This window comes from Phyllobates terribilis, unplaced genomic scaffold, assembly GCF_046119375.1.
Source record: "Phyllobates terribilis strain yellow unplaced genomic scaffold, ASM4611937v1 Scaffold_2__4_contigs__length_985480577, whole genome shotgun sequence".
NCBI classification, from domain to species: Eukaryota; Metazoa; Chordata; class Amphibia; order Anura; family Dendrobatidae; genus Phyllobates; species Phyllobates terribilis.
Genome location: NW_027362762.1, coordinates 667267598 through 667381454, shown reverse-complemented (window position 1 = coordinate 667381454; position 113857 = coordinate 667267598). Strand labels below are relative to the sequence as shown.

Below are 113857 nucleotides of genomic sequence, written 5' to 3'. Positions count from 1 at the left end.
CTATGTACAAAATGACTTGCTGTTCAAATGTTCAGTTTTTCGAGTGTCTTTTAAAAAGGGAATCTGTCAGCAGGTTTTTGCCATGTTATCTGAGCACAGCATGAGGTAGGGGTTAAAACACAGAATTCAGAGATGTGTCACATAGGCTGCGTGCCCACTATGCGTCTTTCAAGCGTTTTTGCCACGGAATTTCCGCAGCGAAAATGCTTAAAAAACGCTTGGTAATACGTGCCCCATGGTCCCCATTGATAATCCGCTGCGGATTATCATTGCGAAAAAATCAGCAACATGTCCATTATTTTTGTGGACACGCAGCGTATTTGCCGCCATTTACTCGCATTGAATCGCTTAATATCCGCGTGACTACATGTGCACATGTGAATATTAAGCGATTCAATGTGCGAATGGTACCCGGGTCTGAAGAAGTGGAGACTCTCATCCAGACCCGGGTACCATAGTGCCTGTAAAAAAAAAAGAATTAAAATAAAAAATATACATTATACTCACCTTCCGATGGCCCCCGGTCTCCTGTACGGTGCGTCCTGACTCCCTGGCGGCTCGTGATGGTGTAAAAAGACCTGCCATGACGTCATTTAGTCATGTGACAGGTCACGCGACCTCCAACGTCAGCGGTCGCGTGACCTGTCTTATGACTAAATGACGTCATGGAAGGTCCTTTTTCACCACCGCACACCGTACAAGAGACCGGAATCACCGGAGAGAAGACCGCGGGCAATCAGAAGGTGAGTATAATGTTTTTTTTATTATTTTTTACCATTTTTATTCTTTTTTTAACTATTACTTGGTCACACTATATAAATCCATGCCGGTTGCATGGATTTATATAGTGTGACCAAGTTGTCAAGCACTTTCCAAGTGATGCTAAAATCGCTTGAAAAAGTGCTTGATAAACCGAATGCAGAAATGCATGCAAAAACGCTTGACAAATGCTTCTACCTGGCAGGAAAAACGCATGTACAATCCGCATGTTTTTTTCCTGCCAGGGAGATGCGGAAAAAATCAGCAGCATCTCTGCATCGTGGGCACTTAGTCTTATCAGGCTGTGTGCTGTTGTTTACTTACAGTGAAGGTTTTATCACCAGGACATTATCATTGCTGTGACTAGTTGGTCCAACTCCGCCCCCTCCTTTGATAAGCAGCTGTCAATAGACTATGTACATATAGATGAACATACTACCCAAATAGCATCTCTCAAACGCAGAGAGGGCTACACTCCACAATCATATCTACCACACTGGTCCTATGACAATTGGTCACAAAGGATCAAAGAAGTGTTAAGGCTATATGCCCACGATGCAGAAATGCTCAGGATTTTTTCCTGAGCGTTTCTGCATCTCCCTGGCAGAAAAAATGCATGCGGATTGTACATGCGGATTGTACATGCGGATTGTACATGCGGATTGTACATGCGTTTTCCTGCCAGGGACATGCGGATGTGAAGCGTTCTTCACTTGCATTTCCGCATGCGGGTTGTCATGCGCTTTCCAAGCGATTTTAGCATCACTTGGAAAGTGCTTGTCAACTTGGTCACACTATATAAATCCATGTAACCGGCATGTGACCTAAAGAATGGTTAAAAATAAAAAATAATATCTATACTTACCTTCCGATGGCCCCCGGAGTCTTGATTCCCTCCGTCCCGGCTGCCGGCAGCGGTACCCTGAACGACCTACCGACGTCAGCGTCGCGTGACCTGTCACATGACTATGACATCAGTGCAGGTCCTTCATTCCATCGCGAACTCCCGGCAAGCAAGGAGGAGCGCAGCGCGGGCCGCCAAAAGGTAAGTATATATTTATTTTTTATTTTATTCTTTTTTTACAGTTTTTTATGGTACCCAGGTCCGCAGGAGAGTCTCCTCTCCTCTATACCTGCGTACCATCCGCACATTAGAACGCATCGAATGCGCATCTACATATACAGTGATGCGGATTCCATGCGTTCTAATGCAAGTCAATGGCGGCGAAAACGCAGCACTTCCGCAAAATAATTGGTAGTGCTGCGTTTTTTTCCGTAATGATAATCCGCAGCGGAAATTTCTGCAGCATGTGCACAGCACATGTGGATTATCATTAGAGAACATGGCAGGCCTTCTACCATGCGTTTTTTAAGCGTTTCTGCAGCGTTTTTGCCGCTGCGGAAACGCTTAAAAAATGCATCGTGGGCACACAGCCTTATAGTTTAAAACATTTTCTTTATTGATAAGATATTTAAAAAGATACTAAGAAAACAATAAAAAGGTGCATCAAACAAAAAAATGGGGGAGACTTTCTCAGGAAAAAATTAATAATCATAAATAATTAATTCACACCAATATAGTGTTACGATTCTGGCGTAATACTGCTGGAAACCAGTGGCCAAGGACCACAAGCAGAACAGTAAGCGGTAGTAGAAGTTCTTGCAGTTAGCAAAAGGAGTTTTAGGAAACAATCTGTAGATAGGTGAGAACAATCTGGGTAAGAATGTTCAGGAGCTTGGAGACTGGAAACTAGGCTAACAGCTAGACACAATACTCAAGCAATGAGTGAGAGATCCATGTGGCTTTATGTAGGCCCAAACAGGAAACAAGATGGATCCCACAGGTTCAGAATCTGCCATCTTAGTAAAGGGCAAGAACACAATAGCAGCCTCCAGTGGTAAGGAGTGGGATTGCAACACAGTTATTAAGGTGAACAATAGCAGCGACTAGTGGTCAAATATTCTATTAATTATTATATTTAGTAAATGCACAGCACGGTAAAATCTCATTCAATTTGTTTTTTCTACTATGACCAATGTCAGTGAGTTAGAGTAAACTGAATATTAATATATTTTCAAATAAGATACTTGTTAATATATCCTGAAATGTCCTATATTATATGTGAATACAACCTGCTATATTGGTGTGAAATAATTATTTATTGATTTTTTTCCTGAGCACGTTTCCCCCCATTTTTTGGTTTGAGGTACCTTTTTATTGTTTTCTTTGCATCTTTTTAAATATGTTATCAATAAAGAAATTGTATGTACATGGAGAACCTGGTGTGGGCAGAGGCAGCTTTCTCAGCTCTGTTTCGTGCAGCATCTAGGATATCTGATTGTGTCAGAACTGCAGCACCCAGTAAACTAAGTGATACATCGTTGGACTCAGGGTCTCTTTTCCTGCATCATGCTGCTGTCAGATGAGGTAGCAAAAGCCTGCTGACAGATTCCCTTTAACTGTTTCAGTTTTGCAAAGATGCCAAACGATTTAAAGCAGTGATCTAACCATTTTTTAGGCCGTTTTCTGCTCACAAGAGGCTCTATACTTTTAAATGTAAGTGAAGGGGAAGACGCCCAGATGTCTTTTTAAGCATATTGCCAATGTTTTTTCTTCAAAAACGACTATCAATTTCTTCATTATTCAATCAAGTTTAAAAAATTACTGGAAACATACTAGTAAAAAAATATGCACCAAAAGCTATGGTAAAATGCTCAAAAAATGCCAAAAATGTAGAAAAAACGCCAAAAAATGATCCAAAATACACTTCAGGACAAAAAACACTTGAGTTTCCTGAAGCATCCTTTTCTTGAAAAACACAGCAGGTTTGCACATGTCAAAAAGACATTGTGTGCACATAGCCTTAACCCCTTCCCGACATGCGGCGTATATATACGGCGCCGGGATTGCACGGGCTCACGCTGAGCGCCACTGAGATCGAGTGTGGGTGTCAGCGCTATGTAAGAACTGACACCCCGCAGCAACGCCCACGATCAGTGTTAGCACCGATCGTGGGGGTGTTTAACCCCTGTGATGCCGCTGTCAATAGTGACAGTGACATCGCAGTGCATCACAGAGATGCAATGCGATGCGATCACATTGTGCTGATGGTCTCCATGGCGACCCCCGGTCCCAAGAAGGTCGTGGGCTCCTTCAGGGTCCTGCGGAAGGTTGCCCCTCAGAGCCTGCTCAGAGAGCAGGAGCTGAGATGCCTCCTTCCTGCCTGTCATACGCTGATCTGATGCTCTGCAGTGCAGATGCACTGCAGAGTATTAGATCAGTGATCAGGGCAGAAAAAGTTGATGTCCCATAGTGGCACAATGTAATAAAGTAAACAAAAGTTAATAAAAATTTTACCACACGTGGAATAGCATAAAAAAATCCCCAAAAAACAATTCCTGAATTGCTGGTTTTTGTTCATTCTGCCTCCCAAAAAAACAGAATAGAAAGCTATCAAAAATTATAATGTGCCCGAAAATAAAAACATCAACTCATCCCACAAAAAAAAGCCATCACATGATTCTGTCAGTTGAAATATAGAAAAATTATAGCTCTGAAAATATGGCGATGCAAAAACTAGTTTTTGCAAAAAAAAAAAAAGCGTCTTTTAGTGTATGACAGCGGCCAAACATAAAAACCTGCTATAAGGCTGAGTGCACATGATGCGGTTTTAATGCGTTTCCGCAGCGGATTAAAACCGCTTCGTAATAGGTCTGCCATACATAGCAATGATAATCCGCATATGATGCGGAAATTTCCGCTCCAGATTATCATTGTGGCAAAAAACACAGCATAACCAATTCAGGCGCGATTCCGCTGCGAATTTGCGCCCATTGACTTGCATTGAATCGCAGCAAACCCGCATGTATAATATCTATACATGCGGATTTGCTGCGTCTCAATGAAAATCAATAGGCGCAGAATCGCGCCGGAATCGAGCTGCGGCTGGTACCTGGTTCGGGAGAGGAGACTGCCACGCCTCCCATCCAACCGCTGCTCTGGCTTCCCAGCCCGCGTGCCCACGGTAGTTAAAAAAATAATAAAAAAGTAAAAAGAAAAGAAAAAACCTTTATACTCACCTGTCCGGTGGCCCCTGGTGTCCTCCTGGTCCCTGGCGGCGATCCTCTCTCGTCAGCGGCCAGCAGTACACTAATGAACCCCAGTGACCTCATGCAGCTTGTGATTTTACACCCCTGTCAGTATACAGTGCTGTATTCTACAGCAGTGACACCAGTGATGGCTGATGTCACTGCTGTAGAAGGGACACAGATCGTCGTGGGGCACTTGCCGTTACGTGGACTGCGTCGTTGACGGCGGACAGGTGAGAAATATTGTTGTTTGTTTTTTTACGTTTTTTTCAGGAGATCGAGGGCTTCGCGGAGGCGTGTAATAAAAAAAATTGTATAACCGTGTGTGTTTTATTTCATTAAAATACTTTATTCTGGCCGTGTTTTTATTGAAAAAGCGCCGACCATTTTACCACGCGGTTAGTAATCACGTTAGTTACCACACGGCTTCACATCAGCCGCCAATACAAGGCTGTTTAGTTTAGCCTTTGCTGGTTAGATTTTATAGGGGGACCCCACGTACATTTTTTTAGATTTTAGGCTCTGTGCCCACTATGCGGACGTAGCAGCGCTTTGGACGCATATTTTTGCTGCGTCCAAAATGTTGCATTCTATTGAACGCAGGTAAATCCGCATGTGTTCACTGAATCATGTGGATTTATCACATTCAATACTTTCTAGTGGACAAATTTCTGTTGCGGAGACTAGCGACTCCGCAAGAGAATTTGACATGCTGCGGTACTGAAAGACGTGTTGCATGTCAGTGTCCATAGGTGACTCACAGCCTCAGATGCACGCATAGTGGACATGGGATTTCTAGAGATACCATCCACTATGCTGTAACATCTGGACCCTGTGGGTTTGATGCTGTATAAACAAGCAGAGTCAGACCTGCAGCAGCTCCTGATCCTGGCCACGTACCCAAACTCACCTGCAGCATGTCAATTTCTGTAGCGGACATGCCAGTCTCCGCTGCAGATTTTGACCGATTGAAGTGTCATTATATGTGGTGGATTCACATGTACCGACAACAAAAGTGCGGCATTTGAACACCACATTTTGGACGCTGCAAAAATATGCTGCGTCCAAAGCACTGCTTGATGCTGTTCGTGGGGACGTAGTGGCTAACCAAACAGCTGTTAATAATGGCCAGGGACCATGTTTGCCTAATGGCACCTTCCTAGGCTAAAAATAGCAGCTCACAGCTGCCCCAGAAATTACATGAATGGAAATGCTAATGAAGATTGGGTGGATGGGATTAGCTGATACCTAGCTCTTTTGTTTGGTGATGACAATGTGTAAATCAAACCCTTTCATCACCAAACCTAATTAAAGTAAAATAAAGAGTTAAATAAACACACAGACACACAGCAAACACTTTATTTGAAATACAACAGACACATTCTTTAATCATTTAAATTAACCAATATACTCACCACAGTTCTGACGGTAATCCAAGGGTTAAAGCAGTGTCCCACCAAAATAAGTTTATTTAGCTCCAAAAAACATTCATTGATGTACAAAAATGCTTAAAAAACGCTTCCAAGGAGATGCAGGAGCGCTGCAGAAATTTCTGCTTCAAATCCTGAATGTGCACACATAGCCTGAATGTGGATTTGAGCACCTTGAGGGGTGCAGTTTTTAGAATGGTGTCACTTTTGGGTATTTTCTAGCATATAGACCCCTCAAAGTCACTATTTTACCAGTATTATGAAGTACAATATGTACTACATATTACATACTATACATATACATACTACATACAATCCGTTGAAGCGTTCTAGAGTTATTACCTCATAAAAGGACACTGGTCAGAATTCCAGAAATTGGCCTGGTCAGGAAGGTGAAAACAGGCTTCGGGGTGAAAGGGTTAAAGGGAATTTCGCAGTAGGAGCAACCCTCCTAAGCGGTCTATATGGGCATGTAGGAAGCTGAATAAAATGATACCTTGATATCTGCGATCTGATGTCTCATTCCTGAGAAATGTTCATTTTTCTCAATATGTAAATGAGGTATTAAGATCTATGGGCGGGTCACCTTGACGTGGTGAGATGGCTTTTACGCGCTTTTTTTTTAATGAAAAATAGTGTTTACTAAGTACCCTACGTTATTTATATGTACTATACGTACATTACGTTTTACTTACAGCAGGGTATTTGTTCATTTTGTTTCTATATTAAGTTTTGTTTGTTTAATGGCCAGTGTGAACTGCTCCTATACGTTGCATGTATACCAACTTATACTCCGGCTCATGCTTTTCGGTATAACCTATAAATAGTTTCAGATTTCCACATGCAAACCTGTGCAGGACAGAAACACAACTGAACACCTGACTGTCTGATCACTGTAATTGGCCTCTAGCGTTCCCCTTCATTTAGACGGAAAGCGCTCATTGGCTATTACAGGATGCTGTCAAATAGTTCCAGGATATGACTGTAACAGAAGCCTGTATTAACTTTGAGTTTTTCCTGGTAGTAAAGAGCTTACTGGGTACTGACTTACGCTTGTCACAGACTTACAGTTGTATTGTGTGACAGGAGCCTTTGCAGTGAAGAAAATCACTATTTTTAGGTAGGATGGCTCCTTTTATTTAATTTTGTTATTATAGAGAGCAGAGCCCCTCCCATGTTTAACCCTAGAAAAAATCGAGAAGCTTTTTTGAACATTGGACCTGTTACTGGTTTGTACAATGCAAAGTGCATAAACTATTACATCACTTTCCTAGACCTAATGAGACTGGTATACTTTCTTTGACAATCTATGTCAGAATGGCTTAATAATCCTTTCTGAAAGTTTAGTATCAATCTCCATCCATTAGCCTGATTGATTGGCGGCCCCTCAGTATCCCTCCAACCTGGTGCTGCTGAGATTTAACAGTGCAAGCTGCAGCTATTAATAAGGCTGGGTGGGCGGACTCGAGCGCTCATTCATTAGCTGTACTCATAAAATGCATATTTTGATAGGATTATTCAGCTATTTTGACGTGGATTTGTGGCGCCCCTGTGGGTCCGGTAGCCACAGAGGTACTGCATCTCACCCAGAGGTGTGCTACCCCACTTTCAGGTAAGGAGGGAGTACTACCCGGGACCAACACACCCACATCCAATACACTCCATTTCAGTCGGGAAGGGCGAGATTGCTCCTAAGGGAGAGCACAGTCCCTGGTCCCTAGCTGGAGGGTGGAACTAGGTACAGGAGGTGGGTGGAGGAAGAAGGCCAGTGGAGCACAGACAGAAGGGTATATAAGGAAGGTAGAAAATTCTAGAAAAGGCCAGTCTCCTGGTCCAGTGTTAGGAGCAGGAGGTCAGTTCTGCTCAGGAGAGCAAGGAAGGAGAGAGAGAGGAGTCGGGCCCAGTCAGGGAGGCCCAGGAGAAATAAAGAGAAGAAAGAACACGGGAGAAGTGATGAGGGCTCCAGAGAGACAAAAGGGATCCCAGGGGCACGGCGAGTGCAGAGGCCACCCGTGCGCCCGAATTCACGCTGACGTGGAGGGATCAGGCCGCAGTAGTGGACCGGCCCCAGCCTAGTGGAGTACTTTATGTCTCAGCTAGCCAACCGGAGGCTACAGCATTTCAATGTGCTGCACCAATACTCCACACCTAATCGCCGAAAAGGTGGCCATAGAGGACCCAGGGGACAAAGAGGATGTCGCCCGACAAGACGCGCGGCCACTGGCTTGGGACACTGGGTGTGAGGCGCAGGGCAGGAGGGCGAGAGCCAGTGCAGTGAGACGACCTGGAGTGGTACATAGAACGGGGTCCCATCCAAGTGCCCCTGAGATACCTGAGAGTTTGCTGGATCACTACCCCGGAGGACACAGGACGACGTGGGTGGTTACACACCGGTAACTGTAACCTGGAGAACTTAACAACTGTGAGTAAAACCTGAAGACTGCACCCCACTGTGTCCTTGGCTAATTACTGCGTCACCTGCCCTGCACTACACTGCACCGACAACATCTACCTCTACAAATCATCTACACTGTCCTGGAGCTAAGCTCTGCCCGTGGAGAGCTGAACCAACTCTGCTGCGTTACCATGAGCTCCAGTGGATCTGTACCGCAGCGACGGCCCCATATAGCCGCATACCACGGGTGGCGTCACGAACATTATCCCCAAAAACTTTATTCCCCTTTTCTTTAATTATTTGACCGCCCGGGGCCACGGACCGGGTCACTGCCGCCGTGACATCCCCAACACCGACCGGCCCGGCTACCGAGTACCCCACGGCCCCAGGGGGCGCGTCAACTTGGCGTCACGAACAGGATGAACCGACCTGTTACACCAGTTCCCGTGTGCCTATAGACTGTGTTTAATGCTGAATGCGGCGCCCGCCCCAGAAGAACGGGCGCCATTATGTGTGTGATAAAGGACGACAAGAGACCTCCCATCATGGGCCGGGTTCCGGAATGGCGCCAAAAGCGGAGCCTGCCCCATGCACCTGTGGCCATATACATAGACTTGTCCATCAGTCTGTGGGAGCCGCCCACTGGTGTGGCCGACAGCAAGCTGCAGTGGAACCGCCCCAGAAAGCGGAGAGGAGAAGAAAAACCTTGGAGACAGGGCGGGGCCGCCGGCAGTGGAAACAGAACACACCCGGCAGGCACCATGGACGGAGGCAAGAACCAGACTCCTGCCCGTGGCCTGCAGCCAACAGATTCCTTCCTCAACCTGGAGGGGGTCCTGGGCAAGCTACCTCTGGAGGATATGGGGTTCCTGTGCGCCGAGGTACAGGAGCTGGGTCGGCGGATGGAAGAAGCCCAGCAGGACGCCAATGCAGTGGAAGGACGAGCTGCTGGTAAAGTTAGTGCGGTAGCGGATCACACCCAGCCCTACCACCAGCACGCCAGCCCCGGCGGAGCCTGTTCTGGATCCGGAGGCGACGCGCAGTACCGGAGCGGCCGCGAGAGCAGGTAATGACAATACCCCTGCCCCGGTCGCCGACGACAGCACTGATACCCTCCTAGGGCCCCTGGAGGAACCACCTGCCCCTGCACCCGGCTGGGTGTATGGGCGTGCCACGTGGGACTGGTCTGCGAGAGTTGAGGATCAGCAGAGTGCCCCTTTACTGCCCACGCCAACGCCCCCGACTGCCTACAAAGGAGGAGAGGAGTTCAGGTGGGATAACCCGGAGGGTGATCTCATGGGATTCCCGCAGGAGACCCAAGCCGAGGCCCTCAGAAGGGAGGAGTACTGCCAGCGGGAGCTCCGAAAGCTGGCAGCGGAGCGCCGGGAGCGACAGGAGAGGTGGGAGGCAATGGAGGCCCGCAACATGCAGGCAAAGACCCGGGCCCGCAAAGTCAAGCCGGCGAAACCCAGTCCCCGCGCTGAGGGAACCGTGGTCAAGTTTGACCTGGAGGGAGGATGGGGCTTCATCCGAGAGCCTCAGCTAGCCATGGACCTCTTCGTCAACAGGCGTGATGTGGAGTCCCACCTACAGCAGGGACACCCAGGATGGGATCTTTACCCTGGTGATAAAGTTACTTATACCCGGCACCGCGGAGAACATGGGTGGTACGCCCTCCATGTTCACAGAGTAGTGGAGGAGGAGTGCATGCCTCTGCCATCTAGAGCTGATGACCCGGCAGGGCTATCTGGTGGTGGATCACTTCCCCGGAAGGGGCACCACTATTAAGACTGAACTGTTCACTTAAAAGTTAAAGACTGTATATAGTTACCCGGAAGGGTATTGATAATAATCTTGTGTTCTTAAAAAGTTTTTGTTTATTTGTTTAGTGTACTCAGTTAAGGTACAAAGACTTATAGGTTGTGGACATTGAACAGCCAAAAACTTTATTTGTACATAGTTAGCACTTCTTAAGGTGCTTCTTGTTGGTTTAATAAAGACCACTGAACAAAAACCCGTTTGGCGTGGCCGAAGACGTGGTCCAACAAGGGGATCAGCTACGCCCTGCAGCCACACCCAGGGCCTACGTTGGGGGTTTTCGGACGGGTCCCTCATGTTGCACTTTCACCAGTGAGATGGACACCCGGATAAGGATCTCACTGCAGCCTGCTGAAAAATGTTTTATGTGTGAAAAAAAAAAATACAAATGTTAATTAAAGTAGTTTTATATAATGATAGTGACCTGAAACGTTCAAGACAAGTGCCTCCCATAAAGGGAAGAAAAGTTGTGTTATGGTTGTTCTTCTATGTGAATACATTCTAAATATTTTGCATATTTTGTTCCAGCCAGCGGACGTGCTGTGTTTAGCGGGGGGGAGGGATGTGGCACCCCTGCGGGTCCAGTACCCACAGAGGTACTGCATCTCACTCAGAGGTGTGGTACCCCACTCTCAGGTGAGGAGGGCGTACTACCCGGGACCCACACACTCACATCCAATACACTCCACTTCAGTCAGGAAGGGCAAGATTGCTCCTAAGGGAGAGCACAGTCCCTGGTCCCTAGCTGGAGGGTGGAACTAGGTACAGGAGGTGGGTGGAGGAAGAAGGCCAGTGGAGCACAGACAGAAGGGTATATAAGGAAGGTAGAAAATTCTAGAAAAGGCCAGTCTCCTGGTCCAGTGTTAGGAGCAGGAGGTTAGTTCTGCTCAGGAGAGCAAGGAAGGAGAGAGAGAGGAGTCGGGCCCAGTCAGGGAGGCCCAGGAGAAAGAAAGAGAAGAAAGAACACGGGAGCAGTGAGGAGGGCTCCAGAGAGACAAAAGGGATCCCAGGGGCACGGCGAGTGCAGAGGCCACCCGTGCGCCCGAATTCACTCTGACGTGGAGGGATCAGGCCGCAGTAGGGGACCGGCCCCAGCCTTGTGGAGTACTTTATTTCTCTGCTAGCCAACCGGAGGCTGCAGCATTTCAATGTGCTGCAGCCATACTCCACACCTAATCGCCAAAAAGGTGGCCATAGAGGACCCAGGGGACAAAGAGGACGTCGCCCGACAAGTCCCGCGGCCACTGGCTTGGGACACTGGGTGTGAGGTGTAGGGCAGGAGGGCGAGAGCCAGCGCAGTGAGACGACCTGGAGAGGTACACAGAACGGGGTCAAGTCCAAGTGCCCCTGAGATACCTGAGAATTTGCTGGATCACTACCCCGGAGGACACAGGACGACGTGGGTGGTTACACACCGGTAACTGTAACCTGGAGAACTTAACAACTGTGAGTAAAACCTGAAGACTGCACCCCACTGTGTCCTTGGCTAATTACTGCATCACCTGCCCTGCACTACACTGCACCGACAACATCTACCTCATAAAATCATCATTTACTGCCCTGGAGCTAAGCTCTGCCTGTGGAGAGCTGAACCAACGCTGCTGCGTCACCATCAGCTCCAGTGGATCTACACCACAGCGGCGGCCCCATATAGCCGCATACCACGGGTGGCGTCACGAACATTATCCCCAAAAACTTTATTCCCCTTTTCTTTAATTATTTGACCGCCCGGGGCCACGGACCGGGTCACTGCCTCCGTGACATCCCCAGCACCGACCAGCCCGGCTACCGAGTACCCCACGGGGCGCGTCAGATTTTCAATATAAGTTCACCAACTGTATCAGGTCTCAGCAATCTATTTAAAGTGGATCTGTTGATTAAGATGAACTTGCAGCAGAATGTTTGTCTGCCTCCAGCTCCCCCCCCCCCTCTGTAGAACTCATGTTATGAAAGTGGTAAAGTTAGTTAGCATGAAAATAAGCAAGTTTGCAATTGACTTGATTTTTGTAATTGCTTGTCATTCTTTCACTATGAGAGCTTTTATCTTAGCAGTTACATTACAGGCTGAGGAGTTAACTCATTCACCTCTCTCCAGTCCATTGATTTCTGTTCCACAGTTAGGTGCTCACCCCTCTCTCAGTTCCAGACCTATGAGTCCTGCAAAGTCACAATGCGTCAGCCTCCACCATCAGCAGTTTCCAGAGCAGTTCTCATAATCACTGCTCTCACTTTTCTGAGCCATATTTTAAAGGTATATAGTTTAAAGGTATATGCAAATATAGTGATAATAGTTTCACTTTCAGAACAAACACCAACAGACCATTAATGTGTCACAGTATCAAAAGCTCAGCCAGTGATGAAGCTCTGACCAGAACTGTCACTCAAGGAGTGCCCACCCCTCAGCAAGAAGGAAGTGAAAGGCTGTGCAGCAGTGTGCTGCTGAAGACACAAGTTAGAATAATCCTTTATCCCCTTAAGACCCGAGGGTGGTTTGCACGTTAATGACCAGGCCAATTTTTACAATTCTGACCACTGTCACTTTATGAGGTAATTACTCTGGAACGCTTCAACGGATCCCCCTGATTCTGAGAATATTTTTTCGTGACATATTGTACTTCATGATTGTGGTAAAATTTCTTCGATATCACTTGCTTTATTTGTGAAAAAAACGTAAATTTGGCGAAAATTTAGAAAATTTTGCAATTTTCAAAATTTGAATTTTTATGCCCTTAAATCAGAGAGATATGTCACACAAAAGAGTTAATAAATAACATTTCCCACATGTCTACTTTACATCAGCACAATTTTGGAATCAAAATTTTTTTTTGTTAGGGAGCTATAAGGGTTAAAAGTTGACCAGCGATTTCTCATTTTTCCAACAAAATTTACAAAACCATTTTTTTAGGGACCACATCACATTTGAAGTCACTTTGAGAGGTCTTTATGACAGAAAATACCCAAAAGTGACACCATTCTAAAAACTGCACCCCTCAAGGTGCTCAAAACCACATTCAAGAACTTTATTAACCCTTCAGGTGCTTTACAGAAATTTTTTGAATGTGGAAGAAAAAAATGAACATTTAACTTTTTTCACAAAAATGTTACTTTAGACCCAATTTTTTTTATTTTCACAGAGGTAACAAGAAAAAATGGACCCCAAAATTTGTTGTGCAATTTCCCCTGGGCACGCAGATACCCAATATGTGGGGAAAAAACACTGTTTGGGCGCACGGCAGGGCTCGGAAGGGAAGGAGCGCCACTTGACTTTTTGATTGTAAAATTTGCTTGAATAATTAGCGGACGCCATGTTGTGTTTGGAGAGCCCCTGTGTGCCCAAACATTGGAGCTCCCTCACAAGTGACATCATTTTGGAAACTAGACCCCCAAAGGCACCTATCTAGATGCATAGTAAGCACTTGGAACCCCCAGGTGCTTCACAAATTGATTCGTAAAAATGAAAAAGTGAAAAAAAAAACACTTTTTCATTTTTATGAATCAATTTGTGAAGCACCTGGGGGTTCCAAGTGCTCACTATGCATCTAGATAGGTGCCTTGGGGGGTCTAGTTTCCAAAATGGGGTCACTTGTGGGAGAGCTCCAATGTTTGGGCACACAGGGACTCTCCAAATGCAACATGGTATCCGCTAACAAATTGAATGGAAAATCGGCTCAAATTGTTAGCGGACACCAAGTTGCGTTTGGAGAGCCCCTGTGTGCCCAAACTTTGGAGCTCCCCCACAAGTGACCCCATTTTGGAAACTAGACCCCCAAAGGCACCTATCTAGATGCATAGTGAGCACTTGGAACCCCCAGGTGCTTCACAAATTGATTCGTAAAAATGAAAAAGTGAAAAAAAAAACACTTTTTCATATTTATGAATCAATTTGTGAAACACCTGGGGGTTCCAAGTGCTCACTATGCATCTAGATAGGTGCCTTGGGGGGTCTAGTTTCCAAAATGGGGTCACTTGTGGGGGAGCTCCAATGTTTGTGCACGCAGTAGCTCTCCAAACGCAACATGGAGTCCGCTAACAATTTGAGCCGATTTTCCATTCAATTTGCTAGCGGACACCATGTCGCGTTTGGAGAGCCCCTGTGTGCCCAAACTTTGGAGCTCCCCCACAAGTGACCCCATTTTGGAAACTAGACACCCCAAGGCACCTATGTAGATGCATAGTGAGCACTTGGAACCCCCAGGTGCTTCACAAATTGATTCGTAAAAATGAAAAAGTGAAAAAAAAACACTTTTTCATATTTATGAATCAATTTGTGAAACACCTGGGGGTTCCAAGTGCTCACTATGAATCTAGATAGGTGCTTTGGGGGGTCTAGTTTCCAGAATGGGGTCACTTGTGGGGGAGCTCCAATGTTTGGGCACACAGGGGCTCTCCAAACGCAACATGATGTCCGCTAACAATTTGAGCCGACAATTTGTTAGCGGATACCATGTTGCATTTGGAGAGTCCCTGTGTGCCCAAACATTGGAGCTCCCCCACAAGTGACCCCATGTGTTTCACAAATTGATTCATAAATATGAAAAAGTGTTTTTTTTTCACTTTTTCATTTTTACGAATCAATTTGTGAAGCACCTGGGGGTTCCAAGTGCTCACTATGCATCTAGATAGGTGCCTTGGGGGGTCTAGTTTCCAAAATGGGGTCACTTGTGTGGGAGCTCCAATGTTTGTGCACGCAGTAGCTCTCCAAATGCAACATGGCGTCCGCTAACAATTTGAGCCGATTTTCCATTCAATTTGTTAGCGGACACCATGTCGCGTTTGGAGAGCCCGTGATGTGCGTAAACAGTGGAGCTCCCCCACAAGTGACCCCATTTTGGAAACTATACCCCTCAAGTATTTTATTAAGATGTATAGTGAACATTTTGAACCCAGAGGTACGACACAGAATTTGTTTACATTAGGTCATCATATTGAATAAGTTGTCATTAGTCTTGAGCGCAAGTGCTCGCTACTTGAGTTTGCATCGGGTACTCAGGTATGCACCATGTACAGCGTGTGCTCGAGTGACATGCTCGAGTCCCTGCTCCGCATGTTTCACGGTTATTAGACACCCAAAAAAAAACATGCGGGAATCACTCGTGCATGGCAGGCAATCCCCGTAAAGTTTTTTTGGCCGCGAAGCATATGGGGCAGAGACTCGAGCATGTCACTCAAATACCCACGATACTCAATGCATACCAGAGCACCCGATGCAAACTCAAGTAGCGAGCACTTGCGCTCAACACTAGTCGCCATATCGTCATCTTTTTTCTTACTTTTGAAAAAAATCCCAACCCCATCACAACCCTAACCCCAACCCTAACCCCAACCCCAGCCCTAACCGTAGCACAACCCTAACCGTAGCACAACCCTAACCGTAGCACAACCCTAACCGTAGCACAACCCTAACCCTAGCACAACCCTAACCCTAGCACAACCCTAACCCCAAACCCAGCCCTAACCCTAGCCCAATCCTAACCCAAGAGTTTATTTTTGACGCCGTTCCTCGTGCGGTATAAGTGATTAGACGACTTTATTCTTCGGGTCGGTGTGATTACAGCAATACCAGAATCATATGGGGTTTTTATGACTGACAGCTGTCACACACAAAAAAACGCATTTTTTGTAAAATCTAGTTTTTGCATCGCCATATTTTGAGAGCTATAATTTTTCCAGATTTTGGCAGACAGTCATGTGACGGCTCGTTTTTTGCGGGATGAGTTGACGTTGTTATTGGTGCCATTTTCAGGCACGTGACATTTTTTGATCGCTTTCTATTCCGATTTTTGGGAGGCAGAATAAACAAAAACCAACAATTCAGGAATTGTTTTTTTTTTTATTCTGTTCCTCGTGTGGTAAAAGTGATAAGGCAGCTTTATTCTTCGGGTCAGTACGTTTACAGCGATACCACATTTATATAGTTTTTCTATGTTTTGCACTTTTACATAATAAAAGCAATTTTATAGAAAAAAATATTTTTTAGCATAGCTTTATTCTGAGAGCTATAACTTTTTTATTTTTCGGCTGATGGAGCTGTATGTCAGCTTGTTTTTTGCGGGACGAGATGACGTTTTCAGCGGTACCATTTTTATTTATATTCGTCTTTTTGATCGCGTGTTATTCCATTTTTTATTTGGCGGTATGGTGATAAAGCATTGTTTTTTGCTTCGTTTTTTTTTTTTTTTTTTACCGTGTTCACTGAAGGGGTTAACTAGTGGGACAGTTTTATAGGTCAGGTTGTTCCGGACGCGGCGATACCAAATATGTGTACTTTTATTGTTTTTTTTTGTTTTTTTTTTTATAATAATATTTATTGATGAGTACATTATATTATTATTTTTGGTGGATTATTTTATTTATTTTTTTTATATATTTTTGCAATTTTTTTTTTTTTTTTTTTTCACTTACTGACAGTTTTTATACTTTATTACTTTGTCCCACTATGGGACTTTCACTTTTTTTTCTCTGATCGCCTGCATGTCACAGGAATGCAGCACCATCCCTGTGTCATACAGGCTATCAGCGCTGCACAGTGAGAAGATTGTTTGGAGATGCACTGCGCATGTCCAAACAATCTTCCTGCTGTCTGGTGACCCGCATGTTGTCATGACGACATCGGGTCGTCATGGCAATGTGTCACCCTGGCCTGGATGCCACAAAGTGTAATAAAGCTGTGTCTGAGAGCAAGGGGGAGGTTCTCTAGTCAGGGGAACATTAGCATGCAATGCCTCCTGTCTCAGGCCAGTAGGGGGAGCAGGCTGCCCCTATAAAAGCTGGTGCTGGGGGCAGGGTTAGAGAGAACTTGATGGCCTGTCTCAGCACTGAGACTTGTCCCAGAGCAGAGCAGGGACAGACAGTTGTATTGCACCTAAGAGGAAGTGTGGCAGGAGAAGAGCCACAAGCCAGAGACAAGAGGCGAAGTGAGCCTGTCTTGGCAGATAAGAGACTGACTTTACCAGACTTTGGTGTCTGAGGCTGGGAGGATTCTACATCCTCCAGCAGAGAAACAGTCCGCAAGGGACTGTATATTCCTTGGTCTAAGAAGCCTGGAGGCTCTGCCACAATAGAAGGGACCAGCAAAGCCGTACAAGGCTGGGAGCAGAAAGGAACCCACGTCGCAGGCCATACAGGCGAGAATACACGGAAAGCTCGGAAACGTGGGCTGTTACCCTATAACGAGGAGATAGCCAGAAGGAGCGCAGAAAGCACGGTAGGCCTACACCCTCACCCTGACCAGGGCCAATTTCCCTGTTGCTCTCAGACATCCAGGTCCCCTCCGAGCTGGGACTGTTTGTGGGTCAATTTACCTGTTCTAGTAAAGACCCTGGACTGCAACCTGTTGTCTGTGTGCTCCTTGCTCCTCCAGCACTATCAGCACTGGGACTCTCACTACCATCACTCCCACCATCCATTATACTGCCCTGGGGCCGCACTCTTCCCGTGGGGAGTCACACTACCCTAGCTGCACACCTCATCAGCCCAAGCGGTCTGCATGCAGCGGCGGTTCCTAATAACCGCAATCCACGGGTGGCGTAGTCGGACATTATCAGCAGAACGTAGCAGACTACCATTGGCCTGACCACCCTGAGCCACGGAACCGGGTTGTCACTACTACTCCCATCGTTCCCCCTATTGCCTGGATCCGAGCGCCCCACGGCCCAGGGGGCGAGTCAGCTTTGGTGTAGTCGGCAGGATTTCGTGCCCGCAACCACCGGGTACTGCGTGCCTGAAAAAAGACTTTTGTAACTTACCTGTGGCGAAGTTTCCCGCCGTCCGGAGTCGTTTCCCGCCATCCGGAGTCGATTCCCGCCATCAGACGCCATCTTGGACCGTTTCCCACCATCTTCTGCCGTCTTCCCGCCATCCGCAGCCATCTTCAGGACGCCGCGCGGGAAGAAGAGGGGCGTGGACGTCAAAACCGCGCAAGATCCGAAGCTCCGCCCCACGCACCGACGCTGCGCAAGGTCCTGGAAGGGAGAGAGAGCGACGCTGACGTCATCAGGACGCGAAGCCAGGTCCTCGTCCATAGCAGCAGCAGCGGAGCCGCGGCCTACAGAAGAGGATCGTCGGAAGGTAGGCCACGCTTGACTAGGGGGGACAAAGATGTCGGACACAGAGGCCCCCACTACCACCAACGCAGCTGCAGCAGCGGTGATGCCCTTTTCCCTGCCCTACATCTCTGGAGCGGCCTGGCTGCCCAAATACTCAGGCGAGCCCCATGCCCTAACTGACTTCAAGGAAAGGCTATACAGTTTGTTCCACGTTTACCCCCTGACAGAGGAACAGAAGGTCAGCATATTGACAGGGCAGTTAACTGGCGCAGCCCAAAGGGAGGTAAAATCATGGCCCACTGAGGAGAAAAGGACCGTGAAGGGTATTCTGGCCCGGCTGCGGGGTACCTTTGACACACGTACCTCCGCTGAGATTAAAATGAGGTTCTATGGATGTAAGCAGCGGGCACAGGACAGCATCAGAGACTATGCCCTAAATCTGCAGGAAGCCTTAAGGGCTATTCAACAAACTGACCCTGGCAGTGTGCAGGAAACGGATAAGCTGCTAACAGAACAATTCATAGAAGGTCTGCTGTCTAGTGCCCACAGGGCCCAACTGCGCCTCACGTTCTTTCAGAACCCCGACCTGACCTTTGCCCAATTTAAGGACAGGGCCATAAGGGTGCTCCGTGAATCTGCAACCAGTGGCGCTATAAACCCCAGGCGCCCTGCTCTCACCTACCACCAGGAGGCGGTGCCCTCCTCTATGGACCCCGTCAGGGCTGATGCACAGGCCCTGAACCAAGCCCCGTCGAAAGACCTGCACCACCAAGTCCAGGAGCTGACCAGGAGCGTCGCGGCATTGACCAGGACCGTCCAGGCGTTACAAGTGGACCCGTCAAGACCCATCGAGCTGGCTTCAAGTCCGGAGGATGTCCCGTGGCGTCGACAGAGGAGGATCCCGTCGTTCCGAGGGAGGCCCACAGACCGCTACGCAGAGGATGGACAGCCCATTTGCCGTCGATGCAACCAGCCCGGACACATTTCCAGGTACTGTAATTTAAACGGGTCCAACCTGGGGCAGAGGGCCAACCCCCAGGCATAAGATCACCAGGCCCTTATAATTGGCGTGATAAGTACGTTGGGGGGCGCCCGGTTTTACCCGTGGTGCTGGACGGTATCCCCATGAGCGCCTTGCTGGATACTGGGTCGCAAGTAACCACTATCCCTTATGTACTTTTTAAGCAGTATTGGACTGATGCTGATATCACACGGTATCCAGACAGTAACTTGAGCAGCATCGCCAGTAATGGCTTACCCGTGCCGCAGATGGGGTTCAAGGAGATGACCATTAAAATTGGTAAAGTTGAACTGCCGGCACAGGGAGTAATTATTGTGGACATTGACCGTCGTGAAAGTCACCCTAAAATAACTGTGGGTACTAATGTAATTGAAAATTGTCTTTCAGAGGTAATTGTAATTCTACAACAGGTGGCGGTGAATGCTAGTTCCAGCCAACAGAGAGTCCTCAACAAGGAGATAAAAGCCCTGATGAGACGGCAGCAGGTAGAACTGTCTGGTGGTGAGATCGGTAGCGTAAGAATGAGTGACCCATTCCCCATTTCCATGCCACCCAAAAGTGAAATGATGATCTGGTGTCGGACTGCAATCGGGTTGAGAGGTAGAGACTACCAAGCCATGGTAGAACCCGTGTACTCAGACAGTAGGCCCACCATTTTGACAGCCCGGGGGGTGGTTGATGTCCGTCATGGGAGGGTGCCCGTCCGCATCCTCAACATTGGGGAGAGGGAAGTACACTTACCCAGGTACGCTACACTCGCCAAACTGTTTGTTGTCGAACACAAAGCTATCAGGGCCGTGGAACCCTTTCCTCCATCTCCACAGGCGGAGGGTAATGGCTCCCAGAAACAAAAGGAGGACTGGTGCCAGAAACTCCATGTGGGTGCTGATTCCACTCCCCTGCACCAAAAACAAGGAGTCTGCCGGGTGGTTCAGGAGTACGAGAGAGTCTTTAGTAAGCACCCGCTAGACTTCGGCAGAGTAAAAGGGATAGAACACCACATCCCCACAGGGAGCCACCCACCGATAAAAGAAAGACACCGACCTGTACCCCCTGCACATTATCAGAATGCCAAGGGCATGCTAAGAGAAATGAAGGAAGCTGGGGTCATTAGAGATAGCTGTAGCCCCTGGGCAGCCCCCTTGGTTCTGGTGAAAAAGAAAGACGGCACCATGAGAATGTGCGTGGACTATAGACAAATCAACCGTATCACCCACAAAGACGCATACCCGCTGCCTAGAATAGAGGAGTCTTTAGCTGCACTAAAATCAGCTAACTTCTTTTCTACTTTAGACCTTACTAGCGGGTACTGGCAGGTTCCTGTGGCAGAGGCTGACAAGGAGAAGACCGCCTTCACCACCCCGATGGGACTGAGGGCATTCAACTGCATGCCTTTCGGGCTCTGCAATGCACCAGGGACCTTCCAGCGGCTGATGGAATGCTGTCTAGGGCACCGAAACTTCGAGACGGTCCTCCTTTACCTGGACGACGTGATCGTCTATTCGAAGACCTACGAGGACCATCTCAAACACCTGGCTGAGGTGTTCGAAGCCCTGGCAGGCTATGGCCTGAAGGTGAAACCTTCGAAGTGTCACCTGCTGAAACCAAAGGTCCAGTACCTAGGGCACGTGGTAAGCGCGGAAGGAGTAGCCCCCGACCCTGACAAGGTCACGGCAATCAAGAGCTGGCCAAGCCCCTCGAACATCAAAGAGGTGAGACAGTTTCTCGGGTTGGTAGGCTACTACCGAAGGTTCATCCCCGGGTTCACTAAGATGGCTGCTCCTATGCAGGACCTCCTGATCGGACAGTCTAAGTCCAGGAGTCAAAAGCCACCCTTCAAGTGGGATAAACCGGAAGAGGAGTCCTTCCGCCAGTTGAAGATGGCCCTCACGGGGGATGAGATCCTGGCCTACCCTGATTATGGCCAGCCTTTTATCCTTCACACAGACGCCAGTAATGTGGGACTAGGAGCCGTACTGTCCCAAAACCAACAGGGCAGAGAAAGGGTGATCGCGTACGCCAGCCGGAAGCTGAGACCCACCGAGAGGAACCCGGAGAATTACAGCTCCTTCAAGCTAGAATTCTTGGTGGTGGTGTGGGCCGTGACGGAACGCTTCAAGCATTACCTGGCCTCCGCAAAGTTCACCGTGTACACGGACAACAACCCGTTGACACACCTGGACAATGCAAGACTGGGTGCCCTAGAACAGCGGTGGATGGCCCGTCTCTCCAACTATGACTTCGTGATCAAGTACCGGGCCGGCAAAACCAATGCCAATGCTGACGCCCTATCGAGGATGCCTCACTTACCTGAAGGTGACGAAGACCCAGAAGAGCTGGAGGAGGTAGAACTCCCCGCGTTTCACCGGTATGGAGCCGCTCAATACTCCCACCGCGTGAAGGAGGAGGATCTAACAACCGTGATGATAAATCCCCTACCTCACCACAGCTGGGCCGAGACCCAACATAGTGACCCTGCAGTCCGCCTGGTGAAAGATCTGCTGACCCGGGAAGACGCCCGCCTAGATCCGGATGCCCCAGAGGAAGCCAAGCAGCTATGGAAAGAGAAGAGCAAGCTGTTCCTCTAGGCAAGTTGTGCAGAAGGATTGTCAACCACCGGACGCACGAGCTGACCTGGCAAGTCATGGTCCCAAGGCGGGATGCAGCTATGGTCCTGGGGGCTTACCATGACAGAGCGAGGCACTTCGGTTGGAAGAAACTGGAGTTCCTGCTAAGAGGAAGGTTCTTTTGGGTCGGCATGAGAGGAGCTGTAGAAAAGTGGTGCAGAGACTGTGGCCCTTGTCACCTGAGGAGGAAGGACCGTGCCAGCCAGAAGACACCCTTGAGGCCCATCGTCACCACGCAGCCTCTTGAGCTGGTAGCTCTGGACCATGTCAAATTGGCTCCCAGCCGGTCAGGATACATCTATGCCCTGACAATCGTGGACCACTATTCCCGTTTTCTAGTGGTGGTCCCGGTAAAGGACTTGACAGCCCAAACAGCGGCCAGAGCCTTCCAGCAATACTTCTGCCGTCCACATGGGTATCCGGAACAGGTCCTGACAGACCAGGGTCCAGCGTTCGAGGCTGAAATCTTCCAAGAGTTCTGCAACCTCTATGGCTGTAAGAAGATTCGTACAACGCCTTACCACCCCCAAACCAACGGGATGTGTGAGAAGATGAACAACATAGTCATTGATCTCCTAAAGACGTTGCCCCTGGAGGAACGCAGCCTGTGGCCAGAAAAACTGCCGGACCTGATAGACCTATACAACAATATCCCGGTGAATGCTACAAACTGCACCCCGGCTTACCTGATGCGAGCTAGACCAGGTAAGCTGCCCATAGACCTGGAGATGGGAGTCCTAATACCTGAGGACACCTCCCCGGATGCGGACTGGGATACGGAAAGGCAACTGCAGTACAAGAAGGTACAGGAGAGTGTGGAGAAGAGCCTGGCCCAGGTGAGAGAAAGGCAAGAAAAACTCTTCAACCAACACGCCCCTGCTGGTCCCCTAGAACCTGGTGAGCAAGTCCTGAAGCGGAAGAGAAGGCTACATAAGTTGGACGACCAGTGGGAAAGGGAACCCTACACCGTACTGCAGTCTGATCACGACAACCCGAAGGTGTGCGTGATCACCAAGGACGGAGGAGAAACCACTAGCACCGTCTCCAGAGACCACCTCAAAAGATGTCCCGAGCAACTCCGTAGTGCAGAAGAGGATCAGAGTGACCTTGAGGACAAGGAAGAAATGATCAGCACCGTTCTCGGAGAGTTCCCTCAGTCCTGGACTCGCATAAATGATGCCATAGTGGTACCCGTCCTGCATTTCCTGCAACCGGCACAGCAACAACCAACACCAGAGCCGGAAGGTGAAGAGGAGCAAGCGGTTCCAGAGGCAGAAGAGCCTGTACCAGCAGCCCAGGAGAGTCAACCCTCTGCTGACAGTGAGCCTGCCATGCCTGCGGTAAGCCAAAGGACCCGCAGACAGCTGCCTGCCCTACCTGTACACCCAGCTGGTAGCTGCACCCCTAACGCTAGTGGGGAAAGCCAGGTTGGTCCACCACCAGACAGTGGGCTACGTAGGTCAACCAGGAGCACAAAGGGGCAGATACCCGCTCGCTGGAGAATATAGAGTGTACTAAAATTGTAAATAATCCTGTTGCCAAATGTTGAATTGTTTGCAAAGTTACATGCATGTTTGGTAATTCTGTTTCAGTTTCTTGCAGTTACCATAAGGACTCACAGGTTATGGACTTTTTTATAACCAGGACCTTGTATGGACTGCGTTCGGAGCCTAACCAAGGAATGAACTAAGACTGTGAAGGACTTGGGGTAGGACAGACCCCCACCTGGTTAAGGCTCCCCGTTGTATTGGTGATATGGACACCCGGTCACAGGCCACACTGTGACCTTAAGAACTCAATTTGTGCGTCGTCTGTCTATTAATGTTTTATTGTTATGCATATTGTCTTTGTTTATTGTTTAGTCCCGGAGTACTAAATTTCACTAGGGGGGAATGTGTCACCCTGGCCTGGATGCCACAAAGTGTAATAAAGCTGTGTCTGAGAGCAAGGGGGAGGTTCTCTAGTCAGGGGAACATTAGCATGCAATGCCTCCTGTCTCAGGCCAGTAGGGGGAGCAGGCTGCCCCTATAAAAGCTGGTGCTGGGGGCAGGGTTAGAGAGAACTTGAGGGCCTGTCTCAGCACTGAGACTTGTCCCAGAGCAGAGCAGGGACAGACAGTTGCACTGCACCTAAAAGGAAGTGTGGCAGGAGGAGAGCCACAAGCCAGAGACAAGAGGCGAAGCAAGCCTGTCTTGGCAGATAAGAGACTGACTTTACCAGACTTTGGTGTCTGAGGCTGGGAGGATTCTACATCCTCCAGCAGAGAACCAGTCCGCAAGGGACTGTATATTCCTTGGCCTAAGAAGCCTGGAGGCCCTGCCACAATAGAAGGGACCAGCAAAGCCGTACAAGGCTGGGAGCAGAAAGGAACCCACGTCGCAGGCCATACAGGCGAGAATACACGGAAAGCTCGGAAACGTGGGCTGTTACCCTATAACGAGGAGATAGCCAGAAGGAGCGCAGAAAGCACGGTAGGCCTACACCCTCACCCTGACCAGGGCCAATTTCCCTGTTGCTCTCAGACATCCAGGTCCCCTCCTAGCTGGGACTGTTTGTGGGTCAATTTACCTGTTCTAGTAAAGACCCTGGACTGCAACCTGTTGTCTGTGTGCTCCATGCTCCTCCAGCACTATCAGCACTGGGACTCTCACTACCATCACTCCCACCATCCATTATACTGCCCTGGGGCCGCACTCTTCCCGTGGGGAGTCACACTACCCTAGCTGCACACCTCATCAGCCCCAGCGGTCTGCATGCAGCGGCGGTTCCTAATAACCGCAATCCACGGGTGGCGTAGTCGGACATTATCAGCAGAACATAGCAGACTACCATTGGCCTGACCACCCTGAGCCACGGAACCGGGTTGCCACTACTACTCCCATCGTTCCCCCTATTGCCCGGATCCGAGTGCCCCACGGCCCAGGGGGGCGAGTCAGCAACACCCGGGAAGCCTTTGCAGACAGCGCTGGAAGCCGGAAGAGGAGGTGAGTATCTGCGATCACCTCCCCTTGCCCCCGCAATGCTGCGATCGGCTGCGATCGACTTCGATCGCAGCATCGCAGGGGTTAATGTGCTGGGAGCGGTGCAGGACCGCTCCCTGCACATAGTACCGGGTGTCAGCTGTGACAATCAGCTGACACCCGGCGGCGATCGCGCCCGCACAGCCTGTGTGCGCGCGCGATCGCGATGACGTACTAATATGGGTCTGGCTCTTAAGTCCCAGGGCACAGACGCGTATTAGTACGTCAGATGTTATTAAGGGGTTAATGAGCACCATCTCCAATCTCCGTAATGGGAAAGTCTGTCTTCACTGAAGATGGATTTTGCCTGTGAAATGAGAATGAATGATCAGTCCAGGAGGAGAAAGAAGAAGATTTCTCTGATAAGATATGCTACAAAGTTTCTTATTTTCATGTGTACTAATGATTTATGAAAAGAAAATAATTAAAATGACGGCGACTCTTTAGGAATGTATTCATCTTTTTCCCCTTTGCTCTCTTTTCTTAACCTTATGCCCCCTGTGTCATCAGGGTGTCTCCTCCCCACTACTTTTGTCAGCAGCGTCCTTGGCGTCACATCATACATTTGCTACTGAATAAACTCAGCTATTTAAGTTTATGGCATAGATTCTGTGCCCACACCATCAGCTGTGATAGACAGCCTGCGTCCCACATCAATGGCTGAGTTTAGATATAACACAGTTCTCAGCAATTAAACACACTAGAAGTTGCTGTTAAGTGTCAGAGGCAAGTAAATGATTAAAATAAAAAGCGGGGCTCACTTTTTCTTCTCATTACCGTAAATGGCTTAAAAAGTCTTAACAATGGTGAAATTGCTAATTGCATTACCCTCCAATATAAAAGTTAAACACTAAGGTATATGTACCCTAGGAAATAGTGAGTAATTATAAAGGTAGGTTGGTGGTCGTCTAACACGGCACATCACTCATTGTAAACGATCTTTAAATAGGGGTCAGCAGTGGTATGTGTAGATACCAGTCCATGCATAGCCAGTCTGAGATTAGTCCTTCAAATATTTTCTAGGGAAGTGATGGTGCTAATGCAGACTGTGAGCTGAAGTATAGTGGTTTGTGAAAGTATTCACCCCCCTTGACATTTTTCGTGTTTTGCTACTTCACAACATGGAATTTCACTGTTTTTTGAGGGTTCGCATCAGTTCATGTAAAGAACATGCCTAAAACTGTGAGCATTTGGTTTTCTTTTTTTTTGTGAAGCAAACAACAAATATAACAAAATAACTGAAAACTTCAGTGTGCATAACTATTCACCCCCTAAAGTCAGGACTTTGTAAAGTCTCCTTTTGCAGCAATTACAGCTTCAAGTCGCTTTGGATAAGTCTCTATGAGCCTTTTACATCTTGCCACTGGGATTTTGGCCCTTTCCTCAAGGCAAATCTGCTCTAGCACCTTCAAGTTAGATGGCTTCCTCTGGTGAACAGCAATCTTCAAGTCTGACCATAGATTCTCAATTAGATTAAGGTCTAGGTTTTGACTAGACCACTCCAAAATATTTACACGTTTCTCCTTAAACCACTCAAGTGTTGCTTTAGCTCATTGTCTTGTTGAAAGGTTAATGTCCATCCCAGTCTCAAATCACGGTATTTCGCACCATCCATCTTCCCCTCGACTCGGACCATTTTCCCTGTCCTTGCTGCCAAAAAACATCCCCATAGCATGATGCTGCCACCACTATGAGCTGGGTTGGTTTGGCACCAGACATAGCGTTTACCTTGGTGGCCAAAAAGTTCAAGTTTGGTCCATCTGACCACATACATTTGGGGAGTCTCCCACATGTATTTGGCAAACTCAAACGAGCTCTTTTGTAAGTAAAGGCTTTTTTCTGTCCACTTTTCCATAAAGGCTTCTATGGAGTGTACGGCTTATTGTGGTCATACGGACAGATACTCCAGTCTCTGCTTGGGAACTCTGCAGCTCCTTCAGGGTTACCTTTGGTCTCTGTGCTGCGTCTCTGATTAATGCCCTCCTTGCCTGGGTTGAGAGTTTTGGTGGGCGGCCCTCTCTTGGCAGGTTTGTTGTGGTATCATGTTCTTTCCATTTGATGATAATGGATTTGGTGGTGCTGCGGGGATCATCGGAGATTAGGATATTTTTTTATAACCCGTCCCTGACTTGTTTAGAGATCTCCTTGGTCTTCATGGTGTTGTTTGGTTAGTAGTGCCTCTTGCTTAATGGTGTTGCAGCCTCTGTGGCCTTTCAGAAAAGGTAAAATGTATATACTGTCAGACAACGTGACACTTAGATTGCACACAGGTGGACTTCCTGTCACTAAGCATGGGACTTATGAAGGTAATTGCTTGCACCAGCAATGTTTAGGGGCTTCACAGCAAAAGGGGTGAATACATATGCACATGCCTATTGTTAGTTATTTGATCCCATAAATTTAACTTATGGCTATATTTTACTCACGTCACAAACTATTTAGTGCTGATGCATCACACACAAATCAGCACTGCAGAGTCAGAAGACACGCTGACTACACCGGTCCTGCAGCCAGGGAGCGGGAGAGGTGAGGATTTTTTTTTATGTATACAGAATTACAAGGGGCCCATATACTGTATGGCGCAGCACCATGGGGGCCAATATACTGTATGAAGCAGCACCATGGTGGCCCATATACTGTTTGGAGCAGCATCATGGGGCCAAAATACTGTATGGAGCAGCACCATGGGGGCCAATATACTGTATGGAGCAGCACCATGGTGGCCAATATACTGTATGAAGCAGCACCATGCTGGCCCATATACTGTTTGGAGCAGCACCATGGGGGCCAATATGCTGTATGGAGCAGCACCATGGGGGCCAATATACTGTATGAAGCAGCACCATGCTGGCCCATATACTGTTTGGAGCAGCATCATAGGGCCAATATACTGTATGGAGCAGCACCATGGGGTCCCATATACTGTTTGGAGCAGCATCATGGGGCCAATATACTGTATGGAGCAGCACCATGGGGCCCCATATACTGTATGGAGCAGCACCATGGGGGCCAATATACTGTATGGAGCAGCACCATGGTGGCCAATATACTGTATGGAGCAGCACCATGGGGGCCAATATGCTGTATGGAGCAGCACCATGGTGGCCCATATACTGTTTGGAGCAGCATCATAGGGCCAATATACTGTATGGAGCAGCACCATGGGGTCCCATATATTGTATGGAGCAGCACCATGGGGGCCAATATACTGTATGGAGCAGCACCATGGTGGCCCATATACTGTTTGGAGCAGCACCATGGGGTCCCATATATTGTATGGAGCAGCATCATGGGGCCAATATACTGTATGGAGCAGCATCATGGTGGCCAATATACTGTATGGAGCAGCACCATGGGGTCCCATATACTGTATGGAGCAGCACCATGGGGTCCCATATATTGTATGGAGCAGCCCCATGGGGGCCAATATACTGTATGGAGCAGCACCATGGAGGCCAATATACTGTATGGAGCAGCACTATGGGGTCCCATATACTGTATGGAGCAGCACCATGGGGTCCCATATATTGTATGGAGCAGCACCATGGGGGCCAATATACTGTATGGAGCAGCACCATGGTGGCCCATATACTGTTTGGAGCAGCATCATGGGGCCAATATACTGTATGAAGCAGCACCATGGTGGCCCATATACTGTATGGAGCAGCATCATAGGGCCAATATACTGTATGGAGCAGCACCATGGGGTCCCATATATTGCATGGAGCAGCACCATGGGGGCCAATATACTGTATGGAGCAGCACCATGGTGGCCCATATACTGTTTGGAGCAGCATCATGGAGCCAATATACTGTATGGAGCAGCACCATGGGGTCCCATATACTGTATGGAGCAGCACCATGGGGTCCCATATATTGTATGGAGCAGCACCATGGGGGCCAATATACTGTTTGGAGCAGCATCATGGGGCCAATATACTGTATGGAGCAGCACCATGGGGGCCAATATACTGTATGGCGCAGCACCATGGGGCCAATATACTGTATGGAGCAGCACCATGGGGGCCAATATACTGTATGGCACAGCACCATGGGGGCCAATATACTGTATGGAGGCCCATATACTGTTTGGAGCAGCACCATGGGGCCAATATACTGTATGGAGCAGCACCATGGGGGCCAATATACTGTATGGAGCAGCACCATGGGGGCCAATAGACTGTATGGAGCAGCCCCATGGTGGCCCATATACTGTATGGAGCAGCACCATGGGGTCCCATATATTGTATGGAGCAGCACCATGGGGGCCCATATACTGTTTGGAGCAGCATCATGGGGCCAATATACTGTATGGAGCAGCACCATGGGGGACAATATACTGTATGGCGCAGCACCATGGGGCCAATATACTGTATGGAGCAGCACCATGGGGGCCAATATACTGTATGGCGCAGCACCATGGGGGCCAATATACTGTATGGAGGCCCATATACTGTTTGGAGCAGCACCATGGGGGCCAATATACTGTATGGAGCAGCACCATGGGGGCCAATAGACTGTATGGAGCAGCCCCATGGTGGCCCATATACTGTTTGGAGCAGCTCCATGGGGTCCCATATATTGTATGGAGCAGCACCATGGGGGCCAATATACTGTTTGGAGCAGCACCATGGGGGCCAATATACTGTATGGAGCAGCACCATGGGGGCCCATATATTGTATGGAGCAGCACCATGGGGGCCAATATACTGTATGGAGCAGCACCATGGGGGCCAATATACTGTATGGAGCAGCACCATGAGGGCCAATATGCTGTATGGAGCAGCACCATGGGGGCCCATATACTGTATGGAGCAGCACCATGGGGTCCCATATACTGTATGGAGCAGCACCATGGGGGCCCATATACTGTATGGAGCAGCATCATGGGGCCAATATACTGTATGGAGCAGCACCATGGGGGCCAATATGCTGTATGGAGCAGCACCATGGGGGCCAATATGCTGTATGGAGCAGCACCATGGTGGCCCATATACTGTTTGGAGCAGCACCATGGTGGCCCATATACTGTTTGGAGCAGCACCATGGGGTCCCATATATTGTATGGAGCAGCACCATGGGGGGCCAATATACTGTATGGAGCAGCACCATGGTGGCCCATATACTGTTTGGAGCAGTACCATGGGGTCCCATATATTGTATGGAGCAGCACCATGGGGGCCAATATGCTGTATGGAGCAGCACCATGGTGACCCATACACTGTTTGGAGCAGCACCATGGGGTCCCATATATTGTATGGAGCAGCACCATGGGGGCCAATATACTGTATGGAGCAGCACCATGGGGGGCAATATGCTGTATGGAGCAGCACCATGGGGGCCAATATACTGTATGGAGCAGCACCATGGGGGCCAATATACTGTATGGAGCAGCATTACATGGGGCCAATATGCTGTATGGAGCAACATGGTGGCAATATACTGTATGGAGCAGCATGGGGCCAATATACTGTATGGAGCAGCATGGGGCCAATAGACTGTATGGAGCAGCACCATGGGGGCCAATATACTGTATGGAGCAGCACCATGGGGGCCCATATATTGTATGGAGCAGCACCATTGGAGCCCATAATATACTGTATGGAGCAGCACCATGGGGCCCATATACTGTATGGAGCAGCACCATGGGGGCCCATATACTGTATGGAGCAGCGTGGGGCCAATAGACTGTATGGGGAGCAGCATGGGGCCAATAGACTGTATGGAGCGGCATGGGGCCAATAGACTGTATGGAGCAGCATTACATGAGGCCAATATACTGTATGGAGCAGAATTACATGGGGCCAATATACTGTATGGAGCAGCATTACATGGGGCCAATATATTGTATGGAGCAGCATGGGGCCAATATACTGTATGGAGCAGAATTACATGGGGCCCATAATTCTGTATGGAGAAGGTCATTGTATCACCTGTATACACCTGTATTACAGCATATACGGGTACTCTGTATATGCTGTAATGTCACCGGTGATCACTGTATTACCTGTACACTATACACAGGGCTCCTGTGTATAATGTCACTGGTGATCTCTGTATTACCTGTACTAACACTATACAGGGTGGTCTAAAATTAGGTGGACAGAAAGGCTGTGTGCCCACGATGCGTTTTTTAAGCGTTTCCGCAGCGGCAAAAACGCTTAAAAAACGCATGGTAGAAGGCCTGCCATGTTCTCCAATGATAATCCGCATGTGCTGTGCACATGCTGCGGAAATTTCCGCTGCGGATTATCATTGCGGAAAAAAACGCTGCATTGAAACGCATGGAATCCGCATCACTGGATCTGTAGATGCGGAATCCATGCGTTTCAATGTGCGGATGGTACCCGGGTGTGGAGGACAGGAGACTCTCCTCCGGACCCGGGTACCATAGAACCTGTAAAAAAAAGAATAAAATAAAAAATAAATATTATATTTACCTTCTGATGGCCCCCGCTGCGCTTGTCCTCCCTTGCCGGCAGCTCGCGGTGGACTGAAGGACCTGCGCTGATGTCAGTCATGTGACGGCAGGTCCTTCAGTGTACCGCGAGCTGCCGGCAGCCAGGACGGAGCGAAGAAAGACTGCAGGGGCCATCAGAAGGTAAGTATAGATTTATTTTTTTATTTTTAAACATTCTTTAAGGTCACACTATATAAATCCATGCTGTTTGCATGGATTTATATAGTGTGACCAAGTTGTCAAGCACTTTCCAAGTGATGCTAAAATCGCTTGACAACCCGCATGCGGAAATGCAAGTGAAGAACGCTTCACATCCACATGTCCCTGGCAGGAAAACACATGTACAATCCACATGTACAATCCGCATGTACAATCCGCATGTACAATCCACATGTACAATCCGCATGTACAATCCGCATGCGTTTTTTCTGCCAGGGAGATGCAGAAACACTCAGGACAAATCCGGAGCATTTCTGCATCGTGGGCACATAGTCAAAGTGTAATAAGGTTATGAAGGGGGAGATTTATCAAACACTAAATTGCAGCCGCCTGTCTGGATCATCCTCCAATAAACCATGAATTAGACGTGGACGATAAGCTTTCCACCCAATAGATTTCAGGATTCGCATGATAGAAGCTCGTGAAATTCCCAATTCCAAAGAGGTTCTTCTGGTGACTTTTTTGGACTCTGAACAAATGTTTCAGCAACAAGTTGTTAATTATCTTCTGCACAGACGGTTTTGGGTCGAGCAGTTTTTGGAGCATTAAGGATTGAGCCGGTGCCATTGAATTTGTCACGAATGAGGTCAATGGTTTGTCTCTTTGGGGCTTGAGTACCAAATGTTTCAACCCAATTTGCTCTAACGGTTTCAGCATTTTGACATTTCCAATACTCTGTTAAAATCCATTTTCTTTGATCTGTATTTAAATTATTTGCCATTATGTGTTATCTGAATTATCTGAAAAGAAAACAGATTTGGGGGAGATCTATCTGTGAAAACTAGATCTGTGAAACTGGCTCAGTTGCCCTTAGCAACCAATCAGATTCCACCTTTCATTTTCCAAAGAGTCTGAGGAATGAAAAGTGGAATCTGATTGGTTGCTAAGGGCAACTGAGCCAGTTTCACTTTACACCATGTTTGATAAATCTCCTCCTTCATAACCTTATTACATTTTCTGTCCACCCTGTATATAGAGCTCCTGTGTATAATGTCACCAGTGATATTAGTGTTATTAGCATTGTGTTTTTTATTAATGATCAGTATTGTTTTATTCGGTCACTTTGTGGTGGTAATATATGATCTGGTCATGGTGTGGCGGTATTTGTTCCTTGTATGTGGTATTATTTAGTCACTATGAGGTGGTAATATATGATCTGGTCATGGTGTGGCGGTATTTGTTCCTTGTATGTGGTATTATTCGGTCACTGTGGTGGTAATACTTGGTCTGGTCATGATGTGACAGTATTATTCAGTCTCTATGTCGTCTGATCATGGTGTGACGGTCTTATTTAGTCACTATGTGGAGGTAATATGTGGTCTTGTCATGGTGTGACTGTATTAATCGCCTGTATGTGGTATTCGGTCACTATGTGGTCTGGTCATAGTGTGGCGGTATTTGTTCCTTGTATGTGGTATCATTCAGTCACAATGTGGTGTTAATATGTAGTCTGGTCACGGTGTGTGGCGGTATTTATCCCTTGTATGTAGTGGTATTGCTCTTGGTATAGTGGATTGTGTTGTGTATAGCATCCATTTCTACTCTCTGACATCAATAAGGGTAAGATTCTTGATTTCCAATAGAAATTAAATACTTGGATGTTTAACCCCTCCCTGTCCTGTGACTATTACACAGTAGCAAACATGCACTTATAGGTGTTCTATGGTGAAATCAAGTAATCGCCTATCCTAAGGCCCCATTCACACGTTCAGTAATTGGTCAGTATATTACATCATTATTTGTAAGCTAAAAACAGGAGTGGGTGATAAATACAGAAGTGGTGACGTGTTTCTATTATACTTTACTCTGATTGTTCCACTTCTGGCTTTGCCTTACATATACTGATGTAAAATTCTGACCAAATGTTGAACGTGTGAACGAGGCCAAAGGATAAGTGATACGTTATTGATTGGTGGGGGTCTGTCCGCTGGGACCAGCAACGATCTGCAGAATGTGGAGCTTTTATCCCCATTAGTATGGAGCGGCATGTACGACTTGACCACTGATCCATTCATTATCTAAGGGGCTGCACTTTTTCTGGAAGAACCCAAACAGGATGAATGGAGCTGCGGTCAGACATCCCACCTGCTGCTCCATTTTAAAATGGGGATAAAAGTGCTCTGTCAGGGATAAAAATTCCCCATTCTTCCGATCGGTGCGATTTCCAATGCTCAGATTCCACCGATCAATAAGTTATCACCTATCTAACCTGTGGATCGGCGATAATTTGCTTTCATCAAAGAAACCTTTAATGCAAACTTCCGAAATTGTACATCTCAGTTATGATGGTGCATAGTAGATGTGCAGGAGCCTCCTGTGTTTTACAGTCGACTCTCCACTATAACGGGGATAACGGATAACAGGTATTTGCATATAGATGTATGGTGGGCCCCTAGAGTCAATTTTCCCTGTGGGCCCCAGACACCCCAGTCCGACCCTGCATGGGACCCTGAACAGAACCTTTGTCAAGACAGGGTGATAGCTGAGAAAACTTTCTACTTTCATTGGAAAGATCTTGTCATTGTAAACACAAATTAGGACTTGGTATTTCCTTCTGTTTTTTGTTGGAAAGGAAAAGCGAGACTCTACTCATTAGATTTGTGCAGGTGTTCGAAAATGTGGGTAGAACTAAGGAGTTCCAGAAGACCGATAACCCATTTGCAGAAAGCCAGCAAAAAAGGCTCCATGATGTCTCCAAGATGTTAAAGAGAAGGAGAAATATACAGACTGTTGAATTGGGCTAGGAACTAGATGAAAGATGTGATTAAAGGGAATCTGTCACCCCTTTAGAGTTATCAGACCTCTACTATGGCCATACAGGGTATAGAAAAGGAAATCTATACTTACATGTATGGCCCATAGTAGAGGTCTGATTGCAGAGAAATCTGTTTTTATAAACTTCGTTTTTCACAGGCTTGGCGTCCGAGGGACGCTAAGAAATCCCCGCCTATGTGCTTATTATTCCCCGAAATCCCCCCTCCCCTGCACGTCACAGGGTCCTGTGACAGGCCCTGTGACGTGCACTGTGCTCCCTGACTTGCGCAAAGCGCCGCTCACATAGAGCACGCTTTGCTTCATCCCGGCCCCGTCTGCCTGTGCACTGCGCTGCAGGGTTCTATTGCGCAGGTGCCAGGAAGTGAGTGACTCCCCGGCGCCTGCGCAATAGAAACCTGTGACGCAGTGCACAGGCAGACGGGGCCGGGATGAAGCAAAGCGTGCTCTATGTGAGCGGCGCTTTGCGCATGCCCGGAAGTCAGGGAGCACAGTGCACGTCACAGGGCCTGTCACAGGACCCTGTGACGTGCAGGGAAGGGGAGGAATATGATAATTAAGCAGATAGGTGGGGATTTAGGCCAAACCTGTGCAAAAAGGAGTTTATAAAAACAGATTTCTCTGCAATCAGACCTCTACTATGGGCCATACAGGTAAGTATAGATTTACTTTTCTATACCCTGTATGCCCATAGTAGAGGTCGGATATCTCCAAGGTGGTAACAGATTCCCTTTAAAGGGCACATTTCACTCATGTCATATTTTGGGCAAACAGGAATCATCTTTCTACTGATATTGTGTAATGGGTAAAGCAAGAAACACTGAATGCATTTTTCAGACATTACAACCTAGCAAAACCATTTAACCACTTAGTTGACGTGTTCTATGTTGTTTACAAATTAAAGGATAAGAGTCCCTTATACTGGTAAAGGGGGCACACACAAGTGTGGGCTCCTAGCATCTAGTAGAACTCTTTCACTATTGAAGGTGCATGATCTCTTCCTTCTAGCAGGGGCTTAAAGGGGATTTTAACCAGAATTTTTTTATCCATGGATTGATTAAAATAATAAATAGATCCAGAGCAAGCCACGACGGAGGTCTCCACCGGCTGACCGCTACAGCAAATGACAGGCTGCAGCGGTGTTGAGACTTCCGAACGGGGCAGACGCTGCTCCCAGAGTGGCTAAAAACTGGATCCACATGGGCACTTAAAGGTGAGTATGACTCTGATTATTATTTTTAATAAATCCATGCCTACAAAAAAAATATTTTACTGTTGAGCAACCAGTTTAAAATAAAGAGCTGTCAGATGAAACTCTATGCATACTTAGAATACACTGTGCTTCCACTATCATAGTAGGCTTTTTTCCCTATATACAGAGAATCGTCCATGTTGTGCATGGTTTGGTATCACTCATGAATTAGGGCTGAACTGCAATATCAAACACAAGGAAAAAAAAAAGAATTAGAAAAAAACTTTTTTTTTCTAGTTTAATACAATCTTAATGTTATGAAAATAGAACAGACTATTATGTGGATAAAACGTTCTAGACAGGGTAACTAGTTTAAAGGAGTCTAGTGTATGCAGAAGCCCTTTTTATGCCTCATGGTTCCTTCATGCTAGGCATTTTTGGGGGTCTGCGTAGTCTTAAATATTATTTTAAAACGAGGAGTGAGGAAGATATAACAAAACTGGTAGAATGGGAAACTGGAGTTGATCATGGCAGTCAATCAGACTTAACCTTTCTTTTTATGTTCATTTGGAGTAGTTTGCATTAGGCAGTTGCTTGACTCACACTGGTATGTACAAAGATTGAACAAACTCTTTTCCCCTATTATCCCTTACAGGGATGGGAAACCTCTGACCCACGATGACCTGTTCTCCCACCTGAACAAATTCCCATGGACCGCAGTGCTCCGGCCGGCAGCGTTTTGACGGCCCTTTCATTTCTTTTTACTCTGCAAGCACGCATATAAAGCGTTCCCTAATGAACACTGTGGCGCATGCAATGAAATATTACGTCCTGATGCTAGCCAGTCCCATTGTTAGAGCATACTTTGTGGGCAGAATTAGCACATGATGCACTCTTGTCCCACAGAAAACAGCCTAGGCAGCCCCATGTCTCCTGTGATGTCTATATCGCAGCCCCATGTCTCCTGTGATGTACATACCCCAGCCCCGGTGTCTCCTGTGATGTATATACCGCAGCCCCAATTTCTCCTGTGATGCATATACCCCAGCCCCAGTGTCTCCTATGTGATGTATATACAGCGACTCGGTGTCTCCTATGTGATGTATATACAGCAGTTTCAGTGTCTCCTATGTGATGTATATACAGCAGTCTCGGTGTCTCCTATGGGATGTATACTGGAGATCTCCCACTGCTTGATTTCTATAAATGTAACGTGAGCAGTGATGAATTTCCAACTGTGAGGAGGCCTGCAGTATAATATACATCTTTGTTCGGTACGAGTTACTGCTGCGAATTCTTTACAAAACTTATCATCAAAGTGTCGCCTGCACCTCTTGGAAAAGCAGTTGCGAGTAGCAACATCATCCATACCAGCTAACATCACAGCTGCACCAAAGAGAAGCAGCTCCAGCCATCACATTAGGGGTGAGTTAATTAAATGTTTGACCAAATATAGCAGGATAAATTTCAAGTTGATAATTTTGTACGGCCTGTGAAGCACGGAATAAGTATCCAAATGGTCCCTGGCAGAAAAAAGGTTCCCCACCCCTGCCTTAGACAAAGAATTCATCAAAACAAAATCTTAAAAATAAGCAATCTTTTATTATAATTACCCAAACCCAATGTTTCAGTAAGCTTTGGGTGTTCTTATGCTGAAATAAAGGTGGTGGAAGTTTCTTTTGCCCGTTATAAGTATCCTTTACATTTATTAAAGAGGTTTTCTGGGTACATTAGCTCAAATGTTTGAACTATTTGAAAATAACAAAAGCAACCCTACTTACCTGCAGCCGCCTCTTCGCTGCTCCCAGTCCATCTTTGTTGACATGGCTGCAAGCACATGACTGCTGCAGGCAATTATTGAGGTCAGCGGTCTTATGCCATTCACACTGGCAGGACCGCCCAGGCCTTTGATTTGCGGCAGAAGTCACATGCTGTCACCATGATGTCACTGCTGCAGCCATTTCAACACAGGCAAGTGGGGAGCATCGAATGAAGCTGCAATGGGTTCGTACAGCTGATATCATCAAGCAGTTCACACCTTTGGGCCAACTTGCTATATAACTGGAAAACCCCGATAACATTATAGAGAAAATAAAAGTGCCGCAATGCAGAGAAATGTATTCAAATAGTATGGATGTCTGTACTTTATTCATTGTCACAGTTGGATGGTCAATGAACAAAGGCATGCATTCCAGTCTGATAGGAAAACAGATTCCGATGCTATCCCATAATTGCACTTTACTGAGCGTGATTCTCCACTGCTTGAACCAAAATGGGGGAAGAGAATTCTCCACTTTTCTTTCTCCAGTGATTTTCAATCAATGGTGATTCCTTATCAACATGGGTACAAAAAAAAGCACAAATGGAGTAGGCAGAAACCGGCACTTGTTAGTCCACAATTGTAGTACCTCACAGAAATCACAGTACAAGTTTGAGCCTCTAAGAACATAAAAACCATATCCTAATTTTTTTCCCCAATTCTTATAATTTTCCGCCATCGTGAAGGTTAAGCACCCCGGTCAGTAGAATGCACAGTGATCTGTGCTCCAGTGAAGAATACCGAAATGTTCACATTTGCAGTTATTTCCTTCTGGCTGTCCCTGAGTGATGCTCATACAATTCTTATGCACATTCAAGGGACTAAAGAAGCTGTAAGTAGTTCTTGTGTCAGAGAAATGGAGGAGTCCCTGTTTGTGTTTGGTGGTGTCTGATTGAACATTCAAAGTACCAAAACTTTTGCTTTGTGTTGGAGTGTCACTATTATTACTTAGTTAAATAACCTTAAAATGTTGCACACTGTACACAGGAGCCACAATCTTCAACAGAGACAAAGCATGTAGGCTTGAATGAGATAAAGACAATCACATTTTACAAATAAATTTAAATTATGTACATTTCTATCCATATACATATGAAAGTCTGCTAATATACAAATAATCTGTACAGGGTTGATCACAGGTTCAGTCTTTAGTCTTTAAATAAACAGACATTGTACGCACTCACACACAAACGCTTAAAAAAAGTCCAAATGAGTGAGTGAATAGTAATGCAGGAGGCACTGGTGCAAAATGTTCACGCCTCTTCCTGGGAGCAGGACTTCTGGAGTGGTAAGCCATGGAGCAGAAGACGTCTTATCGACGATAGTGGTTGGGAGCATCTGCAAACATGTATTTCAGTCTGTAGGCTTCTGCCAAAAGGAGGCCAATTTCTTCATTGCCCCAGTGGATTGTAGGCAAGTTCTGGAGCAACATAAGTAATCCCTAAAAGAAAAATTATAATTCTTATACATGAAACTGAAATGTATTCTTTTTAATCTGAATTAACCTGTAAAGAGATTTTCCTAACTTTAAGAGGCCCTATCACTTGCGCAAAAAATCCCTTAAGCTTACCTTATTCTGCCACTCTTTTCCTTTTTGTGCTGCGTCAATGCATTGCAAAGATATATTGGTTTTGGAGAGCAATATGTGAAATTTCTGCTTACAGTCTAACTGGGTGTTTCTGCAGAGTCTTCTCTGGGGGTGTGCGCTTTGACTACTCCCTCCCAGATGCTGCCAATCACAGCTTGACAGCATCTGAGTCAGCTAGACTGCCAGATCAGCTGCCAAGCTGTGATTGGCAGTGTCTGAAAGAGTGGTGTAAAAGTACACGCCCCCAGAGAAGACTGAAGAAATGCCCAGTTCAACTACAAGCAAAAATTTCACATACTGCACTTCAAAAATAAAAAATGTGAATATCTCAGCAGTGTTTTGAGCAAAAAAGAAAAAAGCAGCAGAATCAGGAGAGCTCATGGATTTTTACAAGGTATTTAACTACATTTTTTGAGAAAGTGACAGGTCATATTTAACTACTTATAGTATAGTCACAGGTTATGCTATAATGTCTAATAGGTAGGAGTTCTCCCTCTGGGACATCCACGTGGTGGCCATTATATCCAGCCAAGAATGAATAGAATAGTGATCTTACACATGCATTACTGTCGATCTATACAAGTCCATAGAAAGTTACAGAAATAGAAACATCTTCATCACTTTTCATCTGGTTGCACTTTACAAGGTGGATTGGGAGTCTGTTCTCCAGAGCAGTGGAATTCCCACCTATCAGATGCGGATGTCTTATCTTAAAAGAATTGCCATACATTTTTAGGATGGGAAAACCCTGTAAGCTGGTCATACATGTAAAGATTTAGCCATCTGATCCACAAACATTTAATCGAAGGTAAGATCTGTGGACAATAATATAGACATTTCAATAATTGGGAAGATCTTAGGAGAAGGGTTGGAATGAAAGCTACAATTTGCAATAACAGTTCTTGTGATTCATCACTTTCCCAATGCTTTTACCAGCTATGTAGAAACACTTATTTATGGCCAAAATCTTCCATACGGATAGGAAGTTTTCCCTTGTAGCTGTATGGCCAGCTTTAGAGTACAAGTAAAAGAAATGTACCATCAAATCTCTTAGGTTTATTTAGTTGTTGTTAATTTAAAATCCCTAAGAGGATGGCTCAATATTCCTTCTTGAAAAATATTTGGACTGATATGATAATGAGCATTTTTGCCCAGCTTAAGACTGCCATGATTCAGTAGTCCAGAGTATTTAGGAGATAAACCCAAGGTCTGCCTATCTAAAGCAGGCTGCCCACTACTGTACAACACCTCAGAATTGGCCTCAGGGCGTTGCAGCCAGTCAGCGGTGCTGATTGGCTGCAGCTTTACATTCCATCAGGGCCAGAAGAAACAATGTGTAATGTGGACCTCCTCCACTGCTGAAATCTCACACTGCACTGTACAAGCTACACTAAGAGGAGCTTGTCAGATAAGGCCCCGTCACACTAAGCGATGCAGCAGCGATCCCGACAACGATATGACCTGTCAGGGATCGTTGCTGCGTTGCTATGTGGTCGCTGGTGAGCTGTCAAACAGGCAGGCTCACCAACGATCAGGGGAGCAGCGATATCGTGGAAAGAATCGTTCCACGATGTCCTGCTCCCGGTTACCAGCCTGCTGCTGAAGCAGGAGCAGGCTCGTAACCATGATAAACATCGGGTTACTAAGTGCACGTGTGCCCCTAGTAACCCGCTGTTTACCATGGATACCACTCTGCTACCGTGCGCGGGAGGTTACCGTTCACCTTAGCAGAGTCGTATCCATGATAAACATCGGGTTACTAGGGGCATACGCGCACTTAGTAACCCGATGTTTATCATGGATACGACTCTGCTAAGGTGAACGGTAACCTCCCGCGCACCGTAGCAGAGTGGTATCCATGGTAAACATTGGGTTACTAAGTGCACGCGTGCCCCTAGTAACCCGATGTTTACCATGGATACCAGCCTGATCGTTGGTCCCGCTGGTCACACACAGCGATGTGTGCTGGCCAGCGGGAGGCCAACGACCCAAAAATGGTCCAGGACACTTTGCAGCGATCAGCAACCTCACAGCAGGGGCCTGATCGTTGCAAAGTGTCACACATAGCGACATCGCTGGTGAGGTCGCTGTTGCGTAACCAAAACCGTGACACAGCAGCGATCTCGCTAGCGATATCGCTATGTTAGACGGGGACTTTAGTCAAGATAGAATGAGATTGAGATTAGCTCATGAATTTACTGAACTCAATATACTTAAAGGGAACCCGTCACCAGTTTTGTCCTATATGAACTAAAACTACCACCGTATGCAGTGCCTGTGCTGCATCCCATAAATGCTTATATAACCTCCTGTAGATACCCCAAAAACCTTTTTAAAGTCTCCCACGCTGCATGGTCGGTCCGGTCCGATGGGTGAGGTTTCCGGTCTCTCCATTCCTCCCCCAGGTTGCTGCTCGCTGTCCTCCTTTAATTGACGTGGATGACACCTCGCATCATCAACACTGCCAGGCAAAATCTTGCGCCTGAGCACAGAAATCGCAGCTCACGCCTGCGCACTATGCTTTGCCCTACTGCGGGCACAGCCAAAAACATGTGCCCACAGTAGAGCAAAGCATAGTGCGCAGACGCGAGTCGCGATTTCTGTGCGCAGGCGAAAGAATTTGTCCGACAGTGAGGCGTCATCCACGTCAAGTAAAGACAGAGGACGGTGAGCAGTAGCCAGGAGGAGGAATGGAAAGTCCCAAAACCTCACCCATCAGACCGGACTGACCCAATTACCATGCAGCTCAGGAAACTTTAAAAAGGTTGTTGGGGTTTCTACAGGGGAAGTTATGGGGCTATATAAGCATTTATGGGATGCAGCAATATCAAGCATGGAATACTTTCAAAAAGGATTATATGGACATTCTGGCATGGATTTTCAAAAGAAGTACATCAGCCCCAACTAGCCTAAGAGAGCTATTTGAAGGGTACCTACAAGTTCACTAGAAAATGATAATTTTTAAAAATCCGAAAAACCGGAGTACAGCACTGCCCGAAATCCTGCTTGTCACACTTCACTGCTGTCTTCAGTACAGGAGTGAGCGCTTTGAAATCCTACGGCAGTTGCTCCCACACCGAATATGGTAGCCTACCAGCAGGAGAAGGATGCTGCTTAGTTTAGCGTACTACAGGCAGTCATTGCTCTGCGTGAGCAACAAAAATCGCTATTAGAGTGATTTAGTCCTACATTATAATCATTTTTCAGGTGAAACGGTAGGTACGCTTTAATAATGTATGCAACTTGCATTGTGAAATCCGTTGACAGATTCTCTTAAAGGTTTAGATAAAGAAGGCATGTATCTATATACATCTTAGCTTCCTCTAAGCGTTACTAACAATTCCTACAAGCATAGATGGAAGAGTTCCCATACCTTGACATTACTGAAGGTATATTAAGCTCTTTTATCAGCCATTTCAGACTGCACTGTCCTTCAATGTGAATACAAACAAGAAATCAGAGGAGTCATGTTGCATTTGAGGTTCAAAGGGGAATCTAGAACTATACATAATAAACAAATATTTGTATATTTTTTGAGTTTTAAAGGAATATCTATTATTATTTTACCAAGCCGTTATTCCATGATTTTATGTAAGAAATGTGTAAAGGGATATATTTTTTTAAATTATTTTCTGTTTATTTTTGTATATATTAGGGGTGATTTATCAGGCATGCTATTCTATATTCTAGTCTTGAACAAAAGACCACTGGAATAAACTGCACCAAATTTATTAACAGGTGCACAGCTGCACTGGAAAGGTGATCTCTGTCTGATAAGACCAAGCAACTCCTACAGATACCCAGCGATCTTATGATTGCTGGAACTTCGAAGTAAGTGGCAATGCCACTTCCTTATCTGTTTACACAGCACTCATGAAATGCTCTTTATACAGCGATCAGTAACGCAGGGATGGTTAATAAACCGTTTCTACCTTCTTTATCGGAATTCCAGATTGTCTTACAGCTCTCTCTGCTCTCCTGCACTTTGCAGAGTTACGTTTCGAGAAGTTCAGCAGAATGAAAACAGTTAAAAGTGCACATATGACCCAACATAATCCAACGATCTACTGATTGTGACCACCACTGTTAGATGAAGAGCAACTACGAGCTACTAATATTGTAAAAAAAAATATATATATATATTCTCTTGCTTACAGGTCCTGGTCTGAAACAATATATTAATTAAAAGATTAGTCTATTATTTCTCTGCAGCATGGGTATTATGCACATATAGTTTTACAGCACACACATTATTTACATTCTGCAACTTCTACACAACACTGCTGCATGCACAGTACATGCACCCTCTGCTGTGTAAGTACACACACAGCTCTGCTACATACATACACATACATTTGTTTGTAATGAGACAAAGCTATGCTCTGCTGTACTATGTTAGTTACAATCACAAACAGCTCTGCAATGAGCTCAGGAGAGCAGACTGTCAGTAGTTACATATAAACCTACAACAACAGCTAACCAGCCAAAGTAATAATAACCAATAAAGAAGAGAAAAACCAAGGATGGAGGGATGAAACCAATATCCACAAACAATATAGTGAAGGACACCACTCACAATCATAAGAAAAACAAAGGAATACTAGTTAAGGATGAAACAGATAATAATATTTTATTAAATAACAGACAGTATTCCAAAAATAAATAAATATAGAAAGTATATATAAATGTAGATGGCTGAGAGGATGCGATCAGGGGTGAGCACAAGCAAACCCCAATGAAAAGATAAAAAGACTCATACCCAGCTGCAGACAAGAATCCGTCTTATATATTAAAGTGTAAGTCTTAGGACTTGTGTCTGTTTCCCACTCTGCGGACTTCATACCTTCATATTTAATATGACTCAAGGTAATGTGTGACTATATATTGTGTGTATATTTATGTGATTATTGTAACCATCTGGTCTTATCGACCAGATTGGTCCCCTATTTGTTTCTATCTAGTCACTTTATTTGCCTGGGTCCTAGTGTAGTCTGAGACCTGGACACAAGTCCTAAGACTTACACTTTAATATATAAGACGGATTCTTGTCTGCAGCTGGGTATGAGTCTTTTTATCTTTTCATTGGGGTTTGCTTGTGCTCACCCCTGATCGCATCCTCTCAGCCATCTACATTTATATATACTTTCTATATTTATTTATTTTTGGAATACTGTCTGTTATTTAATAAAATATTATTATCTGTTTCATCCTTAACTAGTATTCCTTTGTTTTTCTTATGATTGTGAGTGGTGTCCTTCACTATATTGTTTGTGGATATTGGTTTCATCCCTCCATCCTTGGTTTTTCTCTTCTTTATTGGTTATTATTGTCAGTAGTTACATGTCACACTGGTAACGCCCCCTTTCTTTCAAAATGAGCTCTGGAGGCAGATTCTCATACAGATTAGTGTCTGGCCCATAGCCCTGAACAGCTCATTACCATATAAGAAAAACATGGATTTCATGGGAATAAGACATCGGATTGCAGATATCAAGGTATCATTTTATTCAGCTTCCTATGACCTGCATTGTCCATATAGTCGGCTTAGGAGGGTTGATCCTACTGACAAACTCTCTTTAGGCCATAACCACATAATATGCAAAGCATGTCTGATAGATACAGGTCTAATCTCAGAGACCCGCACAAATATGGAAAACAGAGGCCCTCTGACCTGCCTGGTGAGGCACCTGCTGCATTCAGGAGGAGAAAGATCGGTGTGACGGCACATGTGCAGTCATGGAGAAAGCAGAGCAAAATTAGTAATTTAAAACAAATCGTGCGTATTGCATATTTTCCTTTGCAGCCAGTTGTATACTTACAATTTTAAACTATTTTTAATTTTCATTCTTAGGTGACTTTTTAAATCTACAATGTATGTCATAATTCAATTACGGTAACTTATATGACTGCATGTGAATATAAAATGGCACTCAACCTATGCACTAACAGGCATTTATTCTAGACAGGCCTTGTTAGTTACCTTTGATGCCTGCAACATAGACAGGAAGATGGGGGATGCACTAGAATACAAAAAGTTAAAAAACAAACAGTCTGATAGGATTGCAAAAGTCAGTGCTGTGATGGGAAGTGAATAGCATAAAAGGAAAGATCTACAACTTTCTAATATGCTTCATGCTGCAATTCCTCATCAAATCATTCGCAAAGTGTTAAGATGTAATGTGTATACATCACACACACAAATATATATATATATATATATATATATATATATATATATATATATATATATATATATATATATATATATATATATATATATATATATATATATATATATATATATATATATATATACTGTGTTCTGAATTATTAGGCAAGTTGTATTTTAGAGGATTATTTTTATTATTGATCAACAACTATGTTCTCAATCAACCCAAAAGACTCATAAATATCCAAGCTTAATATTTTTGGAAGTTGGAGTGGGTTTTTTTTAGATTTGGCTATCTTAGGAGGATATCTGTTTGTGCAGGTTTCATAGTTACATAGTTTATAAGGCCGAAAAAAGACAAGCGTCCATCCAGCTCAGCCTATTTCTTGTGCACTGCAGCTATTCCGCAGCGTTGATCCAGGGGAAGGCAAAAAAAAAAACAAACATGCGGTATAGGCCAATTTACATCATTGAGGAAAAATTCACTTCCCGACACCAATCTGGCAGTCAGATTAAATCCCTGGATTAATTAACTAAGCATAAGATGTAATTTTATTGTTCTCAAGAAAGGCGTCCAGGCCTCTCTTGAACTCATTAAGTGAGTTGGACATCACCACTTCCTCTCCCAGAGAGTTCCAGAGTCTCACGGCTCTGACCGTAAAGAATCCCCTTCTATGCTGGTGCAGGAACCTCCTTTCCTCCAGACGCATAGTGTGCCCCCTCGTCTTTGTCACCATCCTTGGTATAAACAGGTCATGGGAGAGATCTCTGTACTGCCCCCTGATGTATTTATACATGTTTATGAGGTCTCCCCTAAGCCTTCTCTTTTCCAACGTAAATAGGCCTAATTTTGACAACCTCTCTGGGTATTCTAGTCCCTCCATTCCCTTTATTACCTTAGTCGCCCTCCTTTGGACCCTCTCTAGCTCCAATATGTCTTTCCTGAGCACCGGAGCCCAGAACTGTGCACAATATTCTAAAAGTGCGGCCTTACCAGCGCTTTATACAGAGGAAGAACAATGTTCTCATCATATGCCCCTATTCCTCTTCTGATGCATGCCATGACTCTATTTGCCTTCGCAGCTGCTGCCTGACACTGGGCACTCCAATTTAATTTGCTATTAACCAAGACGCCCAGGTCCTTCTCCAGGTCAGATTTCCCCAACGGTTTCCCATTTAATATGTATGGGTGACTGCTGTTTTTCTTTCCCATGTGCATGACCTTACATTTATCGGCATTGAACCCCATTTGCCATTTTTTGGCCCAACTCCCCAATTTATGTAAATCCTCCTGTAGCTGTGCCCTATCCTCATCTGTATTAACTACTTTACAAAGTTTAGTATCATCTGCAAATATTGCTATTTTACTATGCAACCCTTCCACTAGATCATTAATAAATATATTAAATAACTATTATAGGTAACTATTACTGTCCCGAATTATTAGGCAACTTAATAAAAAACAAAATATAATCCCATCTCACTTGTTTATTTTCACCAGGTAAACCAATATCAATGCACAAAATTTAGAAATAAACATTTCTGACATGCAAAAACAAAAAACAAAATAATTAGTGATCAATATAGCCACCTTTCTTTATGATGACACTCAACAGCCTTCCATCCATAGATTCTGTCAGTTGCTTGATCTGTTTTCGATCAACATTGCGTGCAGCAGTCACCACAACCTCCCAGACACTGTTCCGAGAGGTGTACTGTTTTCTCTCCCTGTAGATCTCACATTTTATGATGGACCATAGGTTCTCTATGGGGTTCAGATCAGGTGAACAAGGGGGCCATGTCATTATTTTTTCTTCTTTTAGACCTTTACTGGCCAGCCACGCTGTGGAGTAGTTGGATGCATGTGATGGAGCATTGTCCTGTTTTTCTTGAACGATACCGACTTTTTCCTGTACCACTGCTTGAAGAAGTGGTCTTCCAGAAACTGGCAGTAGGTCTGGGAGTTGAGCTTCACTCCATCCTCAACCCGAAAAGGTCCCACAAGTTCATCTTTGATGATACCAGCCTATACCAGTACCCCACCTCCACCTTGCTGGCGTCTGAGTCGGAGTGGAGTTCTCTGCCCTTTACTGATCCAGCCTCTGGCCCATCCATCTGGCCCATCAAGAGTCACTCATTTCATCAGTCCATAAAACATTTGAAAAATCAGATATTTCTTGAACCATTCTTGAAGTTTTATCTTATGTTTCTTGTTCAAAGGTGGTTGTTTTTCAGCCTTCCTTACCTTGGCCATGTCCCTGAGTATCGCACACCTTGTGCTTTTTGATACTCCAGTAACGTTGCAGCTCTGAAATATGGCAAAACTTGTGGCGAATGGCATCTTGGCAGCTTCACGCTTGATTTTCCTCAATTCATGGGCAGTTATTTTGCGCCTTTTTTGGCCAAAACGCTTCTTGCGACCTTGTTGGCTATTTTCCATGAAATGCTTGATTGTTCGGTGATCACGCTTCAAAAGTTTGGAAATTTCAAGACTGCTGCATCCCTCTGCAAGACATCTCACAATTTTGGACTTTTCAGAGCCCGTCAAATCTCTCTTCTGACCCATTTTGCCAAAGGAAAGGAAGTTGCCTAATAATTAATCACACCTTATATAGGATGTTGATGTCATTAGTCAACACCCCTCCTCATTACAGAGATGCACATCACCAGATTTACTTAAGTGGTAGTTGGCTCTCAAGCCTATGCAGCTTGGAGTAGGACAACATGTATAAAAAGTATCATGTGATCAAAATACTCATTTGCCTAATAATTCAGAACACAGTGTATATACATATATACAGGGTGGTCAAAAGTAGGTGGACAGAAAGTGTACTAAGGTTATGAAGGGGGAGATTTATCAAACACTAAATTGCAGCCGCCTGTCTGGATCATCCTCCAATAAACCATGAATTAGACGTGGACGATAAGCTTTCCACCCAATAGATTTCAGGATTCGCATGATAGAAGCTCGTGAAATTCCCAATTCCAAAGAGGTTCTTCTGGTGACTTTTTTGGACTCTGAACAAATGTTTCAGCAACAAGTTGTTTATTATCTTCTGTACAGACTGTTTTGGGTCGACCAGTTTTTGGAGCATTAAGGATTGAGCCGGTGCCATTGAATTTGTCACGAATGCGGTAAATGGTTTGTCTCTTTGGAGCTTGAGTACCAAATGTTTCAACCCAATTTGCTCTAACGGTTTCAGCATTTTGAGATTTCCAATACTCTGTTAAAATCCATTTTCTTTGATCTGTATTTAAATTATTTGCCATTATGTGTTATCTGAATTATCTGAAAAGAAAAAAGATTTGGGGGAGATCTATCTGTGAAAACTAGATCTGTGAAACTGGCTCAGTTGCCCTTAGCAACCAATCAGATTCCACCTTTCATTTTCCAAAGAGTCTGTGAGGAATGAAAAGTGGAGTCTGATTGGTTGCTAAGGGCAACTGAGCCAGTTTTACTTTACACCATGTTTGATAAATCTTCCTCTTCATAACCTTATTACACTTTCTGTCCACCTACTTTTGGACCACCCTGTATAATATATATATATATATATATATATATATATATATATATATATATATATATATATATATATATATATATATATATATATATATATATATATATATACATACATATCTAGAATATAATCAGGGATGTGTCCTTCTGTCTGAGACCTCTGTAGACTGCGCACGCGCAATGCGCCTGCGCAGTCTGGCCGCAGACAAAACGACACATCCACATCCCAGACAGGGATGAGGAGTGTGGTGCCGGAGATCGTGGTATGCGTAGGCAGTGAACGCACACAGCAATGTCCTGCGCCATAAACACATACCTATTCGGGCCTGAGGCCGGGGGAGGAGTGTGGCGCTGTTCGGACCAAAGGCCGGGGGAGGAGTGTGGCGCTGTTCGGACCAGAGGCCGGGGGAGGAGTGTGGCACTGTTCGGTCCAGAGGCCGGGGGAGGAGTGTGGCGCTGTTCGGACCAGAGGCCGGGGGAGGAGTGTGGTGCTGTTCGGACCAGAGGCCGGGGGAGGAGTGTGGTGCTGTTCGGACCAGAGGCCGGGGGAGGAGTGTGGCGCTGTTCGGACCAGAGGCCGGGGGAGGAGTGTGGCGCTGTTCGGACCAGAGGCCGGGGGAGGAGTTTGGCGCTGTTCGGACCAGAGGCCGGGGGAGGAGTGTGGCGCTGTTCGGACCAGAGGCCGGGGGAGGAGTGTGGCGCTGTTCGGACCAGAGGCCAGGGGAAAGACAAATTTGCACAGTGTCTTCAACAAAATGGCGCTGGACAGAGTGGTATGCGCACGTGCGTACTCCAGTGCCATTTTATTGAATACACTCTGCACATTTGTCTTAAATAAAATGTCGCTGGGTATCGCACTATGTGCAGGCGCTGATTCCTACGCCATTTTAGTAAAATAATGCAGTTGATGCGCTGCAGGGGAGCAATAGAAAGGGGAGTAGGAGAGGTTTTTTTTTTTATTGATGGATGGATGGGGGAGCATATACCAGGATGGGGGTGCATATACCAGGATGGGGGGAAAGCATATAGCAGGATGGGGGACCAGTATGGGCAAGCATATACCAGGATAGGGGATCATATACCAACAGAAATGCTCGCCACTGGCATAGAACGGGTTTCAATAGCTAGTATATATATACACATTAAAAAAAAAATATATATATATACACATATACATACACAGTACAGACCAAAAGTTTGGACACACCTTCTCATTTAAAGATTTTTCTGTATTTTCATGACTATGAAAATTGTACATTCACACTGAAGGCATCAAAACTATGAATTAACACATGTGGAATTATATACTTATCAAAAAAGTGTGAAACAACTGAAAATATGTCTTATATTCTTGGTTCTTCAAAGTAGCCACCTTTTTTTTTGATGACTGCTTTGCACACTCTTGGCATTCTCTTGATGAGCTTCAAGAGGTAGTCACCGGAACATTCCAGTTCTCTGAATGCTGAGCTCTGTATATCCCTGCCCACACCACTGATTGGCAGCTTTCTGTATACGCTGTGCATAGGCAGAAAGCTTCCAATCAGTGGTTGGGGTGAGTTTATACAGAGGCTGTGAAAATGGAACCTACATGGCAGTAGATTTACTAGTCCTCTAGAGATAATCTCCTGCTGGTAACACTGATTTTATCAAAACTACAGCAAGCAGCTCAATAAGTGACACATAGCTGGAATTATGGTCTCTGACACTACATCATACTGCTCTCAGATTAGGTGGCAAAAACCTGTTGACAGATTTCCTTTAAGCTATGTTCACATTAGGATGTGAGCCTTTTCTCAGAAGAATAAATTGAAGGATCCTGCAATATGTTTCACTGCACAGGCCTATATTGGGATAATTCATCCTTATAGTATCATCACTTTGGGAGCATCTGGAGATGTATGATCGTGAAAATAGTCTAGCAGTGCAGTACAGTAGGATTACCAGTCCTGTCTAAAGGTAGAAGGCGACCAATCTTTTCAATAGGTTGTACAGGCTGGTGCACATATACCCCCAACCTTATTTTCACCTTGGCAGATAGAGCGCTCACTTGCTGCTTTGTATCCTGAGCCCAAGACCTCTGTGGTGGTAAGCAGTGCCACTCTTGCACCAGGGAAAGTAGGAAGACAAAACATATGGGGGGAGGCAGAGACCAGTACCCTGGTCACTGCAGATGGTTTCTCTGTTTTCACTTTTTCTGGAAGGTGAGAGCCTCCTTCAGACAGAGTAGCAGCAATGACAGCCCATGGCCAAAGAACCAGCAGCACTTGGAAACCATGCTGCCAGTGCTCTTAGGACAAAGTCAACAAACAGCAATGCCTGCCAGGGGACAGGGAGAGACAGATTCACCAGCATGGCAGAATGGAGGGGAAGTGGCAATTGGATGGGGTACAGGAGCTCGTGGTATTGAGAAAATCCTAAAAAGCTCAGTGACCTGAATGTGAAAAGTCCACAAGCCTAAAAGGGGTTCTCCGAGAAAGTGATAAAAATGGCTCCTTTGACATATTTCAAACAGCAACCAGTCGTAGTTACGTGTCAAGACAGGTTGCTGACTGAAAAAATACAGCTTGAAACAGAAGAGCAGCATTGTGAGCAAACATACCTCAGTCAGCTGAGGAGCAGACCTGTGACATGAGAAAAAAATACATCTTTTACTTGTTGACTGAGCACACTGTGGGTTTTATCTCCAGCTTCATCCTTCTCCATGCTTGTGTCCCTGATTGGAGTTGTGCTGACAGCTTAATAGTAGGGCATGCAGTCTGACTGAGCAGAACAGGTATAAGCATGAGGAAAGAGCAAAATGACGCTAGAGAAAAAAAATAAAACCTTGTGCTCAGTGAGGAGTTTTTTTTTTTCTTATGTCACAGCCCTGCACCTCAGCAGACTGAGGTATGTTTGAGCATGATGCTGCTCTTCTGTCAGATGAGACATGGGTGTCGAGCTGTGTTTTTTCAGTCTGCAATCCATCCTGACACATGGATAGCAATTTGAAATATGTCATGGGGGTCATTTTCAGTGGTCAGATTTTGCTCTTATTTTATTGTTGCTGTTTCCCGGATTATTCTGTTTTTTTTTTTTTTTTTTAATCCGCCATATGGTTCCAGATATACGGATCCTTTTATTCAGTGCTAATTTTTATAGTGTTTATCTAGGGGGTGATACTCGAAGGGTAATAATGCAGAGCTGCCTAAAGTTATGACCCAAGATAATCCGGTCTCCCTAACAAAGAAAACCAAAGATTTTCTAAATGCGAAGGAGCAATTTGGGACTCCGGCCACCAGAGGCCGCTTGTAAGCAGGTTCACTAATTTGAAATGATACACAAAGGGATTTCCCTTGTTCACTCTATCATTGTGACAGCTGCCCTACCGGCTGTAGCGCGAGTCTCTAACTGCAGCAAGGAATTCTAGATTATTAAGTTTTCTTAACAATTGTTTATTTGGGGTTTTAGTTTTAATTGGACCCAAGCGCAAGGATTATATAGGTTATATTTTGATAAACTAGACTTTTATGGACACGGTAATACCAAATATATAATAGTCTTTATTTTTAATGGGGGAAAAGGAGTGCGATTCGATTATTTATACTTTTCAAAGTTTTAAAAAGCTTTTTTAGTGAAAAAGACCTTCTTCTATGAAGTCCACTCACAGGCTGGGCTTCATAGGCGGATCAAGATGCCAGTGTCTTCAGTAAGCCCCTAGCTGCCATGACAATCCACTGGTTCCCTGTGATCACGTCGCAGGTAGGCAAAGGAAGCCATTGACTGCGAGCATCTGTGATAGCGCTATTTAAATGTCACTGGCAGAAACTGACAGCTGCATTTTAGTGGTTAAACCACAGCGATCGGAGTGCATTCCAGCCACTATAGTTACAGGCAGGTAAATGCCAGCTATGTATTACAGCTGACATCTGCTGCATATGGTGCGAGCTCCGCTCCTGAGCCCGCTCCATATACAAGGACTCTACATAAGATAGGTCGGGAAGGGGTTAACCAAATAAATACATGTAACCTACGTATATTATTGAACCATGTAGTCAGTACTTACCTGAAAATCTTCTTCATCTAGAATTTCTTTACGCCATTTAATTAGAAATGCAGCACAGACATAAAGGTGGAAATGGGAAAAGCCTTCGGGTTCTGCCTGTGAATGTGGCAAAATGAATATCACATTACTTACATGGCAAAGTCCATTTTTCTTATTTATGGCACTGCTGGTCTTTTTGGAAGCATTAGAAATCATTAATGTAGTTTAACAATAAAAGTAGTTAAATACAGAACACGGTTAAAATGGGTGTGGACTGCTGGTCGCCGCACTTATCGATATGGCTGTAGAGAATTTGTGAGAATAAAAGGTATTACTGTAAGGGCCCTATACACATTACACTTAAATCAGCTGAATTATTGACAGAGTGCCGTCAGTAAGTAATAGCCACACATCAACATTGACGTACCTGGTACGTATCCCACAATCGGATCGTACATCTTAAGGGAAGTTCTCTCATTAGCAGATTGTTCATCCATCGAAAGGCAAATTGTAGGTATTCTACTTCATATTTTTGTAGATGGCTGTGTACCTGGCCTATTGTAACAGGAAGAAATTGCAACATGAGATGGAAATAGTAGACCTATTATTTAGGCAGCTTTACTAACAATCCATCACCAGTCACCTTCTCAACATAAGAGTGTTAGCACAGGTGCCCCCCTACCAGTGTGCCAGCCCTCCAATATTATGCAATCACAGTCGCTTCCCCCAGTAGGGTGCCAGGTGAAAGTGCCCCCCATAACAGTGTCGGCCAATAGAGCCAGGCAAAGATACTCCCCAAAACTGTGAGAAGAGCAACAAATACCACTTCTCATATCCAATAACTCCAACAGGAAGGTGCTGCATCTCATGAAGTAACGTTACGCTGGTCATGTACGCCAAGTAAACCGCCCAACAGAATTGACAGTTCTAAGTGCCTTGGAGACAATTATATATGCTTGGGGATGGCAGCCTTGACAATAACCGGAGACAGGTGGTCAACCAGTAGGTAATGATTGAGAACCTAAGAACTAATCAGACCTTCCCCGAGAATTATGCTGAAGAAACTGTTGACAGGTTGGAGTCCTGCACGTCTCATCTACTAGAAATACAATGGATACGTACAATATCTTAAACCTTATACTACATCAATGGATATAATTCTAGATTGCGAGACCTCGGGGGCAGGGTCTCTTCTCCTGTACCAGTTGGCGACTTGTTTTTGTTCAAACTATTGTACTTGTTGTTTGCTATGTATACCCCCCTTTTTCACATGTAAAGCGCAATGGAATTAATGACGCTATAATAATAATAATAATAATTAGCTGTACTATATAGAGTATTAGTGAAAGTGTTTTTGACCTTCCGACCGCTGAGATCCAATCCCGTTTAAGAAAATAAAGGCAAGTGTTATTAACACAAGTGACCCAGCAATAATATCAACGGACCATCAATTCGGCTCACAAGTTCTTCAAGGGCCTTCACATTCTTCTGAATTCCAGGCTGTGCAAATGTGTAGTTATCCTTAAGGAGAAAAAAAACAAAAAAAAAACCAATCCAGTTCAATCATGTCGACACAAAAGGGAACCAGTCATCAGAAAAAAAACAATATCAGCCGGCGGCTATAGGTTGTCCACTGCTAATTTTTATGTTACAGTGAGCTCATTGTGGTGTAAAAATAAGAAACAGATACTTACTTATAAGATCCCCTATAGATTGGCATGAAAAACGTCATAGGCCAGCGGACTGATTGTTTCAAACCGGCAGATGGCCTGAAAGCCGGCTTCATGACAGCACACCATGTACCATACTTTTTCGTTTATGTTAAAATTGTGTTCAACTGCCTGACTTTATATATAGTGCTCAGCATAAATGAGTACACCCCAATAGATCTGTCAGAAAACCTTTAGTTTCCTTTCAGAATCAACATTATCTATGGAATACCATACTACAAAATACTCCTACAAATGTGGGCCATTGACTGCAAACAAGATTTGTTATTTGGCTCACTCAAAAAAAGAAATTTTCCTAACACATTATTTCAAGACTATGTTAAAAAAATGGGTACACTCCAAAGGAAGTCTTAGCAACCTAAAGCTTAGACTACAAAATTTTAATTAACAAGAATTCAAGCACAGATAAGTCTAATTATTCATTTACCAGGAGTCCAGCAGACAGCTGACTATAAAAGGGCATTACTTAACAAAGAAAACCCCTTCCCGTTTAATGCTGTCAGCAATGGCACCATATGGGAGAGAAACGTAACAATATCGGAGAGAAAATAATTTCTTTACACAAGAAAGGTGAAGGCTACAAAATCAGTAAAGCTTTACTTATCAGACAGAATACTGTTGTAAAAGAGATACAAAAATGCAACAAAGATGGTACTGCAGCCTTCTCACAGAGACATCCGGGCTGACCATGGACAATGACACCTAAACAGGAGCATCTTCTGATGAGAAGGGTTGAAGAAAATCAACATGCAATTTAACTGCAGTTAGCTAAAAAAGTAAAAAGCCACCCGGGGTAGATGTTTCCAGGGACACATTACGGCACATACTACAGAAGAGTGGTATGAATGGGTGTCATCCACGAAGGAAGACTCTCCTAAAGCCCATGCATAAAAAAGCCCACTTACGAATTGCCAGGTTCCATGCTAAAAAAATGTAAAGACTACTGAGATTCCATACTCTGGAGTGATGGAACCAAGATAGTTGTTTTGGAACGGATGTCTTCAAAAGTGTAAGGCATCACAAAGTTAAGGAACAAAGAAAATGCCCATAGTGAAAGATGGTGGTGGCAGTGTCCTTACGTGGGGCTGCAGGAGAGCTGCTGGTGTCAGGGAGCTATATTTCATTGATAGCATCAAGAATTCACAGATGTACTGCTCTATATTGAAAGAGAAGATACTACCATCACTCCGTGCCCTTGGTAGACGTGCACTTTTCCAACATGACAATGATCCAAACACACATCTGTTGCATTTCTGAAGAAGAACAGGGTGAAAGTGATTCAGTGGCCAAGTGTCTCCTGATCTGAACCTAACAGAAACACCTATGGGGAACTTCAAAGAGATAAGTTGAGCATCACTCTCCATCCAGCCTCTAAAAGAGGTCTTTTGTGAAGAATGGAAAAAGATAGATGTTTCAATGTCACCAACTTGTTGACATTAAAAATCATGGAGGTCATACAAAATACTAGATGTAGTAGTTTATGATGTGGGATGGACTCATTTTTTGCATTAACTAATTTGAGAAAAACTGAAGATTTTGTAATGAAAGTTATATCATTAACCTTACTTTCATGTTCTGGTTAGAAAAATGTTCAATTAAACTCCTTCTTGACAAATTTTTTAAAATTTTACTTTTCAAAGGAGGTGTACTCATTTATGCTGAGCATTGTTAGTCAAACATATTCATAGCATCCTGTGTGTCTGCCAAATTAGGGTGGCTTCTTCTTCCAGCAGAGTGGGGCCACTGTAGTGATCTTGCTTGGTGAAATCCCCCCCAAAAAAAGCTAAAAGACTTTCTTTCATCTCCGATGAAAAGTGACTGCGGCAGGCAATCAGAGGCTGCTGATAGACTACAGCTGTCACTTAATGCCCCAACTCAGAAGAGGAAGCCAAAGTCCTTTGGGCATTAAGTGACAGCTGTATACATGGCAGCTGAAGGCTCCCACGGCTGGCATATTTGTCTTCCTATGAAACCCATACTGTGTAGAATGTAATTTTAACTATATACTGCAATACTATTGTAAAATAAAGGTTAAAGGGTAAAAAAAATAAAAACATTCATCAAATCAACCCAACTCTCCTCCAATTTCATAATAATAAAAAATATGCATAGGTGGTATCGCTGTACAATTCTAGCAATGATGCATGGTACATTGATATTACGACCAGAAAAGTGAACTTTGAACATTTAATAATTAGAAAAGAAATCTTTATCAAAACAGCAGGCAGGAAATGCTAAAGGTTGAGATTGCTTAAACTAAAAGGGAATCTGTCAGCAGGTTTTTGCTATTTAATCTGAGAGCAACATAATAGTAAAAGCAGTGAGCCTGATGCCATGGATGTGTCACTTGCTTAGCAGCTTGCTGTAGTTTCAATACAATCAGCATTTTATCAGCAGGAGATCATCACTACCTGACTAGATCTCATGTGCAGAACAGTCAGGCTATTCTGTGTAACCCCTCCCCCACCACTGATTGTGTGTCAGCAAGCTGCCAGTGTACACATGAAGATGCCAATCAGGAGTGTTGACGAGTATATAAGGGCTCAGCATTCTGACCCCTGCTACATCTACAAAAGCGAGAAAAGGGATTCTATCAAAACTGCACCAAGCAGTCCAGTAAGTGATACATCACTGGAATCAGGGTCTCTGCCCCTATTTCATGCAGCTCTCAGATTACATAGCAAAAACCTGTTGACAGATTGCCATTAAAGGTGTACTGAGCATTAACAAAGAAAAACATTGCACTAATGGTTATGGACAAGAGATGGCGTGCTGGGGTGTGCACGCGTCTTCTTGTGCAAAGTGGCTTCGGAGAGAAGTGGCAGTTATTTCAGAGGCCATGGACTAACATTCGTCTTCTTCTTCTCTTTCCACAGGTACATGCTCTGCATAATTCCCCTGCTCCTATGTATGCTGTCTTCTAATGCTCTGCTGACCCATCTCTCTGGTACATGCTCTGCATAATTCCCCTGCTCCTATGTATGCTGTCTTCTAATGCTCTGCTGACCCATCTCTCTGGTACATGCTCTGCATAATTCCCCTGCTCCTATGTATGCTGTCTTCTAATGCTCTGCTGACCCATCTCTCTGGTACATGCTCTGCATAATTCCCCTGCTCCTATGTATGCTGTCTTCTAATGCTCTGCTGACCCATCTCTCTGGTACATGCTCTGCATAATTCCCCTGCTCCTATGTATGCTGTCTTCTAATGCTCTGCTGACCCATCTCTCTGGTACATGCTCTGCATAATTCCCCTGCTCCTATGTATGCTGTCTTCTAATGCTCTGCTGACCCATCTCTCTGGTACATGCTCTGCATAATTCCCCTGCTCCTATGTATGCTGTCTTCTAATGCTCTGCTGACCCATCTCTCTGGTACATGCTCTGCATAATTCCCCTGCTCCTATGTATGCTGTCTTCTAATGCTCTGCTGACCCATCTCTCTGGTACATGCTCTGCATAATTCCCCTGCTCCTATGTATGCTGTCTTCTAATGCTCTGCTGACCCATCTCTCTGGTACATGCTCTGCATAATTCCCCTGCTCCTATGTATGCTGTCTTCTAATGCTCTGCTGACCCATCTCTCTGGTACATGCTCTGCATAATTCCCCTGCTCCTATGTATGCTGTCTTCTAATGCTCTGCTGACCCATCTCTCTGGTACATGCTCTGCATAATTCCCCTGCTCCTATGTATGCTGTCTTCTAATGCTCTGCTGACCCATCTCTCTGGTACATGCTCTGCATAATTCCCCTGCTCCTATGTATGCTGTCTTCTAATGCTCTGCTGACCCATCTCTCTGGTACATGCTCTGCATAATTCCCCTGCTCCTATGTATGCTGTCTTCTAATGCTCTGCTGACCCATCTCTCTGGTACATGCTCTGCATAATTCCCCTGCTCCTATGTATGCTGTCTTCTAATGCTCTGCTGACCCATCTCTCTGGTACATGCTCTGCATAATTCCCCTGCTCCTATGTATGCTGTCTTCTAATGCTCTGCTGACCCATCTCTCTGGTACATGCTCTGCATAATTCCCCTGCTCCTATGTATGCTGTCTTCTAATGCTCTGCTGACCCATCTCTCTGGTACATGCTCTGCATAATTCCCCTGCTCCTATGTATGCTGTCTTCTAATGCTCTGCTGACCCATCTCTCTGGTACATGCTCTGCATAATTCCCCTGCTCCTATGTATGCTGTCTTCTAATGCTCTGCTGACCCATCTCTCTGGTACATGCTCTGCATAATTCCCCTGCTCCTATGTATGCTGTCTTCTAATGCTCTGCTGACCCATCTCTCTGGTACATGCTCTGCATAATTCCCCTGCTCCTATGTATGCTGTCTTCTAATGCTCTGCTGACCCATCTCTCTGGTACATGCTCTGCATAATTCCCCTGCTCCTATGTATGCTGTCTTCTAATGCTCTGCTGACCCATCTCTCTGGTACATGCTCTGCATAATTCCCCTGCTCCTATGTATGCTGTCTTCTAATGCTCTGCTGACCCATCTCTCTGGTACATGCTCTGCATAATTCCCCTGCTCCTATGTATGCTGTCTTCTAATGCTCTGCTGACCCATCTCTCTGGTACATGCTCTGCATAATTCCCCTGCTTCATCTGTCCCACTCCAATCAATATTCACATATGTTTGTTCTTTCCCCACTATATACCTTATCTGATTTTTAGAGGTGCTAAACTGCAGAGACTTGCGTCCTGGCTCTGTCTTTGATCACCCAGCCATCTCCTGTTGAAATGACCAGCTGTTAATTTATCCACAAGCCGTTCCCACAATGCCCTACACCTGATATAGTTTAATGTGGCCTATATATTTAGACTCTCTGTAAGGGGTGCACGCGTCTTCTTGTGCAAAGTGGCTTCGGAGAGAAGTGGCAGTTATTTCAGAGGCAGTTAGTCAGGGCAGGAGTCAGGTAACAAACACTTTGACCACTTACTCTCCTTAAACTATGTTTCTGTTAGCTCTCACTTTTTCCTCTATAGTCCTCCACTTTCTAATAACCCCTCAAATCCCTACACCAAGTAAGAAACTCATCATCTCTCCCTCTATCCTCCCCATTCATCTCACCTCCTCCTCCAAATTATTCCTCAACATTCAATCCTGGATCTCCAAACACAGACAGCCACCTCATGCTCTCTCTTGCTCCCACCTGCTAACACTTTCTCTGCTCCTCCTCACTGCTGGAGATATCTCTCCAAATCCTGGTCCTCCTCGCCATATCCCCACAGTTACTTCTACCTCCTATCCACGACCTTCCTCAAACTGTCGCAACCCTTCTAACCTCATACCCATCCAACTAATACCCACCTCCTCAGCTATACTAACAGGAGCTCTATGGAACGCTCGCTCTGTCTGCAACAAACTTTCCTTCATCCACGATCTTTTCATTACAAACAAACTCTCCTTCCTCGCCATCACCGAAACCTGGCTCACCCCCTCTGACACAGCCTCCCCAGCTGCCCTTTCATATGGCGGATTCCACCTTTCCCACACCCCCCGCCCCAATGGCAAACATGGTGGAGGCGTAGGTTTCCTCCTATCAGAACTCTGCGCTTTCACCAAAATCCCACTGCCACCCTCCGTTACACTCCCCTCTTTTGAGGTGCACTGTGTGCGCATCTATTCCCCCTCCAACCTCCAACTGGCCGTCGTTTACCGACCCCCAGGGCAAGCCACCACCTTCTTAGACCATTTCACTACCTGGCTGCTTCACTTCCTTTCCACTGACATCCCCACTATCATAATGGGTGACTTCAACATCCCCATTGACACTCCCCATCCGTCTGTCTCTAAGCTCCTATCCCTCACTTCCTCCTTTGGACTCACTCAATGGTCTTCCACACCCACCCACAAAGATGGCCACACACTGGACCTCATCTTCACCCGCCTCTGTTCCCTATCTAACCACTCTAACTCACCACTCCCTCTCTCTGACCATAACCTCCTCACATTCTCTACCCTCTCCTCTCCGGGTGCACAATCCCCACTCCACAAACTCACACACCCTCGCAGAAATCTCAAACACCTTGACCTACACTCTCTCTCTGAATCCCTCCTTCCTCTCACAGACATAAATTCCTTGCACGATGCAGACGTTGCTGCTGCTTCATATAACACCACAATAGCTGCAGCTCTAGACTCGATCGCCCCTCTCACACACACCACACCTCGCACATTCAACAGGCAACCCTGGCACACTAAACTTACCAAAGAACTGCGCCGGGCCTCCAGGGTTGCGGAGCGGAGATGGAAAAGGTCTCACTCCATCGAGCACTTCATCGCATTCAAGCAATCCCTCACTAATTTCAAGTCCGCACTCACTACAGCAAAACAAACCTACTTCTCATCTCTCATATCCTCCCTATCTCACAACCCTAAACAGCTATTTAACACTTTCAACTCTCTCCTTCGTCCCCCAGCACCTCCTCCCTCTTCTCTCATCTCAGCTGACGACTTTGCCTCATTCTTCAAACAAAAGATTGACACCATCAGACAAAACTTTGGCCTAAAGTCCACACAACCCCTCCTCATATCTACTCAACCCTCCTCCTCCAAACCCCACTTCACCACCATTACAGAAGGTCAAGTCTCCTCTTTACTCTCCAAATCACACCTCACCACCTGCGAACTTGACCCAATCCCATCCCACCTCATCACTAACCTCACCTCAGTCTTCATCCCAACCCTAACCCACCTCTTCAATCTATCACTAACAACCGGAGTCTTCCCCTCATGTTTCAAACATGCCGCAATCACACCCATCCTCAAAAAGCCCTCCCTTGACCCTTCCTCTCTGACCAGCTACCGCCCCATATCACTCCTCCCCTTTGCCTCAAAACTTCTAGAACAACATGTCCACCTTGAACTGTCCTCCCACCTCTCCTCCTGCTCCCTCTTCGACCGTCTACAATCTGGCTTCCGACCGCATCACTCGACTGAAACTGCCCTGACCAAAGTCACCAACGACCTACTAAATGCCAAATCCAAGCGACACTACTCCATCCTCCTCCTTCTGGACCTGTCATCTGCCTTTGACACAGTGGACCATTCCCTCTTACTCCAGATTCTCTCATCTCTTGGCATCACGGACTTGGCTCTATCTTGGATCTCCTCATACTTAACAGACAGGACATTCAGCGTCTCCCACTCACGCACCACCTCCTCATCTCGCCCCCTATCTGTCGGTGTCCCCCAAGGTTCAGTTCTAGGACCTCTGCTCTTCTCCATCTACACCTTCGGCCTGGGACAGCTCATAGAGTCTCACGGCTTTCAGTATCACCTCTATGCTGACGACACACAGATCTACCTCTCTGGACCCGATATCTCCTCCCTACTAACCAGAATCCCACAATGTCTGTCCGCCATCTCATCCTTCTTCTCCGACAGGTTTCTAAAACTCAACATGGATAAAACAGAGTTCATCATCTTTCCACCCTCTCATTCACATCCCCCATCCGACCTATCCATCAACGTCAATGGCTGTTCACTCTCCCCAGTCCCACAAGCTCGCTGCCTTGGGGTAACCCTGGACTCTGATCTCTCCTTCAAGCCACATATTCAAGCCCTTTCCACCTCCTGCCGACTCCAACTCAAAAACATCTCCCGGATCCGTGCATTCCTCAGCAAAGACTCTGCAAAAACACTAGTGCATGCCCTCATCATATCCCGCCTCGACTACTGCAACCTCCTGCTCCGTGACATCCCTTCCAACACTCTTGCACCTCTCCAATCTATCCTAAACTCTGCTGCTCGACTAATCCACCTGTCCCCCCGCTATTCCCCGGCCTCTCCTCTCTGTCAATCCCTTCACTGGCTCCCTATTGCCCAGAGAATTCAGTTCAAAACTCTAACCATGGCATACAAAGCCATCCACAACCTGTCTCCCCCATACATCTGTGACCTAGTCTCCCGGTACTTACCTGCACACAACCTCCGATCCTCACAAGATCTCCTGCTCTACTCCCCTCTTATCTCCTCCTCCCACAATCGTATACAAGATTTCTCCCGTGCTTCCCCCCTACTCTGGAACTCTCTACCCCAACATATCAGACTCTCGCCGACCGTGGAAACCTTCAAAAGGAACCTGAAGACCCACCTCTTCCGACAAGCCTACAACCTGCAGTAAACACCACTGCACGACCAGCTCTACCCTCACCTACTGTATCCTCACCCATCCCTTGTAGACTGTGAGCCCTCGCGGGCAGGGTCCTCGCTCCTCCTGTACCAGTCGCTGACTCATTTTGTTAAGATTATGTAAATGCTTTTGTTATGTATATCCCTATCACATGTAAAGCGCCATGGAATAAATGGCGCTATAATAATAAATAATAATAATAATAATAATAATACATCTATCATACCTGAATGCCATCTAGTAGTTTACTCATTGACCAGAAACTATCTGCTTCAATATTCTTCAGCGTTTCTGGCAGCAGCGTACCTACATCAAAGTTTTCAACATCATCTTCTATAACCATGAACAAGAAAAAAAAAAAAAAAAAAAAAAAAAGATTTAATTCATTGTGTTTCTAAAAAAATTGCGGCAAGGGGCTAAAAAAAGAGGTAGCCAAATGTTACTTTAAAGTATACTGACATGTACTGGCCATTTTTTTTTGTTTACTTAAATTCATACATTTTCAGCTAAAAATCATTTTTGCAAAAGGATTTTCTTAAAAATTATGCTCAAGTTAGCTGATACAGCCTCTATTTACAGGGTGGGCCATTTATATGGATACAACTAAATAAAATGGGAATGGTTGGTGATATCAACTTCCTGTTTGTGGCACATTAGTATATGGGAGGGGGAAAACTTTTCCAGATGGGTGGTGACCATGGCGGCCATTTTGAAGTCGGCCATTTTGGATCCAACTTTATTTTTTTCAATGGGAAGAGGGTCATGTGACACATCAAACTTATTGAGAATTTCATAAGAAAAACAATGGTGTGCTTGGTTTTAACGTAATTTTATTCTTTCATGAGTTTTTTACAAGTTTATGACCACTTATAAAACGTGTTCAAAGTGCTGCCCATTGTGTTGGATTGTCAATGCAACCCTCTTCTCCCACTCTTGACACACTGATAGCAACACGGCAGAAGAAATGCTAGCACAGGCTTCCAGTATCCGTTGTTTCAGATGCTGAACATCTCGTATCTTGATGGTATGGTGTGGTATATGGGGTACAAACATAGTGGGGCCATTCTTCATCAATGGAAACCTCAATGCCACTGGATATCTGAAATTGCTACACGATGATGTGTTGCCCTATTTATGCACTGAAGATGGCACGTTCTGAGTTTTTCCAACAAGATGGTGCACCACCACATTATGGGTGTCAGGTCCGAGCATTCCTACATGAACAGTTTCCTGGAAAGTGGATTGGTCGTCGTGGGCCAGTAGAATGGCCACCAAGGTCCCCCGATCTGACCCCCTTAGACTTTTATCTTTGGGGTCATCTGAAGGCAATTGTCTATGCTGTGAAGAAACGAGATGTGCAGCATCTGAAACAACAGATACTGGAAGCCAGTGCTAGCATTTCCTCTGCGGTGTTGCTATCAGTGTGTCAAGAGTGGGAGAAGAGGGTTGCATTGACAATCCAACACAATGGACAGCACTTTGAACACATTTTATAAGTGGTCATAAACTTGTAAATAACTAATGAAAGAATAAAGTTACGTTAAAACCAAGCACACCATTGTTTTTCTTATGAAATTTTCAATAAGTTTGATGTGTCACATGACCCTCTTCCCATTGAAAAAAATAAAGTTGGATCCAAAATGACCAACTTCAAAATGGCCGCCATGGTCATCACTAGTGTTGAGCGAGCACTAAAATGCTCAGGTGCTTGAAGCTCGAAGCTCGGGCCGAGCTCACCGTGATACTCGGGTACTCGACACGAGCAATGGGAGACCCGAGCATTTTTGCGGCAGCACCCCCGGCAGTCTGTAGAAAGCCTAGAAAGTGCCCAGAACGATAGTAACAGTGTTCAAATGACATGGGGACAGCATGGGAATCGCCCCAGGAAGCATTTCTGACCCCCAGGTCACTGCTGTCAACAACGTGGTCAAAGGTATTAAGCCACTTTTACGGGCTTACAAGAAAATGTTCAAAAACGAAACTGAAAGTGCTTTCCTGAGAAATATGTTAAGGAACTTCCTTTCCGGGGTAAAGACTTGTATAAGGTAAAATAAATAACCAAAAACAAAAATACTCCTCCACACCTTGGGCTATGTACACAAGTAGCATTTTTTATGAGTTTTTGCACTTTTGTATTGCTTTCAACCGTGACAAATGCATTCACCGGGAAATGTCATTTTAACATTTTACAACCTTATCTGGCCATGTGCTGTGTGACACATGCATACAGTGCTGAAAAGACATGGGAACAGCATGGGGAAGACCCCTGGAAGCATCTCTGACACCCAGGTCACTGCTTCAAAGTGTGCCCATCAGAAGTGATCCTTGCCGCATCAGAAGATGCAGACTTGCAACTATCCCCGTGCAAGTCCTTGTCCCAGGGCAGTGTTCAATTGTACCTCCCCCATTCCTTGCAATGCAAGCGCAAGTATGCAGCCTGCCACCCACCCACCCCCAGGCAGCAATACCATACTGCTTGCTTGCACTTGAAATTGGGCCTTTTAGGCATGTGGAGGCGGAATCTGGCCACCACGTCATGGCTGCGTCGGCGGCCTGGTATCCATACTCAGTCCCCAGCCGCCCGGCGGCCGGGTGTCCACACTTGGTCCCCAGTCGCCAGGGGGCGGCCGGGTGCCCATACTGGGTCCCCAGCCGCCCCGCGGCCGGGTGCCCACACACGGTCCCCAGCCGCCTGGGGGCGGCTGGGTGTCCATAAACGTTCCCCAGCCGCCCCTATTTGAAGGACAGCCTAACCACAAACACGTGGACAAGTGAATGTGGCCAGGGATGGTCCATCTCACTGACGCCTTCACACTGGGTTAATATTGTGGAAGCTGGGACACAGTTGGACACTGGGATGCAACACATCCTCCAGACATAGAGGATTGCAGGTCCTGGGTCAATCAGGCTTCAACACAAAGTTCAGAAGGTAGACAGCAGCAGTAGTCGGCTTCCTACACAACGAGTAAATTATTCATGATCATGAGGCCATCCATCTCCTTAGCTTTCTGTTCCTTGGAATGCAAGCGCATGTATGTAGTAGCGGCTAGGCCTGAGGTGGTCAGCGTTTTGGCGCATATCCTACCTCCGAGGAATGCTGGATTTTTTCCTGCTACTATCCCAGTTCTATGACTCCCGTTAAAACAAAGCTTCAGGTGATGAATGATGGATGAGGTGGTGGCAAAGGACAAAGAGCAGGAGGAACAGGGACCATTCACATCAATATCAGGCCAGTCAACCACACGTCTTGTAGGATATGATTCTGCACCAAAAGGAGCGGTTCGGCTACACAGTTATAGGGCATATAGTGAGTGCAATGCCTACCAAAAATTTTGAGGCACTCCAATGCCCCTTGGAAGTGACATGGAGGTCAAAGGGCCTTAACGAAACAGTTTTTTCCAACTGGGTCTCCTGTACACTGTTGGCCTAAGCAGTGAATGGAAGGCTTTCCAAAAATTATGAGGAACTGCAATGCCCCTTGAAACAGACGTGGATTACAGCGTACTAAAAACCTTATACCCATTATTGGGGAGTGGGTCTCCCTTAGTGTTCGCCTATGCATTGAAAAGCAAAAGCTGACTAAAATTAGGAGGAAATGCATTGCCCGCTGGAAGAGTCATGGAGGTTAGAGTTAATTAAAAACAACATTTCAATGCCCCTTGGAAGAGCTGTGGAGTTCAGAATGGTTTAACAAGACGGTTTTAATGCCCCTTGGAAGAGAGGTGGAGGTCACAGTAGCTTAAAAGACAGTTTTAATGACCCTTGGAAGAGACGTGGAGTTCAGAGTGGTTTAACAAGACGGTTTTAATGCCCCTTGGAAGAGAGGTGGAGGTCACAGTAGCTTAAAAGACAGTTTTAATGACCCTTGGAAGAGACGTGGAGTTCAGAGTGGTTTAACAAGACGGTTTTAATGCCCCTTGGAAGAGAGGTGGAGTTCACAGTAGCTTAACAAGACGGTTTTAATGCCCCTTGGAAGAGCTGTGGAGTTCAGAGTGGTTTAACAAGACGGTTTTAATGCCCCTTGGAAGAGAGGTGGAGGTCACAGTAGCTTAACAAGACAGTTTTAATGCCCCTTGGAAGAGTGGTGGAGGTCGCAGTGGAATAAAAAGACAATATCAATGCCCCTTGGAAGAGACGTGGAGGTCACAGTAGCTTATCAAGACAGTTTTAATGCCCCTTGGAAGAGCTGTGGAGTTCAGAGTGGTTTAACAAGACTGTTTTCATGCCCCTTACAAGAGCCATGCAGTACAGCATATTAAAAACATTATTCCCATTATTGGGGAGTGGGTCTCCCATAGTCTTTGCCTATGCCTTCCAAGCAAAAGCTGCCAAAAATTAGGACGGAGGAACTTGCAATGCTGGCAACACGACCACGGTCACCCTGGTGGTATAGTGGTGGTGGTGGTATAGTGGCGGTGGAGGCTGAGGATAAGAGCAAAATACAGCCGAAATGAGGAAGCGTATACCCATGTGTGGGTGTGAAGCGGTGCATGGAAATACACCTCCCGAAATAACACAGTGGATTTGACTTTATGTTACTCTGCTGTCATTTGGTGGTGATGAGAAGTCTGGCCCAATCCAGCCCTTGTTCATTTTGATAAGGGTCAGCTTGTCAGCATTGTCAGTTGACAGGCGAGTGCACTTATCAGTTATAATTCCCCCAGCGGCACTAAAAACAAGCTCCGATAACACGCCAGCGGCAGGGCAGGCCAGGACCTCCAAGGCGTACAGAGCGAGTTCATTCCAAGTGTCCAGCTTGGATACCCAATAATTAAAAGGCACAGAGGAATCACAGAGGATGCTGGTATGGTTGGCAAGGTACTCCCTCACCATCTTTTAAAACTTTCCCCTCCTTATGAGTACCACGCGCCTCAGGGCCTGTAAGCTGGGCGGGTCTCAGAAAACTGTCCCAGAACGTTGACAGTGTTCCCCTGCCTCTGCTGGATTGGAGTTGCGTCTCTCTCGCCTGAACGCCTTGGTTGGGCAACGAACTGTGACCTCTGCCGCTAGTGTGTTCAGATGGGAATTTTTTTAGCAGTTCTGCAGCAAGGGCCTTCTGGTACTGCCCCATTTTTGTAGACCTCTCCACCTCAGGAATAAGAGGGTGAAAGTTCTCCTTGTAGCAGGGGTCTAAAAGTGTCACCAACCAGTAATGACTGTCACCCAACATTTTGACAATGCGAGGGTCACGGTTAAGGCAGAGTAACAAAGTCAGCCATGCGTGCCAGACTGGTAACGGGCAAGACTTCCGTGTCCTCACCAAGATGACGACTGGTCATGCTCTCCTCCTCCTCCCCCCTGTCCTCAGGCCACCCACGCTGAACCGACGTTATGACAGTTGTACAGGTACTACTGTCTACAGAGCATGATACCAGCTCCTGTTCTTCCTCCTCCTCTCCCTCATTGTCCCCCAATGCACGTTGGGATGAGATGAGGCTGGGCTGTGTGTAATCACCCGTTACGGCTTCTTGATCCATCTCATCATACTCTGGCTGCAATGCCTCCTCTTTAATTCTCTGCAGAGAGCGTTGCAAAAGACAGACAAGTGGGATGCTGACGCTAATGATGGCGTCATCGCCACTCACCATCTTGGTGGACTCCTCAAAGTTTGTCAGGATGGTACATATGTCAGACATCCAGGTCCACTCTTGAGGTCTTATGTGTGGAGTCTGACCTGAAAATCGACGGCCTAGTTGCAGCTGGTACTCCACAACTGCTCTATTCTGCTCACAAATCCTTTGCAACATGTGGAGGGTAGAGTTCCAAAGTGTGGGGACATCACACACCAGTCGGTGTGCCGGAAGCTGCAAACGCTGCTGCAACACAGCAAGGGCGGCGGAAGCTGTAGCCGACTTCCGAAAATGAGCTGACAGGCGGCGTACTTTGACGAGCAGATCTGGCAACTCGGGGTACGATTTAAGAAACCGCTGAACCACGAGGTTAAGCACATGAGCCAGGCATGGTACGTGTGTGATCTCGCCTCGCCTCAGAGCCGCCACCAGGTTACGGTACATTGTCACACACGACCATGCCTGGATGTAGGTACAGCGGTTTCAGCCACAGATCTGCCTGCTCTTTCACAGCTGACCACAACTCACAAGCAGTGTGAGGTTTATCACCTAAGCTTATGAGTTTCAGCACAGCCTGTTGCCGCTTGGCTGAGGCAGTACTGGAGTGCTTCCAGCTTGTAACTGATGTGGTGATATCTGAGACGGAGGCTGAACATGAGGAGGAGGAGGATGATGCGCAGGAGCTGTACACTGTGGGGGCAACTCTGACTGACATAGGGCCCGCAATCCTCGGTGTGGGGAGGATGTGTTCCGTCCCAAGGTCCGACTGGGTCCCGGCTTCCACTATGTTTACCCAGTGTGCCGTCAGGGAGATGTACCGTCCCTGGCCACAAGCACTTGTCCACGTGTCCGTTGTCAGGTGGACTCTCCCAGTAACTGCGTTGCTGAGGGCACAGCAGATGTTTTGGGACACGTGCTTGTGTAGTGCGGGGATGGCACACCGGGCAAAATTGTGTCGGCTGGGGACCGAGTACCGAGGGACGGCCACCGCCATAAGGTTGCGGAAGGATTCCGTCTCCACCAGCCTAAAAGGCAGCATTTCCAACGCAAGCAGTCATGAAATGTGCGAATTTAGGACTGTGGGGCGTTGGCTGCGAATTTGCGCTTTCGTTCAAAGGTCTGGGATATGGACAATTGAACGCTGCGGTGGGACGTGGACGTTGATGCTGTTTCTTGAGAAACTGCCATAACAAGTGAAGACTGAGAGGAGGGGGCATCTTCGCATGCAGTATGGACAGGGGATTGCCTTGCATGCACAACAGGGAGTTCTCTTACACGCACAACAGCGGAAGAAGCTGTGGTGACACCCGCTGACACTGGTCGTGAACCCTGGGGTTCGCCCCACAAAGTCGGGTGCTTTGCTGACATGTGCCTGATCATGCTGTTGGTGGTCAGGCTGGTAGTTTTGTCACCCCTGCTGATGCTGGCATGGCAGGCGGCCACCACACTGCTTCTTCCTGCCTGTTCGGGTAGTCTGCCTCCCTCCCCCTGTGTGCTGCTGGCCTCGCTCTGCGTGTCCTCCTGTCACGTTGGGTCAGTTACTAGATCATCCACGACCTCCTCCTCTTCCACTTGCGCACCACAATCCTCCTTCTCACTTCGTGGCAATTGTGTCTTGTCATCGTCCACGTCTTGTGACAAATTGCCAGCGTCGACTTCCTCTGGCCGTGGCTGTTCAAATATTTGGGCATCGCTACATGGGATTCTCCTCTTCCACCACTTCAAGAGGAGCAGGCGAGGGGCACAAATATGGAAATGGACCAGTGAACAGCTCTTCAGAGTGTCCAACTGTGGGATCAGTTGCTGTCTGACGACACTCGGCATGGTGGGAGGAAGGAGCATCAGGGTGAGGAGGAGTATGAGGTCGAGACTCACGGCTACTAAAACTTGACCGTGTGGAAGACAGACCGGAGGTGGTGGTGCCCAGGTAACTGGAAGTATTATCTGCTATCCAAATAATAACCTGTTCACACTGATCAGTTCGCAATACTGGTGTTGTAGTGTGCTTCCCTAGTAATTTGGTCAAGAAGTGGGAGAGAGAAGATGTGGCTGTTGGTTGTGGCACATTATCACCTTGGCCACGGCCCCGTCCTCTACACGCACCATCACCAGAACGTCCAGTTCCACGTCCCTTGCCACGCGCCTTGCCCATTGTAAATGAAGTAAAATAGCTTACACTCGCACTATCAATGGCAAAGGGGTAATAAAAAGGAGATTTGAACCGTGGAAGAGGAAAACCACAGTTCTAGTTCTCTGGCCTACACCAGAATATTTTAAACAGATATATTTGTGTCTGAACAGTCAGGGAGACACTATTACTGTTTTCTTTTACGGAAAAAAAGCCAAAAGCTGGATTATACAGAGATTTGAACCGTGGAACTGCAAAACCACAGTTCTATTTTTCTGGCCTACACCAGAATCTTTTAAACAGATATATTGGTGTCTGAACAGTCACAGACACACTCAATTTTTTTTTTTTGGGGGGGTGGGAATACCAAAAGGTTAATAAGACGCGTATTTGTACAGTCTGACTCAGGAGAAAAAAAAATACAGGATTTAAATGAAAAAAAGGATTTTTCCTGGCCCCTGAGACCGGGGGTTTAAGTCTAGCAATTTGACCAGCAGCAGCACACAGGACTGTAATGTACTGTTTGTTGGTATAACCACTGCGTCTCCTATACAGCCTGTCTGCCTGATATCTGGGATGGATATTAGTCCTGAGAAGGACTGTTTGTTTGATTTGGCAGCCTTTAGAGACCCTACACTAACTATTTCGCAGTATAAATCTCTCCCTAGCTCAGCAGCACTCTCCCTACACTGTCTGATCCCGGGCGACTGTGTCCAAGATGGCGGCGCCCGGTTTTAAATACTCGAGGTGACGCTGTGCGGCCAGCCAATCACTGTAATGCCCACAAGCAACATGGCTGCGGCATTCCAGTGACTGGCTGGCAATCCCTGCATGTTCATTGCATAGAGGCTGCATAATGTACATAGCAGGGTGTAGAATGAGCGGATCTGTTGTTAAGCTTGTTCTGTTGGCAGGCTTTGTAAGCATTATGTTTGTCCTTTTCAGCTTTCTTCTAAGCAGATTTATGACCACATTTAATCAGCTTATAAGGTAAGCAGCTCATCAGAAAACCTCACTGTTAACGCATTCTGCAGTCTGCTATAAACTGTGATACATAGAGGCTGTAGAAGCTAAATTGCTCAACATTTTTAATAAAATCGCAATGCAAAAATGATTTTTTTCAGCAAAAAATGCATGCATTTCAGCAAAAAAAAAACCCTAAGAGGTCCATATTCTTTAAAGTCTATAATGACACATAAATGTAATGCATTTTGTAGCATTTTGGGTGGTTAGCAGCTTATTTTTCTGTTAATTTTTTTTTCTACAAGACTTAATGCACCGCTCCAGTGTTTTGTTTTATTTTATTGCAGGACTGGAGTGATGCTAGTAATCTAAGATCCTTGCCCTTAGTCTTATACTTACCAGCCGCCATCGTCTTCTGTTATCGGCGCCATCCCAGTCGGTCTCCAGCAACTTGTTATCTGTCTAGTGTTTGCTGGGCGATCCGGAAGTCAAAACTCAAACTAAGTCTATGACAGCCAGAACGAGGCTCTAATAGACTTACACTGAGAGCTTGTGACCGTTACCTCTGACTTCCGGTCAGAAGTAGAGTTAACACAAAATGGCGGCCCGGGATCGCAGAGGTGCTGGGAAGAGCAGAAGCCGGCAGCTGGTAATCGTAATAATAGGCAGGGAAGTTACATTAGTAGCATCACTCCGGCACTGAAATATAAAAAAATGCTGGAGTGGTGCTTTAAAAAAAAAAAAAAGAATGTTTTAAAAAAACCTTTGTACAAACATATAAAAAAAATGTACATAAAAGAGGTCTTATAGGTTAGTTATTGTGCTTACACATTTTCCCAAAAGAATGAAAATCCTTATAAAAGTAGTGATTGTCTTAGCAAAGATTTCAAAATCATACAATAGTTTCCCATACAGGGCTGTGGAGTCGGTAAGCCAAACCTCCGACTCCGACTCCTCAATTTCCATGACACCGACTCCCTCACACATGGCTCATGTTTAAGTGATAAATTTACTGTAGCACAGATTCATCTCAGCTAAAAGTCTAGACCCTTAGATCAGGAATAGAACAGACATTTATAGGACATTTCAGAACTTTCCCAAATTCTTATGAAAAAATATTCCCCACAAACTGCATTGTACTACTGTACCTAATTTATTATATATTTTAGGAGTCGGAGTTGGTCCATTTTATACCGACTCCCAACTCCACAGCCCTGTTCCCATAAATTAAGTTCATTTGAAAGTATAAGCTCAAAGTGGTATCCTTAAATTTGAAAATGATCCCCTATCCAAAGGATAGGAAATATCTTCTTGATCGCTGGGACTCCCAACGATCTTGAGAACCGGGGCTTTGAAGGACACCGATGAATAGAGCAGAGGTCGATGACGCGCACTGCCACTCCATTCACTCTGATGGTAGTGTCAAAGACCAACCGAGAGCAGCACTCGGCTATCTCCGGTGATCCCATTAAGAGTGAATGGAATGGCAGTGCACATGATCGACCTCCACTTCATTTGGCCGAGAGTCTTCAAAGCTGGGGGCCTCAGCAGTCGGACCCCCAGTGATCGGGAAGACGTTCCCTTTCCAAAGGATAGGGGATAACTTTCAAACTTGAGAATATCCCTTTAAGACAAAACATACATTGGAATACAAACTGAAGGATAATCACTGCATCCTCACCAACATGCTCAGTCAAAAACACCACGAAGAATGGAGTGACCAGGTCATTGATTCCCTGGACATATCCGCTTGCAGGGTGCCGGATGGCCCAGATGAACAAGATTCTCTCAAAAATCTGTGATGTGAGGAAGACATAAAAATACAAAGGTTACTGTGGCAGTACAAACATACACCAACCAATGAGCACAAATAAAGTACAGAATAGGTAATTTTTCTGGTAATTGCACTTACAAGTGCTTCTCACTTAAATTAGAATATCATGAAAAAGTAAATTTATTTCAGTTCTGCAATACAAAAAGTGAAACTCCTATATTATATAGAGTGATTACAGAGTGATCTATTTCAAGTGTTTATTTCTGTTAATGCTGATGATTATGGCTTACAGCCAATGACAACACAAAAGTCATTATCTCAGTAAATTAGAATACTTTATAACAGCTTGAAAAATGTTTTTAAAATCTGAAATGTTGGCCTACTGAAATGTATGTTCAGTAAATGCCCTCAATACTTGGTCGGGCTCCTTTTGCATCAATTACTGCATCAATGTGGTGTGGCATGGAGGAGATTAGCCTGTGGCACTGCTGAGGTGTTATGGAAGCCCAGGTTGCTTTGATAGCAGCCTTCAGCTCGTCTGCATTGTTGGGTCTGGTGTCTCTCATCTTCCTCTTCACAATACCCATAGATGGTGTCTGGCTAATCAAGCGCAGTGATACTGTAAGCCATAATCATCAACAGTAACAGAAATAAACACTTGAAATAGATCCCTGTTTGTAATGACTCTATATATGAGTTTCACTTTTTGTATTGAAGAACTGAAATAAATTAACTTTTTGATGATATTCTAATTTAGTGAGAAGAACTTGTATGTAGGGCACTACAGCTCATCTTAAAGTTAGTTATTGTTCCAATTGAGGTCTAATAGCTGTTTATATTGCAAGATAAAGAGAATCGTGAAACGCTCTTTCACTATAATCTTTCAGTAAAAATGCACATTAAACATTAAAGCACGACTCTAGTGGTTTAATTTAACCCTCGGAGTGGTATTACTATTTTCCCTGCCTGTAGTAAAATACACTGCTCAAAAAAATAAAGGGAACACTCAAATAACACATCCTAGATCTGAATGAATGAAATATTCCCATTGAATACTTTGTTCTGTACAAAGTTGAATGTGCTGACAACAAAATCACACAAAAATCATCAATGGAAATCAAATTTATTAACCAATGGAAGCCTGGATTTGGAGTCACCCCCAAAATTAAAGTGGAAAAACACACTACAGGCTGATCCCACTTTGATGTAATGTCCTTAAAACAAGTCAAAATGAGGCTCAGTATTGTGTGTGGCCTCCACGTGCCTGTATGACCTCCCTACAATGCCTGGGCATGCTCCTGATGAGGTTGTGGATGGTCTCCTGTGGGATCTCCTCCCAGACCTGGATCCGCCAACTCCTGGACAGTCTGTGGTGCAACGTGACGTTGGTGGATGGAGCGAGACATGATGTACCAGATGTGCTCAATCGGATTCAGGTCTGGGGAACGGGTGGGCCAGTCCATGGCTTCAATGCCTTCATCTTCAAGGAGCTGCTGACACACTCCAGCCACATGAGGTCTGGCATTGTCCTGCATTAGGAGGAACCCAGGGCCTACCGCACCAGCATATGGTCTCACAAGGGGTCTGAGGATCTCATCTCGGTACCTAGTGGCAGTCAGGCTACCTCTGGCGAGCACATGGAGGGCTGTGCAGCCCTCCAAAGAGATGCCACCCCACACCATTACTGACCCACTGCCAAACCGGTCATGCTGAAGGATGTTGCAGGCAACAGATCGCTCTCCACGGCGTCTCCAGACTCTGTCACGTCTGTCACATGTGCTCAGTGTGAAGCTGCCTTCATCTGTGTAGAGCACAGGGCGTCAGTGGCGACTTTGCCAATCCTGGTGTTCTGTGGCAAATGCCAAGCGTCCTGCATGGTGTTGGGCTGTGAGCACAACCCCCATCTGGGGACGTCGGGCCCTCATACCACACTCATGGAGTCGGTTTCTAACAGTTTGTGCAGACACATGCACATTTGTGGCCGGCTGGAGGTCATTTTGCAGGGCTCTGGCAGTGCTCCTCCTTGCACAAAGGCGGAGGTAGCGGTCCTGCTGCTGGGTTGTTGCCCTCCTAAGGCCCCCTCCACATCTCCTGGTGTACTGGCCTGTCTCCTGGTAGGGCCTCCAGTCTCTGGACACTACGCTGACAGACACAGCAAACCTTCTTGCCACAGCTCGCATTGATGTGCCATCCTGGATGAGCTGCACTACCTGAGCAACTTCTGTGGGTTGTAGAGTTCGTCTCATGCTAGCACGAGTGTGAAAGCACAACCAACATTCAAAAGTGACCAAAACATCAGCCAGAAAGCATTGGTACTGAGATGTGGTCTGTGGTCCCCACCTGCAGAATCACTCCTTTATTGAGTGTGTCTTGATAATTGCCAATAATTTCTATCTATTGTCTATTCCATTTGCACAACAGCATGTGCAATTGATTGTCAATCAGTGTTGCTTCCTAAGTGGACAGTTTGATTTCACAGAAGTTTGATTTACTTGGAGTTATATTCTGTTGTTTAAGTGTTCCCTTTATTTTTTTGAGAAGTATACTTCTAGGTCACTGTCTTTTTCTGTATCGGCGCCACTCCGGTCGTCCTCTGCAGGTTGTGACCTGCTGGATCACTCCATTCTTTGTTGGGTGATCCAGAAGTCACAACTCAATGTAGTCTATGAGAACAAGATCGAGGCCAGAACGAGGCTCTCATAGACTTACACTGAGAACTTGTGACCGTTACCTTTGACTTCCAGATAGTCAGGAGTTGCGGTCACAAGATGGAGGATTGGGACTGGAAAGGCACTGGGAAGAGCTGAAGACAGGGACTGGTAAGTATTTTACTACGGGCAGGGAATATGCATTATTGATAACATTCCAGTGGTGAAAAAAAAACCTGTGTGGTGCTTTAAGTGACTGGTCACAGAAAACATGGAAGTCAAAAATACTATGTGTATGGTATTAATACAATAAAAGTAGTTAACACTTACTTCTTGTACTAATGCTTGCTGAAACAATGGAATTAGAGGATTAGTCCGTGGTATGTCAATATGGATCTACAAGACAAAGGCGCAAATAATATATAAAGGAAGACCAAACTAATATAAAACATGGAAAAGAAATTGTAAAGGGTAGTCACATATATGCAAAAGGGGGTAACAGACGTGCCCTTGTGTAGTACACACACTTTATAATAGACCCTAGCATCGGAGCATACAGCTATAGGCAGAATCTGTGCTCCGACAGCTCCGATTCATCTTGGTAAGTGACAGAGGCTGATGTTGCCTGTACAGGTGTCTGCCAGGACGCAACGTCATCGGCGTACTTCACCTTCTAACGTAAAAAATGTAAGTGTCAAGACAACCTTCCAGCCTATTGTGCAGTCACACTTCTACGCTGTCTGGATGTCAGCATGTAAAAACTACATGGGGGGCAGAGATGACAAGAAGACTGGGATACTAAGGATGTAAGGGAGTCGATAGAACAATTCGTACCTGCCGATAAGTGTCTTGATGATGCTCTTCATTCCGGGAGTCATAATACTGTTCAATAAAACCAAAATATTCTGCACGTTTTCTTTCAAGTGTCATTTGGCGTCTGTCTTTATTGGCAGGAAGATAACCCTATGGAGGAAAAAGCATGATAACTCCAGCATGCTACTTGTACAAAAAACAAGCATATGACAAGCGCTGTGTGCTGAATCCGCTGAAAGAAAACTCTAGTGTTCTATTAAAGGGATATGCTCATGTTACTCCATTGCTTTAATTAGTTGGACAGAATTAAATAAGCACGTTTGTGACTGACTTGTTTTTTTCCTCTATCTGCTGTCATTGTCCTGCGGAGAACTTTTTTGTTACTGTAATTTATAGTGAAATTTTACAAGAATACAAACTCAAATACAAAATTCAGATTTATGTGCAGTGTTCCCAACTCTCCATAATTCAATGTTTAATAAGAGAGAAGGGAAAAATGAAAAAGGGGGGGAGAAAGAGGTACATAAGACAAGGGGAAAAACGAGAGGAGGGTTAGGACAAAAGGGATCAAGGAGGCAGGTATTATGGTCGAGACTCCATCAGGCTACTGGGAAGTTGGTTGTGGGGTAATAAACATCCCTGGGGTCCCAGAACTGCGGACATATGTCCAGGGTGTTGCTGAGTGAAGCCGCTAAGAGCTCCAGAGAGGGGACTTCCTTTAGTAACCCATATACATGCAGACAAGATGGGGAGCTGTTCGTTTCCAGGCTCTGGCCATCATGGCTGTACAAATGTAAAAGAACAGCCTGGCTGACTGCTTCCCCAGTTACCTGATGGGGGAACTTTAGACAAGTAATTTAGGGGATCGAGAGAAAGGTGAACAGAGGAGAGGCCCTCCACCAACTACCCCACTATACCCCAAAAAGGGGTAATAACACTACATTTCCAGAAGATATGAATGAGGGAGCCAGGGTGCGCTAAGAACCTCCAGCAGGAGGGTGGAATTGACAAGTTTAGGAAGTGAAGCAGAGAGCTGTGGTACGGTACCAATGCAGGAGTAGTTAGAACGGAATATCTTTGTAGCTGGTACATACAGAGGATTTATCTGCTCCGTCCCATATAGTACTCCACATTGCTGGGGAGATATTTACACCAAGAGCCTGTTCCCATATATCCATGTATTTATGGCACAGGTGGGTGGATTTTGTAGGGGAGAGTAGTATCTGGAAAATTGTGGTGATAAAATTCTCGGAAGAGAGGCCATGCCGGAATCGTCTCTCAAAGGGTGTTAGGGTTGGGATGAGACTGTTTGGCAGCCCAGGGTACGAATAATGAATAGTGGCAGACTTGTTATGGAAATATTACCCAAGGTGTAATTTGCCTGCCCTTGAATTAAACTTGTAGGAGTTTAGTTCAAGGGTGAGGGTATCAACCATGTAAACTATTCTGAAAATCCCCACTGAGCATCAGGGGCTGACCATTCTGGGTCCTAGGGGGAGAGCTATGCAATAAGAAGACATTAGGGTGTACTGGAGCTAGCCACAATTTCTTAATTTCAACCCATCTAGAGAAAGCAAGCTAGGCCGTCCAAGAGGGGATTCATCTAAGGTGGGTGGCCTAGTAGTATTTTTCCAAATCCAAGATTGCAAGTTCTCCTTGAGACTTCCCCAACAGCATGACCGACCTTGGTATTCTTCTATCTTACATAGCGTGAAGTTTGTTGGAAAAAGAAGATCTGCAACCAAAGCCTGGCCTAGAATGGCAGCAGATTCATTCCAGGCTGAGGAATTAACTCCTGAGATCCAAGCCACCTCTCTCCCGTCCATTGATTTTGATATAGCAGTTAGCTGCTCACATCCCTCCCTCTCTATTTCTGACCCAGCTGCTGTTATCAGTCCTGCAATATCACCAGCCTCAAGCATTGGCATTTTTCAGAGCAGTTCTCCTAATCACTGCTAGCTTGATCAAAGGCCATGTTGTCTCTATATGCAAATATAGTGATAACAGTGTAGACATCCCCCAGCAACAAGGAAGTAAGGAGCCTGGAGAGCTGTGTGTTGCTCAAGACACATCTTGATAATATACCCTTTAAACCACAGCAAAATAATAGAGGGGGTTAAAAAATTCTTCTAAAATTCTATACTGTTACATTTCTGGATGTTTTCCACAACTGGACAAACCTAGCCTAAACAGTTCAGGGACCCATATAAAATAAAAACAGTGTATACTGATCTTCTGCAGCGGCACTGTTGCAGTAATGTGGGCACAACTGTTTACAGAGATTGACATGACACTGAGGTGTCATGTGTCGGCTGCAGCCAACGAGTGGCCGCTTGTCAGCTGCAGTCTTTACCATTTTTCAGAGCGGACATCTGTCCTGATGGAATATTCCTGAGCTGCAGCTGACAAGCAGCCACTCATTAGCAGCAGCTGGCACATGATACAATAATCTGCTTGCTGATAAAGGCAGGTACTTGGCTATCTAACATAGTCAGGCCCAGCTCCATAGCTAGCGCTGCTCCTAAGCCCTCTCATTACACCCCCTGCACCCATGACGTATATTTACGTTACATGGTTGTGAAAGGTATAAGCAATCATCTAGACACTGCAGGGAACATTGTATAAATGACAGGTCAGTGTAAATCATTATGATATACAGTACAGACCAAAAGTTTGGACACACCTTCTCATTTAAAGATTTTTCTGTATTTTCATGACTTTGAAAATTGTACATTCACACTGAAGGCATCAAAACTATGAATTAACACATGTGGAATTATATACTTAACAAAAAAGTGTGAAACAACTGAAAATATGTCTTATATTCTAGGTTCTTTAAAGTAGCCACCTTTTGCTTTGATGACTGCTTTGCACACTCTTGGCATTCTCTTGATGAGCTTCAAGAGGTAGTCAACGGAAATGGTTTTCACTTCACAGGTGTGCCCTGTCAGGTTTAATAAGTGGGATTTCTTGCCTTATAAATGGGGTTGGGACCATCAGTTGTGTTGTGCAGAAGTCAGGTGGATACACAGCTGATAGTCCTACTGAATAGACTGTTAGAATTTGTATTATGGCAAGAAAAAAGCAGCTAAGTAAAGAAAAACGAGTGGCCATCATTACTTTAAGAAATGAAGGTCAGTCAGTCCGAAAAATTGGGAAAACTTTGAATATGTCCCCAAGTGCAGTTGCAAAAACCATCAAGCGCTACAAAGAAACTGTCTCACATGAGGACCGCCCCAGGAAAGGAAGACCAAGAGTCACCTCTGCTTCTGAGGATAAGTTTATCCGAGTCACCAGCCTTAGAAATCGCAGGTTAACAGCAGCTCAGATTAGAGACCAGGTCAATGCCACACAGAGTACTAGCAGCAGACACATCTCTTCAACAACTGTTAAGAGGAGACTTTGTGCAGCAGGCCTTCATGGTATAATAGCTGCTAGGAAACCACTGCTAAGGACAGGCAACAAGCAGAAGAGACTTGTTTGGGCTAAAGAACACAAGGAATGGACATTAGACCAGTGGAAATCTGTGCTTTGGTCTGATGAGTCCAAATTTGAGATCTTTGATTCCAACCACCGTGTCTTTGTGCGACGCAGAAAAGGTGAACGGATGGACTCTACAAGCCTGGTTCCCACCGTGAAGCATGGAGGAGGAGGTGTAATGGTGTGGGGGTGCTTTGCTGGTGACACTGTTGGGGATTTATTCAAAATTGAAGGCATACTGAACCAGCATGGCTACCACAGCATCTTGCAGCGGCATGCTATTCCATCCGGTTTGAGTTTAGTTGGACCATCATTTATTTTTCAACAGAACAATGACCCCAAACACACCTCCAGGCTGTGTAAGGGCTATTTGACCAAGAAGGAGAGTGATGGGGTGCTATGCCAGATGACCTGGCCTCCACAGTCACCAGACCTGAACCCAATTGAGATGGTTTGGGGTGAGCAGGACCGCAGAGTGAAGGCAAAAGGGCCAACAAGTGCTAAGCATCTCTGGGAACTCCTTCAAGATTGTTGGAAGACCATTTCCGGTGACTACCTCTTGAAGCTCATCAAGAGAATGCCAAGAGTGTGCAAAGCAGTCATCAAAGCAAAAGGTGGCTACTTTGAAGAACCTAGAATATAAGACATATTTTCAGTTGTAAAAAAATCTTTAAATGAGAAGGTGTGTCCAAACTTTTGGTCTGTACTGTGTGTAAACAGTCCATAGCTTCCCTGTAGAGATCAAGCCCTTTAAACAACTCTGCAGTTTCTTTGGAAATATTACGTTTACTCTGCATGTATGTGCACAAAACCCAGATGAAAAGGAACGGTTTGGGAATTGGATTTGTACTAATGGAAAATGTAAGAAATTCAGTTAATACAGATAACTGACTGATGAGAAAAAGAATTACCGATAGAAGTCTCCATGTGATCGGTCGCACGTCTCGTGGAATCCCAGGCCAACTACACGTTCTCAGCTCATCTGGAAGAAACATTTGATCACTAATGGCAGCACAAAGCCCAATTACATTTCTTTATCAGCTGCGGAATAAAGGAAAGCAGCTAGTGATGTATATATTTGTACTAAAGATATAATATGGGGAAGGCTAAAGAAAAATCAGAAATAAGGACCAGTACTAGTCTATGCAAAATATAATCATGATCCAGCACATCCATGTAAGTATAGACGGATTATTACCATAAGTATCAATAATGAGAAATGTCTCGAATTATAGTACTATGACATGTGGGCAGATGTGAGAACATGCAGCTGCTAAAAACAACTGGAGATATGAGAAATGTCAATGTTGTAGGCTAACACACTGACAATTTGGTTCTTAAAGGGGGTGTCAACCTTTGGGGATTTTTTTTTTATTAAATGGGCTAAAAAAAAAGAAAAAAATTGCAATCAGGTTTCATTAAAAATGTTGCACCCATTTGACATTTAAATTTTTGTGTTTCACAGTCTAATTTCCGAGTTAACTGAGATTCCGTTAGTGAGCTCAATTTTACCGAAGAGTTTGTAAGGCTATGTGCCCACAATGCAGAAAGGCTCCGAATTTTTCTGAGCGTTTCTGCATCTCCCTGGCAGAAAAAACTCATGCGGATTTTACATGCGTTTTTCTGCCAGGGACAAGCGTTTGTCAAGCGTTTTGCACATGCGATTTTGCATGCGGGTTATCAAGCGCTTTTCCAAGCGATTTTAGCATCACTTGGAAAAGTGCTTGACAACTTGGTCACAATATATAAATCCATGCAACGCCATGGATTTTATATAGTGTGACTAAGTTAATAGTTAAAAAAAGAAATGGTAAAAAATAAAAAAATAAACATTATACTCACCTTCCAATGGCCCCCGGTCTCCTTCTCCGGTGCGTCCGGTGTCTTGGGCGGCTCGCGGTGGTGTAAAAGGACCTTCCATGACGTCATTTAGTCATGTGACAGGTCACACAATCGCCGACGTCAGTGGTCACATGACTAAATGACGTCATAGAAGGTCCTTTTACACCATTGCGGGCCAAGACGCACCGTACAGGAAACCGGAAGGCAAGTATAATGTTTATTTTCAATTTTTTTTTTTTTTACAGGTACTATGGTACCTGGGTCTGGAAGAGAGTCTCCTCTTCTCCAGACCCGGGTACCATCTGCACATTGAATCGGAAAATATCCGCATGTGCACATGTAGTCATGAGGATATTAAGCGATTCAATGCAAGTCAATGGCGGCGAAAACAGCACAATTACGCAAAATAATTGGTAGTGCTGCGGATTTTTCCGCAATGATAATCCGCAGCGGAAATTTCCGCAGCATGTGCACAGCACATGGGGATTATCATTGGGGAACATTGCAGACCTTCTACCAAGCGTTATTTAAGCGTTTCCACAGCCTAACTCTTATCTGTCTTGATGTAGTTGATTTATGACCGCCAACTACATTAAAATTCAATGGCCTGTAAAAGCCAAATGCTGCAAAATTTTTAAATGAAGCACAATTGTAAAAATGATTTTTGCGCCAAATATACTCATTTGAGTACAAATAAAAATTTCTTCAAAGGTGGTCAGTTCCTTTACAGACATCATGTTTCTTTTGTCATTTTCTGTGCCAATTCCCCAATAGCACCATTTTGCCATGTCCTGTCTTTAACCCCATTACCCCCGAGGGCGGTTTGCACGTTAATGACCGGGCCAATTTTTACAATTCTGACCACTGTCACTTTATGAGGTAATTACTCTGGAACGCTTCAACGGATCCCACTGATTCTGAGACTGTTTTTTCGTGACATATTGTACTTCATGATTGTGGTAAAATTTCTTCGATATCACTTGCGTTTATTTGTAAAAAAAATGGAAATTTGGCAAAAATTTTGAAAATTTGAATTTTTATGCCCTTAAATCAGAGCGATATGTCACACAAAAGAGTTAATAAATAACATTTCCCACATATCTACTTCACATCAGCACAACTTTGGAACCAAAATTTTTTTTTGTTAGGAAGCTATAAGGGTTAAAAGTTGACCAGCGATTTCTCATTTTTCCAACAAAATTTACAAAAACATTTTTTTAGGGACCACATCACATTTGAAGTCACTTTGAGGGGCCTTTATGACAGAAAATACCCAAAAGTGACACCATTCTAAAAACTGCACCCCTCAAGGTGCTCAAAACCACATTCAAGAACTTTATTAACCCTTCAGGTGCTTCACAGGAATTTTTGGAATGTGGAAGAAAAAAAATTAACATTTATCTTTTTTCACAAAAATGTTACTTTAGACCCAATTTTTTTTATTTTCGCAGGGGTAACAGGAAAAAATGGACCCCAAAATTTGTTGTGCAATTTCCCCTGGGCACGCAGATACCCCATATGTGGGGAAAAACCACTGTTTGGGCGCACAGCAGGGCTCGGAAGGGAAGGAGCACCATTTGACCCCTGCACATAGCACCGGGTGTCAGCTGTGACAATCACCTGACACCCGGCGGTGATCTCGCCCGCACAGCCTGTGTGCGGACGCGATCCCGATGACATACTAATATGGCACAGGCTTTTAAAGCCCAGTGCACAAACGCGTATTAGTACGTCATAGGTTGTAAAGGGGTTAATACCCATGTTCAGCTAAGGGGCACTATATCTGATATTGCACAGCACCCATACTGTTTAATATATGGTTACGCCAAAATGACCACAACAAGACTTCATTTTGCACTGGGATTACTATTGTCTACAAGGTAAATGGAGCGCATAACAGAATTTCTTAAAGTGCACCAGTCAGCAGGATTGTGCTTAGTAAACCACGTACACTGTCAGGTGGTCGACATTACACTGATTAAAATGATACCTTTGTTGATGAAATCCGCCCTGTGGTTCTTTTATAATCCTTATTTTCAGTTCTGCCATAATGATATGCTCGTGCTCTGGGGAGGGACTTTAGGGAGGGGCTGTAACTGGTGGTCTCATTATGTATGCCTATCTCTGGCCTCTGACAGGTCACTGTGCTTTCAATGACCTGCCTACTATTTTAAATACTGACTGTATCATTTCTCTGCCAATGTGAAATTTACATATCCCAAATTGGCCGCCTCCGCCCGCGCAGTAGCATTTCTCGATTGCCGAGAGATGCTATTGCGTATGCGCGGTGCCATATTGCTGCGCCCAAATTCTTTTTCCTCAAGCAAAATGACGCCCGCGTGCGCGCAGTAGCATCTCTCGGCAACCGAAAGATGCTACTGCGCATGCGCAGGCAGCGAGGCCATTTTGGGGGATGTACATTTTCACTTTGCCACAGAATTACAAAGGCAGTATTTAAAATAGTAGGCAGGTCACTGAAAGCACAGTGACCTGTCAGAGGCCAGAGATAGGCATACAGGGTGGATTTCATCAACAAAGGTATCATATTACTCAGTGTAACGGCCCACCTGACAGTGTATGTGGTTTACTAAGCACAATCCTGCTGACAGGTGCGCTGTAATGTTAGAATTTACACAAATTTATGTTCAGAAACACTTTGAATGGTGATGTCTCACCTAGGTCCGTGTTTGAGCAGGAAAGCAGCTGTCTGAATTTTTCAAGACGAGTTTTTTCACGGAGTGTCATAGAAGGGGCTCCAGAAGCGTTCTGATCAGATATTCGAGCAATGAGTGGAATAATAGGGCGGAAGGGATGGGATTGCAGTTTTTGGAGTGGCTTTCGCACGACAGGGGCATCTAGAAGCAAAGGCAGAAAATGAGCAGAGTTATATTTTCCAATCACAATATTTAATTTTTATCTTATGTAACTAACCATTATTGTAAAGGAGAACCATCAGATGGCCCATTAATACATATATGAAAAATCAGGATAATCAGGTCTCGAAATAAAGGTGTTACTCCACAGATATTGAGTTCAGCCAGATCACAGTACATATTAATGACCGCCAATGTACACAGAGGTGAGAGCACAAGAACCAAATAACATGGATTCCCTATATCTGTCAGCTCTCCTCACCTGTCCGTTTCACAAGTCGTGTTCCACATGAAATAATAATAATTCTGCAGCGTCTTTTCTTGGAACTCTACAATGTGCCGGTCTTATGTTATTCCTAATAGGCTAAGATGACATGAGCGCATAAAAGAAAAGTCATCCGTTTTTTTTCTGGATGAAATTATGATGATTATTTTAAACTGTATTGTCATTTATATGGCATCTGTTTTTATATATGTATGCAATGAATACAATTTACGAGACCAAGAACAGCTGTCAATGGTAGTAACTGCAATGTATCTGTTAAAATAAAAAAAAGGTCATCTGAACAGCCCAACTGAATAACATTGGTCCGAGTGCTGTATGTTTTTTCCACTAAAAATACAAAGTTCTGTATATATAGGCGTCAGGAAGTGCACTGGGGTGTGACGATGCACTTACAGCTCCTCAGCGCTAGCTGTATTCCCTGCCTCCTTTGGTTTATTAACAGGTCGTTGGCTCTGATACACGACAGAGAATACAGCGTGAGAGCGAGAAGCTGTAAAAGCATCATAACGCCCCACTGCACTTCCAGACCCATATATACAGAACGTCAAAACCTCATTTCTCACTTCCTAGAGCGATTTCTCTGCATACTAAAATACAGAGGTGTGCATAGTATAAGCGATCAAATGATTGCAGGTTCAAAATACAAAATAACAGATACAAAAATTCAAATCACTCCCTTTATCCCAGATTAAAAATAAGGATATTAAAAATGTAAAAGAAAGTAAACATATTTGGTATCGTCATGTCCAAAAAAGTCTGATCCATCAAAATATAATATTATTTAAACCAGATGATATACACCTCCACACCCCCCCAAAAAAAAAAACAACAACAAAATTTACTTTTTTTGGTTGCTGCACTCCTGCCCCCCACTCAAAAATACAATAAATAGTGAATAAAATGTCATATGTATCCCAAAATGGTAGTAATAAAAATGTCAGGTCAGGTAACAAAAAGTCCTCACCCAGGTCTGTGGCAACAGTAAAAAAAAAAAAAAAAAAAAAAAAAAGCTTGTTTGTCTCGCCGATTTCATTCACATTTCAGAATAATAATTTTTCACCACTACAATATCAAAAAACAGGACAAGTTTGGTATCGCAAAAAACTGTACTGTCCTGTACAATCATATTGCCATGTTATTTTTTTTATTTTTTTACCACAAAGTGAATATGGTAAAAACAAAACCCAAAACTCAATAGCAGGATTGCAGGGTTTTTTGTTTTTTTTTCCCACAATTTTACTGCACTTTTCCCCTTTTACCAGTACAGTATAAAATCAATTGCCATCCTGATATGGCTGTTGACAGAGAAATAAACAAGTTATGCGTCTTGGAACATGTGGAGGAAAAAACTAAAGAACAAAAACAAATTCCTGGGTCCTTAACGGCTTTTCATCCTGGAGTAAGGAATGTAACAAAGTACTCAAATAATTACTGACCCCATGCCAGTCAGTCACAAGACTACTGCTGACAATCGTGATTCTCAGCAATGACTTTTCATATGATTGGCTGCAGCGGGCTGATGACAGATCGATAAGACGCCATCTGGGCAGGCGACATGGATTAAAGGACAAGCGGCACTGAATTTATTTCATTATTTAGAAACAAAGACTTTAGAACAAGAAACTTTAAAGAATGGCAGTATCAAAAGGGAAAGAACAGAAAAAGTTGACTTTTAAAGATTAACCCCTTCCTGACATTGGAAATATCAGTACATCCTACTTGAGTACATGTTCCCAAAATGGACATACTAGTATATACCGTGCGGAAACAGAAGCTTTTACCCTGTGCAATCTCCGCAGGAGCTTCTGGCTGTTTAACCTTCTTGACGTCACAAGTCAATTACGACCATGATATCTATATGGCTGTAAGAGGGGCTCTCTCACCCCATCGGCACCCCTGCGACACGACTGCAGGGTGCCGATGGTGGTTATGACAACTTGAAGGTCAAACAATGAGCTCAAGGTCTGCCAGGCATTGGGGACTGACAGATCCTGCTTATGGCCTAATAGGCCTCATATCAGTTTAACACTGACAGGTCAAATGCCCTGCAATATAGTACTATAAGTGATAAGAGTATTTAATATTCAAGTAAAATAATAATAATAAATAAAAGTTAAAATAGCAAAAGAAAAATAGGTTAAAAAAAATTAGTAAAAATATAAGACAATCCACATGACATGACGTCAGCAATCTATTCCAGTTACATTTGTGCTCGAAAAATCAAATGGCGCTTCTCTTTAAAACCCTGCCTTGTGCCCAAACAGAAGTTTCAGACCACATATCGAATATTTCCACGTTCAGGAGATATTGTGTAACAAAACTGTGAGGTTCAGTCAAATTAAAGGTGTTGTCTGGCCTTGGGGTAAAAGTCTGCAGTGACTGTATGTGAGTGCAGACTGGTGAATCCTCACGGCGCGCAGTGTGTGTGCTGTCAGGATTCTCCTGTGCCGGGAGCAGATGGTCACGTGACCACAAGTATGCTACATACCGACTAGATGTATACCGACAAGCTCCCTTGGAAAACATAAATATGCAAAACGCACGTCCAGGCACTTGTGGTGGACCCCATATTACATACACTATGCGCATTGAATATTCTTCTCAAATACTTACTATGAATTACTTTTCTGTCTCCGTACATCTATTGCCATTTTGCTTAATTATAGATGGAAGTAGATTGAATTTATACGTGTATTTGAGGGTAATGCTTTCTATGTGGTCCATTTTCTATTTACTTGATCCTCTTTAATATTCTATGTTTGCATTAAATATGTACAGTACAGACCAAAAGTTTGGACACACCTTCTCATTTAAAGATTTTTCTGTATTTTCATGACTATGAAAATTGTACATTCACACTGAAGGCATCAAAACTATGAATTAACACATGTGGAATTATATACTTAACAAAAAAGTGTGAAACAACTGAAAATATGTCTTATATTCTAGGTTCTTCAAAGTAGCCACCTTTTGCTTTGATGACTGCTTTGCACACTCTTGGCATTCTCTTGATGAGCTTCAAGAGGTAGCCACCGAAAATGGTCTTCCAACAATCTTGAAGGAGTTCCCAGAGATGCTTAGCACTTGTTGGCCCTTTTGCCTTCACTCTGCGGTCCAGCTCACCCCAAACCATCTCGATTGGGTTCAGGTCGGGTGACTGTGGAGGCCAGGTCATCTGGCGTAGCACCCCATCACTCTCCTTCTTGGTCAAATAGCCCTTACACAGCCTGGAGGTGTGTTTGGGGTCATTGTCCTGTTGAAAAATAAATGATGGTCCAACTAAATGCAAACCGGATGGAATAGCATGCCGCTGCAAGATGCTGTGGTAGCCATGCTGGTTCAGTATGCCTTCAATTTTGAATAAATCCCCAACAGTGTCACCAGCAAAGCACCCCCACACCATTACACCTTCTCCTCCATGCTTCACGGTGGGAACCAGGCATGTAGAGTCCATCCTTTCACCTTTTCTGCGTCGCACAAAGACACGGTGGTTGGAACCAAAGATCTCAAAGATTTCCACTGGTCTAATGTCCATTCCTTGTGTTCTTTAGCCCAAACAAGTCTCTTCTGCTTGTTGCCTGTCCTTAGCAGTGGTTTCCTAGCAGCTATTTTACCATGAAGGCCTGCTGCACAAAGTCTCCTCTTAACAGTTGTTGTAGAGATGTGTCTGCTGCTAGAACTCTGTGTGGCATTGACCTGGTCTCTAACCTGAGCTGCTGTTAACCTGCGATTTCTGAGGCTGGTGACTCGGATAAACTTATCCTCAGAAGCAGAGGTGACTCTTGGTCTTCCTTTCCTGGGGTAGTCCTCATGTGAGCCAGTTTCTTTGTAGCACTTGATGGTCTTTGCAACTGCACTTGGGGACACTTTCAAAGTTTTCCCAATTTTTCACACTGACTGACCTTCATTTCTTAAAGTAATGATGGCCACTCGTTTTTTTTTACTTAGCTGCTTTTTTCTTGCCATAATACAAATTCTAACAGTCTATTCAGTAGGACTATCAGCTGTGTATCAACCAGACTTATGCACAACACAACTGATGGTCCCAACCCCATTTATAAGGCAAGAAATCCCACTTATTAAACCTGACAGGGCACACCAGTGAAGTAAAAACCATTTCCGGTGACTACCTCTTGAAGCTCATCAAGAGAATGCCAAGATTGTGCAAAGCAGTCATCAAAGCAAAAGGTGGCTACTTTGAAGAACCTAGAATATAAGACATATTTTCAGTTGTTTCACACTTTTTTGTTAAGTATATAATTCCACATGTGTTAATTCATAGTTTTGATGCCTTCAGTGTGAATGTAAAATTTTCATAGTCATGAAAATACAGAAAAATCTATAAATGAGAAGGTGTGTCCAAACTTTTGGTCTGTACTGTATATATTTTATATAAATTAATAAACATTTTAATTGTAATAATTGTGGGTGGTTTGAGAATACATTTGGTGTTCATATATAGGCATTAACTATATTGGAGTAATCCAATTGATGGGGGGGACTTGCACTATAATGTCCCTAGCTGAAGGCAAAACATACAGTACAGACCAAAAGTTTGGACACACCTTCTCATTTAAAGATTTTTCTGAATTTTCATGGCTATAAAAATTGTACATTCCCACTGAAGGCATCAAAACTATGAATTAACACATGTGGAATTATATACTTAACAAAAAAGTGTGAAACAACTGAAAATATGTCTTATATTCTAGGTTCTTCAAAGTAGCCACCTTTTGCTTTGATGACTGCTTTGCACACTCTTGGCATTCTCTTGATGAGCTTCAAGAGGTAGTCACCGGAAATGGTTTTCACTTCACAGGTGTGCCCTGTCAGGTTTAATAAGTGGGATTTCTTGGCTTATAAATGGGGTTGGGACCATCAGTTGTGTTGTGCAGAAGTCAGGTGGATACACAGCTAATAGTCCTACTGAATAGACTGTTAGAATTTGTATTATGGCAAGATAAAAGCAGCTAAGTAAAGAAAAACGAGTGGCCATCATTACTTTAAGAAATGAAGGTCAGTCAGTCCGAAAAATTGAGCAATCTTTGAATGTGTCCCAAAGTGCAGTTGCAAAAACCATCAAGCGCTACAAAGAAACTGGCTCACGTGAGGACCGCCCCAGGAAAGGAAGACCAAGAGTCACCTCTGCTTCTGAGGATAAGTTTATCCGAGTCACCAGCCTCAGAAATCACAGGTTAACAGCAGCTCAGATTAGAGAGCAGGTCAATGCCACACAGAGTTCTAGCAGCAGACACATCTCTACAACAACTGTTAAGAGGAGACTTTGTGCAGCAGGCCTTCATGGTAAAATAGCTGCTAGGAAACCACTGCTAAGGACAGGCAACAAGCAGAAGAGACTTGTTTGGGCTAAAGAACACAAGGAATGGACATTAGACCAGTGGAAATCTGTGCTTTGGTCTGATGAGTCCAAATTTGAGATCTTTGGTTCCAACCACCGTGTCTTTGTGCGACGCAGAAAAGGTGAACGGATGGACTCTACATGCCTGGTTCCCACCGTGAAGCATGGAGGAGGAGGTGTGATGGTGTGGGGGTGCTTTGCTGGTGACACTTTTGGGGATTTATTCAAAATTGAAGGCATACTGAACCAGCATGGCTACCACAGCATCTTGCAGCGGCATGCTATTCCATCCGGTTTGCGTTTAGTTGGACCATCATTTATTTTTCAACAGGACAATGACCCCAAACACACCTCCAGGCTGTGTAAGGGCTATTTGACCAAGAAGGAGAATGATGGGGTGCTAAGCCAGATGACCTGGCCTCCACAGTCACCAGACCTGAACCCAATCGAGATGGTTTGGGGTGAGCAGGACCGCAGAGTGAAGGCAAAAGGGCCAACAAGTGCTAAGCATCTCTGGGAACTCCTTCAAGATTGTTGGAAGACCATTTCCGGTGACTACCTCTTGAAGCTCATCAAGAGAACGCCAAGAGTGTGCAAAGCAGTCATCAAAGCAAAAGGTGGCTACTTTGAGGAATCTAGAATATAAGACATATTTTCAGTTGTTTCACACTTTTTTGTTAAGTATATAATTCCACATGTGTTAATTCATAGTTTTGATGCCTTCAGTGTGAATGTACAATTTTCATAGCCATGAAAATACAGAAAGGTCTTTAACCCTAGAACGCATGACCATAAAAATCTACATTTTTCACATACCTGGGGCCTTTTAGGTCCGTGAGCAAATAATAAATAAATGACCAACTGGAAATGACAAACAACTATATACCTGATGAATACCTAGAGTTTCAAAATTCTAACTAAAGAAATCTTGCAGAAAATAGAAAACAATTAACAGGGCGGGCCTGCGAGGCCCCAGGTATGCGTTCTAGGGTTAAATGAGGTGTGTCCAAACTTTTGGTCTGTACTGTATATGTGCTATATGAATATCTGAGTAGCTATAATAAAATAAAAGGAGGTTTGAAAACTGATGCTAATGTAACATAGACATGTGGTAATTTTTATTTATTAACTTTTTTTTTTGTGCCATGACTATCTGGTTTATTGGTCAACATATTTGACAAAAATCAGATATTTTCATAAATAAACACACATCATACCATAGTGATCAACATCTTTTCACCTATCATATGGATAGCTAATAATTTGGTGATCCTGATTCATTTATAACAAACTGGGCCACTTTTCTACGAATTAACCCTTTGTAAAGTACCTGTCTGACACTAGCTGTAATAACGTGCTACTGTGAAAGTGTGGAAAACCTCGGATATGTGTAAAAGCCTGGCCATTCCCACCTGTAGATACCCTGTGCAGCTGATCCTCACTGATGGATGTCACTATTGTCTGGCTGGAATTTTCTTCAGGCCTTTTGAAGTTTGATGTGATTTCTACCTCGGTAGCGGTCATTTTAGAACCAAGGGTCTGATAAGATACAGAATGTAAAATCTCTTCGCCCTCATCATCATCGATATCCCAGGCATCACTTGTACTTCTTGCAAACTCATGGAAACTGGAGGCTTTTCTACTTTTCGGATGATTTAGATGTATTCGCTGGTGATTGGATGAGAAACTGTGGAGAAAAAAAAGAGTTGAGAAATGAACATGCCATCATTACACCATGCAGAAAAGGACAATTTTTTTTCATTCCGCAAATGCATGTATTTGTGGCTAAAAGCTATTTTTGTAATTGGGTTTCATTAAAAATTTTGCGCCGTCTGCCTTCTATAACCTCTGTGTTGCACCTATCGCTAGTGCAGAATGGGATAACTGAGAATCCGCCAGTAAGCTTGTTCTGCCTGTCCAATGAGAGAGTTTCTATCTCTTATCTGCCTTTTTTTTTAGCTGCTATCAGCTACATTACGATCACCGACCACATTGATGTTGAAACTGACAGGAAACAAACGGCCTGTAAAAAAGCAAAACTGTGCAAGACGTTTAATGAAACGAATTGCAAAAAATTATTTTTAGCCCCAAATACATGCATTTAAGTTACCCAAAAAAATTAACCCCAGACAAGCCCTTAAAAAAAGTGCAAAACTTTGTGCACTACATGGATGACGGAGAGATGTCATACACTTACATGCACTTATAAGAAGCGGCGTTTAAAGGGACCGGGGCAGCGCTGATTACAATGTGGAGACCCATCGGACAGTGCAAATTATATGCAGCGCGGGACTAGTACGAGTATAAGACACTTTTTCTAAGGTATGCAGGGGCACATCTGAGGATATAAAAGGGTTGTAGGAACCCCATTCTTATGCTCTTAAAGGTGATGGGCAGGGTTTATAAGCTAAAAAACTGGTGACAGGTTCCCTTTAATCACATTTTCAGGAAAAAAGGCAATGCTTGAAAAGAACAAAATTAGTATAATTTTGACCCATCCTCTTTGACTAGCTATCACCCCATATCACTTCTCCCCTATGCCTCAAAACTACTGGAACATGTCCATTCTGAGCTGTCCTCCCACCTCTCCTCCTGCTTCCTCTTTGACCGCCTACAATCTGGCTTCCGACTGCACCATTCTACTAAAACTGCCCTGACTAAATCATCAACGACCTACTAACAGCCAAATCTAAGCGACACTACTCTGTTCTCCTCCTCCTGGACCTGTCATCTGCCTTCGACACAGTGGACCATTCCCTCTTACTACAGACTCTCTCACCTCTCGGCATCACAAACTTGGCCCTATCCTGGATCTCCTCATACCTAACAGACAGGACATTCAGTGTCTCCCACTCACACCCCACCCCCTCATCTCGCCCCCTATCTGTTGGTGTCCCCCAAGGCCCAGTTTTAGGACCCCTGCTCTTCTCCATCTACACCTTTGGCCTGGGACAGCTCATAGAGTCTCACGGCTCTCAGTATCATCTCTATGCTGACGACACACAGATCTACCTCTCTGGACTTGATATCACCTCCTTACTAACCAGAATCCCACAATGTCTGTCCGCTATTTCGTCGTTCTTCTCTGCTAGATTCCTAAAACTTAATATGGATAAAACCGAATTCATCATCTTTCCACCATCTCACTCAACCCCCCCCCCCACCTGACCTATCTATCAATGTCAATGGCTGCCCACTCTCCCCAGTCCCGCAAGCTCGCTGCCTCGGTGTAACCCTTGACTCTGATCTCTCCTTTAAACCTCATATTCAAGGTCTTTCCACTTCATGCTGACTCCAACTCAAAAACATCTCCCGGATCCGCACATTCCTCAACCACGAATCTGCAAAAACACTAGTGCACGTCCTCATCATCTCCCACCTCGACTACTGCAACCTCTTGCTCTGTGGCCTCCCTTCTAGCACTCTTGCACCCCTCCAATCTATCCTAAACTCTGCTGCCCGACTAATCCACCTGTCCCCCCGCTATTCCCCGGCCTCTCCTCTCTGTCAATCCCTTCACTTGCTCTCCATTGCCCAGAGACTATAGTCCAAAACCCTAACCATGGCATACAAAACCATCCACAACCTGTCTCCTCCATACATCTGTGACCTAGTCACCCGGTACTTACGTGCACGCAACCTCCGATCCTCACAAGATCTCCTGTTCTACTCCCCTCTTATATCCTCTTCCCACAATCGCATACAAGGTTTCTCCCGCGCATCTCCCCTACTCTGGAACTCTCAACCCCAGCATATCAGATTCTCGCCTACCGTGGAAACCTTCAAAAGGAACCTGAAGACCCACCTCTTCCGACAAGAATACAACCTGCAGTAACCCTCGCTCCGTCACACCGCTGCACGACCAGCTCTACCCCCACTTACTGTATCCTCACCCATCAATTGTGAGCGGGCAGGGTCCTCGCTCCTCCTGTACCAGTCAGTGACTCGTTTTTGTTCAAATTATTGTACTTGTTGTTTGCTATGTATACCCCTTTTTCACATGTAAAGCGCCATGGAATAAATGGAGCTACAATAATAATGATAATATGCAACCATTGTATACAGTAGTACTGTGGGACACCAATGGGCACAGGGACGTAACATAAATATAGCAATCAGGAAAAATTACCCTCTTTCAACAATATATCCAGAATATGAAGCACGTATAGCTACAGTGGTGGCCAAAAGTATTGGCACCCCTGCAATTCTGTCAGATAATACTCAGTTTCTTCCTGAAAATGATTGCAATCACAAATTCTTTGGTATTATTCTCTTCATTTAATTTGTCTTCAATGAAAAAACACAAAAAGAATTGTCCTAAAGCCAAATTGGATATAATTCCACACCAAACCTAAAAAAGGGGGTGGACAAAAGTATTGGCACCCTTTGAAAAATCATGTGATGCTTCTCTAATTCGTGTACTTAACAGCACCTGTAACTTACCTGTGGCACCTAACAGGTGTTGGCAATAACTAAATCACACTTGCAGCCAGTTAACATGGATTAAAGTTGACTCAACCTCTGTCCTGTGTCCTTGTGTGTACCACATTGAGCATGGAGAAAAGAAAGAAGACCAAAGAACTGTCTGAGGACTTGAGAAACCAAATTGAGAGGAAGCATGAGCAATCTCAAGGCTACAAGTCCATCTCCAAAGACCTGAATGTTCCTGTGTCTTCCGTGCGCAGTGTCATCAAGAAGTTTAAAGCCCATGGCACTGTGGCTAACCTCCCTAGATGTGGACGGAAAAGAAAAATTGCCGAGAGATTTCAACGCAAGATTGTGCGGATGGTGGATAAAGAACCTCGACTAACATCCAAACAAGTTCAAGCTGCCCTGCAGTCCGAGGGTACAACAGTGTCAACCCGTACTATCCGTCGGCGTCTGAATGAAAAGGGACTGTATGGTAGGATACACAGGAAGACCCCACTTCTTACCCCGAGACATAAAAAAGCCAGGCTGGAGTTTGCCAAAACTTACCTGAGAAAGCCTAAAACGTTTTGGAAGAATGTTCTCTGGTCAGATGAGACAAAAGTAGAGCTTTTTGGGAAAAAGCATCAACGTAGAGTGTACAGGAAAAAAAAAAAAGAGGCATTCAAAGAAAAGAACACGGTCCCTACAGTCAAACATGGCGGAGGTTCCCTGATGTTTTGGGGTTGCTTTGCTGCCTCTGGCACTGGACTGCTTGACCGTGTGCATGGCATTATGAAGTCTGAAGACTACCAACAAATTTTGCAGCATAATGTAGGGCCCAGTGTGAGAAAGCTGGGTCTCCCTCAGAGGTCATGGGATTCCAGCAGGACAATGACCCAAAACACACTTCCAAAAGCACTATAAAATGGTTTGAGAGAAAGCACTGGAGACTTCTAAGGTGGCCAGCAATGAGTCCAGACCTGAATCCCATAGAACACCTGTAGAGAGATCTCAAAATGGCAGTTTGGAGAAGGCACCCTTCAAATATCAGGGACCTGGAGCAGTTTGCCAAAGAAGAATGGTCTACAATTCCAGCAGAGCATTGTAAGAAACTCATTGTTGGTTACCGGAAGCGGTTGTTCGCAGTTATTTTGGCTAAAGGTTGTGCAACCAAGTATTAGGCTGAGGGTGCCAATACTTTTGTCTGGCCCATTTTTGGAGTTTTGTGTGAAATGATCAATGATTTGATTTTTGCTTCATTCTCTTGTGTTTTTTCCTTGCAAGCAAATGAAATGAAGATAATAAGACCAAAGAATTTGTGATTGCAATCATTTTCAGGAAGAAACTGAGTATTATCTGACAGAATTGCAGGGGTGCCAAAACTTTTGGCCACCACTGTATTTTTCTTTTCTTACTGCGCAGGGATAATGTACAAAGTAATGTCACAATAGTGGGAGAATGCACATTACGATGTCACATTGTAGGGCTAATGCACAAAGTAATGTCATAAAGATGGGGTAATGCACACCGTGATGTCACATTTTAGAAATAAGACAAAGTAATGTCAAGGTAGTGGGGGTAATGCACATAGTGATACAACAGTGGGATAATCCACACAAATGTCACTTTTAGGGATAATACACAAAGTAATATCTCAGTAGTAAGATAATGCACACAGTGATGCTATATTTTAGGCATGGCTCAAGGTTAAGTCACAAAAGTGGGATATTGCACAAAGATATGTCACAACAGTGAAATAATGCACAAAGTAATAGTGAGATATCGCACACAGCAATTTTACATTATAGGGATAATGCACATAGTGATGTCACACTACAGAAATAATGCACAACTGTGTTACAATATGGAGATAATCCATACAATAATGTCACATTTTAGAGATAATACACAAAGTAACGTCACCAAAGTTAAAATGTATAAAGTGATGTGAACGCTTTAAGCATTTTCCCTAAAGTGTGACAATAGTGGGATACTGCACACAACAATGTCACAATATTAAGATAACACGCACAAATGTCACATTTCTGGGATAGAGCACATAATGTCACAATTGTGGGATAACGCTCACAGTGATGTCACATTAGGGCATTATAATAGCCTTTCACATACATGTTCTGTCAGAGCAGCTGACTGTACACACAGTTGTAGGATCCGCTATAGAGCTGAGCTTATTGGGGCTTTTGTTTGGGTTTCTATACAAGACCTTGAATGTGAAAGTTCTCACCTCTTTTCAAGCGGTGGTTGCTGGGCCCCATATACCGGCTGGATACTGCGGAAACAAATGACAAGGTACAGGTGTGAGCACTAGAATAGTACAGGAAGGCCGGGCACCTCTGCTACAGGGCTGGTCCCTGCATCTTACTGACAGGAGGAGTTACTGACAGGACTGGTCCCTCCGTCTTACTGACAGGAGGACTTACTGACAGGGCTGGTCCCTTCATCTTACTGACAGGAGGAGTTACTGACAGAGCTGGCAGCTGGTCCCTCTATCTAACAGGAGGACTTACTGACAGGGTTGGTCCCTGCATCTTACTGACAGGAGGAGTTACTGACAGGGCTGCCACTGGTCGCACCATCTTACTGACAGGAGGAGTTACTGACAGCGCTGCCGCTGGTCCCTCCATCTTACTGACAGGAGGAGTTACTGACAGGGCCAGTCCCTCCATCTGACAGGAGAAGTTACTGACAAGGCTGCCGCTGGTCCCTACTGCCAGGAGGAGTTACTGGCAGGGCTGGTCCCTCCATCTGACAGGAGGAGTTACTGGCAGGACTGGTCCCTTCATGTTACTGCCAGGAGGAGCTAAAGACAGGGCTGTCCTCGGGCAGGGCCTCCTGGCAGTCCACCCTACATGTGCTGCACAGTGACAGCCTCCAGCAGGCTCTGAGCGCCCCTATGTGGCCATGTGATGGTGATGACACAGGAATAGAAGGGCTGGAGATGAAGCAGTGCTCAGCAGGCAGCCATGCTCCTGAACCTGTCAGTGCTTCTATTCATAGAGCAGGTGGGCAGCTTCTCCTCAGCCGGCTGATACCAGAAAGCAATAGAATAGTGGTGATACCTGACCAGTGCCCACCTACAGCAGGCATCGTACACCGGGCACTTTGCATTCTCACGTCTACCAACCTGCCTGGGAGTTTTGCACTTCTCTTCCAGAACTGCCGCCTGTTCTCTGACATCCCGGAGGCCTTGTCAGATTCTCCCTGTTAGAAACTCTCATCCACTTCCACCACAGCAGCTTGGTTAATTCAGCAGCGCCTTCCAGACGCAGCCAATCAGCAGTGGCGATGCTGCGAGGTCACTTCCAACAAGAAGGGCAGCGGCGAGTCCCTATCCTCTACTAGGACCTTGATGACGTCCCGGTCACATGACCGTGAGGCAACACACCACGTGACCGCGCACGGGAGAAAGTTCTGACCGCGACTGTAAGCGGGAGATGCTGCAGAGAGACTGCTGTGCGCAGGAAGGGATGGCGGGCGCATGTGGGGGCTGCGCACTGACAGGACTAGAAGGGGGATTCCAGGAGCTCCTCATAGCCTCCATTCTGGTCTCCTCAGTACAGAGCGGGCTGAAGTCACAGCAGGGAGGGGACAATGACATTACAGGAGGGTTATTTCTTGAATAGGAATAACATATTAGCTATCTGTGATTATATCTATCTATAATGGGGTAACCCCTTCCAAGAAGAGTGAATTTGGGTTGAGATGCAAACAATCTGCCCAGCTGCCATTCAGTTGGTGCCAATGAAATGATGAGGGTGCGTCAGAGGCGAGAATAACCTGCAGCCACCGCGCTGAAGTTGGTTTCTTATTCTGCAATTTCTTTTCTGGTTTTTACAGGTTTAACGACAAAAATAATAAAATACCATGCAACGAGGAGCCCTGATGTGAATACACGAAAGCAGCTACAAAAGTCATACAACTGGCACAAAAATGGGCATCATATTGGGCACCCAAGGGTGTTATTGAAAGGGTTAAATGAATGACTTTGGGTCACTGATCTCACACTGCAGACAGATCTGGGTGCCCCACGTCAAATTCAGGTCACTCCAGCCTGGCCCAAATTGAGTCTGGGCATCAAAGAGGGCACATGGTCAAATTTGATGATTTGAATAAGTTACTGGGATTTTCAGGGGTAAAATGACATTGAACCACTGATCTCACACCACCAATGCACAGACAGCGATTGCCCGCATCAAATTCAGGTCACTATTTTGGCCCAAATGGGTCATGGGCATCCAAGTGGGCAAATAGCCACTTTTCACAGATTTGAATAAGTGACTGGTGTTTCTCAGGGGTTAAATGACTTTGGGCCACTGATCTTACATCAGCATTACATACAGTTGGGCCAGGCTACAGTGACCTAATTTGATGGGCACCCTGATCAGTGGCCCAAAGTCATTTAACCCCTCAAAAACAACAGTTTCTTATTTAAATCTGTGAAAATTGGCTATTTGCCCACTGTGATGCCCGTTCTGATACCCAGAACCCATTTGGGCCAGGGTGGAGTGACCTGAATTTGATGTGGGGCATCCTGATCTGTGTGTCTGCAGTGTGAGATCAGTTTCCCAAAGTCATTTAACCCTTTCAATAACTCCAGTGCCCACTTTGGTGCCCATTTTTGTTTCAGTTTTATGACTTCTATAGCTGCTTTTAAATTCACATCAGGGCTCCTTGCTGCATTGTATTTTTTATTTTTGTTGTTAAACTTGTAAAAAACAGAAAAAAAGAAACTTCCCGAATTAAAAACCAACTTCATCACCGTCACACAGCCAGTGTCTGTCAGTGTACAATTCTTGTCTGCCCTCATCACAAGCAACAAATATTTTATTACACCCACAGAAGGAAGGGGATGGCTTAGTACATTATTTAAGGAAAAAGATATGCAAGTTGGGAAAAACAAAGTTGTAAATTTTGGATTCTTCTGAATTCCTTCAAACGGGTTCTACCCAGCTTTCTATACCTTCTGTAACAAAGACAATTTAACACAAAGACACCTCTATATCAGATACAACGCCCTGTGTTATTGCTTTTATGAATAACATAAAACTAATACAAACACAAAATTATCAAAGATAATTGTTGAAAAGATAAGGCAAAGTATAAAATAGTTACCATATCAATACCATCTTTATAATTGTAATGATTTCATGGATTTTTTTTTTTTTTTAGGTCATTGCTCAAGTTTTTAATGGCGTACACATCAAATATTGTACAAGTTGTTGTTTTTTTTACACGTATTTTTATGCGAACAAACAATTCATCAAAATTCAGTTTTCTTTCCCTGATTAATAAAACTTGCATTTTTCTTACAGCTTTTCGTAATATAACAAAAATTACACATACGCTGAGTGTTCAGTTTTAATACCACAACAAGTTTTAGTCTTGACTTGGGTATGTGACGGGTTGAGCAATACTTTACATGTTTGATGGTGCCCTCCTCTCTCTGTGATGAGTGTTCAGTTTTAATAATATTCAACTTTACCTGTACACAAGTCTCAGCCAGCACCACCATGGTAAAGAGTGAGCGGACCTTTGCGGGGAGAGGCGTGAAAGTAATGGAGTGCAATTGACAGAATCAGTAATTTACAACACAAAAGTGACGTAAATTATGACAGAAATGTAAGAGGTCACTGAAGGACATTTCTATCATCACTTGTGCCACTTTTGTAATGTCAATTTATGATGATTCTGTTGGTTGTGTTCCTTTATGGTCACGCCTCACCCCGCAGAGCTCCGCCCACTCTTCAAAATGGTGATGCTGGCCGAGACTTGTGTACATACGGGCTATGTGTAATGTTTTATATTATGAAAAACGATAATACAAATGCAAATTTTATTAATTGCAAAAAAACAAATGCGCAAAGTGCCACAGCTTTTTCCAGCTAACTGTTCATTATTTCTGGCGTGCAAAATGCCAGTGTTCATGAATCAAGCTGTAATCTTGTGTAACTGTCTCTAGAAATAATGAAAGTCCCTGCGGCAATCCATTCTAGCTGTCTCACTACAGAGATGACTAGATCACAGTTACTGCATGGAGGTTCATGATTTCTGGGCACACAGCGCTGTCTATAAGGTCGTCCGCTGTACAGCAACTCTGTTCTAGCTGTCTCACTACAGAGATGACTAGATCAGAGTTTCTGTGCAGAGGTTCATGATTTCTGGGCACGCAGCGCTGTCTATAAGGACGTCCGCTGTACAGCAACTCCATTCTAGCTGTCTCACTACAGAGATGACTAGATCAGAGTTGCTGCTCCGAGGTTCATGATTTCTGGGCACACAGTACTGTCTATAAGGACGTCCTCCGTACAGCAACTCCATTCTAGCTGTCTCACTACAGAGATGACTAGATCAGAGTTACTGCACGGAGGTTTATGATTTCTGTGCATCCAGTACTATTAAGGCTCATTCAGACGTCCATGTACAGCTCGGACCCCAATGCTTGGACTGGCTGCAGGTCTCTCGAGCTTAGCATGACGGATTCATATATTTTTTTTGTGACTGTAATGCTCGGGTCGGGAGAGCCTCGATCAGTCCATGCATTGTGGCCCGAGATCAAACCGATGTCTAAATGAGCCCTTACACAATTTAAAGCTTCCATACACATAAGACTAAAGTCGTCAGGATCCGCCAACAATCTGATGTGTATGGGGACTTCCTGACTCTCCATCAATATTTGATGTCAAGGGAGGGAAGGATCCGGCATGTTGGAATTCCAATGGTAGATCTCTTTGTTCTCTCAGAACATAACCTGCAGCCAGACAAGCTTGACATCTCCTCTCTAATAGAGAACACAAGAACGTTTGGCTAAGCATGTATGTCATGTATATCATGTATGTGATACTCAAGAGAGATAGTTGACGACCAAATGATTATAGGGATTGGGTGTTTTTGGGCCTTAAAGGGTTTGTATAGTGAAATCAATTTATCACCTATCCATGGATAGGTGATAACTTGCTGATCATTGAGTGTCCGACCGATGTGACCTGCACTGATCGACAAAACAGTGAATTTTTATCCCTGTTACAGAATGGATCAGCAGGTTGGACGTCTGACCATTGCTCTACTCATTCTCAATGTGGCTGCCAGGAAGAAAACACATTGCTTGGCAGCCCCATAAGGCAAGAATGGAGCTCAGATTGAGCATGTGCACTGCTGCTCAATTCTACAAGAGGTAAAAGAACCTGGCAAAAAATACTCCTGAAAATTACAAGAGGAGTATTGTTACCCCTCTTTAAAATATGTAGTGTGACCTCTACCCAAGCTTGTCCTATGGAACAGTAAGGGGCACCAGCAGCTTTACCCTCAGCAAAAAGCAACTTATGTCCCTTTAAAAAAAAAAAAAATCAGTAAAACAATGTTTTTGCCCCCTATGACCTGTACAACTAATTAGGCTGTATGGAAAGCTAAATTGCCACAGAAGGCCAGGATACAGCAAGAAACACTGCTGGATCATAATACATTGGCTGTATGAGCGAGGAACATGTTTTTGTTTTTTTTAAAGGTAGCTGCTAAAGACAGAAAAGAAACTGCCAGCGAGATCTGAACGATTTAGTGTGGGTCATCATGTGAGGACTTTGCTGCAGATAGTTTCCCCAAAAATCGCAATGTGTGAATATACCCTGATACAGATCCAACTGGCAGTTACTTTTCACCAATGTCACACCAAGCTTTACAATTATAGAAATGAAAATTCAACCCTTTGTCCTCAAATCGTTTAATTAAAACAAATATATATAAATAATTCTACTGAAAAGGAGACTGATATGTACATCTACACAGACAAAATGTATAAAAATGAACTTTACAAATCAATATGTAGAATTATGACGTGACCCCTGCTGCAGCCTGCTCTGACATCCGCTGATGTCACGTCAACTTCCGGATTTCCTGGATTCCCCAGGCGTGACCCAGTCGCACGCACTCCCCCTGATTGACTGGACTGTGAGTGGTGTTTCACCCCACGTCGCAGCCCAGTATCCAGCGCACGCTTTCCCTCTCTCTTCTGCTTTCATTGGCTGTGATGGCACACTGGATACTGGGCTGTGACGTGCGGTGAAACACCACCTACAGCCTGGTCAATCAGAGGGGTTCATACGACTGGGTCACTCCTTTGGTAATCCAGGAAATCCGGAAGTTGACGTGACAGCGGATGTCAGTGGCGGCTGCAGCCGGGGTCATGGGATGCGAACTTAGCGAGCAGCTATAGCGCCGCTCACTGGCAAAAATGGCAGCAGAAGGTATTTCCAAAAAACGGAATTAGTCTTACCGGTAATTATGTTTCCAGGAGTCCATCCTGATGGCACTATGGAGGTCGTCCTTCCTATTCTTTACAGGGACAGGAAATGCGAGAGGTTAAAAGCCCCTCCCACCACCCTCTCCTCAGTGTTTTTTCAAGTACCACTCCAGATGCTAAATCTTGTTTATTTTAATTGTTATACATTTTAGGATGTACAGTACAGACCAAAAGTTTGGACACACCTCATTTAAAGATTTTTCTGTATTTTCATGACTATGAAAATTTTACATTCACACTGAAGGCATCAAAATTATGAATTAACACATGTGGAATTATATACTTAACAAAAAAGTGTGAAACAACTGAAAATATGTCTTATATTCTAGGTTCTTCAAAGTAGCCACCTTTTGCTTTGATGACTGCTTTGCACACTCTTGGCATTCTCTTGATGAGCTTCAAGAGATAGTCACCGGAAATGGTCTTCCAACAATCTTGAAGGAGTTCCCAGAGATGCTTAGCACTTGTTGCCCTTTTGCCTTCACTCTGCGGTCCAGCTCACCCCAAACCATCTCGATTGGGTTCAGGTCTGGTGACTGTGGAGGCCAGGTCATCTGGCGTAGCACCCCATCACTCTCCTTCTTGGTCAAATAGCTCTTACACAGCCTGGAGGTGTGTTTGGGGTCATTGTCCTGTTGAAAAATAAATGATGGTCCAACTAAACGCAAACCGGATGGAATAGCATGCCGCTGCAAGATGCTGTGGTAGCCATGCTGATTCAGTATGCCTTGAATTTTGAATAAATCCCCAACAGTGTCACCAGCAAAGCACCCCCACACCATCACACCTCCTCCTCCATGCTTCATGGTGGGAACCAGGCATGTAGAGTCCATCCGTTCACTTTTTCTGCTTCGCACAAAGACACGGTGGTTGGAACCAAAGATCTCAAATTTGGACTCATCAGACCAAAGCACAGATTTCCACTGGTCTAATGTCCACTCCTTGTGTTTTTTAGCCCAAACAAGTCTCTTCTGCTTGTTGTCTGTCCTTAGCAGTGGTATCCTAGCAGCTATTTTACTATGAAGGCCTGCTGCACAAAGTCTCCTCTTAACAGTTGTTGTAGAGATGTGTCTGCTGCTAGAACTCTGTGTGGCATTGACCTGGTCTCTAATCTGAGCTGCTGTTAACCTGCGATTTTTGAGGCTGGTGACTCGGATAAACTTATCCTCAGAAGCAGAGGTGACTCTTGGTCTTCCTTTCCTGGAATGGTCCTCATGTGAGCCAGTTTCTTTTCAGCGCTTGATGGTTTTTGCAACTGCACTTGGGGACACTTTCAAAGTTTTCCCAATTTTTCAGACTGACTGACCTTCATTTCTTAAAGTAACGATGACCACTTGTTTTTCTTTACTTAGCTGCTTTTTTCTTGCCATAATACAAATTCTAACAGTCTATTCAGTAGGACTATCAGCTGTGTATCCACCAGACTTCTGCACAACACAACTGATGGTCCCAACCCCATTTATAAGGCAAGAAATCCCACTTATTAAACCTGACAGGGCACACCTGTGAAGTGAAAACCATTTCCGGTGACTACCTCTTGAAGCTCATCAAGAGAATGCCAAGAGTGTGCAAAGCAGTCATCAAAGCAAAAGGTGGCTACTTTGAAGAACCTAGAATATAAGACATATTTTCAGTTGTTTCACACTTTTTTGTTAAGTATATAATTCCACATGTGTTAATTCATAGTTTTGATGCCTTCAGTGTGAATGTACAATTTTCAAAGTAATGAAAATTCAGAAAAATCTTTAAATGAGAAGGTGTGTCCAAACTTTTGGTCTGTACTGTACATTGCAATATACCAAGAAGGGAGGGAACTAACTGTGCTGTCAGGATGGACTCCTGGAAACATAATTACCGGTAAGACTATTTCCGGTTTTCCATTATGTCCATCCTGACGGCACTATGGAGAATACCAAAGTATGGCAACTCTAGGGAGGGACCACAGCCTGTAAAACTTTTCGGCCGAACCCCAACTGATGACCTGAAACAACATCTAACTTATAATGTTTACAAAAGGTGCTTATGTTAGACCATGTCGCTGCACTACAGATTTGCTCCACCGAAGCCCCTGCTCTCTTTGCCCAAGAGGTGGAAACTGCTCTGGTGGAATGGGCCTTCAATTCCATAGGGGGAGATCTATTTTGTGAAATATAGGCCCCTGAGATAGTAGAAGTAATCCATCTGGCTATAGTCTTGTTTTGAGGCTTTCTTCCCCCTATTCTTACCCCCATATTGGAGAAATAAATTTTGGTCCTGTCTCCAACCCTTAGTCGCCTGAAGGTAATTAATTACTGACTATCTCACATCCAAGGAATGGAGACATTGTTCCTTGGGGTTCCTAGTGTTTTGACAAAATGAGGGCAAAATTACTTGCTGATTAAGATTTTTGGTGGAGACAAGCTTTGGTCTAAAAGCTGGGTTAAAGCTAAGCACTATACGGTCATCTAAGATACGAAGATAAAGATCCTGAATAGAGAGGGCCTGTATTTCCCCTATTCTCTTCGCCAAAGTTATCGCCACTAGAAAAGCCGTCTTTAGGGACAGATTTGCAATAGAAATATCTTCCGCTGGCTCATATGGGTGTTTACATAGAGCATTAAGGACTAAATTTAGATCCCAGGGAGCAAAAGATTTCCTAATTCTGGGTCTTAGCCTCTGGATGGCTTTTAGGAATCTGACCACCCACGGATGAGATGCTAAGGGATAGTCAAAAAATACCGTTAGGGCCGAAACCTGAACCTTCAGCGTACTGGGTCTTAATCCCTTATTAAATCCCGCCTGAAGGAAATCTAATATTTTAGGAATATTGGGGCGAGAAGAAACTATTTCTGCATTGCCACTCTCAGTACAGAACCTTCTCCAGATCTTCTTCATATAGATTGCAGAGGTGACTGGTTTTCTGCTTGCCTGCATTGTGGATATTACTTGGTCCGAGAAACTGCGAGCCTTTAGGATCTCTCTTTCAGGATCCAGGCTGATAGCTGGAGTCTCTTCAGATCTTGATGAAATACCGGGCCCTGGTTGAGGAGGTCCTCTCTCAAAGGCAGAAGAATTGGTTCGTCCTGTGCAATCCTCTTCAGCAGGGAAAACCAACTCCTCTTTGGCCAGTAGGGTACTATTAGGAGGACTTCTGCTTGGTCCTCCTGAATCTTCCGAAGAGTCCATGATATTAATGCTATAGGGGGAAATGCATAGGCTGGACTCAGGCTCCAATTGTGATTCAATGCGTCCACGCCCTCTGGTCTGTCTGCTGGATTAGGGAAAAGAACCTCCTGACCTTTGCATTTTTCCTTGTTGCAAAAAGGTCTATTTGGGGAAATCCCCAACTGACACCCTACTGCCGGAACACCTCACTGTTTAGCTCCCATTCCATTGGTAAGATCTTCTGTCTGCTTAGATAGTCTAATGGACCAGATCGTTCTTTCCGCCCAGGAAAAGATCCTTGTGGCTAGGCCCTGGAGCGTTGGGTGCCTTGGACCCCCTGGTGCCGTAGGAAGGAAACTGCAGTCATGTATGACAAAATCTTCACGTGCTGATTCCTTAACCGAGCTTGGGTGCGCTTCAGCGTCTCCCAGATCGCTCGTAGCTCTCTGTAATTTGATGAGCATGCCTGGATTTCTGTTGGCCAAGAACCCTGAAGAAATTCTCCTTGTAGTTGTGCTCCCCATCCTGACCTGCTTGCGTCGGTAGTAATGGTGACACAAGGGGATGTTATCCACGGGATCCCCTTCTTCAGATTTTGTGGTTTTAACCACCAAATTAGAGATCTCCTTACTCTTGGGGATAACCAGATCGCTCTGTCTAAGGTTATCTGCCTTCTGTCCCAGGCGGATAAGACTGCTCTCTGGAGATCCCTTGAGTGGAACTGGCTCCAGCGGACACGGGATGCAAGATGTTACCATGCCCAGTACCCTCATAGAGATCCTGATGGATTTCCGTCCTTTTAGAGATCCCTGTACTCTGTCCTTTACCGCCCTTTGCTTCTTTTCTGGCAAGACAGATATTCTTGCTTTGGAGTCCAGAAGCACCCCCAAAAATATCTTCCTGGTTCCCGGCATCAATTTTGATTTTTCCAAGTTGATAATACAGCCTAGGTCCTGAAGAGTCGTGGCGGTTCTGTTCAGTTGACTCCGAAGTTCTTCTGAGCTGGCTATCAGAAGAAAGTCGTCCAGATAGGGTACTATGGTGATGTCCTTTTTCCTCAGGAAGGCAACACCCTCCGAAATCAGCTTCATGAAGACTCTCGGCGCTGACGCTAGGCCAAAAGGAAGGCACTGAAACTGAAAGTGGCAAGTTCTTCCCTGAACCCTTACTGCAAAACGGAGGAATTTTTGACAAAGGGGGAGCATGGGAACATGGTAATACGCATTCTTTAAGTCTATTGTACACATGAATGCGTCTTTGTCTATTAATGGGATAGTTGTCTTTATCGACTCCATTCTGAAACGCTTGTACCGTATCCAGTGGTTCAGAGGTTTTAAATTTATTATCGTGCGTGACTTTCCTGAGGGTTTCTTTTATTGTAAACAATGTTGAATAATGCCCTCGACCTATCTCCTGTAGGGGAACCGGCACTATGACTCCCAAATCCAGGAGGTCCTGAACCTCTGTCTGCATGGGACCATTTAAAGAATGGGAGTGGGGGTCTGTTAAACTGAACCTTTCGGGTGGCAGTTGAATAAATTCTAGGGAATAACTTTGGGAAATTATTTTTAGAACCCATGGGTCCCGAGTTATCCCTGCCCAAGTTATTGCGAAGTAACTGAGACGCCCCCCTAGGTGCATGGCGTCATTGCCTTTTGGACTCAGAACTGGAACCAAAGAAAGGGGCTCTGCCTCTACCCCCTTTAGAGTAGCTCCATCTACCAGTTTTTCCCTTCCCCCGATACTCCTATCTCTGGGGCGGGCGGGATTTCTGAAAGGGCTGAAATCTTTTAGGTTTTCCTCAGGGAATCCCTTTTTCTTATCGGAAGCCTTTTTCAAGATATCATCGAGGATTGGCCCAAACACCCTTAAACCTGAAAATGGGATGGCACATAATTTATTTTTAGATTGAACATCCCCCGACCACGTCTTCATCCAGATAGACCTCGGGGCTGCATTAGACAAAGAGTTGTTGCGGGCCGCGAACCTGACTGACTCGGCGGAAGTGTCCGTCATAAACCCCGTGGCCAATTTTAGCAAAGGTAGAGAATCTATTATGTCCTCTCTAGGAGTCTTATTTCTGATATGATCCTCCAGTTGGTCGATCCACAGATACATGGGTCTCGCTACTGAAGTGGCAGCTATGTTTGCCTTCATTGTTGCCGCCGATGCTTCCCAGGCTCTTTTATGTAGTCCGTCTGCCTTCTGATCCATCGGGTCTTTTAGACTTGATGAATCCTCAAAGGGAATGGATGTCTTCTTGGCTACATTAGCCACAGGAACATCAATTTTTGGAACCTCGTCCCAGGTCCTGATGTCCTCTGGTTCAAAGGGGAGTCGGAGCCTGAAATCTCGGGGGACCACCAGCCTTATTTCTGCTTCTTCCCATTCCTCCAGGATCATCTCTCGGATATGGTGGTTTACAGGAAAGACTCTATGTCTCTGAACCCGCAATCCGCCAAACATCTCGTCCTGTACCGACTGATTCTTCTGGGTTTCTTCAACCTGCATGGTACTTCTTACAGCCTTCAGGAGTTTATCTGTATGTTCTGGCGAAAATAAGTAACTGACACCACCTCCCCTTCTTCCTCTGGATCCGAGGAAGGGGGCGGAACATCATCTTCAGAACTTGTTCCATCTCCCACCTGGGTCGTTTTGTGCGGTGACCCGGCTGAGTTGTAGGAGCGGGAATTAGGCTGGAAACTGAAGCCTGCACCTCCTCTCTAATCATGGATCTCATCTCGGTTAGAAGGGTAGATCTTTCTTCCCTAACGATCTCTGAGGCGCAGGTTGTACATAGAGGCTTGCCGGAGTCGCCAAGCTTCTTATTACATATGGCACATCTCCTAGGCTTCCCTGATCCTTTCTTCTTGGATGGGGTAGGTGTTGCCATGTCCTATATCAATATAGGTGTATTAGACTCTATACTAATACTCCCCCAGCCCCCTTATACGCTGTGTTTTACTCACAGATACCGGGGAGTGCTCCTTTGGGGCCTCAGACCTACCTGTATCCGCCATGGTGCAGCTTTCTGGGATTTTTTTCCCCCTTTACGGACCCCAGGTAGCTTTTATCCTACCTTGGTCCTCATGTCTCCAAACCGCCTTGCGTTCCACCATGGAACGCACGCCGGGACCGGAAGAGGATGGTCCGCGCTCCCAGGTGACGTCACCGGAAGTGCGCCTAACTTCCGCCGGCCGCTCTGTGAGCTCTATGAGCCTAGAGCCCCCGCTCTGGGGGAAGCGGCTTGAGACCCCAGGAGCTCCTCCGCTCGACTGGGACATGGCTGAGTTACCCCCCTTGGGGGGGGGTTGTCGGCCACCGGGCTTCTTGACGGGAAGGAGAGGCCGGAACCCCCCTTTCCTCCTGGGCCCAAGTGAGTTTTCTTTTTTTCTTCCTGCGCTCTCCTCTCACCCACCTGTCCTTTACAGGGACAGGAAAAACACTGAGGAGAGGGTGGTGGGAGGGGCTTTTAACCTCTCGCAGTTCCTGTCTCTGTAAAGAATAGGAAGGACGATCTCCATAGTGCCGTCAGGATGGACGTAATGGAAATACTTATTTAACCCCTTACTGGCCTGGGGCATATTAGTACGCCCCAGGCCAACACCCCAGGTTCAGCGGGGGCTCCGGCGCTGAGCCCTCACTGAACTGAGCACATGTCAGCTGATTCTTACAGCTGACATGTGCCCGCAACAGCCACAGGTGGAATCGCGATCCACTGTTAACCAGTTAAATGCCGCTGTCAATCTCTGACAGCGGCATTTAACATCGCCATGCCGGAAGCGCGGCATTAGCCCCGCCCATCGGTGACCCTGTCACGTGATCGTGGGTCACCGAGGCGTGGGCATGACAACCAGAGGTCTGCAGCAGACCCCTTTGGTTGTGATGTCTCTCTTGCTATGAGCGCCACCTAGTGGTTGGCGCTCATAACACATGATCATTTCTGCTACACAGAGGCGATCTGCTCATCACCTCTGTGTAGCAGAGCTGATCAGATAACTGCAGCTTCTAGTCTCCTGTGGAGACTATTGAAGCATGCAGAAAGTGGAGAAAAATTATTTTTAATAATATGAAAAAAATATAAAAGTTAAAATCACCCCCTTTTCACCCCATTCAAAATAAAATACTAAAAAAAAAACCCCACATACACATATTTGGTATCGCCTCGTTCAGAATCGCCCGATCTATCAATATAAAAAAAATAATTAATCCGATCAGTAAACGGCGTAACGAGAAAAAAATTCTAAACGCCAGAATTACGTTTTCTTGGTCGTCACAACATTGAAATAAAATGCAATAACAGGCGATCAAAACATCACATCTGCCCCAAAATAATATCAAAACCGTCTGCTCGACACGCAAAAAATAAGCCCTCACTTGGCCCCAGATCCCGAAAAATGGAGACGCTACGGGTCTCAGAAAATGGCGCCATTTTTTTTTTTATTTTATTTTTTTTTAGTAAACTTCATTTTTTTTTCACCACTTAAATAAAAAAAAACCTACACATGTTTGGTGTCTATGAACTCTTAATGACCTGGAGAATAATAATGGCAGTTCGGTTTTAGCATTCAGTGAACGTGGTAAAAAAAACCAATCGTGAAATTGTATTTTTTTTTTGCAATTTCACCGCATTTGGAATTTTTTTTCCGTTTTCCAGTACACAGTATGGTAAAACCAGTGATGGTAAAACCAGTGATGGCAAAACCAGTGATGGCGTTTAAAAGTACAACTTGTCCTGCAAAAAATAAGCCCTCACTGTCACGCCAGGTGTGAGTGCAACACAGAGGGGAAACGGAAAGGGAGCCCAGACACTATAGAAAGGGGGAAGAGGTGACCTCCTAATCTGGACTAGCGTCACCCTGTCTCTCCCTAACGTCCCTATACCGCCGCCGCAGCTGTCGCCAATCACGTGCCTCGGCCTACTATCCCTAGCGTAAGGCTATAGCTGGAGGTGGATGGAGATGCGCACTAGTCAACATCTGCAAGCACTCTAAAGACAAAAGGGGAAGACAACACAGGGGAACAACAACTCAACTTTAGAAGAACTCCAACAGGGCACACGGCCTCAAGACTCCAGAGAGGACGTGATGCTGCTTCAGCCAAGTTCCAAGTAGAAATTAGTATAACCGGCTACGCCGACCTAGACACACCAGGTATAGATACACCCAGACTAAAGGGAGGTAGTCGCTGGGTCCTAAACACAGCCTCCTATCTAGGCAGCTGTCTGCATTGCCAAACATGGAGATCTACTGCAAACCATTGCATGGTGACTGTCTGTCACCTCTGACACACCCGTGACACTCACATAGCCATATTGACCGAAAAATAAAAAGGCTATTGGTCTGGGAAGAAGGGGAGCAAAAAATGAAAACGCAAAAATGGAAAATAGTCCGGTCATGAAGAGGTTAAAAAGTGTAAATCGATGGGGGCATTATACAATGTAGTGGACCACCTCTTTAATAGATTGTAGCACTCAAGAGCATGCCCTGCGACTACAAGAGATGCTATCTTGTAGCCCTGATATATACAAGGGTCAGGGAGGTGTTGTCCATGCAAAACAATGCAGATCTCCCTGAAGGAGAGATGTTTCCCTAGCTGAAAAGGTGAAATGACCAGTGCCACAGGAGGCTGACTGTGGGGCTCCTAGCAAGATAACAATGTGCCTGGAGAAAATGAAAATTGTCCCAGAAGGGCTAACCAGTAAAAGTGCAGGAGCTGTGTACCCAAATGGTAAAGGTGACAGAAGCCACTTAGATCTTCTGTCTGGATGCTTGGTGAGGAAAGGAAGAGTGCTAGGACAGGAGAAAAGAGGCAGCAGCAGTGTTTGTAGCAGCGTAAACACAACCTGGAGCCCAGGAAAGAAAACCCAGGAAAATAAACCTCAAGTAAACACTGAAAACTGCTTGAGGGGGAAAAAATCCCACTCTCTAACCCCCATCATCCACCTCCACCACTTGTCCCAAGCTGGGTGGGGGAGGTCGGAGTGGTAACATGCCACCTTATAAGCAGAAGAAAAAATTGTGAGAGAAAGGCATAAATTAGTGAGACCCTTAGAGCAAGAGCCAGTGGAAGTTGACCAGAGGCTGGAAAAAAGAAGCCGATGGTCAGAGGGAAAGGAATCTGGGTGAGCCCTGTACCATGGACAACGCCTTCTAGGATGGCGCAAAAAAATGCCAGAGCCCCAGAAAAAACCCATAGAGAAGAAAGTACAGAAAGGAGCTGGAAAGTAGAAAACTGGAAAGGGGGGAAAGAATGGGCCAAAAGAAATAAAAAGGTGCGATACCCCTAGAGCAGAGGTCCCCAACCGCCGGTCCGCTGACCAGGACCGGGCCGTTGGGGTTTTTCAGCCGGTCCGCGGGGAGAGGGGGCCCCTCCAGCCTCCAGCAGGGCTGCCATCAGGGCATGACTGCCCTGACTCCAGTATGGGGCCCAGCCGGTAGGAGCCCCCTCGGAGCCCCCCTCTTGTGCGTCTCTCTCCTCATGGGGCCCCCGGCCGCATGCTAAGCGCCGGGTCCGGAACATCTTAGCGCTGTGCTGCTGCGGCAGCACCTTCATGATTCCCCTGACTTCCGGTCATGTGACGGCGCCGTCACATGGCCGGAAGTCAGGAGAACCTGGTGTCAGCGATTTGGACGAGCGCCAGGATTCTGCAGGGATCGCATGGGGGTAAGTATAACAAGTTTTATTTTTTTTTAAATACAATTAACTAGGAGTGGGGGGAATGGGAGATGCACATGGGGAGAGGGGAGAGATGAGAGATGCACATGGGGGAGGGGAGAGATGAGAGATCCACATGGGGGGGAGGGGAGAGATGAGAGATGCACATGGGGGAGGGGAGAGATGAGAGATCCACATGGGGGGGAGGGGAGAGATGAGAGATGTGACGCGCCCCCTGGGACATATTCCTTTTTGAGGGGAATACCCGGCACCGGATCAGATGGGGGGTTGTAGTCTCCGAGCGGCTGTGACCCGGCCCCGTGCCCAGGGCGTCAAGCTCAGTGTTATGTGGCAGTCCTACAGATGTTATTAAGAGTTCTTTTGTGTCGACTACGCCACCCGTTGTGATGCGGTCACTGTGGCCGCCGCTGCAGCAGGGTCCGCTGAGGCTGATGGTGCAGGTGCAGCTTGTGATGATAACCCCCAACGGGAGGGGTATAGCCTCAGGGGGAACAGGTGCAGAGGATGGGGGTTGTGGTGGTGCAGTGCAGACGGCAGTGAAGACAGAGTCGGGTTATGCAGTTAAGGGTGTTTACTTACTGCAGATGTTGTACTGGTCACTCCAGCTCCGAGTGACCACCCGAGCCGTGCTGCGTCCACCAGGTCCTGGATCCAGCCAACCCCCAAACAAGTCCGGAGCGTGGCCCTGAGCTCTCCTTCTGTCCCGTTCTCTGGCCGTCCCCACCAGTGATCCA

The 113857-nt window shown here is 45.1% G+C and overlaps 1 protein-coding gene across 1 annotated transcript; it reads right to left on the bottom strand.

The window, feature by feature from the left end:
• Positions 1 to 38711: 38711 nt before the first annotated feature.
• TBC1D22B (TBC1 domain family member 22B) lies at positions 38712 to 98385 on the bottom strand. Its single transcript, XM_073666846.1, has 13 exons — positions 98133 to 98385; positions 97233 to 97277; positions 91990 to 92264; positions 84735 to 84914; positions 81129 to 81199; positions 76759 to 76887; positions 76255 to 76320; positions 73184 to 73298; positions 63068 to 63174; positions 54413 to 54488; positions 53395 to 53522; positions 52989 to 53084; positions 38712 to 39107 (listed from the first exon to the last, which is right to left on the bottom strand). The coding sequence occupies exons 1-13, from the start codon at positions 98183 to 98185 to the stop codon at positions 38979 to 38981; spliced, it is 1470 nt and encodes a 489-aa protein (XP_073522947.1). The 5' UTR covers positions 98186 to 98385; the 3' UTR covers positions 38712 to 38978.
• Positions 98386 to 113857: the final 15472 nt, after the last annotated feature.

What these genes read in the sequence shown, in the direction of transcription:
- TBC1D22B (XM_073666846.1), bottom strand. Translation starts at nt 98,185, where the DNA reads ATGTCAGAGAACAGGCGGCAGTTCTGGAAGAGAAGTGCAAAACTCCCA. An exon ending in ATCAAGACACTTATCGGCAG is followed by an intron (nt 76,321 to 76,758) that starts GTACGAATTGTT and finishes TTTGTCTTGTAG; the next exon opens with ATCCATATTGACATACCACG. An exon ending in AACTACTAGATGGCATTCAG is followed by an intron (nt 54,489 to 63,067) that starts GTATGATAGATG and finishes TTTCTCCTTAAG; the next exon opens with GATAACTACACATTTGCACA.